The 124951-nt window shown below is 33.5% G+C and overlaps 14 protein-coding genes across 22 annotated transcripts; 7 read left to right on the forward strand and 7 right to left on the reverse strand.

Annotated features, from left to right (window-relative positions):
• The first annotated feature begins 14968 nt into the window (after nucleotides 1-14968).
• Nucleotides 14969-17413, forward strand: LOC110627925. Its single transcript, XM_021774326.2, has 4 exons — nucleotides 14969-16009; nucleotides 16151-16348; nucleotides 16427-16518; nucleotides 16609-17413. The coding sequence occupies exons 1-4, from the start codon at nucleotides 15254-15256 to the stop codon at nucleotides 17330-17332; spliced, it is 1770 nt and encodes a 589-aa protein (XP_021630018.1). The 5' UTR covers nucleotides 14969-15253; the 3' UTR covers nucleotides 17333-17413.
• Nucleotides 17414-18866: 1453 nt separating this feature from the next.
• LOC110628219 (pre-mRNA-processing factor 17) lies at nucleotides 18867-22901 on the forward strand. 2 transcript variants are annotated; one of them, XM_021774767.2, is made up of 2 exons: nucleotides 18868-20679; nucleotides 22526-22901. In XM_021774767.2, the coding sequence occupies exons 1-2, from the start codon at nucleotides 18929-18931 to the stop codon at nucleotides 22530-22532; spliced, it is 1758 nt and encodes a 585-aa protein (XP_021630459.1). In that variant the 5' UTR covers nucleotides 18868-18928; the 3' UTR covers nucleotides 22533-22901. The 2 variants fall into 2 exon arrangements, with proteins under 2 accessions (XP_043804922.1, XP_021630459.1); XM_043948987.1 differs by lacking the exon at nucleotides 22526-22901 and having other exon boundaries at nucleotides 18867-20683.
• A 1014-nt stretch (nucleotides 22902-23915) lies between these two features.
• LOC122721382 (dual-specificity RNA methyltransferase RlmN) lies at nucleotides 23916-29939 on the forward strand. Of its 2 annotated transcripts, none has more exons than XM_043949033.1 (9): nucleotides 23916-24167; nucleotides 24258-24334; nucleotides 24607-24709; nucleotides 24877-24977; nucleotides 25121-25251; nucleotides 25349-25457; nucleotides 25922-26113; nucleotides 26214-26350; nucleotides 29466-29939. In XM_043949033.1, exons 1-9 carry the CDS (start codon nucleotides 23936-23938, stop codon nucleotides 29746-29748), a joined length of 1365 nt encoding a protein of 454 aa, XP_043804968.1. In that variant the 5' UTR covers nucleotides 23916-23935; the 3' UTR covers nucleotides 29749-29939. The 2 variants fall into 2 exon arrangements, with proteins under 2 accessions (XP_043804968.1, XP_043804969.1); XM_043949034.1 differs by having other exon boundaries at nucleotides 23917-24167; nucleotides 24880-24977.
• Nucleotides 29940-30803: 864 nt separating this feature from the next.
• Nucleotides 30804-36989, forward strand: LOC110628726 (deoxynucleoside triphosphate triphosphohydrolase SAMHD1 homolog). Of its 3 annotated transcripts, none has more exons than XM_043949030.1 (19): nucleotides 30804-31512; nucleotides 32448-32485; nucleotides 32571-32593; nucleotides 33528-33634; nucleotides 33716-33767; nucleotides 33847-33931; nucleotides 34293-34383; nucleotides 34582-34620; nucleotides 34721-34788; nucleotides 34890-34952; nucleotides 35054-35109; nucleotides 35195-35268; nucleotides 35364-35456; nucleotides 35530-35637; nucleotides 35844-35924; nucleotides 36005-36096; nucleotides 36211-36226; nucleotides 36413-36523; nucleotides 36616-36989. In XM_043949030.1, the coding sequence occupies exons 1-19, from the start codon at nucleotides 31408-31410 to the stop codon at nucleotides 36730-36732; spliced, it is 1419 nt and encodes a 472-aa protein (XP_043804965.1). In that variant the 5' UTR covers nucleotides 30804-31407; the 3' UTR covers nucleotides 36733-36989. The 3 variants fall into 3 exon arrangements, with proteins under 3 accessions (XP_043804965.1, XP_043804966.1, XP_043804967.1); XM_043949031.1 differs by having other exon boundaries at nucleotides 30808-31512; nucleotides 35536-35637; XM_043949032.1 differs by lacking the exon at nucleotides 30804-31512 and adding an exon at nucleotides 31520-31967.
• Nucleotides 36990-37607: 618 nt separating this feature from the next.
• On the reverse strand, nucleotides 37608-47517 carry LOC110628725 (ubiquitin-like-specific protease 1D). The gene is made up of 14 exons (XM_021775521.2): nucleotides 47014-47517; nucleotides 46003-46045; nucleotides 45702-45787; nucleotides 45340-45608; nucleotides 44644-44683; nucleotides 44013-44092; nucleotides 43885-43917; nucleotides 43676-43771; nucleotides 41926-42028; nucleotides 41027-41124; nucleotides 40290-40412; nucleotides 39798-39912; nucleotides 38387-38494; nucleotides 37608-38289 (listed from the first exon to the last, which is right to left on the reverse strand). Exons 1-14 carry the CDS (start codon nucleotides 47335-47337, stop codon nucleotides 38161-38163), a joined length of 1647 nt encoding a protein of 548 aa, XP_021631213.1. The 5' UTR covers nucleotides 47338-47517; the 3' UTR covers nucleotides 37608-38160.
• A 1596-nt stretch (nucleotides 47518-49113) lies between these two features.
• Nucleotides 49114-63582, reverse strand: LOC110627966 (methyl-CpG-binding domain-containing protein 9). Of its 3 annotated transcripts, none has more exons than XR_006348015.1 (11): nucleotides 62598-63582; nucleotides 60902-61628; nucleotides 59648-60745; nucleotides 58930-59529; nucleotides 57152-57457; nucleotides 56262-56597; nucleotides 55378-55476; nucleotides 54127-54561; nucleotides 50756-52804; nucleotides 49708-50373; nucleotides 49114-49534 (listed from the first exon to the last, which is right to left on the reverse strand). XR_006348015.1 is itself a non-coding variant. In XM_021774386.2 (10 exons), exons 1-10 carry the CDS (start codon nucleotides 62843-62845, stop codon nucleotides 50014-50016), a joined length of 6258 nt encoding a protein of 2085 aa, XP_021630078.2. In that variant the 5' UTR covers nucleotides 62846-63582; the 3' UTR covers nucleotides 49175-50013. The 3 variants fall into 3 exon arrangements, 1 of the variants encoding a protein (XP_021630078.2); XR_006348014.1 differs by having other exon boundaries at nucleotides 49114-49559; XM_021774386.2 differs by having other exon boundaries at nucleotides 49175-50373.
• Nucleotides 63583-64705: 1123 nt separating this feature from the next.
• Nucleotides 64706-67416, reverse strand: LOC110628512 (equilibrative nucleotide transporter 1). The gene is made up of 2 exons (XM_021775204.2): nucleotides 66711-67416; nucleotides 64706-65620 (listed from the first exon to the last, which is right to left on the reverse strand). The coding sequence occupies exons 1-2, from the start codon at nucleotides 67258-67260 to the stop codon at nucleotides 64890-64892; spliced, it is 1281 nt and encodes a 426-aa protein (XP_021630896.1). The 5' UTR covers nucleotides 67261-67416; the 3' UTR covers nucleotides 64706-64889.
• Nucleotides 67417-69410: 1994 nt separating this feature from the next.
• Nucleotides 69411-72386, forward strand: LOC110628384 (probable receptor-like protein kinase At2g23200). Its single transcript, XM_043948949.1, has 8 exons — nucleotides 69411-70437; nucleotides 70519-70582; nucleotides 70643-70759; nucleotides 70839-70952; nucleotides 71076-71294; nucleotides 71384-71499; nucleotides 71584-71844; nucleotides 71915-72386. The coding sequence occupies exons 1-8, from the start codon at nucleotides 69751-69753 to the stop codon at nucleotides 72125-72127; spliced, it is 1791 nt and encodes a 596-aa protein (XP_043804884.1). The 5' UTR covers nucleotides 69411-69750; the 3' UTR covers nucleotides 72128-72386.
• An 11-nt stretch (nucleotides 72387-72397) lies between these two features.
• LOC110627848 (U-box domain-containing protein 19) lies at nucleotides 72398-74802 on the reverse strand. Its single transcript, XM_021774223.2, has one exon. It carries the CDS (start codon nucleotides 74731-74733, stop codon nucleotides 72670-72672), a length of 2064 nt encoding a protein of 687 aa, XP_021629915.2. The 5' UTR covers nucleotides 74734-74802; the 3' UTR covers nucleotides 72398-72669.
• A 4575-nt stretch (nucleotides 74803-79377) lies between these two features.
• Nucleotides 79378-81258, forward strand: LOC110627866 (probable xyloglucan endotransglucosylase/hydrolase protein 33). The gene is made up of 4 exons (XM_021774240.2): nucleotides 79378-79806; nucleotides 79883-79983; nucleotides 80066-80274; nucleotides 80585-81258. The coding sequence occupies exons 1-4, from the start codon at nucleotides 79569-79571 to the stop codon at nucleotides 80982-80984; spliced, it is 948 nt and encodes a 315-aa protein (XP_021629932.1). The 5' UTR covers nucleotides 79378-79568; the 3' UTR covers nucleotides 80985-81258.
• A 736-nt stretch (nucleotides 81259-81994) lies between these two features.
• On the reverse strand, nucleotides 81995-86886 carry LOC110628642 (benzaldehyde dehydrogenase, mitochondrial). Its single transcript, XM_021775421.2, has 11 exons — nucleotides 86727-86886; nucleotides 85669-85812; nucleotides 85450-85592; nucleotides 85210-85363; nucleotides 84863-85092; nucleotides 84522-84611; nucleotides 83473-83646; nucleotides 83242-83379; nucleotides 82787-82924; nucleotides 82639-82700; nucleotides 81995-82560 (listed from the first exon to the last, which is right to left on the reverse strand). Exons 1-11 carry the CDS (start codon nucleotides 86800-86802, stop codon nucleotides 82287-82289), a joined length of 1623 nt encoding a protein of 540 aa, XP_021631113.1. The 5' UTR covers nucleotides 86803-86886; the 3' UTR covers nucleotides 81995-82286.
• Nucleotides 86887-90761: 3875 nt separating this feature from the next.
• LOC110628643 (U4/U6 small nuclear ribonucleoprotein Prp31 homolog) lies at nucleotides 90762-94906 on the reverse strand. The gene is made up of 8 exons (XM_021775423.2): nucleotides 94765-94906; nucleotides 94175-94240; nucleotides 93816-93953; nucleotides 92627-93519; nucleotides 92470-92540; nucleotides 92044-92146; nucleotides 91813-91888; nucleotides 90762-91261 (listed from the first exon to the last, which is right to left on the reverse strand). Exons 1-8 carry the CDS (start codon nucleotides 94765-94767, stop codon nucleotides 91154-91156), a joined length of 1458 nt encoding a protein of 485 aa, XP_021631115.1. The 5' UTR covers nucleotides 94768-94906; the 3' UTR covers nucleotides 90762-91153.
• A 5133-nt stretch (nucleotides 94907-100039) lies between these two features.
• LOC110628403 (spermidine synthase) lies at nucleotides 100040-103884 on the forward strand. The gene is made up of 9 exons (XM_021775048.2): nucleotides 100040-100628; nucleotides 101894-101970; nucleotides 102063-102185; nucleotides 102409-102513; nucleotides 102664-102736; nucleotides 102826-102897; nucleotides 102981-103176; nucleotides 103400-103523; nucleotides 103601-103884. Exons 1-9 carry the CDS (start codon nucleotides 100439-100441, stop codon nucleotides 103664-103666), a joined length of 1026 nt encoding a protein of 341 aa, XP_021630740.1. The 5' UTR covers nucleotides 100040-100438; the 3' UTR covers nucleotides 103667-103884.
• A 10234-nt stretch (nucleotides 103885-114118) lies between these two features.
• On the reverse strand, nucleotides 114119-118546 carry LOC110628544 (serine/arginine-rich splicing factor RSZ21). 3 transcript variants are annotated; one of them, XR_006348068.1, is made up of 7 exons: nucleotides 118372-118546; nucleotides 118036-118149; nucleotides 117370-117458; nucleotides 116824-117049; nucleotides 115963-116085; nucleotides 115012-115234; nucleotides 114119-114870 (listed from the first exon to the last, which is right to left on the reverse strand). XR_006348068.1 is itself a non-coding variant. In XM_043949077.1 (6 exons), exons 2-6 carry the CDS (start codon nucleotides 118122-118124, stop codon nucleotides 115228-115230), a joined length of 534 nt encoding a protein of 177 aa, XP_043805012.1. In that variant the 5' UTR covers nucleotides 118125-118149; nucleotides 118372-118546; the 3' UTR covers nucleotides 114119-115227. The 3 variants fall into 3 exon arrangements, 1 of the variants encoding a protein (XP_043805012.1); XR_006348067.1 differs by having other exon boundaries at nucleotides 114119-114889; XM_043949077.1 differs by having other exon boundaries at nucleotides 114119-115234.
• Nucleotides 118547-124951: the final 6405 nt, after the last annotated feature.

Below are 124951 nucleotides of genomic sequence, written 5' to 3' on the forward strand. Positions count from 1 at the left end.
TAATTAAAATAAATAATATATATAGTAGAGCTCTAATACCACTTATAATTATTCGATACTCAAATATCAAATAAAAACTTGAAAACGGTTTTTGGTCAACGACATAAGAGAAATAAGAAAGAAATAAAGAAAGAAAGAAAAACAAAGAAGAAGAAAATATAGAAAGATTTATGAGTTCAGATCAATTCTTGAGGATCGTCCTACGTTTTGAAAGAGGGAACCCTTATTCACAATGAATTACAGAGTAGAAAATAACCATACACGAGTACAAGCTCGATTACAGATCAATAAATGGTAAAGAAAAATAATCATAATGCTTTTTCACTTTACCAACTTTTTCGCCACTTTTCTCACCTTCAAAGTAGAGTAACGTCTACTCTTTAAATAGCAAACTCAACGACCTTAGTCCTCATGTAAAATATCAAAATGCCCTTTAGTTCTTTTAAATGAAACAAAATAAACAAAACACTGTCGTTCCTTTTAATCCTCTTAGACGTTTTGAGCACTTTAAAGAAACCGTGCATTATGAGTTTTCGAACACCTCAGCCCTGCTTCTATCAGGCCTACCTTACTCAGCTCTGCTTCCTTCTGGCAGGTCGGCCCTTCCTCGTGACAAGTCATCTACTGATCGTCTTATCTCTCTTTGTTTTTGTCCAAAAGTTTTGAGCCCTTTGAAGAATTCGAGTATCAATCATTTAATTCTCCACCTTCCTTGAACTTCTTCAACACATGTGAATCCTCGTTCCTTCTTTGACCTGATACTTATCATTCTTCAGTCAGCCTCAACAAGCTCAATATCCTTTTGAACTTGTTGACCAATAAAGTCTTGGTGAGTGCATTGATAGGGTGTTCTTCTATGTGGATCTTCAAAACCTTGACAATGTCTTTATAATCGCAAAACATCTCCACTATCTCTTGTTTGAATCCGAGCTCCTCCATCATACCCTTAACCAGATTCCCTCTTTAATGGCTTCTGTCCATATACTTGGCCTCTATGGTTGAAAGAGCTACAACATGCTGCAGACCAGACTTTCAGCTTACAACATTTCTTCCAACAGTGAATACATACCCTGACACTGACCTCCTTATATCCAAATTAGCTGCATAATCAGAATCACAAAGACCTTTGACTTTTGGACTTGATTCCATGACATAATTGAGTTTTAACTTCTGTGTTCCTCTAATGTACTTGAGTACCCATTTTACAACATTCTAGTGATCTATTTCTGGTTTGCTGATCAACCTGTTGATAACTCCAACTAGATAAGCCAAATCAGGCCTTGTTCCAATCACCCCAAAATATTTTGGGTTACTACCTCTGTGAGTGACGTTTCAGGAAGTCTCAGAAAAATAAAACCCATTTGGAATGATCTACCCTATATTTTGGAGTGATCTTCATGTTGGGGGCGCTTCACCCTGTGCTCCTTTCTTTTTTTGCTTGACAGGGCTTTCAGGCTTTACCAACCCTAGGTAAGTCTTTCGCATCCGAGCTACTCTGACCCTCTAGCCTTTTGAGCTTCTGAGCTCTCAAGCCTTAGCGAGTCTTCGAGCATCCGAGCTCTCCTTCCTTCCTTGCAAGCATCCAAGCATTTTGAACAACTGGCCTGCCTTAACGATCCTTGTGAGCATCCATACTCCACCAGCCCTGTGAACATCTGAGCTTCACCAGCCCTGTGAGCATCCAGGCTCCACCAGCCCTGCGAGCATCTAGGGCACTTTAGCCTTGCGAGTATCCTAGGTACACCAACCCTTTTCTGAGCTTCTTAGGCAACTCTGGCCCCTCCGAGCTCCTGGCACTCCTCTGGTCCTCCGAGCTCCTAGGCACTCTTTGGCCTCTCAAAGCTCTTAGGTAATCTTGCCTCAGCCTCACATCCACACGATACTCCACCTCTCAATAGCTTGTCCCTCCAACTGCTTATTTCGCCAACAGCTCTCGCCTACTCCGCAACTCATCCTGCTTGGCTTGGCAGGTCGTTCGAGCCATTTTGACTTTAGCAGTCTCGCCTGCTCCACAACTTATCCCGCTTAGCAAGTCATCCTAGATAGTCTGACCTCAGCAAACCAGCTCGTCCGCCAGACTCCAAAACCTTCCCCGTCTACAAATTTGGCCATGACTTCCTGATTTAACTTTGGTTCTTCAATTCCGATCTCTTCTGCAGATGTGAAAGCAAAAGCCACAATCTTAGCCTCATTATATCTTGAAGGGGGTTTAATTTATCTTCTTTCTCTATCCCTTGCAAGCATATAATCACTAAGATCTTCTTGTTTGGAATCCACCTCTTCCTCTAGCCTTTGTCCCAATTCTGCATCATCAATGTTCTCAAATTTACCATATGAAGAGATGTCTTTCTTTTTAGATCCTGATGAACTCTCAATTATTTTCTGAGGAACTCCACCTTGATCTTTAGTCCTTTCACTGTTCTTATTCTGCAATGTGGGAACCTGAAGAGTAACAATCTCATTTCCTGATATTTGCCCTGTGACCTCTTCCTCTTTCTCTTCCTGCAGGTCCTTTGAACACTTGTTCTTCATTGAATTTAATATCTATGCTAATAACACACTTCTTCTCCTCCAACAACCAGATCTGTAACTCTAACTCCCTAAGGATGTCCAATGAATATCCTTTTTCTTGCTCTTGGCAACAGTTTACCCTGATCTGTATAAATGTAAGCCACACAACCAAACCTCCTCAAGTGTGAATAGGAAGGCTCAGTCCCTAACTACATTTGTTCTGGAACATTTAACTCTATAATAATAGATGGGGACTTATTGATGAGGTACAGACACATACATGCAGCTTCAGCTCAAAAATTTTGAGACATGCCGACTCACTGAGCAAGCTTCTGACCTTTTTCATTATTGTCCTATTCATCCTTTCTGCAATACCATTATATTGTGGTGTATAAGCACATGTTTTATGCCTCTGGATTCCCTGCTTCCTGCAAAATGAATCAAACCTTTGATTACAGAATTCAAGACCAGTGTCTATCCTTAATGTCTTGATCTTTTTTTATGTCTAATTCTCCACAAAGCATTTCCATTCCACAAACTTCTCAAAAGCTTCATCCTTTGATTTTAGAAAGTGAATCCAAACATTTCTCAAGTAATAATCAATAAAGTAGATGAAATACTGACACTTTGACAGAGAGAAAGGAATATTTGGTGATTTTCATAGGTCTGAGTGAATGTAGTCAAGAATTTCCTTTATTATATGCTTTTCGGTCTCAGAGGACAACCTGTGAGATTTACCAAATATACAATTTTCACAGAAACTTAGAGATAATAGAATAGTACCTTGAAGCAAACCCTTTTTTACTAGAGTCTCCATTCCCTTCTGACTCATATGTCCAAGCCTGCTGTGCCAAAGACAAGTTTGATCATGAGTAGCCTCGAATGAATTTGCTTCACCATAAATAGTTTTGCCTTGCAAAACGTACAGACCTTATATCAACTCTCCTTTCATAATAACTCTGCAGCCTTTGACAATCTTCATTATGCCTTTCTAAGCCTTGTACCAGTAATCCTGCAATTCCAGTGCACCAAGAGAAATAAGATTTCTTTTGAGTTCAAGAATGTACTTGTAATACCCGGCTAGAGTCCGGCATCGGAATTCCTACAGTCTGGTGGAATCTCGGATGTCGGAACCCTCTAGAAAGGAAATATTTATGTCTTCTTAAGTTTTAAGATGTTTTTAAGGTTTTAAGTTCACCCGGTGTTCCATGTTTCTATGCTTCGGAGGTTCGTGTCAGATCCGAGTAAGGTTCTTAGTGAGTTTGATGTAGAGATCCTTAGAGATCTCACCTATGTAGAGCAGCCAGTGTGAATCCTAGACACGCAAATCAGAAAGCTGAGGAACAAGGAAATTCCAATGGTGAAAGTCCTTTGGAACCACCACAATCTAGAAGAGTGCACCTGGGAGACACGGGAGTCTATGCTCCAGCAATACCCATATCTGTTTTGAGGTTAGTTTTTTCCTCCTTTTTATGTGTTTAGTTGTTTGAGGAACATTCGGGGATGAATGTTTCTTAAGGGGGGGAGCATGTAATACCCGGCTAGAGTCCGGCATCGGAATTCCTACAGACCGGTGGAATCTCGGATGTCGAAACCCTTTAGAAGGGAAATATTTATGTCTTCTTAAGTTTTAAGATGTTTTTAAGGTTTTAAGTATAAAGAAAATGAGTTTTTGAAAGAAAAGCACCAAGGAGGAAAAGCCAGGTTCGGCCGCCGAAGGTGATTTTCGGCCGCCGAACATGCATGGCCTGCGGAATCGCGTTTGGCCGCCGAAGGTGGTCTGGCCAGCCACCTATAAAAGGCCCTAGGTCGGTGAATGGATAAGATTTCTTCCATGTTCACAGACAGAGGTGAGACCATGATCTTCCTTGGATGATTTTCATGTTTTCTTCAAATCTTTCCAAGTTTTGATGAGTTTTATGTTGTTTTGAAGCTTTTGAGCTAAAAACCAAAGTTTTGAAGTTTGGAGAGTTTGAGGGAGAGTTTCTCCATATCTCCACGTTGGGATCGTTTATTCTCTCGTTTGGAAGAGGTAAGTGAAGATTCTGAACTTCTTTTCATAAGTTATGAAGGTTTTATGGGGTTTGTATGGGTAGATATGCATGATGAGGTTAGTAGGGTTTTTGGTTGATTGTTGGTCAAAGCATGTTTAAGTGTTGAGTTGTGATGTTTGTTGGGGTTTTAAGTTAGTTTTTGGACCCCTTTGTGCCTAGACTTGAGTATATGCAGGTTGTGAGTTGTGGGTTGCATGTTTGAGGAGTTTGGAGGTTGGGTTGCATGAAGCAGAGCACGTTTCTGCCTTACTGGAGAATCCAGTTTCGGCCGCCGAAGGAGGGTTCGGCCGCCGAATATGCTAAGGAGGTGGTTTCGGCTGCCTAAACCCGCCCCCGAAAGTTTAGACTTTCGGCTCTGGAGGGGGGTTTCGGCCGCCGAAAGTGCCGCCGAAGGTTTGAGACTTTCGGCTCTGGAGTGCCTTTCAGCCCCCGAACCTTGCCCCCGAAGTTGGGTTCGGCTGCCGAAAGTGAAGTTCGGCCGCCGAAGGTGCATGAGTTTCGGCTCTGGAGAGGACTTTCGGCCGCCGAACCTGCCGCCGAAAGTGTCCTGTCCAGCCTTCTTTTGCATGCTTTATGTGAGTGTTTTAGGGGGTGTTTGGAGAGTTTTATAGAGATGTTCTTGAGCTAGTTTGGTCCCTCATTTGAGTCCACCGGTGTAGGAACGGACCAGAGGAACCGAAGAGATCAGCAGTGAGCACTGCTTCAGAGTATTCATAGTCAGTTTAGAGTCAGCCAGAGGTGAGTGGAACGAAACTTAATCTTTTAATATGAGCAATTAAATGCTTTTAGCATGTATCATGCACCATGATTCTGCAATAGGTTGATTGCATTAGAATTCACTAATATGTGTATTGCATTATTTATTGAACTTGCGGACGGACATAGTTCGGATTCATTAGCCCTCCTATCAAGTTCTGAGGAGCCCGAAGGGCCGGGCACAGATTATCAAGTCTTGAGGAGCTCCATCGCGGGCCGGGCACAGTATTGAGGGATTTTTGTTTCCGTCCGTCCGGTATGTGATTACTTGTGAAGTGATGCATTCCATGAGAGCATGTTTACAACATGTTTTTATTGTTCTACTCACTGGGCTATAGTAGCTCACCCCTCTCCCTTAACCCCAGTCTTGCAGGGTCAAAGTTCAGGGGAAGTCAGCAGAGGACAGAAAGAGTAAAGATTTTTGTAATAGCATAGTGTGGACATGTAATAGTGTAAATGAGATGTTTTAGTAATATATAGAGCATTGTTTAGTATTGTACTTGACTCTTATGTTTTGTAAATCCCTTTTTGTATACATGGTCTGTTTATGTAAATGATTGTTGATGAGAAGGAAAACCAGGTTTAACTGATATTATGTGGACCCAACTAGAGTATTTGATGAGGGCTCTAGAGAAGGGGTCTGTGCACAGAGTTCAGAGTTAGTGCATGCACAGATTGAATCTTGGTACAGAGCAAAGTTTTAAGTTTTACAGTAAATGTTTGATCATGTATGGGATTTTACAGGTACACAAAGAGTATAGCAGGCTTGCTACGGGTCCCGACGACCTTAAGTAAACCTGGATCCTAGTGCCGGTAGTGGTCCGATTTTCGGGTCGTTACAGTACTTCGCTTGAGTTAACATCACAATCAAGCCATCATTATGATCCGGACTGTTCCAACTCCTTTGACGTTGTAGGTTTGTGTTGTTTCCCATATCGACTCTGCCTCCATCTCTTTCTTCAAATATGGCAAATCATTCTTTTCTCAGAGTCATGTGGAATGTGCAGCCTGAATCCAATATCCACTGTTCTTTAATCTCTAACTCAGTGATGGATAATACCTCTAAAGTTTCTGCAGTCAAAATTTTAGAATCTTGCATATTGTTATTTGCAATTGCTGCTTCACCCTTCTCATTCTGAGAACCCTTCTGATTGCTTTTCCTTAAGTAGTAGTCCTTCTTAAAATGACCTTTCTTACCACAATGCCAACATTCTTGAAACAGCCGGGCCCAAACTGGCCCAAATAACTTTTGGACCCACTTTCCACTTGGCCCAAAATGGTTAACCCAAGTTATTTAGTAGTTTCGTGCTAGCTATTATATACACATTCAATTTCTCATTCTCTGCCGATGTGGGACAGATTTGCGCTGCAAATCCGCCAAGCTAGCAGCTCAAGCTGCTGACCGTTACACTCGGTCCCGCTAAATTTTGTGACGTCCTCGTCGCAACTGAATCCATTACAATTGCTAACCAGGACCGGACCCTTGGGTATTGTGGTTCGCTAGTACCTCGGGTGGCTCCACCTCGTCTCTCACGGGTAGCCCTTTCCTCGCAGGCCCACTAGCTCCGCACAATTTTTCTGACCCAGAGTGGCTCTGATACCAATTGAAACAGCCGGGCCCGAACTGGCCCAAATAACTTTTGGACCCACTTTCCACTTGGCTCAAAATGGTTAACCCAAGTTATTTAGTAGTTTCGTGCTAGCTATTATATACAAATTCAATTTCTCATTCTCTGCCGATGTGGGACAGATTTGCGCTGCAAATCCGCCAAGCTAGCAGCTCAAGCTGCTGACCGTGACAATTCTACTTTGCTCTTGGACTTCGATCTTGCCCTCAATTTTTTCTTACCCCTGTTCTTATTGTCTCTATACTCAGACCTTCCCCTTACTATCAGATCTTCACCCTGATTTCTTGTACCCTTATGAGCATTGAGTTATGCTTCTTTGGATCTTGCTGCAGTTTTCACCTCTTCAGTTGTGATACTGGTTCTTGAAGACTTCAAAACCTCCCTCAACTATTCATAAGGAGGAGGCAAAGAATTCAACAGATGCATCGTAGTTAGAAACTCTAGCTCCGTATCAAAGTCAAAGTCACGGTCGATATTGTCGCTGCTTGGAATTCTTCCTCCACCTTAACCTGTAGATTCTACAAATCGAACAACATCTTTTAGAAAACGTCCAAGTTCTCCTCAATAGTCTTACCCTCATCCATCTTGAAGTCTGAAACCCTCTGCATCTAGTACATTCTGTTAGGTAAAGATTGTTCCAGGTAGAGTTTCTCCAGAAGTTTCCAGATCCCAAAAGCAATCTTCTCATCGATCACTTTTTTTAGAATCTGATCCGAGAGACACAAAACTATCAAATTCCTTACCTTCTTACTCCTTTCTCTTCTTGACTATTTGACATCTCTTTCTCTTTTGATTTTGCCTTTTGATCCAAGGTGATGATTGAAACAGTCCCAGAAGATTTCAAAGTTTCAGGATTTAAAGAAAGAATTCTTTTCTGAACTGGAGTTTTAAGTTTCTTAGATTCATTTTCTTCCTCAAGATTTCATGTTTCTAGATCATCATTGAGAGCATCTTGCAGCCCTATGATCTTGAGACTTATCTCGATATTTTCTTTCCAAAGCATGAAATCTCCTCTCCTATTAAACTTCTCAACATCAAGTTTCTGTATCGTCAATGCCATTCTTTTCTCAACCAGCCTTCAAGAAAATTGACCGGCAATGAACCTTCTCGCTCACAAACCATGCTCTGACTTTCCAAAAAAACTAACTTGCGACGAACCTCCCTGCTCACAAACCGTGGCTTTGATACTACTTGTTGTAGCGCTTTGATACTACTTGTAATTCCTCGATACTCAAATACCGAACAAATATGCGAAAGTGGTTTTTGGTGAGCAACATAATAGAAACAAGAAAGAAATAAAAAAAAAAAAGAAAAACAGAGAAGAAGAAGACACAGAGAGATTTACAAGTTTGAATCGATATTTGAGGATCGTCCTACATCTCGGAAGAGAAACCCTTTATTTTTGATGAGTTACAAAGAAGAGAACAACCACACACGAGTAGAATCTCAATTACAGATCAACAAATGGCAGAGAACAACGTCTGCTCTTTAATAGCAAATTCAACATCTTGACCCCATGTAAAAGACTGAAAAGCCTCTCAATTCTTTTAAATGAAACCGAATAAACAAAATACCATCATTCCTCTTAATCCTCTCAGATGTTCTGAGCACTTTAAAGAAATCGTGCATTCTGAGCTTTCGAGCACCCCAGTCCTGCTTCCATCAGGTAGGTTAGTCATTCCTTCTGGCATATCGTCTACTGGTTGTTTGATCTGTCTTTGTTTTTACCCAGAAATTTCAAATCTTTTAAAGAATTCAAATATCAGTCCTTCAAATAATATCAACTTAATATATATTTACAAAATCTTTGAATTGTAAATTCCTCGAGTTAAAATGTAATCGCGGTCGATTTTTTAAAAATAATAATTTTGATTTTCACTCAAATTTTGAATTAATAAACTTATATTCTTTTATTATGTTACTAATCTTTAATTTTTATATCAATTAAATTATATTGATTATTTTTTAATCTTATACTATAAACCACATAGTTTAGCAATTTTTGAAGCTTATATTCAATTTTAAAGGATTAAATACAATATTTTGAAAGAATACAATCTATAGCAAAAGTTAAAACTATAATTTTGTGGTACTGATCAGGACTCAGCCCCATATTTATACTTTCGGAATACTATGTGACATGAATAAATTTTTTTTTTGAAATAAAAATTAAAAATTGAAGAGTAGAATTTAAAATTTTTTAAATTTACTACTAAGATACATTTATTTTTAATTAATAAAATTAAATATTTATTATTAAAATATATTAAATAAGTCAATTATAAGTGAATAATTATCAACCTACTAAATTATTTTTATTTATATATAATAATATAAGTGGTGGAAATGGTGGGAGTACCACCTTATCACGCCACGTTATAATCTCTGTTTGTCTTTTTAAATATTTTTAAAAATATTAATTAATAAAAATAATAAAATTAAATTTTTTATTAATTAATTATTCAATTTTTTTATTAGTCTCTCTAACTATTAATAAAAAAATCTTTAAAAAGTAATATAGTTTTATTTATTTTTTTATTAATTGGCCTCCTCAAGTTTTCCATTGATTTCTAATAAATTTTAATATATATATATATTGAATTATTCAGGCTATCATATAAAAGGCACAAAAGTTTACTTACAATTTAATTATTTAAATTTATATATTTATGTTTTAAAATTTTACTGATAATTGATATATATATATATATATATCTGCACACACGTGTGAATCTAAAAAATAATATAAGTCAATAGTTTCATGAATTATAAAGTCCTCGAGTTGGAATATAATCGTCTGAAAAATAATAATCTCAATTCTCACCCAAATTTTGAATTAATCAACTTATATATATACGTTTCTTTTATTAATCTTAATATTTAATTTAATAACATGGAAAAAAATCACATTTTTAATATTAATTATTAAGCACTTAGGTATTATTGAAACTCATTTTCTGTCACATCACGAAAAATATCTCACATGTATTATAGATAGATGGATGATTCTAAGTCAGTAATCTCGTGTTTCTTTCTTAGATTTTTTTTTTTTCACATTTTTTTACTTTTAGAACGTTGAAAATTTTAAATAACTAAGAACATTTTTATCATTAAAGAAAAAATTGTAAACTAACTTTTTATTTTAAAATATGAATTCATTTTTAAAATTCTATTAACGTTAAAATATATAAATTTATTACTCTTTTTATTCTATAATTTTTATATATTTTATTTTTTATATAAATATTAATAAAAATAATTTTTTAAATTATATCTATTTTAAAAATATTTAATTTTATTAAATACAATTAGATATTTTGAATATTCATCTATAAAAATAATGAGTAATGAGAGATTATATTAGAAATAAGATTATAAGATAAAATTAAATGATATTCTATCTATTTCATAATTATTATTTATATTTTTTTATTTATTTTAAAATTATTATTATTTGTTTTTCTTTTTTATATTATAATAGTATATAAATTGAGTATTATAATTCTATTTTATTTTATTTTATAAATTATTAAACAATTTAATTTTATAAATACAGTTTATTGAAGTGATTTTAATATAAAAAATAAATTAATAATTTTTTTAAATGGGAATTGGGACGTACAAATTAAAAAATTTTAAAAATTATAAAACTTAGTAATAATTATCTCATATATAAAACTACTATCTCAAATATTATTTTTACATATCCTACTTCTTTATTATATTCTAATCCATAAAGTTTACTTCTAATTTTTTAGTTTTCCACTTGAAATGTTTGGATAATTTTTTTCTTTTCAAAATATTTATAAACTAAGTTATCCCCTTATTATTTAATTTATTTATATATAATTTTTTTTATTTTTAAAAGTGGTAGTCTTTTAGTTTACTTTTATTTATATAATTTAAAATTATATATTGAACTATTTAATTTTTTTTTTAAATTTCTGAGTTATAATTAAACTAGTTTAATAGTTTTTATAGATAATTTAGATTTAAAAAAAATAAATTTAGAGAAAAATGAGTTTAATAGATTATGACTCATATTATATATTTTTTAAAATAATTAAATATATATAAAATTAAATAATTATCATACGGGTAATAAGTTAAATTATTTAAATTTAAAAATTTTAAAGACAGCAAATTAATTCAACTTGAATTTTAAATTTTATGATTATTTTGAAATTTTTTAAAAAATTTACTTTTAATATTTATGTCTAAAAATGTTTTTTAAATGAGTGAAAATAAAGACTTTATTGAAAAAATATAAAATAACCTTTATAAAAGTCTTAATTGTCAGGCGTAATTATCAACGTCAGGATCAAGAGATAAATGAAAATTTTAAACTTCTAAAACATTCAACAAAATCACTCACGCTAGAATTTGATAAATTTTCCATTACTCACACGTGATAGTGACACGCTCTAAAAAAAATATGAAATAAAAATTAGAAAAAGCCACGTATGATGATACTCATGTTTGGAAGATAGAATGGAAAAACAGAGTGAGGAATGAGAGAATATACTGCAGGGCTCATAGAAATGGAAAATTTATAAAATGGGATGGTGATACTGTGTTATCAAAATGAATTCAATATATAGATAGAAATGGTTATTTTAAAAAATTATTTGATTTTTTTTTTTAAATTTACTTTTCTTGGTTATAGGGTATATTTTTATATAATTATTTAAATTTTATTAAATTATTATTAAATTTTATGTGAAAAGGGATAATATGGCTCTTATATGAATCATAGACACTCTTCTCTTTGAATTAGTTTTTAGATGAATTAAATTTAATTTAAATTTAATATGATATCAGAGTCTCTCCATTCGATATTGAATCTACTGTATGTATGTCACGCATTAATAAAATGTACCCTTATATGAGTTATAAACACTCATTTATTTGAATTAACTTTTAGTCCGAATTAGAACTAATCCAAATGCAATAATTATCTTTCTATATAAATAATTTCATGTGGAATCATGAGATTGGTGTAAAATTCCTCTATAAAAATAAATGGATTTTACTATAAGAAAATTTATTGTATTTAGGAGTTTTGAGATTTTATGGTAATAAAAAACAATAAGATAAAAAGGTAAAACACTCTAAAATTGAGAAATGATCATTTTTATATTCAATCTTTTACAGTATCGCTGTTAAAAAAATTAAATATAAATTATTATTATTTATTTAAAATTAAGAATTTTATAAAAAAATATTTTTTAATAATTTTTTAAATAAAAAATTTAATTTTTTGAACTTAAATTTTTTTTTATTTTAGTTAAATTATTTTATTATAAAAATAAATTATGTAAAAAGAAAATTAAATTTCATCAAGGTTCCATTACTCTTGTAACTTATATAAGGCTAAGATCGAGTGGTCGGAATGACGGGCTTTGTGTGTGAATATATCATTACACCATATGATAAATTTTGATTATTCAACAAAAACTATGAAAATACTGATGAATTAAATTTTCTTTCCAATTAAAAGAAAAATGAAGACAAATTTTGCTTTTGTTACAATTTTTTTTATCACTTTAATTAATTTTTCCCATATTTAGCTATATATGACATTATTTTAATTCTTCATTTCTTCTAAATTCAATATATCTTTAAATAGATAATATGTTTGGAGTTATAAAGGCATATTACACATTATAATAACTTTATAATAATTACGTAAATATAAACATTTATCTTTTACTTAAAGATTTCAAAAAACTTAATTTAATTTAATTTTTTTATATTAATTTTCTCATGTGAAAAAGGAAGAATGTATTTTCTTTTAATTTATAAAAAATTTTTTATTTAGATTTATTTTATTATGATTCATTTTATTATGAATTCAAGATATAAATATATGAATTCTAACATAACTTTTATATATAGAAACTTGTATATTTATTTTTTAAATTTATAATGGACATGTTCAAATAATCTAAATTTAAGTTTGAAAGGCTGAATATAAAGCGTATAGTCATCAAGCAAAATTTCAAAGAGAAGTATTGCAATGATCTCAACAGGAATCCTCTGAATCTCTATATTTTGTAATTATTAATATTTTTTATTTTTTTGCAATATATTAAAATATAATTTTTTATTTTTTCTTTTTAAGTATTGATGGTCTGAAATATAGGGAATTAAATTTTACCAGTATAAACTTAGATGGAGAGAAGGTGTGTTTAAAAACTTAGATGGAAAGAAGGTGTTTCCTCCTTTTATTCATTTTCTTTTATTTGCTAGTGATCTCTAACGGCCTTTTTGTATTATATGTCTCTGAAAGCGTCAGAGCTCTTCTCCAAGCCAAACGACCATTTAATTCATCCGGCGCACATGCGATCAGAACTGCGGAGTGACTGGACTTACTATCCTTCATCATGTCACATCACCAGACTGGGTTTTTTTTCATCGGACCTGAGCTCACGAGCGACTCGGTCTGTCTCACACGCCTGAACCGAGATTTAAAATATTGGACCGGTCAACTAAAAAAAAACTCTATAAATTTTGAATTAGTACTGTTTTTTTTAGTCCGGTCTTATCCAAAAGTAACGAGATTCGGCGATCATTAAGTATTAGTAAATAAATAAAATGAGAAAAGTATTTAACATGATTAAAATTTAATTTAATTTTATCATTTGTATTGTAAATTCATGTTTTTAAGAAAAGAAATTTTGATAAATTAAATTAAATATGACTTAGTTATAATTAATAAAGATCAAATAATAAGTATAAATTAATGGTATTTTTTTTAATTCTACGATTATGTTGTACTATTATTATTACTTTTACTTGTAAAGCATTGCATTATATAGTTACCTGAAAAACTAGCAAAAGTTATAAAATAGATGTGAGTTTTGAAAGAAACTTGGCTACCATATAAGTAATTTTATTTTTTTGTAGATACATAAATTTAAAAGAGAGATCTTATAGCAGTGATCATATAATCGCAATAATAGCAATAATAATTTTTATATTGAAAGGGACAAAAAATTATATTCCGTCAATACTAAATAAACTTCAATATTCATATAATAGATAAATAATCGAAAACCTCGAATCAAATCTAATAGAATGGGTATCAAGTATTGTATGAGTTATAGAAAAACAACTCCAGATATGCTTAGTCATTCTATTTAATTGAATACTATTATTATTTCGTACTTAGAGAAATTGATATTTTCAAATAATATCAATGTTAAATTTCAAATTTTAACAATAAGGAAATAATCGTACCTTATTTTAAGATAGACGTATTTTTTTTTAGATAGATGTATTTCATTTTGATAATCAATTTTAATTTTATATAATTTTTGAAAAACTTACAGTTTAAGAGATAGTTGATTGAAATAAAAATATTTTATAATTCTCAAATATATGAGCTCAAAATTTTTAAAGAGAAAATCTAATTAAATTATACTAATTTAATACTTAAACTTAGTAAACACTTCTAAAATTAAATTTTATTTATTTTAAATCATTGAAATGTAAAGCTACAAATAATTGTACATTTTAAAATAATAAAATTAAAGTTCATGTCATTTTAAATAAGATTGAATGCATGTTTAATATATTTAAATATTATCTCTCCTAAAAACCTAATTCTGTAATGATTATTTCATCTAATTAACAATATGCATAAATATTAACTATTTAAATAAACTTGATTCTTATAAGCAATCAAAGTGAATTTTTGAAATAAATATGTTCTAAATTTTATTATTCTACATATTCATCTTACAAAATTAACAGTGATGGTACAAGTTTTCAATAAGAGGTTACCTTACCACAATAAATTAGAATGCCCAAGATGTTCGACGTCGTTTTTGGTCACGCATTTCCTATTTCCATTATTAAATCGCTCACGAGCAAAAGAACGTACACGAGTGAACCGACGACGTATTCATTTTCTAATTTACAATTCAAATTTGTTACGAATTGACGCACACCGGTCCACATGACCGTTGCTTCTAACGTTCCAAAAATCTCAAAATTTTTAAAAAAATTATCCTTCCTTCTTTTGGCCTCTCCTACTTACCGTTGCCAACGCCCTCTCAGTAGCCAGTAGTGCCCTACCACTCTTCCTTTTTCACTTCTTCAATCCTTGCAAGCCATGAAATCTCCCACAACCTCAACTGAAGACCTAACTCTCTTTTTAAACTGACAATTCTCTTTCTTTCCAGCATTCTTGATCTTTCTTCAGGATCTTTGATTTAACCAGTCGTATTCTATCTGCATTTCTTGAATTCGTTGTTATCAACTGAATTTGATTCTTGATTTTGAGCAATTTCTTTGAACATGGCGGCATTGGCACCTGGAATTCTACTGAAGCTTCTCAATGGGATGAATACAGGGACAAAACCCACGAGTGAGCACCGGAGCTCGCTTCTCCAGGTGACTGATATAGTCCCAGCTGATCTTGATGAGAAAAATCTCTTTCCCAAACACGGATTCTACATTAAAATATCTGATTCTTCGCACTCAATCTATGTCAGTCTTCCTTCTGAGCAAGATGACTTTGTCCTCAGCAACAAAATGCAGCTAGGCCAGTTCATTTATGTCGATAGATTGGAGCCGGGATCTCCGGTTCCAATTGTTAAAGGAGCAAAGCCGCTTCCAGGGAGACACCCGTTGGTTGGCACACCAGAACCATTAATGGGTCTCCGAGAGAAAGGTGAACAAAATCCCAACTTGAAGGCTTCAGGTCACAGGAGAGGATCTTGGGGAACAGGGGAGAATGGGGTTTCGTCTCCGATGGTTTTGAAGCCAGTTCCTTTGGATTTTGATCAGTGTACGCCGGTGAAACAGAGGACAAGCTGTGGAAAACCAGCATCTCCGTTGATAAGAGGAAGAATGGGCAAAGACGGAAGTGCAAGTGCGGCAATTAGATGTTCATTTGGTGGTGGTCTGCTTGCTAAAATGGTGGATACTAAAGGAGAGAGTCCTGCATTATTAAGAAAAAGCTGCGCCGTAACTTCTGCATCAAAGTTTCCAAGAAGCAAGAGCGTCTGTGAACGAGAGGCTAGAATCCCAAGTAGTCCCTTCAACTCATCTGTAGGTACATTTTCCTCAATTATGCATATCAAGTCTATTAAAAAAAAATATTATGCATATCAAGTCATGGCCTATTGTTCTGTTTTATTCAGTATTAGTGCTTAAATCTTCCATGGAAAATAAAATATTGTGCTTTTACAGGAAAATAAAAGTTCAACTCCACCGCCAAGTTTGAGGAATGGAAAAGTGGTGGCTTCCCTCAAAATGGGTGGAGAATCACAGAACTCCTCCAACTCAAAGCCGGCCCCAGAGCCACAGTCTCAATCCATTAAATCTGCTTCTGATAATAGCACAAGTCTACCTATAAATTTGCCTGGAAAGTTAAGCATACTTGGCAAGGTGAACTCAAGATTCCTAGCACTTATATTAGATTAACTATTTCTTTGGCTCTGTTTGCTAAATTTTTCTGCCTAACAGGAAGCTGTGCAGCAGCGAGAAACAGCCCAAAAGATAGCCCTCCAGGCCCTTAGAGACGCTTCAGCTACCGAAACTTTAGTTCGATCTTTGAAGTATTGAACTTCTCTTATCCATTTACACTTGTTTGTTTGTTCAATTGCTTGTCTTGGGGTGAAATGTGAAATTGAGTTGTGCTATTGTAGGATGTTTTCGAACTTAAGCAAATCTGCTAGACCAGACGCTCCAGCAGCTTGTTTTGATAAGTTTCTGGAATTCCATCACCAAATTTTGCAAGCAATTACAGATATGGTGTCCATTCAAGCAGCTACTTCAGCTTCTGAAATTGCTCAAAACCCAAAAGCTGAACAAAAAGATAAAAAACCTGAGGATGAGTTCCCCATCTTACACGAAATCGTACACAACTCTGTGGACCAATCCAAGAACTCAGAATTACATTCATCCAAAAGAAGAGCAGCTCTATACAAATCAATTGCTGCATTTCCTGAAAGAAGCGAACAGAAGACAACTTTGAGTAAACTCCAACGTTCAACTGCCAACCAAAAGGCCTCTTCAGAGAGAAAAGTTCCATCAACTCCACTTGGAAAACTTCCCCTTGAGGCTGTTAGTGAGAATGATGAAAACAAGATACCAGCATTTTGCAGTTTAAGCAATACAATAAGATTGGGAAAGGAGGTTGAGACTGAAGCTGGAAATTGGTTTATGGAGTTCATAGAAAAAGCTTTAGAAAATGGTATAAAGAAATCTAAAGGAGCTGCAGATGAGGATGCTAAGAAAGTTCCTCAATCTCTTATACTAAAAGTCATTAACTGGGTGGAGGTAGAACAGTGTGATAGCAACAAGCGGTCAGTTCATCCCAAGGCAGCACAGATAGCCAGAAAGCTGAGGATTAAGATGAAGAACCCTTGAAAAAAGAAATACTTCTTACCATGGATTATTGTTTGTATTCCAATTGTTTGGGAATGATGATGCTGCTTTTATTGTAGCTGACACTATATCTTCGGGTATATATGGGTTCTATTTCCATGTCAGTAGTGTTTAAAAATTAACCCTTGTGTGGGAGGATGTTTTTTCAAGTAACAGGATTGGATCAAAGTTTAAAAAATCTAAAATTTGTGACAGTGACACAGGTTTTTTTTTTCTTTATCGGTTTTTTAGAAGGAGTGTAAATTTGGTTGTTTAATTTGATATAATTTAATTCAATTTCATATAGTTTTTATCTGATTTAATTTTAAAATTGAAATTCATTTGCCCTCTAGTTTCTGAATTATCTTTAAGAGTAAAGTATATATATATATATAATTTTCTATTGTAAAAAAAATTATGTTGAATAAATAATCATAAATAATAAAATATAAATCTACTGACAATATATTGATAAAATCAAAATAAATTAACATGAAAATTGATATTACCTTATACTCTTGTGTAGAAAAGTTCCCATTTCATTAAATCAATTCAAAAGATTTTGAGTTTAAAATAGATGACCGGTTCTTTAATAGTATCTATTATTTTTATTTAATATTTATAAAATAATATAAAAAATTAAAAAATACAATTATTTATTAAATTAATATTTAATTATTTATTTTGAAATTATTAATTTTTTAATTTTTAATTTAATTAACTAGTAAAATAAATGGTAATAGAAAAAAAGTTATATTATATTCGGTTCACAAAATATTATTAGGTAAATTTTATGGAATTCATTTTAAATCTTATCAAATTTTGAAGGAATTGGTTTTAGTTATAACCAATTCCATGAAATTCAATTTTTAGAATTGGATTTCAATTTCTCTTTAAACCAAACATATAAAATATAAAATTAAATTAAATTCTATAAAATTTAAAGAATTAAAATTGAACCAAACATACCTTTATAGAAAATTATAATTATAGAATTTTTTCATACTAATGAAATGTATTAAATAATTTTTTTTTTTAATTGTTAGAGGGTAAAGCCATTTCTATATTTCCATATCCCCACAAAAGAAAAATTACCATGAGCCAGACCAACACCCAATCTAAGAAGTCCATCGAGTTAAATAGTATTCAAATTTAACAGCATATTTAGTTAAAAAAAAAAAATTTAACAGTATATTCAAATTTAACAGTATATTACATATCAATTATATAAAATAATATATGAGAACTTCACTGAAATATTTTATGAATAATTTTATTTATATTTAAATTAAAACAAATTATAATTTATTAACTTTTTATTAATTTCAAAAAGAAATTGTAGGACTTGTTTTATTTTTGAACCAAATATATATATTCCTAAAGTATATTTAATTTATTTTAAAAAAATTCAAGGCTTCTTTGACTTATTTTAAAGGGTGTGTTTGGAAAAAAAAAAGTTTTTAGCACTATTTGATTATTATCAAATACTTTAAGGGTTAAATTAGATATTTTACCTTTATTTTTTTTCCTTTTAACTCCCGACGATGCCTTAATTTCTCCATAAACCCTAGCACTCTTTCACAAATCTGAGATTCAAGCATGGATCTTCTTCAAAGTTATAAAGGCGATGACGAATTGGATGGACGTGAAGTCCAGAACCCTATTTCTTCACCGGATTCATCTCCTCCACGCCTCCTTCCAGCCAAATCTGCCGCCCCGAAAGTCGACGATACGATGCTAGCCCTAACGGTAGCGCAGGCCAACCAGACCATCTCTAAGCCCATTGATCCTGTGCACCATGTCGTCGCGTTTAACCCTAAGTACGATCAGCTCTGGGCTCCCATCTACGGCCCTGCACATCCCTACGCCAAGGACGGTATCGCCCAGGGCATGCGCAACCACAAGCTTGGCTTCGTCGAGGACGCCGCCATCGACTCGTTCGTTTTCGATGAGCAGTACAACACCTTCCACAAGTATGGTTACGCCGCTGACCCTTCGGCTTCCGAAGGTAATAATTATGTCGGCGATTTGGATGCTTTAAAGAAAAATGATGGCATATCGGTTTATAATATACCGCAGCATGAGCAGAAGAGGCGAAAAATTGAAAAGAAGAAGGAAACCGAGGAGAATGAGGGTGAGAACGAGGACATGGATGTAGATAGGGTAGAGATCGATAATCCGGCTAGTGATGCATGGTTGTTGAAGAATAGAAAGAGCCCATGGGCAGGCAAGAAGGAAGGTTTGCAAACGGAATTGACAGAAGAGCAGAAGAAGTACGCAGAGGAGTACGCTAAGAAGAAAGAAGAGAAAGGAGCTGGAGGTGAAAAAGGAGAGATTGTTGCTGATAAGAGCACTTTTCACGGCAAAGAAGAGAGGGATTATCAGGGAAGATCCTGGATTGCGCCGCCCAAAGATGCTAAAGCTACTAATGATCATTGTTATATACCAAAGAGACTTGTGCATACATGGAGCGGGCATACAAAGGGAGTTTCTGCAATAAGGTTTTTCCCCAAATATGGGCATTTGATTCTTTCGGCAGGAATGGATACCAAGGTGAAGATATGGGATGTGTTCAATTCGGGTAAGTGTATGAGAACTTATATGGGTCATTCAAAGGCTGTTAGAGATATTTCGTTTTGTAATGATGGGACTAAGTTTTTGACTGCTGGATATGATAAAAATATTAAGTATTGGGATACAGAGACTGGGCAGGTTATCTCAACTTTTTCCACAGGGAAGATCCCTTATGTTGTTAAGCTTAACCCTGATGATGATAAGCAGAATATTCTGTTGGCGGGTATGAGTGATAAGAAAATTGTTCAGTGGGATATGAATACTGGCCAGATCACTCAGGAGTACGATCAACATTTGGGGGCAGTAAATACCATTACTTTTGTGGATAATAATAGGAGATTTGTTACCTCTAGCGATGATAAATCACTTCGTGTATGGGAATTTGGGATCCCTGTTGTTATTAAGTATATAAGTGAACCACACATGCATTCTATGCCGTCAATTGCTGTTCATCCCAACACAAATTGGTTTGCAGCTCAGAGTTTGGATAACCAGATTCTCATTTACAGTACCAGGGAAAGATTTCAGTTGAATAAGAAAAAGAGATTTGCCGGACATATTGTGGCAGGTTATGCTTGTCAAGTCAATTTTTCTCCAGATGGACGGTTTGTTATGTCAGGAGATGGTGAGGGTAAGTGCTGGTTTTGGGACTGGAAGAGTTGCAAAGTTTTCAGGACTCTCAAGTGTCATGAGGGAGTGAGCATTGGGTGTGAGTGGCATCCACTGGAGCAAAGTAAAGTTGCAACTTGCGGTTGGGATGGCCTGATTAAGTACTGGTGAGTAATCTTTCTTGCTGGAACATTCATACTAAATGATCTTCTTTTGTTTGTAGATGTTCTGGTGATGTTGCTTATTCATGCTATATATCTGTTTGTGTATGCTGAACCCGTTCAATGATAGTGTCAACCTCCATGAAAGCCATTAACATCTAGATAATATTAGTATACAAACACGTACCTTTTGTAAGTTCAGGAACAAATTAAAGTCTAAAACTGCATTTCAAGGTAACTGAATTGATGTTTTCTTCTCATCATTTTAGCTTTATTTTATTTTATATTAAAAGATATGAGTGCACTATTCATATTCAGAAATGTATATTTCTAAACTATATTTTAGATTTATAGTCATCTTATCTTCCTTAAAGTACTGCAACGATTCTTGCAATTGTGGATGTTATTTTGAAGCACTAGAATATGAAATTGAAAACCATCAATTTGCATTTGCATATAAGTTTCTGAAGCAGGTTGTGAACTCTAATTCTTCTCAAAGATTAACAGCTAATCATATACCCTTAATACCCTCTTTAAATGGTCTCTTATTTATCCTAAGTATGATAGAGGCATAGAGCCATTTTCAGGGCAGTCAAAACTGGAAGTGAACTGGACTGGAACTGGTTGGTTCAATTCCAGGCCAAACTAGACTTTTTTTCTTAGAAAAAAAAGTCTACCATTGAATTTGATCAAACCGAAACTAGGGGGAATGTTAACTACTTTAAGAGTTGGTTTCGTCCCCCCTGAACCATGAACAGGAGCACCCGGCTCAGGCCTGGAACTGACCTTGGCCAGCCTAGTTTCACTGAATGGTTTGGTGTTGGTTTTTTGTACTTTGGAAACCAAATACCACTTTCATTTCTTTATCGAGGCTCTGTTTGTTTGCGAAAAATAACTTGTATTTAGAAAATATTTTTCGTGGAAAATGTTTTCCAATAAGATATTTTATTTTCCATTGCTTAATTTTAATGTAAAAAACAAAATATATTAACAAATTCATAGATAGAGGTCTTAGTAAGGATTTCAAAGTGTGGAAAATAACTTTTTCAAAAATTCTTTTGAAAAGAGGAAGTCATTTTTCCTTAAACTGCCTTAATTTTTTCTTTGACAAGGAAAATATTTTTCGTTAGACTAAATTTTTCGAATGTCCCAAATGCTAAAAAATGTAAAAAATATTTGTAAAACAAACGTAGCCTGAATGTGCAAAAATTCATGTTACCTGACACATGAGAGCCTGAATATTCTATTCTAATGTCTTTATTATGGTTGGTTATGCATCAATGCCAAATTGATGGATGGTATTGGTACAAGGTTGTTTTGTTTCTTCATTTTCTGTTTAAACATTTGCTTAAAGTGCACAACCCCATATATTAATTAATGCATACTTCATTTAAACTTGTTGTTGGGACCTTGGACATCAATCTTCATAACCAGATATTTGATATTGAAGTTGTTCTTTCTATAAAAGCCTGGAATTTGATTAGTTCCTGTTGGATTAAGGTCCTGTTGACAATTATATCTTTCCAATTTGTGTTCCATATTCAATAAAGTTTTCAGCATGCCCACTAGGAAGGAGCCACTGCCAACATTAGTATGCCTTAAAAATCTCAACCATTGGATGAGTGAACATAAATTTTTGCCAGTTATGATGAAGAGTTTTCGCATAAGCTTGAAATTGCAGTAGGTGCTGCTAGACAGATAAACGGCATGATCCCTTCTATTTTCAACATCATTAATCTGTGTAGCAGCATTTGGAAAGTCGATCGTTTTCCTCACGCACATGTTGCTGACTTGCTGTCTCTTTCTGAATGAAGATATAACATTTTTCATACTTTGCTTCATGTTTTTGCAGGGACTAATTTCGATCTCCATGGCCCAGATGTGGACATTAGTCGATGAGCCCAGTTCAGCCACCCTGTTAGAGGGAAAGGCTATGCATATTCTGCCACATCCAGGGCTACATGTACCATGCTACACAGTGACCATAGGAATCCTGAACGCAACATTGTATTTTTCTCCACTGAAATCTAGTGTGCCAATTGATGAGGAAATTAGAAAAAAGTGTAGATTATCATATCAAAGCACAGCACCATATTTGTATCTTTAGTAATGTCTACCTGAGGTTTTTTTGCCAGCCTTGTATGCTTTAGCTGTGTACTTTAGTATAATACTATGTATTTGGTCCTTCTCTTCATTTAAAAATGTTTAGGATTATATTTAATTTCTAAGGGGCCTTTTATTTCACAGAAAATAGAAAAATATTTTTCACAACTGTTAAAAGAAAATTTAAATCTTAAAGGAAAATGATTTTTTTTAAAAAAAATATTTTTCTATATTTTGAAAATTTTATTAACATTGTAATTTATTAATTTATTAAATTTGATGTATGCACAGTATATTTTGCCTGAATATCAAATAAAACCGACAATATGGTTTAATATTTATTTTTTAAAAATTAAAATTAAACTATTTATATATAAAATTAAAATGTTATATCAAATTAAAATATGATGATTTAGTTTAATTTTTAATGCGGTTTGAATTAATTTATATCTTAAGAAAACTAAAGAGTTGATGCTTTATTAAAGAAAATGACAGAAAAATTAGAATAAATATATATGAGACCTTAAAATATGAAGCATGTACTTAAAATAAAATATATTCACCCACGCCTATTTAATATATTAGCTATTAGCTATTAGCTATTACTTGAGTTATTAAGAGTGTTAACATATTTCTGTTAAAAATTTGAAGTAATTAAATAATTTATTTTAATTATTTTATAAAAAAAAATAGACGTAAATAAGCTATAAATATATGTTGCAAAATGAATTTAGTGCCTTAGTTAAAAATATATCACGCTGACACACTGAAATTTGAGTTCATAAAAAAAGTCCAAAAATCATTTTCAGAAAACTAATCTTAATCTAAACGGTGACTCTTAAATCTAAAATTGGGGTTTGAGAATTTAGATAAATCCAAAAGTTGATATAACAATTATTTTTAATGCTGGTCTAATGTGATTATTATTTAAAAAATGGTTTATATATATATATAATTGTACTTTTGAAATATTTTAAATTGTTTTAAATATCCGAACTTAATTTACATAATGAAGTAATTTGTTGGGGATTATTAGTAATTTTAGTAAAATATCGTCCTAAATTGTAGTTATGAACAAATATGAGGATTTAAATGTAATTCACCCTGACAAAAGAGCACTATTTATTTGAACGTTAGGACCTTTTCCGATGTCGAGAAAATGGAGATGGGTTGTATGTGGATGAGGCGCGTGCGGGTTGTGCTTGTTGCTAATCACCCTTTAATGGCCTCCCCATCTGCTACCCTTTCAATTCCCCATTCTCATCCTTGTCATCAATCCTTTCCACCTCTAAAACCCTCACCATTCTCCTTCTCCAATTCTCTTTCCACTTCTACCCGTCGCTGCCTTTCCACCACCGGTTGTTCATCTTCACTCCCTCTTGTTGATCTGGGTAAGCTTATAAGTTGTATCCAAAAAATCCCAGTTTGGTTTCGCATTCTATTCATTTATTTTATCTCTTCGGCTGTTTATTTTTGGACAGGAAATGGCGACATGGATGCTATTCCTCAGAAGGGTGCGAAGGTGCTTCTCAAAGGAATGAGATACTCTGAGCTTGAGGTACTTTTATATACTCTTTTGTTTGTTTGTTTCAAAGCTAAGTCTAAGCTTTGAATGACTTGATTATTTTAATTTGCTATGCATTTCTACTTAATTAGGCACCTCCTCGCTTAGTGTTTAGTTGCTAACATATGCTGAAGTAATTAGCTATATTATTTTGTCTAGATAAGTCAATGGAATTTGAAACTACTATGCATGCAGATGTTTCCTCATTTCCTGAAATAAATCTAAGATTTTTTTTTTTCCATATTTGTGGGAATTCACTATGGCAGCAATGGGTTCAGTCTTATGGATTCAGACCTGGTCAGGCCATGATGCTGTGGAAGCGGCTTTATGGGCAAAATATTTGGGCGCATTATGTTGATGAATTAGAAGGTAGTTATCTTGGAGGAATGCTATTTATCTTTAAGTTTTATAAAATTTGCCAGCGAGCAGAATTTTTTTGTGTTCCTTTTATGTCACCATGTATTTGCTAGTAACATCTTTTCCCGTATTAGGAAATGCTGTAGTCTTATGAATTCCTTCCTGTACTTGATCTTAAGCAGGTTTGAATAAGGATTTTAAGAAAATATTGAGTGAACATGCTGAATTGAAAGCAATATCTTTGGAAGATGTTCGTACAGCATCTGATGGAACTAGAAAGGTAGCCATAGCAATTGCTAGTTGTACTTTGGTTCTTTATGTTATAATATTTCTTTATTTATGGCAGTTTGTTCCAGTTGTACATATAGATTGTGGCAGTTGCATTATCTTCTCATTGATTTTGAAACTCACAGGAACTTGCAGATTTTATTTAGGTTGGATGATCAACTGGTAATTGAGACGGTTATCATACCTTGTGATAGAGGTAGGACAACAGTTTGTGTTTCAAGTCAAGTGGGTTGTGCCATGAACTGTCAGTTCTGCTACACTGGCAGGTACAGTTTTATCTTCCTTATTTGAAGTTCGCCGATTATATTATAGATGTTCTTGCTTTCCACAAGCTGCATCTTGATAAAACAATCCAAATTTTAGGATGGGTTTGAAGAGACATCTGACCACTGCAGAGATTGTAGACCAGGTTGTATTTGCACAACGACTTGTTACAAGTGAAGTTGGTCCAATCACAAATGTTGTATTTATGGTAAGTGCACGGTCAAGAGAGATTGGCAGTTTGCAAAAGTTTTTCCAAGTAGTTTAGACAAAGTTAAATCTGGCTCCGGCTTTTATTGGAATCTATGTATGAGAAATTTTATATGTTTATCAACAAAAGAAAAAGGGAAAGTGAGGATCTCATTCATTTTATTGTTGCTACATACCTTCTGCTGATGGAGAGAACTACATGCATCATTTGTGGAATTAAGTACACATGTTATTACTTATTCTTTGGTTGGAAATTTTGTCATGCCATTTGACTATGATAATCTGGATTATATATGTATTACCTGTGGGCATTTACGTCCAAACTGGTTCTTGTACGTTTTTATATATCCTTCTCTCTTCAGCAACTTTGCTTCTTGTAATCAAGTTGCTCTTGCAAAGGATTACTACTTCATGGAAACCTATTACTTTCTAATTGTAGACATTGAAATATGTATGTATGTGCAGGGCATGGGAGAGCCACTTCAGAACATTGAAAATGTCATTAAGGCCGCTGATATTATGGTGCATGACCAAGGCCTTCACTTCAGTCCTCGCAAGGTCACTATTTCTACAAGTGGGCTAGTCCCCCAATTGAAACGTTTCCTCCAGAAATGCAATTGTGCTTTAGCTGTTAGCCTGAATGCTACAACTGATGAGGTGCATTTACATTCAGCCCCATCATTATTCACGGGAGAAAGCACTTGCATGTTATTGACTTTTGCCTAGACTTATAATCTGTAATCTAAATATTATGCAGGTCAGAAACTGGATCATGCCAATTAACAGGAAATATAACTTAAGCTTGCTTCTTGACACTCTTCGGGAGGAACTTAAGTTCAAAAATAATTACAAGGTCCTGTTTGAGTACGTGATGCTTGCAGGAGTAAATGACAGGTTAAATAAAACTTTTCCTCAGTAATATTATTTTGTGTAATTTGAAATGTTGAATGCAGCACTCATGCGGTTTAATTGCATTATCAATATTATAAAATTTGACTGATATTATAAAATTTGACTGCATGAACTTGCCAATCAGAAAGACAAATATGTGATGGGGTCGGAACCACTAAAAATAAATTTCTCTTTAAAACAAAACTTGTGATAGTGGTAAGCAACTTGTGATAATGGTAAGCAGAGTCAATTTCACATAGACCAGTAAGTAGTAAATTAATTCTATTGAATGAACAAAAAAATAAAAAAAAAAAAAAATAAAATGGGGTTTTTAAATATAGAGAAGTGAAAATAAATAAAACTAATTCAAAGAAATAAACAATTAAATTTAAGAGAAAAAATCAAGATGAGAATTATTGATAAACCGATTATAGATATTGAAGGCGTTTTAGATATCTAATCCTTCCTTAAATTTTAAACTAACTAAGAAACGCTCATTGGTTTGTTCTAGTTCTTGGATAACCGTTGGAAACGCTCATAAAGTTTAATCTAATGACAACATTAAAAATTAAAAGATTTGATTCTAATTAATAAATGCAAACTTTATTGACAACATTAAAAATTAAAAGATCTGATTCTAATTAATAAATGTGAGACGCTCAATTCATTTAAGTTAGGTTATATTGTTCTTTACGAAGACTTTATGCAACCTAATTTACTACTTATTTCAATTTAACTAAACAATTATGGATTTAATTAATCTGAATAGCAACATATCATCCTATCAATTGAGTAATGGAGTTTTAATGCAACAACTAATAGAATAATAATAAGCAATATAAGAACATTTAAGAAAACAATAGAATTACATAAATCTCACAACCAATTAAACTGAAACCTGAATTATCCTTGAACTGAAAGAATTACTTACCCACATGTATTCATGACTGAAACACTACAATAAGAAGAAGAGCGTATTCAATTTTTTGAGCTATTTAAAAATGAGAGATGATAGATGGGAGATGCTTTTGTATATCAGAATGTCATCTTTATATAGTACTAAGGATCCTAACTCAACTTAAATACTAGTAGTCAAAATCAAAGTCGAGTTTGATTTATCTTAGCAGATGAGAGTTATCTGTTTGTGTTTCGGATTTGGAACTGAAATACGTTATGCCCAGAATGTAGTTCATAACACAATACTTTTGGGAGTTGCTAGGAGTTGGAGTTCAAGAATAACTCTCCTTCCTTATTCTTTTGTGATTTGGTTAGGCTTACGATTCTTTTGATTTCAAAATGTAGAGAAGTGAAAATAAATAAAACTAATTCAAAAAGATAAGCAATTAAATTTAAGAGAAATAATCAAGATGAATTCAGTTAAAGGAATAATTTTAGTTTCAGGTTTATTGGTTGATCATAGATATAAAGATAATCCAAAATTAATTATTAATAAACCAATTATAGATATTGAAGACGCTTCATATATCCAATCCTTCTTTAGATTTTAAACTAGCTAAGAGACGTTCATTAACTTGTTCTAGTTGGATAATCGTAGGAGAAGCTCATAAAGTTTAACCCTATTAAAACATTGCTTCTCCTAAAGTTTAACCCTATTACAACATTAAGAATTAGAAGGATTTGATTTTAACTAATAAATGTGAGACATTTGGTTCATTTAACTTAGGTTATACTATTCCTTAGGAAGGTTTTACGCAACCTAATTCACTACTTATTTCAGTTTAACTAAACAATTACGGATTTAATTAACCTGAATAACAACATATCATCCTATCAATTGAGCAATGACGCCTTAATGCAACAACCAACAAAATAATAATAAGCAATAGACATGGAATAATATAAATATCAAGAACATTTAAAAAAAATAGAATCACATAAATTTTACAACCAATTGAACTGAAATCTTAATTATGCTTTAGTTGATAGAAGAACTTAACCACACATGTTCATGATTGAAACACCACGATAAGAAGAGTGTTTTCACTAATTAAGAATGAGAGATGATAGATGGGAGATACCTCTGTACATCAAAATGCCATCTTTATATAGTATTAAGAATTCTTATTCAACCTAAATATTAGTAGCTAAAATCAAAGTTTGATATATTTTGGCATATGAGGATTATTTGTTTGTGTTTCGAATTTGGAATTAGATTCTGATTCTTATCGTTAAATACGTTATGCCCATAACTTAGTCCATAACACAGTACTTCTGGGAGTTGCTGGGAGTTGGAGTTCAAGTATAACTCTCATTCTTTATTTTTTTGTGAATTCAGTTAGGCTTACGATTATTTTGATTTCAAAATATAGAGTTCAAATTCGATATTTTTCTTATTATTCTTCAATTTTTGTTTAACTTACCAAGATATCGAAATTCAAACGAATCATTATATTTTAAATAGAATCCAATTCAATATTTAAGTGTTTTAGAATATTAAAACTATATAAATATGCATATTATCAATATGCATGTTGGCTGGGTTCAATTTGTTTAGTGCGGGAATGATTTGTGTAATACGTTCTTATCCTATAGTATGTTAGTATTTGACACCTCTTTCCCCCTCAATGTTAGGATTTTAGCTTAGTATCCAAAACAAATGCGGACAAGAAAAGCTCACTCTATATTTTTGTGGTTTATTTGACATCCTGATATTGGAGGTTCCTTTGATATGTTTCATTTGTGAACTTATGCATTACACTTAGTGTGACTGGATGAACTTGTTGAATCTTAGATTTAATATCAAAGTAAGAAATTTCTTGGATGGTGAGCCGAGCAATTGCTCCCGAGAATTCTCAGAAGAAATCAGAGGCAAACTAATTGTATTAGTTTGTTTGGCATAATACTTTATCCTTAATTATTGCTTATTCCAGTGTCCCCTTCTGTAATTAACGACTCTAATAGAATTGCTCGGTGAAACATCGTGGGAAAATTGTCGGCATATCTGACTTTGTTGGTGGTTGTTTTCAGCACATTAGTACTTGGACAACATTTTTTTCACTGTATTATGGCCTTTCCTTGTTGCATTTCTTTTAGGTGGTCTGAATTGTTTACTTATTTTAAGCTTTAGTCAATGCATTAATGATTGTTTTGTTTTCAGCTTTGAAGACGCAAAGAGGCTTATTGATCTTGTGCAAGGCATTCCATGCAAGATAAATCTCATTCAATTTAATCCTCATTCTGGATCCCAGTTTAGACCAACAAATACAGAGAAGATGATAGAGTTTCGAAATATTTTGGCAGAGGCCAAATGCACCGTCTTCTTACGGCACAGTAGAGGTGATGATCAGATGGCTGCTTGTGGTCAACTTGGCAAGCTTGGGGCTGTCCAAGCACCGTTGCTCCGTGTCCCGCAGCAATTCCAGATGGCTGTAAATGGTTAAGTGTGCTTCTTTAGATTTTGATAGATTTTGATGCACACTGGTCTGGCAGCTTGTTCTTGCATTAATGGTGAAATTGACATTCAATAGTGTGGTGATAATATATGAATTGCGAGTTTCAGCTACTTCTTGCATCATTGCTTGTATTTGTTGGGTCATAATTAAAAGCATAGAATATTGCAGTCGGTTGTTAATTTGCTTGATATTGAGCACTTGACTCTCAAGTGCTGTCTACGCCTCAGCCGTGTTGCTCCACCTTCGAATCAAGCTCATCACTGCATCACGTTCGATAGCCTCAAGGAACTTCTCATCTTAGAAGGATAAAAAAAAGAAAAAAGGAAAAAACATCGAGGTCAAAGTTAATGCAATAGTCGAGCCTGTTTCATAAATGGAAGCTAGCACCTTGAAAGTAAATTGGTCGTTATTATGAATCACTATTCTCACTAATAAGTTTCAAAAATTTAATAAAGAATGAAAGAAATAATAATAAAAATATCATTCCTTCACGCAATGAGTTGGGCTTTTTGAATAGCAAAGTGTTACGTCTCCACAGAATTGTGTAGAACTGCATACTTAATCAGCAAGGAGAAGAGAAAAAAGATAAGCAGAATTGTGTAGAACTGCATACTTAATCAGCAAGGAGAAGAGAAAAAAGATAACTTTCCGTACATGCCTTTGCATTTGTATTACTAGCATTGCACACTTCCAATAGCGTAAAGGGTAAGTAAAGATGAAGGCGACGTCCAATCATGTATAACAATTGGCAGCATAATTTTTTGATATAAGGTGATTTTAATATCAATTCATTGTAACAGTTGATCTAAAAATAGTTCAAATAATTTATTTTTCATTTGATTTAAAATAATTAGATTAAATTATTTAATATTTTTGCCACCTGTATATTAATCTTCCTATTTTTCAGTCGTGGCGATGTGGGGCTTACTCGGAAGGATACCCCTTTATTCTTAAGCTCCAGGCCTCCCCTTCCTGGCGAAGGCAACCCAAGTTACAACCGTGCTAAGCATTTGTCGACAAATGTTATCAACCAATATTACTACATACACGAGGAGAGCTGTAGGCCATTACTCCAGCAAAGTCGGATAAGGGATACGTGTCGCCAATCATTGGATATGAATTTTTTCGTCTTAGTCAAAAGGCAATAGATTAGGAAAACAGGAGTCCTTTTCATTTTGTTCCAAACGCCTGAAATGTCTTCTCTCAGTTCTCTTCTCCTCCCTTCCGTTTCCGTTCATTACTTTCGTTAATTACTGCTCATTAAATTGAACCCCTTCTTAATTATGCCTTAACTATGTCTGTTACTTAACGGCAACGACATAACCAGCTAGGCTGAAACTGAATTGGCAAATTGCCCATCACCACCACCACGCGAAATTCCAGATTCTCCAATACCGATTGGACCGTCTATTACACGCGCATCCACAACGGACACTATTGCCTTTTTGGCGGCATCACTTCTTCGCCACTTTCTTCCGTGTTCCTCATATATACCCCCCTCTCTCTCGCTCGCTCTCTCGCTCCCCGGGCTTCACTCTTACCTCTCACGCTTACACTAACCGTTTTCTCAATCTCTCCCTGCTTCTGCTTGCGCTTTAAATCAAACACCTTCAGTTCTTTCTGTTTGCTCTGTTCGTTGAACTCACCATGGCAACTTCTTCCAGAGAGGACTGCTACTCTGCGTCTTATCAGGATCGCCGATTCTCTAAGCAGGTTCGCGATAATGTCCATGGCTACATCTATCTGGATCCGGTATTGCCTTCTTCTTCAACTTACTACTTTTTGCCGCCTTCTACGAAATTTTTCTCTCAGCATTCTTCTCTACTTGTTGTTTTAGACTTTTAACTCTTGTGCTTTCTTTTCTGATACTAATTGGACTATGTCAGCTTCGAGAATTGTAGAACTGGCTACTCAGTTTTCATTCGATTTTTTTTTTCCTTAAAATACTCATGTTTGCTTCTGGACTGAGCAAGACTCTGTTTGATGTGGACTTTTGCAATTTCTCGGTTAGGAGAAATTTCTGCCGGACAATCAAAGAAAGTTTGTATCAGAGAGAAATAGAACCAGTGGAAATCTATATGGGAAAATAAGCTTTAAAAAGTATAAATAAAGGAACATGTGCCATATGATATAGAAGGATAAGGAAATAGATGACTACAAGGAGGAAGGGATGAAGAAACCTGGAGACTCTAAATTTCAAAACATCAGTGAGTCTTCGAGTTTCTTCGTTTCTTGTGCTAAAATATCTCCATTTGGCATCCTTTCTGGGGTGGTCATTCTGTTCAGACATTCTACTATTTTCATGATTTTGTTCATTACATCCTTATTCTAGTTGATGCTGTTAGGATGATAATACGTTTATGTTAATTCCTTTTTTCTATTTAATAAGATATAAACTAAATCGTTTTTTTTTTTTCCAATTATTTAATAGCTTTGACTAAGTAATGCGACATCGCATGTCTCCTTTTCTGCAGTAAATTTCTAAATTGCATATTGATTTTACTAAATAATTATATCTTAACTTGAACAGATTTCAGTTGTTGACTTAATAAAGGTTTCTCTTTTTCTTTATTTTGGATTTTATGTGTAAATTGGGCCTCCATTTTTCTTAACTAAACCCTTTCTACGAGGGAAAAATATGTGACCGCTTGTCATAATTGTTTTTCAATGTATATTTTTTATTTCAGATCTTTCTGAAGTTCGTTGATACCGAACAGTTTCAGAGGCAAGTTTTACTTTTTAACTGTTTCTTATGGTGATTTTCTACCTTCTTATTATATAAGTTACTGACAATTTTGTTTATGTTGCAGACTTAGGGATATGAAGCAACTTGGTGAGTGTTGAGCTTTTCTAGATTAATTTTTTGTGCACTAATCCATAATTTGGATAACTTCAGTTTCACCTTACATTTTTCGTCTCCATTTGCTAGAGGAATTTAGTATTGGAAAAAATGATATTGTGAAGTTATCCTCATTATTCAGGCGTTATTACTTTGATGAATTGCAGTGTAATTTAAAAATTATGCACTCAGTTGCATTAGGCTTTGAGATGAGGGTTTGATATTGGCATTTCTAAGTTTTCTTCTGATGGCATACGTAAATAAATATTATGTAACAACAGTAAACTGAGGTGTACTCTGCTAGAAGTTTGTCATGTAAAACATCCTCATCATAACTCGTTGGAATTTTCATATCTCTAGGAATAGTTAGGTGCCATCCTATTAAATAGTGCTGGGTACGTTACTACTTTGTCACCATTGTTTTTATTGGTATTAAAATGGCAGAAGTAAAACTGCATTACAGTTCTTCTTCTTCTTCTTCTTTTTATTTTTATTTTTTTTGAACAGTGGACAATTTTTCTTTAAATTCCATCAATCATTCTGCTATCAAGCATTGAAATGGAACCTTAAAAATTTGCATCCATGTTTTTAAGCATCGGGTTCTCTGATGGAATCTAGGACTCTACTGTCTCTGCCACATGAAATATCAAACACAAATTATTTTCTATATTGAATCACTGATCTTCACTATGGTTGAATCCTTATTAGTTATAACTGGACAGAAAAAGATATTTTTCTCGCCTGAAAAATGATATAATTTCTGTGGATTTAGGTTGTCAATGATTTTCACTGACAATATCTACGACTTCTTCTTTGGCAAGAGTGTCACATCAATTAATGTCTTTATGCTGCATAAAGGTGTTGGTATTTAATACTGTTTTCATGAACCGAGGTCTAATTGCTGAATCAAATAAATATTCGTATGCAGGTCTTACGTACCTGGTTTACCCAGGAGCTGTGCATTCTCGCTTTGAGCACTCATTAGGTGTGTATTGGCTGGCTGGTGAAGCTATTCACAGAATTAAAGCTCACCAAGTAGGATATCCTCGATCTGGTGATACTAATTTGGTTCATGTTAATGGGAATATCTTCCTTATCCGCATGCGTTACTTGTAGGGCTTGGAGCTTGATATTAACAACATGGACATAAAAACAGTGAAACTTGCAGGTAACGAATTGCTATTAAAATCACCTTGTATATCATTGATTGTTTCTTCTATTTATTTTATTTCCACTTTCCTGTTTAGGACTATTGCATGATGTTGGACATGGGCCATTCAGCCACTTGTTTGAACGCGAGTTTCTACCGCGGGTTCTTAATGGCCTTAACTGGTAATTTTTACATTCTTCAGTAGATATCCGTATGATCTTTCCTCAAAATTTATAACTGTTGCAATTTTAACATCTTTAATTTTTTTTCATTTGAATATTGATTGCGTATCGGAAAATGTGTTGGAATCACTCTCTCCAAAAGACCATATTCATCACATAGCTTGTGCGCTCCTTCGCATTTGCATGCTTGAATATTTAACATTGTTTTTTTGTCAAGATTTGAAACCATTATGAAACAACATTCTTTCATTTCCGTGATGAGCTTTTGTGGAAACTGGTACATCTTCCTTCTGCTATAATTTAATTACCTTCTAGGGTATGAACCTCTTTTTGGTCTTTTTGTATTTGCATTATTTTCCAGGTCTCATGAGGACATGTCTCTGAGAATGATAGACTATATTGTAGACACGCATAATATTGACATTGATCCTGAATGCCTAAAGAACGCAAAGGTTGCTCCTTCTTTATCTTTTATTATTTTACATTTATTAGAACAGCCAAATGTTCCTTGTTCTCTAGATGATGTCCAACTGTTTTATCTCACCATTGACACCATCTTATAAATTTTTGCTGGCATTTATTTATTAATTAATTTATTTCGTCTACATGGAGAGTCGTTTATATAAGATAAATTGCTGTTCCCTTCGCAGGAGATGGTTGTTGCTAGCCATGAACATGCTTCTTCAAGAGTAAGCTATCTGACAATAAACTTTTGTCTGTTTTATTTTTTCTGTTTTCTCGGACATTTAATTATGCCATTTGCTAAATTAAGATTCACTTGCTGTATAGTCTGCGAATGAAAAGCAATTCCTATACGATATTGTGGCAAATGGTCGAAATGGGATAGATGTTGACAAGTTCGTCGGTCTTTCTTTTTCCTCCCTTTTTTTTATTGAATTTTTTTATTTAGGATTATTATAATGCTAGGTTTTTTACAATATATATCGATAATTTTCAGGTTTGATTACCTTGTTCGCGACTCCAGGGCTTGTGGACTGGGGTGCAGTTTTCAGTTTGAGAGGTATGATTATGATTTGGAGATTTCAATAACTGTCCTTTATGATCCTGTTCTTTATTCAAAACAGAGCATCTGGTAGTGATCCTTTTTTTTTTGTCATCAAGGTTAATGGATACCATGCATGTTATAGAGGATGAGATATGCTACCGAGCCAAGGATTGTTAGTGTCTGTCAACTCTCTGAAATCATTTCTTTGTGGTGGTACCTGTCATGCTTTCTAACTTGTATTAGATTTTTCTTTTCAGATCTCACAGTACACAAATTATTTGCAACACGTGCTGATATGCATCGAACAGTCTATACACACGCAAAAGTGAAGGTGCAACGTGTTTGCCATTCTTTTTTTGGCCAGCAGCAGTCCTTTTCATAATCCAAATGGTGAAATGCAATGGGTTTGACATTTTCTTTTCTCAGGCAATAGAACTCATGGTTGTTGATGCCTTGTCAATAGCAAATGGTTATCTTCAGATAACAGACAAAATTGATAAGCCGGATGAATTTTGGAAGGTTTTTAGCACATGCATTGATTAAATTTTACGCCTTTGAGTTTTGCGGAAACTAACGTTATCCTTTAAAAAAGTGCCAGATAGATGACTTGATATTGAAACGTATTGAAACTGATTCCAGCGAGAAGCTCAAGGAAGCAAGACATTTGATTCAGCGCATCAGGAGAAGAGATCTATATCAGGTAGCTTAGCTTGTCATAATGGCAGGAAGAGTATTTTGGTATTCTTATTGCTAGAACTTATCAATTTTAATGTTAAATCATTTTTTTCACTCTCTAAATGGTATATTAAAAAGAAAATTTTCTTAATAGCAGTTTGAACTGTAATGCCAAACAAACTCTCAACCTTCATATGTGTACAATTACTAGCATTATATTTTGTTCTTCAGTTCTGCAATGAGTTCTCTGTTCCAAAGGACAAACTAGAGCACTTCAAGGACATCACACCACAGGACATTGTTTGCTCCCAGGTCCCAAATAGATCCCATACTAATATTTCCTTTCCTCAAGAAGTACAAACATTATCTCAAAAGAATAATTTTATAACCAGAAAGCTGGACGCATTACACTAAAAGAGGAAGATGTTGCTGTGAGCATTGCTAAGATTGATTTGACACGTGGAAGGAGCAATCCTCTTGAAAGGTTCATTGGAAAAACTTGTTGCATTCTTTCTTCAATTAATTTCTTTTATAATTTTTCTTCCGTAATTTGTAACATGACTACTTTTCTTCATGATGCATGTATCTTCTTATACAGCGTCAAATTTTTCAAGGTACTTCCACTGCACTTATTATTTTCCCCTTGATCTCTTTTCAGGACGGCAATCCAAGAAAAAAAAAAAAAAGATAACTATAGCTTCAATTATTTTCATTCTATCCTGGGTGGTAGCTAATATTTTTTATGCATAATAACAGAAATTTAATAAAGTAAAGAATTTTGACAGATCCTGTTTTTTCAGGACTATGAGAGCGGGGATAAATTCTCAATACAAGATCATCTGATCAGCCACTTGCTGCCTTCTTTTTACCAAGATAAGATAGTGAGGGTTTATGCTAAGAAGCCTGAGCTGGTATGTGAAAAATACAGCAATATAATTAAATTATTAATTCAGAATTTACATTTTAAATTCCAATAAACTCATGAATGGGCATCATCATACAGGTGGAAGCAGTATCTGAAGCATTTGAGAACTTTCAACTGAAGATATATGGAATGAAAGCACAGGTACATGCTACTCCTGAGAAGAAGAGACTACGCAAGATGATGTTTTCATCTTAGAGATTGTACATGTTAGTACAGATGGAAAAGGTAAAGTAGAGTAAGTTCGCCAATCAGCAAATGCACAAAATACTTGGAAAAAGACCTCAGCTTACAAGTATACATGTTTTCTCTGGCATACTGACACTTGTAGCATTGGAGTATGATTATATAGGAAATGATATTACTCTTCATGTTAGGCATCACATGAAAGTTGTCTGAATATAAAGCATCTGAAACACTTCCCAAATATTAACTGGCCATTCTTCTTCTCGATACAGCTGTATCCTTAATAATCCCATTCTTTTTTATCCCTCGCAAGCAAGACACAGTTTGACGCCAATACCCCAACACTTGGAGTTTAGACGCAGCTCTTATCAATCTAATGCACTTGCAAATTATATATTACCACCTGCTATAACCAACTAGCTGATGAGAAAATTCACTAAACTGATTCTTGGAGAAATAAGGGAGGAAGTGAAAGAGACATGCGCTTCTGTTCATGTAGTCAATTTTGATGATAGAGACGTTGCAAGTTAATCTCACCATGCATGCTTTTAGGCACCATAAAAATATTATGCCCTGATCATATGTTAGCCTTCTTAGTTCTGAAACTGGATCGATTTGGTTGTGCTTTCGTTTTCACGCACTGACATTAGCTCTCTCTCCCTTTGAAGATCAGAAAACAAAAGCACAAATTTCTTCAAAAACGTTTTTTTGCTAGAACTTGTCTCGACCCATCCCAGCGTTTCCAAGGTGATCAATTGTTTTGTTTTTCTTTTCTGAAACAAAATTTGTTTGGTACGCCTTGTGCATATATTTCATGAAAATTTTTTTTGAATCAGTTGCTCTGTAACGGGCACATCAGAAATAAAATCCCAAATCCACAATGATCGTGATCAAGCTCAGTTTCACTCTTATTAACTTTGGCAGAAAGAAAAATGTAGCAACAGTCTGACACTCTATTAGTTAAAGAGTATAATAATTAACAATTAATATAATAAATACTCTTCAATGAAAAACCGACTGTTGCTAGTATTTCCATAGAGCTTAGTCGAACAAATGTCAATTGTCCATTATGCTGATGAAACTACTTCCATGCCTAGAAAGGTAGAAAAAGAATAAACGGTACCTGGTGGATAATGTCTTTTAACTTCCACAATCATTAGTAATCAGCAATATTCCAATTCCCTCCTGTACATTTGGATTTTGGACAAGGAATTAAAATGGACTTCTTACCAAAATTGGTCACCAGAGCTACTTTCATGTCCAGGCAATTGTGTATTCACTTCTTCCCTACCTCCAATAGCATCTGAACCAATTTCTGAGGCTATACAAGTGTCATTTCACCATTCTTTCACGGTCTGATTTTGCATTCAAATGCGAGCTATACATAGATGTACACTGAACCCAATCAGAGAACCAGTATAGTAGAAGCTTGGATCAGATTCAGGGTGAAGCACAATCTGAAGACAAAGGAGAAGATACTTTGGCATTTTGAAATTCATTGATAAGTAATTTACGGATTTTCACTCTCAAACCAGATGCCTCTTCAGGCCTGAACCACCGCTTGCCAAACTGAAAATGAAGATGCGTTAACAAAATAATAGAAGAGATTGCATGAAGTTTTATCACACAAAAGAAACTATTCAAGCCTAGGAGTGGCAGGAAATACCATTGCTAAATCTTTCTTTTTCAATCTCTCAGGAGCCTCTTCAATAAACCGCTCCATGAAGAACAGTACAAAGAGACCACAATCATAGTCATTTTTCTGTTGGGGTACCTGATGGGAAACAACAGTATATCATTGGAGATGAAATTCAAATTGATTACTGAATAAATAAACAACTGCATTCATGGAACTTGAGAATTTCAAAGATGTACAGCCACCTAACTAATTTCTATGTTAAAATAAAATAAACATAAATAAATGAAGAGTAGAATCCTCAGATCAGCAACTCCTATTTGTTGTACTGGATCATCCCATATAATTCATGTATTTTCCCTTTATATTTCTGGCATATAATTACAGATCTTTTATCAGTAATATGCAATAAAATTGTTAATAGTAAAATGCAGTAAGGATATTAACTCTTAGAACAAGGTTCCTACTTCCAACAACTCAAGTTCACCCTACAGTCGACTCCCAGTACCAGCACTTTCAGAGATTCATCATCAGAAGAACAAATGCTCAAGTAAAATAAAATCCCCTTTTAAAAATTTCAAGCAGTAATTTAAAATGATTGCATATAAAGAATCATGAAGTGCTCGGAGTACTGCTAAATAATATGATGTCAATATAAAGAAAGCAGGTGCAATACTTCCCAGTTCCCAGAGTTATCAAGGCGACACTAAGGCGAGAGGCGAGGTGACGCCTTTTTAAAGAAGGAGACAAAGCAAAAATTTTGTTATATATTTTAAATATACATATATATTCATATAAACAATTCAATGAATACTCATATTTAAAGGAAAAATTACATGTTCAAATGAAATATATATATTATTTGCATGAGAGAAATTAAAAAAAAAAAGAAAAAGAGGATGTGCTGCTGTGTTAGGTCTAGCAAAAAGAGAAGAGGAGAGAAAAAATAAAAAAAAGACATGCTGCTATGCAGGTACAGTAGGGAGAGAAGAGAGGAGAAAGGAAAAGAAGAAGAAGAGAGGAAGAGAGAAAGGAGGAGAGACATACCTGTTTGATGGTATTTGGAGCCAAAAAAGAGTAAGAAATTTGCATTTTAATTGCTGCAGATGTGTTATCTTTTAAAAAAAAAATAAGGCTTGCTTTAGTGAGGCGTCGGCTCTGGCACCTCTGTGGACTGAAGCGTTCCCTTTGTGCAGGCGCCTCGCCTCTCACCTTTGACAACACTGATACTTCCTAACCAATATCCTCTATCCAAAATAGTCTATATAGTATGAAAAGATGAAAACAGAAACATAGCCATGCTAAAGACAACTGAGAAGCACAACATCAATAACTTTAATGAGGTAACCACAGCAACATAGAGGTAAAAGTTGACAAATTTATTCCCATGAAGGTAACAGTAGCAACAAAAAAATTCAATGCACTTTACACAAAACTTTACCTCAATTTTTTTCTCATCAATTTTGCAAGGGAGTTTTTTCCATATATGGTCTGCAATTGGTAGATCTGAAGGAGAAACCTCTTGATTCATGTAGTTCCATTCTTCTATCAAATAGCTGCAGCACATAAATGACATCTCAATAGGATCAAAATCCACATTAAGAATGCATTATAACCCAAAACCTGGGGCTAACTAATAAACATGCAACAACTTAAGTGTCTTATCCCGATAATTTCTCAGTGCCTCCCACACACTAACCCTTTAACATCTGAAAGACAAGTAATTCTGATTCTAATTCATACACTTAAATAAAACATAAAAATTGAATGGTGTGGTATAACATTCTAAAACATTCTTAACTTGACCATAAACCTGATATCTGCTGCTACAACCAAATAAAAAGGCAGCTGCAGCAGAAGGTACAAGGACAAACTTTTACAAAAGGTTAAAATTAAACATGGCTTGATTGCCTAGGAAATCCATTTTTATCACCTTCTAATGTCTTCAAAAACTGATTTGCTAGAGTGAAGTCCCAAAGAATCCAAATGAAGTATAATCGGTCCCGATTCATCTTCCCTGTCTGGGATAGAAACAATCACCAAGCTCCAATGTAGACTGAATGCATTAAAAACCATAGGCATAATTAAGTCAAATGAATGAAAAGTAATTTAGGCCAGAGAAGAAGGGTAAGCAGAAAACATAAATCAATTTCAACTTCAAGTCACTTTTTTATTTGAGGAATATGATCCAAAACTACTAAGTAAAATGGACCTATTAGTCGCTATTCACTACACTAAAGTACACACAAATTAAATGACACAATCAACTAATTTAAAAATACCTATTTGTGAACTACTGATACATACTTTTTTCAAAAGACAGAATATGCATGTGTGGAACACAGAAATTGTTTCCACTGAACTAACTCCCACTCAATTAACTACTTATAAAATTCCATGATTTCCAGAACCTATTATAGAATTACAACCTACTCATGTTAATTAAAAATAACCTAACATCATTGAACAAGCAAGTCTGGCACCTATTGAACGAATACTGTCATTCCTACAGTAAAATAAAATGTTTACTAATTAAGAAAAGGTACATCAGCTAAAATAAGAAACGGGAGAAATTCTGCTGAAAGATCACAGGTTATATATTTCTGAAATGACCATCAATTAAAAAAAATAAGAGTTTGCATAGAAGTTTAAAATAATAGAAAAACTTACTCTTCATGTATGGGAATGAAGACATATGCCTTCTGAAATATATTGACACCCTTCCACCACCTTCTGAACTTCACAAAAAATGATCCTTTGTCGCTCCCCTACATATAGAAAGAAGATAAGATGCTGACATACATAGAATAGTATTTAGTTTAATTTGCACTCATTCAATATTTTTTTTGAAAAAGCCAAGCATATACTCTATTGAAAGTGTAAAACTGTGACCCAAAAGTGCTTACGTATAATAGTTTATGTTGCTCAAAGAGTCGATACAAAATGGACAGAATCTTAGTATCTTACACCAATCGATGGCATGTTGCCTAAGCCCCATTATCAAGAGACTCAAAGCATTCAGAAACTAGTATAACTTGCAGCAACTAAGCAATGAAATTAGTAATTGTTGAATCCCACATCGGTTGTGGAAAGGGGTAATGTGCCCCTTATATGAGTCATAGGCACTCCTCCCCCTTGAGCTAGCTTTTAAGGCGAGTTAGGCCTGGCCCAAATTTAACATGATATCAGAGCCTCCCCATCTGATGTTGGGCGCCCCATAAATGTGCCACGCACCAGTAAAAAATTCTGGGCGTGAGGGGGTGTGTTGAATCCCACATCGGTTGTGGAAAGGGATAATGTGCCCCTTATATGAGCCATAGGCACTCCTCCCCCTTGAGCTAGCTTTTGGGGTGAGTTAGGCCTGGCCCAAATTTAACAGTAATATTTTAACGCAGGTACTTACTACTTAGTTGCACAGTTCAATCACCAGTGTTTCACTTGCTTTCATGTAAAACAGCTGATACATATCAGATTCATGAATTTACAAGTTAAAAAAATATAGGCCTTGATTTACAAAAACAAAGACCACTTTCTCCCTCTATGATTAGTGATCAAAGAAAGAAACTAACCTTATGGGACACAGCCTGTTTGAGCTTTTTATAGAAGAAAGTATTGAAAAAGTGATAGTCACATGTAGATTTGTTTGTTGGAGATATTTGCAGCCGTAAATACCTGGACAAATGGACAGAGTTCACCAAATGCACATAAGCAATAATTCAGAAGACAATCAAAACAGTCATACAGCAAGACTCACACTCAACACATGGCAAAATGAAAAATGCAAAGGCAACAAAAAGAATATATGCAATTATTCCCCCTTACAATAAGATGAAGTCTGCAAGCTTACCTCCTGAGAAGAAAATTGGAGCTTGCTAAAAGAAAAAAAGATAAACTCAAAAATCTAAAATATTCAGCTTGCTTGCTCACAAGCCAGCTTTACAGCATTGTCACAAATAGTCCTCCTAGGATAATGCTTAGAAATGTTTCTCCTGCTAATGGATTCCATCTGTTCCTATACTAAAACATCTACACATAGGAATACAAGTGAAGATCGAAAAAAGGAAAAAGTTAAAAAAAATCTTCCATTAAATGAGAACCCCCTGCCATCCACATGGTCATAAAAACAGCCCCAGATTTTGGCCTGCTATATTTCAATAATTACCAAATAAGCTTTCTTTTTTTGGACATAGCTGTAGAAGTGTAGAACCTGTACATGAGCTGATACTTTTGTTGAATCCCACATCGGTTGTGGAAATGGGTAATATGCCCCTTATATAGGCCATAGGCACTCCTTCCCCCCTTGAGCTAACTTTTGGAGTGAGTTAGGTCTAGCCCAAATTTAACATAGTATCAGAGCCTCCCATCCTATGTTGAGCCTCCTATAAATGTCACGCACCAGTAAAATTTTGGGCGTGAATAGGGTGTGTTGAATTTCACATTGATTTTGGAAAGGGGTAATGTGCCCCTTATATGGGCCATAGACACTCCCCCAAAAGCTCAAGCTTTTGGGGTGAGTTAGATCTGATCCAAATTTAACAACTTTAATCAATTTGTGAATCCAAATTTGAATTTTGTTAGACCACTTCAACTCAAAACTTTAATATTTTAGTCCCTTGAGGGTGAAGCTTATCCATTGTCCGGGTCTAGATCACGCTGAACACACACACACACACACATAAAAGACAAAAAAAAAGGTATTTGTCGAAGGTATAACTACACCCTAAATAGCCAGCACCTTTAAGTTTAAACTGCTGGTCTCAATACACACCCTTGGGCACCACACCAACCATCATGAAACAAATAGCAAGCACAAATCCGACCAACAAAAAAAAATTACTACCAAGGATGAGGTCGAATAACTATTATTTATAATTTCTCAAACTCCTACGTCCATGCACATTAGAGAGACAATAAGGTTATATTTGGTAAGACTAATATAATCACCATCACACTAGAATTCCTGTTTCTTTATTTAGTTAGACAAAAGAAAACAAATGTATTTTACTTTATGCATCTTCATTACTTAAACAAATGAATGACTTTCATAAATAAAAATTTATGCAATCATATACATTGCTTCAATTATTTTCACTTCTATCATCACCAACTCACCACTGCTGCCACCAATAAATAGAGAGACTAATGTCTGTATATAAATTACATCTCTATTTTTATTTTTGCGATCAAATATGGGGTTAGAATTACCAATGCATTTCATTACATAACATTATACTACAACCTACCAGACATATCCTAAGATTTAATTCCAAAAATGTCATAAGTACACAGTAGATGTAACCTGTACTCAAGTACACTTGCCTGATGTAAAAGTTCATAATAGGTGATGTCAAAAAACCTTCAGGGGCTAGGCAGTTTATATCCGAGTAACAAATTTCCACAGATTCTGGATCATCCCTGGTTAACAGATAAGCAATTAGCAGATTCTGCATACTCCAAGATGAAAATTAATACTTATAAAATTACATTCCAAAGAAGTCACTAGAATTGTCAAGAAATGTTTGGAGTACCTCGATGGGTAGTATATCTTAGCACCCTTCATGCTGAAAGCCAAAGAATCACAATTATCAGTGAACAACAAACTAAAAGTTGAAACACATGAGAAAATAAAAGATAAAAGTATTTGGAACTCCATCACCATTCCGTTAGTTTGATTTCTGGCTCTATTGTCTCCACAGGTTGAATTTCATCCTCCTCTACAAGAACAACTGTCTGCCCCTGTTTGAATAATGCCATCATGGATCTAATCAATAACTGGAGATAAGAACAAAGACAAAGCAGGGAAAAAATCTGATTGCAGGATTATAGTGAGGAAAGAGACTTTGGCTACATTCTGAATGTCATGACAAACAGAAAGATGAATAAGCAGCTTTGACCCAACTCAAATTCATGGAAAATAGTCATTCAGGTCTTGCCTCCTTGTTAGCTTATGTGTAAACAGAGTAATAGATCAACAATCTGACAATTAACTCTATCAAAGTAAGAGATATCAGATGGGCAATAATCACAGATCTCAAGGAAATTCCACAAGAGGTTCTTTCAATTACTTTATCCACCAAGGGGGATCAATCTTGTCAGTTAAAAGGTAATTTCTAATTACTACGTCTATAATACAACTAAATCTCTAAAGTTAACCAAATTAAAGAATGAAACAATAGGAAGGAAAAAAGAAGAACAAAAACTCTATGGCATAGGGTTCAGGGTTTGAGCAAAAGAATCCTTCCTACAACATACAACAATAATAATAACAACAACAAAAAAGAAGATACCTTCGTAGGCCTTGAGCCATTGACTTGACAAGTATCCTTTCTACAACATAAAACAACTATAATTACTTAAAAAGGACAATGCTAGTGTATTAAAATTATATAAAAAAATGCAATTGCCATATTCAAAGAAAAATATTGCGTTAAAGGATGTGGAAGAATCACTAAATTAAAAATTGACAAAAAAATGCTAAAAATAGAAAACCAATCAAACAAGGTTTTAAAGTAAACCCTGCACACTAACACTAGCTCTGCAGTGTCCTTAAAGGGAGAAAAAGAAAAAGGTAGAGAATAAGGAAGCACCCTTCTGAAAAGAAAATAAAAATATGTTTAGAAGATCATGTAAACTAACACAAGGACAGCAGCCATAGCTCCAATAATGTCATTACACTGACACATTGTACTTCAAACCAAAGTCTCTTCAAGGAAAAAGTCACATGCACAAGTCAACCCCAAGAGAAGGCAAAGGTGAACCCAGCAAGTCGGATCCCTCAAAAATAATTTAATGTACATTCTACACAGTAAATTGAGTTAGCCAAATTATAATTATTAATTGACTCTCAACTTCTTTTAGAGTTAAAATTTAATACTAAGCTTACAATCATCTTCTTCCAATTCATCAATCAAAAACCTAACTTGACAATTTTCTCATTGCAGAAAAAACGATAAATATAAGCTGCTAAAGGGAGAATTGCTCACTTCTTGGGAAAATTGCTGGAAAAGTTTTCCCCATTGTGGTAGAAGGGAGAAGATGAAGCTCTGCCCATTTGATCACTGTTGGATGTAACATGTTTATTTCCATTATGTGAAAGGCTCCTAGCTGGTTGACAAGGTGAATTTTGTGATAATGAATGACCTTGCTGTCTCCTCCTTTGTGACAAGGCTCCATTACTTCTCATTTTCGGGCAGTTGCATCTACCCAAATATGACAATTCTTTATCAAATGCTTTGACTACCCTGTTATCTGTCTGTCATACAAATTAAAATAAGAAAACAACAACTCATATAGCAAAATTGTCAACAGGAAATGAGTTTCAAAAAAATTTAGTACAGCACCATACTTTCTCTTCCATCTTTCTATTAAAAATAGAGGCAAATTCAGATCGTGAATGAACTTCAGATGATGCATTCTGTTGTTTAAAGCCACCTGAGGACCAACAAAATGCATTTAGGTTCAAAAATATGCACCCAAGAAAGAGCACCATGAATTATAGTACTAGATGATCTACTTAATCAATTACTCATGCTTTAAGGACCAAACATCCTAAGTGATACTTAACAATGAAAGCCAGCAATTTTGGTTCTGGTTCAGCTTCTTTAAGGAGGGTGATTGGAAAAGAAAGTTAAATTTAGCAATTATACCTGAACTTATTAACTGAGTGGGCTTCTCACATAAATCAACTTCCTGTCCAAAGAAAGATTACAAAGAATCATTACATGAATTCATGTGCAGTATTAAAGCACTGAATACAGCTGACGGCTACCAAGGGCTCCATGTGAATATTCGCAAATTAAATCTTTAAAAAAATAAAATCAAGAACAAGAAATACCAAACTAAAACCCTTGTTTGGGTTAGAAATATCCACAACTATGGTTCATCATAGATTGACATGCATTTCATGTTCCAATTCAGAAACAAAACTAATGCTCATACTTAAAATGTGGAAGTACAACATTTTAAATGCTAAAAACAATAGAAAGGCATTGCTACCCGATGCTTTCTTCTCCTTCTTATTCCATTCAACAATTTTGAAGACAAACCTAAAATGATGAGGTTGTAAAGATATTCAAGCTCCCAGACTTCCTAACATAAGTTCTATACTCAAAACTTTGATCAGCAATTCAATAAATTTGGACATGAAATTCACGTAGTGTTCCAGCAAATTTCAACACTTCCAGTTTAAAGGTGCTAAACTACGCTAGATTATATCCAGCAAAGCTATTTTCTAAATCTCTCTTCACATAAAAAACACCAAGGCTAAGCTAACTGAAATTAACTGCACTGAGGTCACACAACTGTTCCAGGGCAACAACAAAAACCCATGTCACGTTTTTTAAACATTTTTCTTTTTTCTTTTTCTTTTTTTTTTTTTTTTGCAGCATCTAAAAGTGAAACAGCTTTGCTCCTAAACACAATGCCAAACTGGCCCTTGACGTATTCTGATTTATCATTTTAACATCAAAAGGTAAGCTAAACGCCCAAAACCTAGTACCGTAACGATTAAAATACTCATTTAAAAAAACAAGAATAAGAAGGCTAAGACTAATTTACTTTAGCTGCTTCCCCCATTTTCCAGGCATCAAAAAAGATAGAAAATCAAGCAGACTACTTCAGCAGAGAATCAAAACAACCAAAAATAGAATAAAACGAACCATTCCGAGACGTCCAAGGTTTCTCCGCCGGTGCTCATCCTCATATCCTTTAAGCAATGCTCGAAGCTTCTCTCCTTTGTCAGGCAAAACTGGGCCAAGGTTTGCAATATTGACATTATACCTCTTAATTGCGGCCTCGAGCTCGCGATCCGTCAGGGACGCACAATCCTCCCTAAGCAAGTGATCGGAGCTCATCTGCGAGGGTTTTGGATGCTGCTTATCACCTTTAACGATCAGTATCGACGGCGGTTCGTCGTCGTTAGAGTCTAATATCACGTTCCAGTCAAGGTCCAGCGGTCTCTTCTTGGAATTCTCTTCTTCCATGCATTGATCGGATTGCAAAGTCAGGTTTTCGTTTTTTGTTAATTTTTTAATTTCACTAGAGAGAAGAGAGGTTTTTTATTTTGTTGTTTTGGTCGGAAGACTGGAGTTAACTCTGCTGCTCTCGTATTTCGCTTCCTACTAGCCAATAAGCCAAATGGGCAATTTTGGGAGGGAGGCTCAATCACACGGGGAAAATTAAACCTTTCGTTTAGAATTATTTATTTTGAAAAACAAAATAAAATTCAAATAAATTTTTAATTAAAAAAATAAATTCCTTTTATTTCAAACAATTAATAAAAAATTAATTTAATTAAATTCATGTGGAAATCTTGATTCTCAAAAAGGAGTTTTGATGCAAAGACAATACCATCTTGGAAAATTTTATGGTTCAAAATCAACCAAGCAGCTCACAAGCTGTTTGAGAGTTCGCACAGTAAAAGATTCAGCTTATTTGATTCTCCTTTGATTTTTTAAAATAAAAAACTCATTTATTTTATAAATTTATGAGCTGATTAGTAAACATATTTTAATGAAATTTATTTAATTTTAAGTTATTATTTTCAATTTAAAATTTATTAAAGTAGTATATAAATTGGATGGCTCGGTAATGACCTTGAAAAAAATTACCCAATTAAACTTAAACTATTCAAAATGCGATTATTCATTTATGCCCTTATTAATTCAGCATTTGCATATATAGTCTAATGGTAAGCATATTACAGTAAATTTAAAAATTTTATATTCAACTTCCATAATCCCTTTATAACTTAAAAAAAAAAATCCTCAATATTTAAATACTTAAATTTTTAGCACCTCTAATAAACTCCTTTAATATTTTTTTCTTATTTTTTATTTAATATAAATAATTTAAAAAGAAATTAAATAAATATTTATTAAATCATTCATGATTCCATAAATAAATATGATAAAAAATTTTTAAATTAAAAAATTTAAATTATTTTATTTCAAATAAAAATTTATAAAAAATTAATTAAATTAAATTCTTATTACACGCGGAGGTAACAAATTTATCACGAATTATGTCAATTTAATTAATCGTGCTACATACCATTATTAAATTTAGCATATTATCACACTAGCCACTTAATCAATGTCCATCCGAAATTAAACATACTTAGCTTTAACGCCCTAAATTAAATAAATATTTTAGTAATTTACAATTAATTATAGGAATTTTATATTTAAGATATATCCATAATAATTTTTTCAACCTAAATTTTTATTAACTTTTTTAAAAATTATGTTCCATGTTTAAGCTTGAACCAAACTAAAATTATTATCTTAAATCAAATCCAAAACCAAATTTTAAATCAAACATAAGACATAATATTTCATGTCTCAATTAAAAAAAAAAGAAACTAATAAATTTTTAAAGGTAATTATAGTTTAACTTTGTGATTAATAGTGATTAGGGAAGCTAATATGTCAATGAAGGTTAGATTAACAAAATGAGTTAATGATTAATAGTGATTTGAGTAAAAATGTATATCACCACTCACTTTTCAAATAAATACAAACCACAGTATTCGCCCAATATCAATAATTAATACACAAAGCAGTTGCAGAACTAGAAATGCAAGTTCGCAAAGATAAAATTGTTAAAACAAGCTACAACTTAATCATATACAATTTCTATTTAATCCTTCCAATTTCTAAATAATCATACACAATTTAATGATTTGTGTATGATTAACAATTTAATCATATACAATTTAATGAAGGACTAAATAGTTTATTTCATTAGATCACAGAGACTAAATAGTATTTTTTTTTTTTTTCTCACTAAAATGAGGATGTATCCATCCAAGAGAGAAGCAGCTTAAATTGTTGCCTCACATTTGAACATCTAGAGTTAAAACATTTGAATCCAACTCGCACACTAAATACAACAACATTTAGAGCACAACCAAACTTACATTACTAATATACAGAGACCAATATTTGAAAACAAACCACTATCATCTAGTTCCAAAGAGATTTGAAGTAAAGGCATAAGAACATGCAACTTCTACAATAAAAGGAATACAGAACTGCCTAATTTACAGAGACCAACATTCATTCAATAAATCCATCGATAGCATCAATCCATGGCTGTTCTGAAGAGCTTACCTCAGCTGTAACCTTCAAGGATGCTTTGCTTCAACTCTCTTCTTGGAGTAGAATTTGCAGGCCCCCACTATAAACAGGAGCAGCATACAAGACTGAAATGTGATTATAGAAAACAAAAATGATTCCCACTCATTGAAGCCACAAACAGGTGCAAATTGTAACAAATGAATGGAATCTTTTATACATTTCAAACTTTGATAAATAAATTTCACTTCATATATATATATATATATAAATCACCTTATATCAACTGCTTTAATGTGGATTTCCTCTTCAGTAGATGACTAGTTCTCAAGTTCTGAGAAACCAGTCTGTAAGTGAAACTGTACACCTAACTACAAGGCCTCTACTCACTGATCCAGTATCCAAGTTATATATACACATAAAAAGGGAGCGAAAGCATCATTTTCGCCCACCCTTTCAGCTTGTCTTCTTGCCCATAGATCACTTCTTGTCCCAGTCATGTTAGGAATTTGGCTTCAAAATTGGAACAGCTTCTGTTTAATAGATTATGATTCCTTGCAAAGGGATGCAACATTTTAAAAATCATCCTCCCGAGTCTTTTCTTTTTTTGCCTGATCTGCTTTGTGGTTTGCCATTGTCAGTAGGATCCGAATTAGGAGTCCTTAGAACTGGCTTGCTGCTTGGCTTCGAATTACTTGCCAGATCTGTTTGAGGTGAAGAATCATTATCCAATTTGTTACCAACTCCTGCATTTTCTTTACAAGGGGAGAGGGGTAAAGGCTTTTCATAGATAATGGCAGCATCCAAGCAGTATATTCTAAGCGCAAGAGAAGAGATGGTAGCTATTTTTGCTGCAGTGTAAATTGATGACCAATACCACCATTCATTTCTCAAGTAGTCAGTCTTGATCATGTTTTCAAATACAATAGTTGCTTGAACCATCTGAAAAAAAGTTAAGCAGACTTCAATTTATCTTCCACCATCAGCAGAGAGAGTAATAAAAATTTGTGCGAAGGCAGATAAGGGTGTGGAAAACAATGTCAATCCTTGTAACTTCCAGTGCAGAGAATTAGAGAAAATTAAAGTGAATTAAGGTAAAGGCATGCAATATTATATCCATTTATCCCCAGGACGTGTAAATTGCAAAAGCATACATGTTTACTAGAAAGAAAAAACAGAAGAGCAAACTAAAATATGGCTTGCGTTTAAATCCCATGATGCAGCACTCTAAAGAGTCAATCGGCAACCACTTCACAAGTTAACATAAGTCTTACACTAGCTTCGACACATAGTGGTCTGAATCAAAAGAAAATAAAATTCTAACCTCAAATATTGACTTGGTAGATTTGACAAATGCTCGCCAGGCGCATCGTTTTTCCAAATAAGCCTTTGATGACTTTAGTGCTCCTTCGGGCAGGGCAGCATCCATATCAAGCAAGTTGACCTTGAGCTGCCTAAGAATTTGAGCCCCCTTACCCACAAGGGGTCTTAAAGAAGAATCATGAATTTCAGATGAAGCCTTCCTCCATTTTGAACAGCTAATTCTCAAAGCAGATTGATCTCTCTTGTCATTTATCAAATTCGATTTTCTAATTTCTTGTAATTCCTCATAAAGATCACCTGTTGTGCAACTCCTAATTGAGTTGATGGAATTAAGATGTTTCTTATTGGTCGGCATGTTCTCCTTCATGGCTTGATGTGACTGAATTTCCACACATGAGGACCCGTCACTCTGGCTAACCTCTTTTTTCCAGGGAAGTACTAACTTCAATGTGGGGTCACCCAGATAAGGAGATCCACATTGTACAAATGATGGAATACCATTTGAACCAATAAGTCCTATTTCCTGCACCAATTCCTTAATAGAGCTCCTAGTAACAAACTTGGCACTTATCTCTTCAAGTTTGTAAGGAGATAAAAAGTCCTTTGGATATCTAACTGACCCAAACTCAATCTCACACCCCATACTACTGGACTTGAAATTTCTCAATTTCTCAGAGCGTTCTCCTTGTTCTATCCTCGTACATGCCTTACCCTTTGAGACATCAATCACTTTGCTGCTCTGAGAAGCACACACAGCAGAACTGCACTTTCCATCGTTATGCTCTTTGAATTCACATTTAGAGACAAATGACCAATGACAAGAGTGACAATGGTGCCTAGAAGGCCACATGGGTTCTAGACATTCACATCGGCTCACTTTTTCTGCATAAGTTACTTCTTCAGTCCGACTCCACTTCACTGAAATGTTGTCGATATCCGTTTCCAAGCAAGGATCATACCTCTTCTCCAATGCAATCAAAGCATTAGTCTGAAGAGCATTAGATTGCACAGCTTTTTCAACATTCACAGGCATTGGTGTCGGTTGATAAATCTCGTGAACATGATCTTCAGTTTCATTGGAGTTATCATATCCAACTTTTAGCCTCTGCACAAGAGAATCTATCAACTCTCTCTGCATTGGGTCACTATGCTTCAACCATTGAATAAGTTCTTCAATTTCTGCATCAGATTTATAAGAAAACAATTGAAAAGCTACTGGGGTGCCATTAGTCAGATCATTATAATATGGACCAATAAAATTTGATCCTTTGAACTTCGACACATTGTCTGTTCCAATTGGAAGAGAATTGGGAGTTAGATTGGTATACAACAGCTTCCCATGCTCTCCAACAATTTTCTCTTGCTGCATTGCTACAGTCCCATCGACAACAACCCAAGAAGATGAATCTGGCCTGAAAAAGGCCCAGTACAGGCGTCCAGCAGAATCCCTTCCTAAGAAATCCTTCCTAAGAGACACCTTCTGTAATTGTAAGTCTAGACTGGCAATTGAATCCTGCAAGACAGAAATCCTATTCTTGATAGAGATTGCCTCAAGGTTACAGGCCTGTAACTCATTTAGATCAGGTTTGTTTCCTTGATGTTCAGAATCAGGAATCTTGATAAATTGACTAGCACAATTTGTAGAATGTTGCTGGGGATCACCTTTTGGGTGAAAACAGCACGGTTGCTTGGTAAAATCACTTGTCCTGTGAAACTTTGGACCACCCTCCAAAGATGTCAGATCAATGGAGGGATTTGAACATGAACTATATCTATTTAAAGGCTGTCCCAACAGTTTATCATAGTTTGGGAGCATAGCAGCCAACCCTTCCATTCCAGATTTTCCAACACCATTAAGCACACTTGTATCTCCTTTTGCCACTTTTTCAACGAGGACTTCTTCTCTAGACTTTAGGTTCCTCCATTCTGTAGATAGTGAACGCAGTTTCTGCTGCAAATCAGCAAATGATGATGCACACTGATCTAGGTGTTCCCGGATATTAGCAGAATTCAGCACCTCAGCACTTAAAAACTTGAGAAGAAATATTCTCTGCATCAAAATAAAAAAACAAGACAAGTAAAAGCTGACGCATGTTACTTTTTTTCACCATAGCCTAGCAAAACCCCACGCACACCAGCAACAATATCCATCATAAAGCAAGTAGTCATTGTTAGTGTAGGAATAGAGAATTATTTTATATGTAGCAGCAACTGCAACCCTCCTTTCTCATATTTTTAGCCTCCCAACCCCAAAAAAAGGAGGGGGAAGATATTTATAGGCTATAATTGCCAACATCAACCCTCCTTTCTCTTTATTTTTTTGACACTTTTCCTATGACTAAATTGCTTTGAGCATTAATACACTTGAGAATTTGTTTCTGCACCGCTTGTGTTCCTTGTTCCACATCATCAAGTCACTCGGAATTTCGCTCATATATTATCAACTAAGGGCCCATGAATTAACATACTTCCTTATAAGGGCCAAAACAAGATAGGAGGAGGATTGCAAATAAAAAGAGTGAATCTTTGCTTTGCTATTTGGTTAGGATATAAGAGGAAAGAAAGAAATCCAAACAGATTTTTATTTATTGACTAAAAAATTCCAGGTAATAAATCCGCCCAAGTTTGATGCATTGGCTCAGGCAAGCATAAGTGATAGGGTGAAACACTTTTTCTTTCATTCTGCATACTTCCTCAACCAACCAAAGGAAGCATGGAGCCATCGACATACAGATTTTCCCTTTTTTTTTTTATCAAACTTGCATTTGGCATTTATTTTCATCAAAATGTTGCTATGAATATCAAGGCCCTTTTCCTCTGAGATGAAAGGGTCTAACATTCACATAAAAGTTATGGTGAGAATAAATGGCCAAAGCATTTGACTAAAAAATTTTCCTATGTTCTCATACACTTTATCACAAATAATGATGATGATGATGATGTTGGAGCACATATATGTTGACTATTTGGTTAAAATCTTGTAAAACTTTTAATTTGAGTCATTTTATTATTTTTCCCCAAAACATTCACACAACAGCTGTTACTTCACAGTTTGGCTGTGTGAGATTGATACTATAATTTAAATCTTGGAAGGTACTAGTCCCCCTAAATTTACTTAGATCATGAATGAGAAGTGATATAACTCTACTGTTTCACATCAACCACGTCTTGACGTAGAAAGTAATTCTACAGACACATACCTCAAACTAATTGATTACTGCCAACTATTATTGAATAGACCAATAAGAGAAAACATGAACTGTCAATAAAATTAGGTATAAATAATTAATCTTACAGACATTATCATTCTTATCAGAATCTGATACTGCCTAAAGCCATAAAATTAGGTATCGGAGAGATCCAGAGACAAACCTCCTCCACGCTGTACTCCCAGTAATCCTTCACTTCCATGGTTGTACCTAAATGAGCAAGGGTCTCTAGAACACCACGAGTCAACTCTCCTTGACGCTTTCTTTTTGGGTATTGGCAAACAAACGGAGGAATCTGTGAAGCACTCTGAGCAATGCGATGTCCAGGGATGCATGAAGGACAATACCAATTTCCTTCAGGTATTCTTGCAAGAGGAGGATTTAAGCAATATGTATGATACCCAGAATCACATTTATCGCACAATAAAACATTGTCGTCATCTTTATCTACACCACAAACTTTACAGACACCCTCATCCCAAGGAGCTTTGGGAATGTCACTTGCATGCTCAAGAATATCCTCCATTTCTTTCTTGGCTTCAGAACTTAAGCATTCCACAGCAACATAGCCTGTAAGTTTCTGGACTAGTGTGAGGACCTGCATAGGGTTTTCACGATATTGAAGCACAAACAAATAGCCAAGAAGAGGGGAAAAAAAGAAAGAGAAAGAAAGAAAGAAGACAATGTATATCATATTCAAGGAAATCCTCATGTTGCAAAAGAATAGAAAACAATGTATATCAAATTTAAGGAAATCCTATCCATATATTGCAAAAGAATATAAGAGTACTTTACCAAAACGTTGAAGAGAAAATCCCCCCCCCCCCAAAGATCTACTTCTACTGAACCAAAAGATCTGCCCAATTGACTAACCAAGACAATTCTCTACATGAGTCCTCCATCATCCATGCAGGCAGAAGCAGAGAGAGAGAGAAGGGGGGGGGCAGGGAAGGAGGTAAGAGAAATCCATTTTTAATATAGATGGCATAAGTAGAAGCAGCAGGATTTTGAATCAGACCAAGGAAATAAATGTGATGGATTACAATTGTAATGAACTAGACAACCTGCATAGCCATTATACTGAAACAATCTTACTAGTCTTGAGTCATGGTCTGGAATCCTCATTATAGACGTACACAGTTGATGCCCCAAGAAGATTACGGAAAAATCACTCATTTTCATAAAATGATGCTAATAATGTAAGTCATCACATGCCAACCTGCTAAATGGCAAATCTTCCTGCCAGTAACTTGTGATAAAATGCCAAATGGATAGACACCTGTTAAGAACTCTTTATTGCTAGCAAGAGGCTGTGTAGGCACATGCATGTTCATCTGCTGATTGTGTGCAGGTGCTCATGCTTGTAATTGTAGTGGGATCAAAGAAGGAAGAAAACAGAATGGCATAAACAAACCTCTTTTTCATAGAGTGCCTCAAAATTTTGAGATAGTGTATCAGCCAAATGGACTAAATCAGACTGATCGGCATATGCTGTACGTATATGATGCCAAACCTGCAAAGGGAAAATAAAAGATGTTAGAATTTATGAGATTCCATGCCACAATCAAGGGGGGTGTTATGGAAAGTTGTTCCTATTTAATATTGGATTGTAGTCCTAAATAAATAGAATAATATATGCCAATGTATTCCTAAAATAGGGCGATTTGATATATTTCTATTATAATTGGAGAATCACTTAACTTATAGCATCATACCATATATGTCTTGGATCCTTCATTATAAACAGGGAAGCATTTGTATTATGAGAAAAGAATCCAATTCAATAAAAATGCAGCCCTTTGAGGTTTTGTGTCCATGGATATAGGCTCTCATGGCTGAACAATGTAAATCCTCTTTGTGTTATTTTCTTCTCTCTTCTATTTTTCTAACTTTACAAAGATACAGTTTTTTATCTTCTGATAAAGGCAAAGAAAAATATTATGTTAAGCTGTCCCTCTGTTGAAGCAAAAGCAATAATTGTTTTAGACAACAAAGAAAGAAAAGCAAGAGAATGATACAAGATAATATTAACATTTAATATTTCACACTTTAAAAGTGTGTTCAAACAGGCGGGAGGAAGTAGTGCTTTTCTGATTGAAGTTTTACACAAGTTATAAATTCCCTGGTCTACCTCAAACTTAATCATCATCCAAGGTCACTTACATGATAACTAATATAGACAGTTCTAATTATTTTCATATGAGGAAACAATAATGCTATAATATAGCAAAATCTTCGCAAATCCCTCAGTGTTACCAAAGGCCAAAACTCAAATAGATTCAATAACAAAAAGCTTACCTCCCGGACATCCTCTAGGAAAGCTTCATGTGATCCTCCATAGGCCCCAGAAGCCAATCTCAGATCAACGGTTCTGAAGTCCAAAGGCCGAGGTACCATTGTAGGGAAACCAATCAGTCCCTCATCATCATTATCTGAAGTGTTAAGAAGGGTTCTTCCAAGCAAATTACAGAAAACTTTTTCTTCATCAGCAGCAACGGCACAGCGAAGCACTTTTCGACATTGTTTCATTATCACTTCAGATAAAGTACAAATATACTTGCCTTTTCTCTTCCTAGTAGGTTTCTGCTGCAGATCTTCACCACACACATTTGCCAACACTGATAGTACAGCTTTCTGTAATCAATCAGAAAGAAGAAATCTTGAGTTCAGCATCAGCCATACAGCTCTTCTCATAAGAACATTTTATGCTAAACAGCTTTTACTTCTCAGAAGTTACAAGACAATAGTTTATAAATTTGTTGTCCATAAACTATCAGAGTTAAAGGCAGTCAATAATGATAAAACCTTGAAAGCACATATTAGATGCCACCAATTTTTAAATAAGCATAAAACAAACATGATGTATAGCCTAACAATGGGCATATGCAGCTCTTGCAAGCTAACACTTTTATGCAAATAACAATAATTTAATAAATCCAAATAATGATCATAGCATCAGCAAAAAAAAAAAAATACTACCATGTACTGCATCATTGCACAAGCAAATATATATATATATATATATATATACATACACATATACACACACAGAAGACAGCGTCAAACAGCATGGCAAATCTTCCTAATAAGAAGAATTTAATATGGCTTTAAATATAATGCCTTCACAAGCAAGAAGAATTTAATGTAACATCATGGGCACTGAAAATTTTCTATCTTCCTATACATACCTTGGTAGGTCCTGAAGCATTTCCCTTATACACTTCCTTACTGATTGAATGTTCCAAAATCTTTGTTGCCCATTCTGGTGGATTTAGAGCCAAAGCATCATAAATACACCTTCTAATCCTTGCTCCCACATTTGTGGGTAGCTTTCTTACAGGTTCTAGAACTTTTGCCCACTCAGGAACTTCACCATTGTTAACTCTAACTTCATTGCGAGGACTGGGTGCAACAGACTCGATGGAATCCATATTTAAATTGTCACTAATATTACTTGATGTACCAAATATATGCTTTGTAGCCTCTGCAAGCAGCTGAGAATCAGAAAAATTAGTGCACCGTCATTCAATAAGCTTTGAAGCAGACCAGTACCAAAGAGAGATAAATTATGCCAGAAAGATTTGCAGAAAAAAGCACAAATGCCTTTTTTTGCCATAGACATGGTGTATCAGACACAGATACTCCCACAAATATAGACATCAGAACAAGCTTACATTGTGTTTCAATATTAGCATATGAAATGTTATTAAATGCATCTTGTTTAAAGAACAATCACATATGGCAAATCAATTATGAAAATTATGACACCCTTATGAGTTTTTTGGAAAAAAAATGCATGATACTTTTCTGATTCTAGAAGTGTTATTGCATGAAGACAAGTGCTCTGATAACTGTCCATGCAAGGGTTGGAAATGTGGATACAAGTATGTCATCTCTGAATGTCATATAGCCTTTTTTTTCTACGCAACTGTTCTATACTCCATAAAAATACAAACATTAGATCAAAGTTATTGAATGATGACAAATGGTAATTGGACCAACTGGAAAAACAGATCCAACAGCCAGCAATATAATACACAGGGAAACAAATCATATTCCGCAAAAAATAAAACATCCGAGTCTTTGGGATTCCGTAAGTGCAATCCAGATCATGCAATGTGATTCATATGTGCTTATCCACTGAATCCCAGTAATGGCACACCAAGCAAATGAATTACACAGAGATAAACAGCTTGAGAGCTTTGCTATCTAGTGTTTGTGCTTAATCAGAAGCATCCAACGAAAAGCTCAACTTATCAGCTACTTTCCTAAAGTGTTAAACTTGAAAATCAATGGAATTGGCTTAATCAAGATGGGCTACTGTCCATATTTTCCAAGTCTGCAAAAAGAGTATTTAATTTGTAACAATGGTTCATTGAAATGTACAGCTAAGCCCAAACATATGTGCACGTGTTTGTATAACACAAGCAGCCATTTTATAATCAATCTCCATAAGTTATTAACTCGTATACTAGCTTATATTTATCTCATTACACCCAAAAGGTAGAAGAAGGATAACCTCAAGAAAAAAGAAAAGGAGCCAAAAAAATAAAGAAAGAAAGATCTTTTTTTATTATTGCTATTATTACTAGTTTTTCTAAAAGTAAGGATATGACAGGAGATTGGATATATCACAGAGTTTAAAGGCCATTAGCTAAACTGAGTCATGCAAAAAGCAACCTAATAAACATTCATGATTCATTGTCCATTTCCTACCATCAAACATTTGTACAACTTGCTTTGACCTTATTACTGGGTGTGTTACATATTTGGCACATTTGAAATCGATGCAATTGTTTCAATCAAACATCAAAGAATATCAGGCATATACAATTTGGTTAACACTACTAACATTGTGGGGTAACGAGTATATTTTAAGATCACATTCCACATTTTATCTTTTGAAAGATAACTAAGAAAATGAAACATCATTGAATCATAGAGAAGGAAACGAAAGTAAATCTACCAGGGCATCTGCTTCAATAACAGCCACTGCCGGAAGAGAACCATGAAGTCCCCCACTATCTCCTTGTAAACAATGAAACACTTTGCAGCTTTCACTTCTCAACACCTCCAGAGAATCAAGGTTACCCTCCATGGATAAGACAGTTAATAAATATCTTCGAGCCAGTTCAGGCCACGTAAGTTCATTAATTGGAAGTAAATCAAGCATTGATTTCCTAGCAAAATTCAAGTTATCTGTTTCTTTCTTCCTTCTCTTTCTTAACTTAGACTCTCCACATTCAATAGTAGGATCCACAATAACAGCCAGCTTACACTCTAGCTCTGCCAACAGTACTTTCAGCAGTGCACAATGAGCCTTAGACAAAGCTTTGCCAACGCAACTGATATGGTTATCAGATGATTGTTTCCTACGGGCACCTTCTCCTGAAGTTTCCTTTTTTGCTGTTATGAATGCATGTTGACTTTTTGCACTAACAGTTGAAGCAGAAATACTCCTATAAGTAGAGGAATAACAGTCTACAAGTTCCTCTTCGAGTTCCTTAAAGGATAAAGGTTTATCCAGTCCCAAAACTTCTGAGAAGCGCCATAGTAACTCCCAAGACTAAACAAATAAAACAAAATATAAATAAAAAATATATAAGAACATGAACCTACTTTAACCACATTCTATTAAGTTATTCCAGGCTTCTACAGTTCTTGACTATAACGATTTCCCATACCTGAAGAACATCACCAACTAAAACAGTAGGAAGCTTTGAGCTCAATGGCTTGCCAGGGGGACAGAAATCCTTCAGGAATTGCTCCTTTCGGTTTTTACATTCCTTAGAAGTTCTATATGTTTCTTTCTCACTTTCTATGTCACCTTTCCTCTTAGCCAGAAGCAATCCATTTCCAACAGTTTGTAATTTTGATTTTTCACTTCTATTATTCAGGAATGTATAATCTGAACAGGAATGAACCCCAGGAAGCTGCTCTATTAGTTCTTGCACAAAATCAATATCCAGTCCAAATCTGTCTTGGCCTATCCACTTCATTAGCGTGTCACAACTAGAAGTAAGTTCATCATTGCTCTCAACATGAAGTGGAATGTGCAAAGGGCAAGACATATGGCAAAACTTGGCTAATGCATCAGTTGATTCAGTCACTTCAACTGTCTTATGAACCATGCAAGATGACCACCATTCGTACACATGCCTGCAATATAATTTACATACACCGGTCTGTTTGTACACTTCATGACAAGACTGCACCAGCTTCTCTGACATCATTTTCCACACTGAAGAAGATGATCTCCCTTGCACTATGAATTCACCAATATCATCACCTAGTATTTTATTACTGAGTGCAGGTTTCCCAATAGCTTTTGGGATGTGATTTGAATTTGATTGCAAACCATCTGCTCCGTGAAAATTAGAGGCTTCATCTAATGATGTCGCAACACCTGTCAGAACATTAAAATCAAGGTGCGGAGGGCTAGGGTCTGATAATATCGTCTGAACATCTATATCCTCATGATCATCAACATCAGAAGCACTATAAGTTTTATTATTGTTGCTGCCCAAGTCTGTCCTGGAAAGGATTGTTGAACCAATAGGGATGGGCTGAGTGCAACATGGATATCTTTGAACCTTGAAAACTGGACCACAATCACCCCCATCTGAAATATCACACACAAAAAGAGATCCAGTAATTCTGTCGTGCCAACTGGATCTATAACCTACTGGCCAGATCTGGCTACTGCAGTGATAGGAAGGTCTTGGATCAACCTCCCCCATAGAAAGAATAGAAAAGTCTTCAAACTGGACTGGAAACCCTTCCTGGAAGAGCATTTTGATAAATAACAAACCTGTGAGAAAAAGGAAAAGGGCACTGCATTGGAGTTTGGGGAGAGGGGTGTATGTGTGTGTATGGGGTGAGAGAGAGAGAGAGAGAGAGAGTTGAATTTGGTCACAGCATAGAATGCAATAACTAACCTTACAATGAGAAGAACCATAAATACCAGCTGGCTCTGAGTTGGCTTGTGCAGCTCTTATATCACTCCTCAACCTGCAGTTCCCAGCATCCATGGTCTCTATGCCTGATGAGAACTTGCCAACAAAACTGCTTTTTGAATTTTCTTGATATTCTTTCAAGTTCTTGGTTCTTGAAAATAGCAAGGGTTCCTTTCTTCTTCTGTGCAAATGTAACCTGTTCCGTGCTAAAGCAAATCCATCATTTCTGTTCTGAGGTATCAAAGAATGGCAATTCGACACCAAGCCAAGATGACAGGCAACATCAAACATTGACTCAAACTTATTCCCATCTGGTGAACAATAAACTGCAAAGGTTTTGCATCTGTTTTGACAATAAAAAAATTCAACACGCCAACCATCTTCCAGTATTCCATGGTTATCAAAAATGAATTCTCTTAAATTCTGCAAAAACTTTTCACTCTGATTCTGGAATAATACTCTATTTGCAGAATAATCACTTGTCCAATGCCTTCCTATAAAGACAGAGTGTGGATCTACTTCTCTCATAGTTCTAACAAAGTTCAGTCTCTGCTGTACAATATCTACAGGACCGGATTTGATAACATTTGTCACATTGCCAGGTTCCTTCGTACGATCACATTGATTCCCCACAAATAACAAAGTAGGGCATGTCACTGGGGCATTATTTGAGTTGCCAATAGAAGAAGTACCAGGCACAGAGTGCATTCTACAAACCAGAAAACATGTAATGAACAATTGTCTTAGGATTCACATGTTTAGCAATAGAAACATAACTTGAACCCTGCTCCCCGCACCACCCAAAAAGCTTAAAAGAGGTAGGTTTCAAAAGAAAGAGAGAGAGAGATAGAGAGAGAATAAATAAAAAATAATGCAGCATTCAAGATGGTTAAGTTCAATTAACTTAACACTCAAGCCTTAATATTCAATTATAAAGGTAATCAAACAGCTTTCAGATTAAACTTTGTAGAAGGATTCAAATTTCAGAACATTAAGAATGTTCTGAGGTTTCTAAGGACCTGCATGGGATCATAACACGTTCATGAGATTCCAGTTTAACAAAAAGCTGAAGTATTTTCCCAGTAAAATAAACAATAAAAACCAGCGCGGCAATCGAGTGATGTCTCATGTAGGTTACATGCAGGCAATGTAGGAGTCCAAATTTGACAAGCCCACAATTAAAAGAAAAAAAAAAGGAAGAAGAAGAAGAAGAAACGGCCTCCAAGCTATAACTAAGACGTCCTCCCAGCTAACAGCAACTATTGCCATCTAAAACGGACAATCGTAATACAAATGCAACTCATTTATACAAAGCATAGAATAATCATCCATCACCATGATCGCATTGTAAAGTTGAAGAAGTGCAATTTTTTTTTCTTTTTCCTATTCATTTGTCTCCGACTTGTATTCAATCTCGAGGGATCACAGTGCTGGATGTTACACGCGACTATTGCAAATGTCGCTAAAGCTGTTAAACTTTGAATCTTTGCACCCTCAATTAAGAAGTCTCCCCTTTAAAGCCCACTATTTGAACTCTTACCACTAATAAAGCAGTTATCCAACTTACCAAAAAAAAAATTACCGTTTCATAATATTAAAAAAAAAAAAAAAAAGCTTTTCCAATTAAAAACTTCAAACAAAAACTAAAATTACCAAAAGGAGAAAAAAAGGTTCATACCCAGAATTCACCAATTCACCATTTCCTTCTCCCTCAGCCTCGCTTGGCAATGCATTGATGTCCAAAAACACGAGTTTACCTTTAGCACCTCTACTACCCTCACCCGCCACCGGCGTTGGAACAAAGTCATCTCCGGTGACGGAGACCACTGCCTCACGAGGAGAAGAGAGAGGCGTCTCGTTAAGATCAATATCAAACGGCAAGGAACGGCTCTCCCCGGACTTCCCATTAGAATCGTTCAGCTCCATACTAGCGTTAAACCACTACCAAAAATCCCAATATCGAGTTTGAACTCCACAGCTTCTGAATCCTTGTTTTTTCAAGCATTATAGTCAAAATGAAGCCTAGAAAAACGAGGAAAAAATCTAGAGATCGAGGACAAAGAGGTTAGCGACCGCGCCGGAGGTAAAATGCGAAGAAAAAAAAAAAGACGGGAGTGCGACGGCGAAATGACCAAAGAGGACAGTGATAGGAGGAAGAGGAGCTAGATTCTGTTTGTGAGTGTTTAGAATCGAAGCTGAAAGACAACGGTGGGTTGTTCTCGGGAGTCGCGAAAGGCAGGTTTTGGGGGGTAGCACAAGGAAATGACAGAAATGGACAAAGGAGTATTGGTCCGATGAAGACTCAAACGACATCGTATTGGAGACGTAAACATCACTTTCGCGGCTTCAAAGTTTTTGGGTCATAGTGGTGGGCTGCGTTGCCCTCTCTCTCTCTCTCTCTCCTCGTGAGTAGAATTTGTCGTGAAGCAGATGCTCATCGCCCACGCTTTTTCTGGCATGTTTGGTACGTCATAATAATATCAAGGTGAGCAGGCTACGTGACTTGTGAGTTTTGAGCTGCGGTTGGTTATTATTACAGAGTACAGAAGACGACGTGCTGTACCTGTACAGACTTTAACTTAATTCGCCATAATTGCAGCTTCATTCTTTAGCCTCTTTGAAATTCGACTTTTGCCATGATTTTTGCCGCTGCCATTGACTTCAAATTTTGGATATGGTATGCGGTCAAAATCCAGCACCTTTGCTCTCCCACCACCAAGTCTACTAATTGCTGCCCTGCACTTCAACTTTGGACTACCCTCTTTTTTTTTTTCCTCTCAAAGATAATTTTGCATTAAAATAAAGGATCTGCCCCAATTACACGATCAAATTAAAAAGCCAACAAATCCAAAGGTCGAGACCTGAATCCACAGCAATACAGAAAATCCCAAAAAGCACAACTCTAATACCGTAACAAGGTTAGTTTTTATGGAGTTTCCTACCGCCACTATCGATTGAAAGCCATCGGCAAATGCCGTTTGAAGAATATTACACTTGACACCAGACAAGCCGGGAATGGCGGGCTTCACATTATCTTTGATCAATAAAATCATGCCTAGCAAGTTACCAAAATGTAACAATTTGCACTAAACTGACCCAAATCATTTTTTTATCCATTTTATATTTGATCTAAAATGATTAACCCTGAATAACTATTTATAAACCCATTAAACAATCGTGTGGAACACTACATCAGGCCTACTGCCACTTTGTAACTAAAGAAAGTTTCGTCTATCTTGACTCTCCAAAAACAAGGACATGCAAAAGGAGAAGGATTCTGGGCAAACTTTAGTTGAAAGACCATCCCACGTTAAAATCAGTCTTCAAACCTACAAGAGCTTAAAACCAACAAACACACAAAGAAAAAAACAAGAAGAAAACGCCAGAGTCAAACTCATCGCAATCTAAAAATAACCCTCGTTACTCAACTCTGGTTGCTTAAAAAAATGGAAGAAAACAAAAAAAAAAACAAGTTATTCACAACTCCACCGAGCAGGTAAAAAGGAAAATCACAGCTAAGATAAGGCAGAGACATGCATCTCCTATCCGATAGTGCAAGAGAGGCCAATAGACGGCAGATGAAAGGGTAGAAAACCCTAGAAAAGAGGGAAAGATGAGAGAAGAAAACGAGTTACAATTGCTAGAAGCAGCTACCTAAAAGTCACTATTGGGCGTTAATTAATATAAAAAGTAGTTTTGAAATTTATTTTATTATTTTAAATTATTATAATCAAAATATATATAAAAAAAAAAAAAAATTCAGAAATCGTAACATTTCTCGGTTAATGACTTCAAGGAGAGGCAGCCTAGCCTCTAGATTACTAGAGTTGAGCATTAATTAAATTGAAACATTGTAATTAACGATAAGTTTACAAAGCTTTACAAATAGGAGACTTTCATTCATCAACCTATCCCAAACCAGATTGTGGGGTTGCGCCCCGATGATAGCAGTGAGATTTGTACAGAGATATCAGATCACCCAAAACCAAGCTACAAGTGATCCAGCAGCCAGACCACCAACTAGGAACAACACAATTACAATCCCGGCAGTTTCTGCATGTTGTAATGGGACAACTTTAGGGGCTAAGATCATCAAAACACTTGTCAAGTAACCGTTGGTAAGACCCAAAAGACAAGTCAGGATTGTTACTGGGATTTCAGTTCGAAAGAATTTGGGACCATGCAAGCAACCCAAGAAGAGAGGAAAAAACAGCAATCTTGCAAAACAGCCACCAATGGCAAGCTTTGCATTCTCCATCATATAGACTGCAGTCAAAGACTTGCCAACCAGATCAAACACGTTGTAGCCAGTAATGAGAAGGATCCCATACCAGTCTTTGAGAGTCTCAGAGTGCACATCTTCTGTTATATACCCTGGAAATATTGACAAAGTCACAACATAAATGAGCATGATTCCAACTCCATACCATTTGACGCTCCCAACAATCTCTAACAAGGTTGATCTCCATTCACCCCCAGTTAAGGATCCTTTCTCCTTCTTTTCCTCATTCACAGCCTGAATTTTCATATCTGTATAGTACTTAATAACTGGAAGGCGATGTGCCACATTGTAGAACACAATACATATGACCATAACCACAATCCCAACAGCGAAGTAGAGATTTGCACTTTTTCTGAGGCCATGTTCATCTTGAGGATATACAGCTTTGGTTATGATCCTTAGAAATGAAACCAGGACCCCTGCATTCAAGGACTTGAAAGTTCAAAATTTCATCCTCATGCAATGGTATCCAGCTTGCAATTGCATAATTGCAATGAAGATACTAGACGCCTCAGTTATAAAAGCATGCAATTAGGAGCATACACAGTAAATGCACACACATAATAGATTTAGCAAAGTAATAATTTTTGCATGCAATCATGTAACGTGTCCAGCTTCTCATATAGGATCTTGCTTACAGCTGTTCTAGGATTTTGTAAGATCTTTCTAAACTTGGTCATGCAGATGGTGAACTTTTTAACTGCAACCAAATAATACTGAAAGATGACCCATTTTTGATAGAAAAGGAAAGTATTTGAATTCACTTCACAACCAAGATACAATAGGGAACTTTTCTTGGCCCTTAAATCCCTTCGCTCAGAAGTCATCCAAAATTTGAGCTCTTTTTAAGTGCAAAAAGCCCAGGAAAATTGACTTAGATTACAGTTTAATTTAGAGTTTTTCTATATTATAGTTAAACAGTATTACGGATAAACTTTCATACAAGTCCATCTTCCTCAATCCGTCAGGATCTAAAAGATCAACAATAAAAGAAAATACTTCTCTTATGGTCTAACCCAAAAGTAGAACCTTGGTTAACAATTTGGGGACCACCCCAAAATGCCAAAAAGGCTAACCATGGGTTTATTTCAGTTTAGAGTTTGCCTAAACCTATTGTGGATAAATTTCTGTGAAGAGGATGAATTACAGAAATTGCTTCATCATAACTTCCAGTATGTTGAAACCAATAAAACCAAAAGTGACTTCTGTAAAATTTTCAACAAAATCGAAAGGGAATTTACCGTAATGATCTTAGACTAGATCTATACAGTATAAGAAACAACACTTTAACACGCTTGTCTTACTTTCCACACGATCCACAAAAAAACAAAAGCAAGAACTTCAAGTTTTGCCATTTCACAATGCTTAAGCCACTCAAGAGCAAGTCTAAATCAAGAATCCATGACTCTTAATTCTCCTAAAATAAAAAGCTAACAAATCATTCCTATTCATGTTATCATATCAATGGTGCTAAAAGAGAAGAAATAGTGATACTGATGGTAATTTTACCCGAACCAGCAGTGCCAGCAACAACAGCCTGCATATACCTCTCAGGCAACTCCCCTGCTGCCCCAACAAGCCCACCTTGGACCAACGCATCCGCCACGCCGGAAAGCGCTACCGCCGCTACTGTCACATCAAACCCATCATTCAACCCGACCCGACCCTTTATATAAACGGCATCCATAACCGGGACGACCAACAAAGATACGACAAAGAGCGCCAGGCCCACATTTATCCTGACATAAGCATCCGATACATGGGCGTAAAACACTATCACCACAAGGCCGCAGAGGCCCACCAACATGTAAACGACGGCAAATATACGGTCAACGGAGACGCCGGGGTAGATGTAGGAGAAGTAATCAACAGCGGTAATAAAGGCGTTCCATGGTAGAAGATAGCCAACGCCGAGAGTGAAGTAGATTATGTAGGCCAAGTGAAAAGTGTCCTTTGGGGCATTTTCAGAGATGGCCGAACTTGACGCGGCGGTGATGGACAGCAAGAGGGAGGATTCGGAGTCGGGTTCACCATCGATGTGTCTGCCTGCGAGACCCATGAGTGCGTGGGCACGTCTGGATCTCGATTTGGCGGAGCGGGTTTGGATTCGGGTTCGGGTTTTGAGTGGTTGACCGGATAGCGCTAAAACTTGAACTCTCTCTTGATGGAGGAGGAAGATGAGCGGGCAGACTTGGTGCACGTGAATTTATTCTCTGCTATCGTAATTTTATGTATAATAATTATTTATATAAAATTGGAAATTACATAATACAAATGTTACGAAATTCAAATGATTTAGTAATTTTTAAATAAACATGTGATAGGCATTTCACTTTTTTTCTTGGTAACCAAAAAGAAAAAAGAAAGGTAAACCCATTGTTTATCTCCTAATTTTTTTAATTAAATGAAATTAAAATTAAAATAAATATGCAATTCTATATAAAGTTCGTTTAAAAAATTATATTTTGAATTTTATGAAAGCAGTTGCACCCAAATTAAGCTTACCACAAATGTATCATTGGATAGTTCCTGACTGTATCAGTTCGTTTTTTTCTTATTGTGTTTAAGTTTCACCAATTGTATAAATGAAAATAATAATAATATCTCTTTTTTTAAATATAATATAAATATAAATGTAAATATTTCAACTTCATTGCTCATATTTACTACACCCTTCGACTAAATCTGATTCATTGACTCTGTCTCAAAATTGTTTCACCTAAATCAGGTTTCTAAGGATGGTTGCAGTTGTTGTTCTGCTTAAGGTATGAGGAACAAAACGAACAATTAAATCTCTTCAAAACTTGGTATTAAATGCGGGTGCGATCGATTTTAGTGATCAAAAAGAAATCCACCTCTGTATAAATCGGGTGAATCGAGCACGACTTAATGAAATTAGGATGAGGTGTCAACTTCCAAGAAGCTGGTTGTCTTCTCGGCACATCACCAAAGTCATGAACACGCATATATTAAAATAGACTTACTTGACAAACACTGACTTTATATTTATTAGCCGATTATTCAACTGCCTGACACGCCTTGCAAAAAAATATTCCCATACAGCCTGATGGAATATAATGCAAAGAGTGTTGTAACGATCAACCAATATATATATCACTGGTCTAATTCAAAATGGAAGTTTTCTCTTTTCCATACTCTTCTCACACTCTTGCACGTACAATCAGGAACTTCCTCCTTTTCCTCGATACTTTATTCTTATTTACTCTGTATTTTACTAAAAAATTTCAAATCTTACTTGATTTAAGTGATAGAGGGTTTCCATCGGAACATCCCTAATATACGCCCGATCGTCTTCTCATATTTTATAAGTCTCTTTTTTCAAAATTAAATATAGAAAAACTTATATGAAATTTCAAAAATATTCATCTCTCATCAAATCAATTATAACTCAACAATCAACCCAAATCAAATCATTCTCCAAATGTTCGTATCTAACTTCTTTGTAAAATTTTAGTTCATCACATCGTCGGTCTAATATATATATATATTTTTTCATTTACCACAATTCATTTTATTAAAAAAAATTTAAATAAATAACCATCAATCTAATATATATATTTTTTTTCATTTAACACAATTCATTTATTAAAAGAAATTTAAATAAATTATTATAAAATTATATTGTAAGTGTACTTAATAATTTGCCAATGGTGCTATATTATTATCTTATTCTAATAATTATTTTTTGTTTTTTTAATGAAGTAAAAAGTAATATTTGATTAGATGATAAAAAAAAATTGAAAAGAAAATCATGATTAAATCTATTTATTAAGATATATAAAAAGGGTTTTCATATAAATGAAATTAATTAGCTAATGATGATTTATTTATTGAATAAGTTGCTGACTTTGCCAAAGAATAACATATATATATATATATATATATATATATAACAAGGCTGCAAACTTAACCTTCTCATTGGTTTTATCTGCTTGTCTTCCACATTCAACCTCAATATTATCGACCATCACCATTTCTTTTTGTTACTGATTTTATCGAACAACCATACGATTTTCATTACGTAAAAAATAACTTATTTTTATTATTATTTTTTTTTATTTTTTTGATTATTTTTATTATATATATAAATTTGAACTCTCAAAATTTTGAAAATACAAATCAAACACTCATAAATGGATGGTTGGAACACAAAACCATTACCTTACCATATGGCACAAAGAGCTTCCATGTTATAAAAATAAGGAAAAGAAAATGTCTTAGATCAGCTCATAGCCATTTGTCACATGCACATGTCTAATCTTAGAAACTCCAAAGAAGCCTCTCTTTCACTTTCTTTGTAATATGCATATTAAATTGTCAAATTCAATTCTCTTTGCTATGAACTTATCCTCCTTTATCAGCTTGTTACTATGTAATTTGACCCATCTCCATAATCCCAATATTCTCCTAGATACTGTTTTGAAATTCCAGATTCCAATGACCCAAGTTCCATTTCAGACACCCTTTCCTCAGAGGAGGAGAAGGAAGACAAGATACTAAACTTTCCAACTTCTAAACTGAAACATTAATGTTTCATATGTTTAATTTTAGTGTCATCTACATGGCTAAACCAATGTTACAACACCAGAAACTACTCTCCTCCATTGTCACTCTTCTTTTCACTGTTATCACCACCCCATATTTTGTTGCTCCACAAACTTTTGATGATAGTTGCATCCTTGATCTTCATTTTCCTCCATCTATGGATGATTCGTATTGCGAACCGGGTAACTGGGGTGGATTTATCAACCATGATTGTTGTAGAGAAGCTTTCGATGAATACCTCTATGCATTGGGGAAGAGAGCTAATATCAGTGGCCAAATATACTTAAATTCTGCAGAACAAAGTGCCTGCTTAATTCCAATGAGGCATGCTTACAATGATGTTGGAGATTGTGGTTTTGAGAAGCTAACTGGTGGAGATGGTGGCTGCTCCAGCTATACAAAGGCAGATGTTGAAACTAAGCTTGGAGACAGACTGAACAGATTAGATGAAGACTGTAAGAACATAAATTCAGATGACAAACAAGACCAGAATTGCAGAGAATGTTTGAGAAGGTGGGAAGAGATTAATGGATCATCAAACAAAAGTGACTTGAATTCTGAAGCCAGCATGTGTAGATTTGCAGTTTTGATAACATTAACCAGCAATCTGATTGATGATAAGAAAGGGATCCAGGCAATTTATAATTGCCTTGGAGTGCAGAATCTTTCTGTAGGTAGAGTAATTTGAAGAACCTTACTCCTTTATTGGAAACTTTCTTGGTTGATTCATCAAAATGTCAACTCTGAACAGTCTTTTCTTCCAGGAAACGGACAAGCAGGCAATTCTGAAGATGGTGACACCAGGCAAAAAACAGGTGACCCTAAGAGTCTTTTAACAATTCACTGGTTCATATATTGATATATTATGATAACAGGTAGATTGATTTTAATCACTGGGCTAGTGGGACTTGGGGCAATAATATTCATTGCAGTATCAATATGGATCCTTTACAGGAAAAGGACTAAAGAAAACCTGCCAACTACACAGAATGGTACTTGGAAAACTAAATACAATAATAAGTAGGTAGATTAAATTTCTAAATTTCTCACTTTTTTTCATTTTCTCTACAGGATCATATGATTCATTCTCTGAGGATTCCAACAATCTCAAGATATCACCCAAGGAAATTTATTTAGCAACAAACAACCTTAATGAAGCAAACTTCATAGGCCAAGGCATAGCCGGTAAGAATCTTGAAACTCATACTATGTTCGTGCAACGAAAGAAAGACATAAGAGTAAGATGATCTTGGAATGTCAGTTTTTTCAGCAGGATTGTTTGATGCATTGCATTATTGTATTGCACAGGAAAGGTGTACAAGGGGATGCTGCCTAATGGGCAGCATGTCGCGGTTAAGCACATAATCAATGATGGACAAATGGATACATTTGTCCGAGAAGTTACAAGCCTGTCCCATATCAGACACCCAAACCTTGTAGCCTTGCTCGGCTTCTGCGAGCACGAAGATGAATATTTCCTAGTTTATGAGCTCTGCAACAATGGTAACCTATCAGAATGGCTATATGGTAGGTCTTCATTTCCATTCATGAAATGTTTTTCCTTTACCATTCTCATTACATGGGGAAAGCTCATTGACAAGTTTGGAGAACAACAGGCAAGTATAGAGTTCTCTCATGGATTCAGAGACTTGAGATTGCAATTGACAGTGCTAAGGGGCTCTGGTTTCTCCACACTTATCCAGAAGGCTGCATCGTTCACCGCGATATCAAGGTTGGTTCTTCCCAGACGCAAGCTCCATCTTCTGTTCCATTTCTTCCTGTTTTCTCTCTCAGTTTTCAATCTTTTTCTTGGCAGCCAACCAACATTCTCATAAATGCTGAATTTCAAGCAAAGCTCTCAGACTTTGGATTATCAAAAGTTATTGATGTAGGTCAATCTCATGTGAGCTCAGAAGTGAGAGGCACATTTGGTTATGTTGATCCTGAATATCGGCAAAATCACCGTGTAAATGCAAAGGGTGATGTCTACAGTTTTGGGATTGTGCTGCTGCAGCTAATCTCAGGGCAGAGAGTGATCAATCTGAATTTGAGTAGACCAATGCAGCTAAACAAAATGGTAAGAAGCAAATCTCCTTTTCATTACCTGAATTTATAGGCTTATCCCTGATGGATAACTTAAATTATAGGCAAAATTTCTCTCAAGAGGTGGTAATATAACAGAGTTTGCTGATCCAAAACTTAATGGAGAGTACTCAGTTGAAGCTTTTGACCTGGTTCTCAAGCTGGCCTTGTCATGTACTGGGATGAAGCTGGAAAGGCCATCAATGGAGAAAGTGGTACATATACTAGAGAATGCACTTGAAATTTCCATGAAAATGAAGTCAATCACTTATGATTAAGAAAAAAGGAAGAAAGCACATCCTTGGTTTTATTGCATCCTCTGATGAATGATTTTTAAGAATGTAATGCAGGACTATCGTTATAATGTGGAAAAAGAATTACAACACGATGATTTCTTTGTACAAAGCTTCATTAAAAAATTGTATTAATTATATAAATAGCACAATTAACTCAATAATGTGAACTGAGACTAGAGAATGCACTTGATATATATGTGAAAAATGAAGTTGATCACAGATAGTATGGGAACTATGAACTAACAACTATGGTTAAAAAATTCTTGCTTTTATTGCATTTCTGATGATTTATTTTTAAACAATGTAATAAATTATTACTGTTACAAATCTGGAAAAAGAATTACAATACAAGCTTCACACAAAAACAGAAGCTAGTGGAGATATTAGCTCTTCAAAAAACTGAGCTAATATCAGAAAATCAAACATCAAAAGAAACTATCCCTCCACAATTTGATGTATTTACATGGAGGCATTCTTGTAAGAAAACCGAAAAAATAACGTTGGAATACCCGAAAAAACTTGGGTTACCACACGTGAACAAATCGTTCTCGAGAGAAAATTGGAGTCTTTGAGCCAGAAGAGTTCCTTTCATAGAATTCATGCAGAATCCTGATGAGAGCACTTGCTTTTTTGCTTGCTCTAGATGTGCCTTCACTCAATTGGGAATATAATGATCCCATGAGAGAAGGGCTCTTGACCAAAAGGGACACCACATCTGTACCACCATTGATGCATAAAGCCAGCAACAAAACTACACACTGCTCCTTTGCTGCCCTTGAAGTGGAAGAATCCAAAACCCCCACAATTTGAGGCAAGGCTCCAGATTGCAGAACTGCCTTAGCGCCATCAGCCTTTTCTGCTAGACTAGCTAAAACCGCTAAAGCATTTGCTACTCGTTCTTCTCTTTCAGAAGATGTCAAAAGTGAAAGAAGCAAAGGAACTGCTCCGGCGGCGAGAACCCTCCGATGGTTTTCAGGGTGCGTAAGCAATCCGTAGATAGCAACCAACGCATTCCTCTGGGCACGATCATGTCCTCCTCTAATTAAGTCTAGTAAAGCTGGTAGAGCCTCAGTATTCTCTCCGATCAATTTCCTGTAGTCCTCTATCGAAGCTAGGTAAAACAATGTAGCAGCAGCGTGCTGCTTAGCCTCCATTTGTGATCCCTTCTTTAAAACTTCTACAATCAGTTCCAATCCTCCATTCTCAACAATCACAGCTTTGCTCTTCGAATGTTTCGAAAGATTCAACAAACCTGCAATGGCATTCTCTTGAGACATTGATTCTTTAGACAACAACAGCTTCAATAGATATGGAATCACACCAGCTTCTGTCAAGCAATACCGATTAAAAATGCTTGCTTTGCTAAGAAGCCGAATTTCATAAGCTGCTTTATTCCTTTCTTCATCATCTACATTTGTCAGCTTACCAGCAAGAAAATCAGCAACCAGTCTCATAGTTCCCTCATATGCCAAACTTCCTGCGTGAATAGTCCTGGTTATGTCACGATTCTTGTGACCAGACTCGGCAAAATGGATGCCATTTCGGAAGCAGTATTGTTGAATCAGCCCCTTGAGAACTAAATTTGGGATTAGTTCTGTGGTCCTGAGTCTCTTGCCCGTTTTTGGACAAGTGGGATTTCCAGACCTGAACCACTTCAATATCGAAGATCGATCATAAGTATGCCCTGTCGCTATCGTGACAGGCTCTTTCATGATCTCAAGCGATATTGGGCATCTAAAATCGTCGCTGTTAAGGCAGCTAAGCAAATCGCTGTCGCATCTACTAGAATGTTGCTGTTGTTGGGCGACTTTGTTATCGACAGCATCGAACAATACGCATCTTGAATAGCTCATGAATCCCATCAAGCTACTTAAAAATGGCATCTCTCTTCTCTTCTCTTCATTTGAATAATCCAATCCAATCTCTGCATCCAATAACTTCACTTCTTTATTGCAGTCGCTCCATTTCTTGACACCAATGGAATCCAAAACCCGTTTGATATCGTACTCATCAGGAACAATACCATTTTCTAACTGGTTCAAGATCAAGAAAACATCTTTGATGACCCGTTCATCATCTGGGTCCACTTCAAATCTTGATTTCCGCGCTTGCGTCCTCATCAACTCAATCAACTCCTTCGCTTCGCTTGGCACATCGAGCAAACCGAGTGGCAAAACATCCAGACCCAAAGCCAATGCCCGAACAAACATCCGGAACTGATTTGCCACCCGATCCGACTCCATTAACATCCATAGACGAGCATCTCCCCGGGTACAATCTTCTAGCAAATTCCTAACCTTCTGCAACGTCAAGTGGAGCTCCGACAAGCTTAGAACAACCGAATCAGGTAGACCTGAACCAGCAACGTGTTGAATTTCCTCGAGGAATAGGAGAAGGTTGCTGACTATGCGAATCGTTTGGCGCCCGTTTCGTGCATTGGTAGAGAAACATTTGGACTTGTACTCGCAAATTTGGAGGGCTAAACTGGTAAGCGAGGCAAGCAGCGTCGTTGTTTCTATGCTCTCGCAGGGATGCACCGCCGGGAACGTAAGAATCCGGCGACCAGATCCGTTTTGTTCCTGGATCATCGAACAGAAGAAAGAGACAAAAATGGAAAGTGGAGTATTGGATTTTTGTATTTTGTTTCTTATTTGCTTTTTGAAATCGGCAATGGCGGTTGCTAACTCTGTACTTTCCATATATAGGGGAACTGCATGCGAAATCTAGTGGAGGACGCGTGTCAACAGATTAACTGAAGTTGACCAATCTGACGTCGAATAGATCAAACACGTGGTTCATAGGCACGAGGGACATGAGGGATTAGGATGAAGCAGGTTCTGTGAGAGTTTCGTGAGTTGACGAGAAAGCGACACGTGGTCGAGAATTATGGGAAGGTCTCGTGGGAACGAAGGTACGTGAAGAGAGGCAGCCGACAAGTACTCTCAGATATAACGTGGAATTATGGGAAGGAAGCTGCCCATTTTTATTTTTTATTTATCTAATTCTCATAATTTTATCAATTATTTTCATTAAAATAATATATGAATTTTAAAAGATTTGCATAAAATAACCAAAAAAATATTCTGAATCTAATTAAATTTTAATTTAAGATATTTAAGTATTTGTAATAATTCAATCTTAAACAAATAAAAGTGGAGTTCTGAATAAAACTCAAGGAAGACGATCTAGCAAAAACTATTGGAGGTGAAGAGTCACGCTAAATCCTATTAAAAATTAAATTAAATTAAATTAATATTTATTATTTTAATGAATTCTTTATAAGAACAATATTAAAAACTGAATTTAACTTTTCAATGAATATATTAAAATATGCTGTAATACTTAATTTGAATATTATATATGCTTTTTTAGTTAAATCCTATATAATTAATTAATTATACCACACATAAAATTACTTATTAAAGATTCTACATATAATATTTTTATATTTATATTGTTGATACTATATTTTTATTATTATATTAGCATTGAAAATTTTAAAATTATATTAATTTGCTTTTTTTAAATGAAAAACAAAAATGCTGTAATTTTATCTAAAGGTTGAAGTCTAATTATATCTGAATTTGAAATGGAAGTGAAACTATAATCAAAATTTTTAAAAAAATATTTATATTTCCAACCAAAATCAAAACCAAATCTTAGTTTTAATTTAAATCTTTAAAATAAAAAAAACCAAAATTTGATTGCCATTTCAGTTATTAAATACAATCTAATCTCCAATTTTTAACTTCCACGCAAGTAATTATAAATACATATGTCAAATATAATTTATAAAATAATTGCAGTTTGAAAATGTGAATAGAATCGAATTCAACAAGCATTTATAAATATAAAAAATAACCTATTTAAATTTAAATTTAAATTTAAATATAAATTGTATATAGGATAAATAGTATTAAATTTAAAAGAAATTAATATTTAAAATTTTCAATCAATAATTATGAAAATAAATAATAAAAATAAAAATAATGTATAGAGGAATAGAATTGAATTCATAAAAAATTAATATTAAAAATCTTTAATTAAGGACTCTGAAAACAAATAATAAAAATAAAAAGGAGAACAAATAATAAAAATCAAAAGAGAGTTTTAATGAAAGGTGAAATTATAGTAAAATCAAGAGAATTAAAAAATAATAATTAAATAAAAATTTGAGATAAAATTAGTGCAATTAAATTTTAATTTAATAATGTGATGCATTTTAATTGTGAAAGCAAAAATATTATTTTAATAAATTAGTTTTATTTATGAAAACTATTCTTATAATTAATTTTTCTTAGATGTAAATTAATTTGAAAATGTTCACTAATTAATATTAATTAACAAATAATATAAAAATATCTATTAGATTTAATTTATTAATTGTTTTAAGAATTAGAAAAATTCAATTTTAACTAATAAACTAAATCTCATGATGAGTTTAAAATAGATTATATAAATTTTTAGTGTGATATAATAATTTTTATTTATTATTAAATAACTCAAATAGATTTTATAATTTATTAAAAAAACATAATAAAAGGTATAAAATTAATAAAAAAATCACTTAAATTAATAATGGAGAAAAGAAAAAATATATGTTATCAATACAGATAAAATAATATTTTTTATTATTTTTAATCATTAAATAATTTTATCATTTTAATGTTATGCATAAATTTTATAGAATTGTATTTATTATTTGAGCAATTGACCTTAAAAAGTTAAGTGTCTATGCGTTTTTGGTGATTTTGTTCAAATGTTTCAATTTTGATAATTTAATTTAAAATTAAAGTATATTATATGAATTTTATGCTAATTTGAAATTAGGATAAATGGAGTGTGCTTTTGGTAATCTGGCACTACATGTAACATTTTTTATTATTAAACATTGATTTTATTTGATACATAAATAAAAAATAATAATTGATATTAATAATAAACAAGCAAATATATGCTATATAATAAAAAATACATTCTCTTGAATGTTTTTTAAAATTTGAATAAAATTATTGTAAATTTTTTAATTTCAGAATACATTATTAAAAATAAAAAGTTTAAATAAAATATATAAATATTTAACTTTTTAATATTAATGATTTTTTATATTTAAATAAAATTTATGTTTAATAATAAAAAATATCATATATAATGTCATATCACTAACTGCACTCAATTTTAATTTTAAACTAAATTATCAAATTAAAATATTTAAATAAAATTATTAAATTATATAAATATTTAGCGTTTTAAACTCAACTGACTTTACTATTTTGATATAATTTTTATGGATTAAAAATTTTCACCTTGTTGCCAATCGTGTCAGACTCTTCCAGTACGTATGAATCCCATTGCAATTGATGGTCGACTCATTCATCCCTGTTGATTGGGCTGCCACTTCATCAATAAAATTGATCCGTTAGGCTAGCCCATATTTATGCAGAAAATACATTATTATTTTGCAGAAGCCATCTTGGTGACGTTGGTGCTTAATTCATTCTTGCTTTAATGATACATTCTCTAGCAATAATTTTCAAATAATATTTAGATTATGTTGACCAATAATAATTATTTTAATAATTACTACTACTTTTTAGTAATGGAGTAACTGCTTCAGAAACGGTTAATTATATTCATTGTAATTAGTTAAAAGTTAAATAAAATATTTTTTTATTAATTTTTAAATATTAATATTGGCACATGCATACACAGAGAAAAGGAATTGGAATTTTAATGAAAGCCTCCATTTTGGCTTGAGGCAAAACTAACAATCAATCAATGAATTAGAAGATTAGAATGTATGGGGAAGAATAAACCAGCTGGAAGTCTCATGAGTCAGGGACAGGACCCAGCCTTGGGCCAAAGGGTTATGGGCTTCTTAAAAAATTTTACTTCTTAAAATTTTAAAATTTTGTAAGAGTACGTGGGTAATTTTTTTAAAAATTTTAAAAATTATTATTAAATTTTTATATATTTAAAAATTTTATCAGACTCATTCTTATTTTAAAATTATTTAATTAAATATTTATTATATTTTATAAGATCAAACTCTTTAATCTATTTATTAAAAGTCTTCTATATTATTTTTCCACTTAAAAAATTTACTTCTCTTTAAATTTTAAGTGTAAATCTTCATTTAAAATTTTTTTTTAAAGTTATTCACTCATTATTTAATTTAATTTATATATTATTTTTATTATTAAGTGATAATTTTTTTTATTTATTTCAATTATTAATTTATTTATATAATTGAAATTATATGAAAATAAATTTCAGCATTCGTGACTGTTATGAGTCCCAAGTATAATCGTCAAGCATGATCCAACATAACCAGCTGGGTTGAGATTAGGAAGCCAAAATTTCACTTTAATTAGGTGTGTTGTTTATTCAAGTTGCTTGAAATGGACAAATGGAGGACCAAATTGTAGTTAAGGGATGATGGAAGCGTACAGGTCCTTTTTTGAATGCAATCTCTATCAATATTGTTTTTATTTGTTAATAGTCATGTCTAAGCATGTAAGTGCCAGCCAAATTGCCTCTGGCAAATCAAATAGACTTCCCTTTAATCACTACTAAAATAAATTCATGATTTTCTTGTTTCTTTGTCTAATCAAATCTTTAAAACCATTTCTTGGATTGACATGGCCGACGACTATATTTCAACTAAAATTTTAATTTAACTAGTACAAAAAATATAAGTAATTAATTTATTTGTATTGAATGTATTTTAATTAATGGTTTTTTTTTAAAAAAAGAAGAGGAAAGAGAAGAAAAGAAGGGAATCCTTCAATTAAATCCCATTGAATAGAAATCCACTGTACAGGGACGAGGCGTGCAAAATGTCAAATTAATGTACATAAAAATAAGAAGAAAATGACGGAAAATGACAAAGGAAATGTCTGAAGCCCTTGTTCAATATTCATGAATAAGGAGTAACAAACCTTGCAAATATTTTCAAATTTGTATCCATTACATTTTTTTTTTTTATTTTAAATAAAGGTACCCATTAGAATTAGAGATGAACAAAAAGTTCTTGATTTGGCCCATCAAGATCTACGGACCACAGAGCTGAAATGGGCAAAATCAAAACAAGGTCCTTTCAATTCTGCAGGTAGGAGCTTCCATCAAACCTTTATGAAAAATGTCCAACTCATGGTCCTAACTTTTGAGCAGCCCCACGAGCTGTGCCATCCATCTTACAGCCACCCCCATATGACCTCAAATCCCTTGTCGTTAAGATCCAAAACACCCACCAAGACCACATACCAGGAAAGAGCCAGCCAGCTACTTAACAACTAAGCACAGATTCTTAAGAAATGCATTCGAGTGTATACATCTAATCAATCAAAACATGACAGGAGATTCTTAACTCTCCTTCCCTATATATAACTCTCGCCTGACCCATAAATTTCCCTCATCAAATATGGCACTTTTGCAAGAAAGCAAAGCCCTTGTGGGTCTCCTTTTGCTTTTGTGCATGACATTAGAGGTCTCTTCACACAGCAGGCATATGCAGTATGCTCCTCCTAATGTTACTCGTTTAACTGATCTATTTTCTCCTGTTTCAATTACTCAAGACTTCTCTACATTCTTTGGTGGCTCAAATATTAAGTTTCTCAATAATGGGACTTATGCAAATCTTGCTCTTGATAAATCCTCAGGTATCTCCATTCTAGGCTATGAAGTCTCTGTTTCTCGGTTAATCTCAATATTAATCTTTCTGGGTTATTTCTGCAGGCTCTGGTTTGGCTTCAAAGAACAAATATTACTATGGCTTTTTTAGTGCTGCAATAAAGTTGCCTGCTGGTCTATCTTCTGGAGTTGTAGTTGCCTTCTATGTAAGCTCTGTTTTCTTGCATACCCATATGAGTGTTTTTAATTATCTTCAATGGAATGGTTATGGGAAATTTTTTTTCTCAGATGTCTAATGCAGATACATATCCACACAACCATGATGAGATTGATATTGAACTTCTGGGTCATGATCAGAGAAATGATTGGGTACTTCAAACTAATGTGTATGCAAATGGAAGTGTCAGTACTGGAAGAGAAGAAAAATTCTATCTCTGGTTTGATCCAACACAACAACATCATTACTACAGCATCATCTGGAACAGTCACCATATAGTGTAAGATCATCCAAAAACTCCCAAGTTATTTCATTGAAAATTTCTCCACGATCATACACATAAGAGATTTAACATGATTCCACCGTAAGGTGTAGATTACAAGCAAGTCGTAAAAGAAAAAAATGATAAAAACTCTAATTTGAGTCGGTTTTCTGAAATCTCAGATAATAAAGAAAAAGTAAAATCTGCTCTTCCCCTCCGCTTCCAATGTAGATTCCTATTATTTACACAATTGGAATTGCAACGCGAAACTTCTCGGATCAATTAAACATTACTGAATTCTGAATATGTATCAAACTGAAAGCTGCAGGTTTCTGGTGGACAATGTGCCTGTGAGAGAGTTTGTCCACAACAGTGCCTTCTCTTCTGTGTACCCATCAAAGGCCATGTCTCTATATGCAACAATCTGGGATGGTTCAGAGTGGGCAACCCATGGAGGAAAATACCCAGTTAACTATAAATATGCACCATTTGTAGTTTCTCTTGCAGAAATGGAAATGAGTGGCTGCATTTACAATCCATCAGCTGCTTCATGTTCTAATAAGGCAGGTCCTTCAAGCTTGGACCCTGTGGAAGGGCAAGAATTTGTTAAACTATCAAAGGATCAAAGTGTAGCCATGGATTGGGCAAGAAGAAAGCTCATGTTCTATTCTTACTGTAATGATAGACCCAGGTTCAAGGTCCTGCCTCCTGAGTGCAAACAGATGTGATACAGTTTATTTTTATTTTCTTAAATTAGGTTTATATATATTTTTTTCCCTGGTGGGATGCATTAAATAACACAGCATCTTTGCAGTAATCACATTCAGAATCAGAGGTCAGTGCCAGAGATCAAATGGAAACTCAAATAAGAAAAAAAAATGGTTGCATGAAGTTGGAGATTTGGGATTTTCTGTTATAATGGAGGAGAGATGCAATATATTATTTAAATTATATATTGGTCCAATTGAACTGAGATGTTCATAATATTTCTTTTTCTTTTTCTATCTGACAATTGTTATGGGCATACATAAATTAACTCTTAAAATATTTGAAAGAAATTCGGTGCACCTTTTCTTTTTTAAATTTTAAGTCATTACACTTTTTTTTTATTAATTTTACAACAAATATAAATAATTATTTAAACTTGTTCAGAAAAAAATTATAAATATTAAAGTCGTTTGTATAATTAAAAACATAAAATAAAATATGATTTGAACTTTTTATTAAAAAGCAAAATAAAGCAGCACCAAAAAAAGTAGACAAAATTTACAAAGCTTTAATCTGCAGAGTACATACTAATTAATCAGACAGCTGTGAATTGTAATGTGAAGTGACCTCAGATAGCTGTAGAGCAAAATTGAAACAATGGCTCGCCATTAATGGTTCATGAATTTGTACATTAACTACCACCACCATCATCCTCCCCAACTTTGAAATTTGCTTTGGATAGCTTCTGTGGAGCTAAGAAATTTGGACAATTCTCATTCCATCAATTAATTTTTAGACTGAATTAGACACCCCATTCATTTTCACTGTTTGAGAGCATGCTTTAAATATGAGACCTGCCTCGACGGACCATAGCAGGACCTACCTTGACGGAAAGGGCATCCTCCCCAAAAAGAGTATGCTATGCATCAAACTTTTGCAGAATGCATTGCTAATTTGAGTTTACAAATTGATGGATGAGCGGGGGAGCCATTATTGTTTTAAGAAAATGAGGCATCACATATGAGACCTGTTAGATCTAGCAATTGTCAGAAAAAGTTACTGACAATAACAACAGTTCCATATTAATCTAAGTAGCCATAATTGCTGAAGATTTTTATTACAAATATGAATCTAAAACCATTAAAAAGACTTAAGCTTCATGTTCTTATCTTCGTCATTATCACCACCCTCTTGGCTTACTTCCATCAACATCAACACTCATTAGCAGTCTTACATTTTCAGGCAGTCTACGCTTTTATTCTCAACTTTGCAGCAAGAACAACGGAACGAAAAGGTTCAAAAAAAAAAAACTTAAAAAAGGTTTATAACCATGCTGGATTCTTCAAGGGAGTAACCACAGCTTTCACTTGCAAGTAATTGCTAAGGCTGTAAATCCCCTTTTCCCTTCCATGTCCACTCATCTTGTATCCGCCAAAAGGAATCGCCGCATCAAAGATATCGAAGCAATTGATCCATACTGATCCGACTCGTAATGCTCGTGTCAGGATGTTTGCAGTGTCTATGCTCTGCGTGAACACCCCTGCTGCCAGACCATATTGACTGCTATTTGCTCTGTGTATGACTTCATTCAAATCCCTGAAATAATTCGGAAAATTTTAATATGCTTATAAGCACCAATGTTATTATACTAGGTTGCAAGATGAGGATTGTTACTTGAACTTCAAGATCGACTGAACTGGACCGAATATCTCCTCTTTTGCTATCAGCATTTCTTCCTGTTATAAGCAATGGTTGTGTCAGTTAGATTCATGATCATAATTCAATCTTCTGCATAAAATAGTTCGTTAATCAGGCAACGTACTGTAACGTTTGAGAAAACTGTGGGCTGGATGTAATAGCCCTTGGTGCCAAATCTCTCTCCTCCAGCTTCAAGTTTAGCTCCACTTTCAATACCAGATCTTATGTACCTCAGAATCTTCTCAAATTGTTCTGAATCAACCTGTTCCATTTGAATAGGACGCTGTCAATGCCAATTGCGCAACTAATAGTGGGTGGCTAAGGTAAATATCTTAGTCCTTCAACATTTGAAAGCAGTCAGATAACTGTAGCATCAGAAATGGATTCCAAATTTTTGACATTTTGATTTTTTTTTTCTATTTAAGTCTTGAAAGTTATAGATAACAACCAACATATGCAAAAAGAGTATGGGAATCTGTGAAGGAATTGGGTCCAAAATCACAGATGTTGCCAGGAAGCAACAACAATAAAATTCTCTAGCAGTAGTATTTATTAGAAAGTTAATGTTGCTGATTTTACCTGAGGGCCTTGTTCAACACCCCCCTTGAATGGATCACCAACAAGACGTCTTACAGCACGTGCCTTTGCTTTTTCTATGAATTCATCATATACACGCTCGTGAACATACGTGCGAGAGCCAGCACAGCAACATTGGCCCTACAGATTTCTCAAAACCATGATCATAAGACACAGTTTTTGTTAAAATGAAAAGTAATATAAGTATGTTTGGGAACAAATTCTTGCACATGCCTGATTAAAGAATAAAGCAAAGTGAGCCAGCTCAACCGCCTGATCAATATCAGCATCCTCACAAACAATAAAAGGGGATTTCCCTCCAAGTTCCAGAGTTACTGGCTTGAGATTGCTTCTCGCTGCTAACTCGAGAACAACTTTTCCCGTTTCGGTTGATCCAGTAAAAGCAAGCTGCATAAAGATTGCAGAATAATTATCAAGTATAATCAGGTAAAAGTATACTTCCGTCTTCTAAATTAGCATTGCTCCAAATGTTCATATTTCAAACATCACAGCATACAGAATAATGGTTCTAAAGTACACTAATCATTTTAAAGGCAACACATCCTATGTTGATTATTAAGTGGCAAACTTAGAGGTGACCAAGGTCTGATTCAGAACTGGACTGGTCCAACCCAGAACCAAAACAGGTCAAAGACCTAGATCGACTGAAACTGGACTTGAACCGGACCAGAACTTCCCAGTCCAGTTTTGGCCAAAACTGAAATTTTTCCGCCTTTAAAAAAATGATTGTTGGATTTGATCAAAATCTTGGGGGGGAGGGGGGACCCTGCTAGTCAAACCGGACTGCAGCCAACCCTAGGCAAACCCATCAAATGACATCCAATTGACAATATTTCAGGCGTCTCAATTTAAGATGACATGATGGCATATGTTGATCAAGCTTTGAGCCCAGTGACAGAAACAACTATCATGCAGAACCACCCGGAGTTGTTGTGGTTCTCCAAGTAACTGCCCTGGCATGCTAAGGTCGAATTTCTATAAGGAATCAGAAACATTTTCCTAGAACCTTAAATGGATATCAAGGAAGAAACGCATATCAGGCATCATATTCTTGGACACCAGAAGATTATAGTCTATACTTGCAATATCCGATGGAATTTGTGTGCATTTGCTCTATTCACGATTTCCAATTCCAAATGCACTGATCATTAGTTCAGATGATTCATGAGAATTTAAGAATAAAACCGGATAAATCTTCAATATTGAGATGCATAATTTACTATTAACACTGACTTAAGGATGAGTTATACAGTTGCAAATACCTTATCCACATCCATATGACTGGCAAGAGCTGCACCAGCAGTTGGACCAAAACCAGAAATCACATTCAAAACACCTTCTGGAAGTCCAGCCTGTCATGAAGCTTATCTAATCAGCGCACATATGGAAAACACATGTGTAGACATTTTGTTCATCAAATGTTAGGTCCTTGATGACAGATGAGAATAGGAAGTTTTGGTAAAACTATTTATTAAGACATGCTGAAATTAATCTCAGTAAAAGTAGCCAGCCACAGTCCTACAACGACAGATGAAGCTGTTCATAAACGGACACGCCTGTTTAATCAACATATAAGTGAAAAAAAGTTACATTCAAAAGCTACCTCATGAAATAGCTTGGCTGCATATAAAGCAGTTAATGGTGTCTGCTCTGCTGTCTTGATAACAACAGTGTTGCCACATGCTAATGCTGGCCCGACCTTCCAAGCAAACATGAGAAGAGGAAAATTCCATGGAATAATCTGACCTGCAACACCAATTGGTTCATGCAAGGTTTGCACATGATGCTGCCCATCAGCTGGAACTACAAGACCATGAATCTTATCGGCCCAACCTAAACAATATTCAAAAGAAAACAATCATGAGTATTACAAACAATATCAGAGCAAAGAGTATTCTTCAAGGCATGTAAAGTAAAATAATTTTGCAATGTCCTTTTCATTTTGCTCACCAGCATAGTATCGAAATAGACGTGCAACCATTGGTACTTCAATTTTAGAAGCCTGCTCATATGGTTTCCCATTATCCCAAGTCTCAAGTGTTGCAATTTCATCATTATGCTTTTCAATCAAATCAGCAAAGCGTAGCAATATCCTTGCCCTTTCCTGGAATACAAAGGCAAAAATTCTCAAACCATAAAATCATTTTCAGCTTACACAAAACAGCAGAGTTAATATGTAAGTATAGTTACATAAGCAGTCATCTTTGGCCATGGTCCATCATCAAACGCTTTGCGGGCAGCAGAGACTGCTCTATTTACATCTTCAACATCTCCTTCAGCAACATGGGCAATCACTTCCCCTGTCCTGGGATCATATGTTGGGAAAGTCTTCCCTATAGGCACAAGACAATGACATTGAAAATAGCAGTCAAGGATACTTGAATTGTACTGTGCATCAATGAAATTCACCTGAGGCTGCATCCACAAACTGCCCATTAATTAAAAGTTGGGTATAATTCACAGCTACAGATGGAACTATTGGTCCCTCAGCAGCAGTAGCAGCTGCAGTTGTACTATATCTGCTGATTCCTCTACCAAGGTTTGAACTCCTCCCTGAAGAATATACATTTTAAAAAAATAATAATAACATTGAGGTCACGAATACAATAGTCAAAACCAACTATACAAGAAACAAATACAATTGTGAAGGCAGTTGAATTACTTCTAATGCACACATTAGAGGTGCCCCCATTTTTGACTAGTGAAAAAACAACAAAAAAATTGGAACAATCACAAGATAGGATTCATCGACATCAGCAAGATAAATGCATATACAGAACAAAAAATTATGGGAGATAGATGGCCACATTTCCACAGGCAGGGGCCCACATACACCACACTGATGGGTCCCAAGAGTAAAAGAGGCAGTTCCTCTTCCTTCCCAAATGGTAATGAAGTAAGAAAGAAAATATAGATAATTCCAGTAAAAGAGATAAACAATCAGATTGAAAACGAGAAAAGAGATCTGAGCAAGTACTTTTGAATCTGAACTATGAGCCACAAAAAGATTTGAGTTATGAACTTGTATATTCAATGGACCTCGCAAACTGAAATAAACTGCCAACTAAAAATAATTGGAAAACAAGTACAATCAGGTAGATATAATTATGATCAAAAGATTTTATTTACACCCAAGAAAACAGATTGTTTCAGTTTTGAAAAGAAATTGAAAAAAACAATAAATTGGCCAAAACTTTTCTTTTTTTTCTATCTTTCATGAGAAGTAAACTTTCTTCCTCCTCCTCCCTCCCACCACTTTTTTCTCAGCAACCAAGCAGAAAAAAGAACATCAAAGACTGTAAATTCTAATAGGGGGAAGACTGATTTCCAATAACCAACCTATAGGTGGTGCAACAAACAATCAAAGCACAAGAAAAATCATTAAACGATTTGCTTTTGGACTTTGTTTCTCTGATTTTCAATACAAAAATAAAAGCAGAAAAAGGGAAGAGGAGATTCTCACACACCTCCTGAAAACAGAGCAGAAGCAGAAGCAGAAGTAAACGAGCGAGAAAGCAACCCAGATATCCTCCTAGCAGCCATAGCAACACACTCTCTCTCTCTGCTCTATCTCTCTCTCTCTGTATGGGAGTGTGTGAGATTTTTTTTAGTGCCGTATGATTCACCTCTCTATATTATTATATATAAAAATATGGCCCCCTCCCTCTCTCTTGCTTTCTGTACAGTATATACTATCTAACAAAGTGGGGCTCTTCCAAATTACTTTTCTGATAATTATCCAATAATTTTGGAAAGAGTCAAAAATAATCTAGATACTATATCAGTTAAACGACATTAACTTTTCTGGGTTTTCTTTATAATTGACAAATTAATAAAATTTATCAATTTTTATCCTGATTTGCAGATGGGGTCACATTAATTTGTAGGTGAGAGAAGCGAGAAACAGAGGAAGATAATAAGTAAGAAAGATAGAAACGCATGAGCCAACTCACTCACCACCAGCCAACTCAACCATGAGTTAAGTGGTCGCACGCATCATAAAGTAGAGGAGAAGAGAAAGGAAATAAAAATGGATAAAAGCCAAAAGGTGGCAGAGGGCATCGGGATGATCACAGATGACATCAGCTTTTCACGGTTGCTCTGTTTCGTATTGTGGGCGCTGCAGAGTTCATCGCCACGTTTTGTGATCATTTATGCTATAATGCTATTCTGCTTTCTGCCTTTGCGTGGGAGAACTGTCCAGAGCCACTATTTGATTGTGTTTTTTTGTTTTTTTCACTTTCATTTAACATTTAAATTTTATAAAAATTAATTATTTTATAGATAATTTATTATTTAATTTTTATATAAATTCACTGATTAATCTTTTAAATTTAAAAAATATATTAAAAATATATTAATTAATCTTTTATTAATTTCAAACATTATTTATTTTACTATTTAATTTTTATAATATAAAAAATTTATTAACTGATTATTTAATTTTATAAAAATATAAATTAATTAAGATATTATTTTTTTTGTTACTGTTTTTCATGTGAGTTTTGAGAAATGATGGGAAATATATTAAAAAATTATAACTTTTTTAGCTGTAAGCTTATACGTACCATTCAACTTCAAGAATTATTCTATTCCCACCTTTCTTCTTTATTTTATTTACGTCAACCTAAATTTTATTTTTTAAAAACAATTTGGCTAACAAATTTTCAAGTTACTAAATTAAAAATAATCATTTAATCCATCCTCTTTATCTTTCTTAATGTAAATATAGTATTTCAAATAAATTTATTATTTTATTGAATTAATTAATAAAATACTTATTATTTTATATTTCTTTCTATTTGTTATTATTATTTTTAAATTTTATTAAACTAATCAATGCAAATTCCCATTAAATAAAAAATTAATTTTAGGATTTCCATCAACTATATTTTCTCTAATTAGAAAAAAATTCATTAACTATGAAAAATCTAAACATCTAACAATTACAAAAAATAATTGGTACATTATTATTAGAATAAAGAACAATTATTAATATAAAAACATTTATTAATTATTTTCTCAATTTTAAAAAATATATTAAAATATTTATAATGTATTAAAAAATATTAATTAATTTTTTTATTAATTTTATCATTAAATATTTTATTATTTAATATTTATAATTTTAAAAATCTATTAATTAATTTTTAAAATTTTTAAAAAATTTACTAATTAATCTTTTTATATTAAAAATATTTTAAATTTTTTTATAATACTTAACTATTAAAATTAATAAAAAATTAATTAAAACATTAATAATATTTTAATATTTTTTTTAAAATCAATCCATTTAATAAATTTTTTCATATTATAAAAATTAAATAGTAATTTTTTAAAAAATATATATTATTATTATTATTATTATTATTATAGAATTGTATAAGACCAAAATTAATTGGATGAATATTATCAATTTGGTCTCTTAACGGATAATCACGACCAATCATCTTTGAATGGATTAAGAGAAGTACTCTGCGTGTAGATAAATTTAACAAAGAAAGAAGAATTGAGGTTGTTATCTAATTTTTCTTTCTCTACAATTAGCAATATTTTTTTAAAGATGATAAAATTAGCAAGAGTTTTATTTTTATTTTTTTTTCCCGACACGTTGGATTGGATATAGTTTTGACATTTCAAACCCTAGAGGTAGTTTTCAAGGTTGAATATTCAATGAACTTGTGTGTCTAAATTGGACATTTCCACGACCTTGATAATTTAAGGAGCTATTCTATTAAAAATACACCGGTTTTATTTTTTTTATAAATGATAAAGTATAATGATTATTTTTTATTAAGAAAAAATATTCATATCATCTCATCTTATTTTTTAAAAAATATTTATTTTTATTAAATAAAATAAAAAATACTTCTATAATTTAATAATTTTGTGACATAAATATAATAATTTTATCATCACCAAACTTTAATAATGCTGTAAATATGTTAAAAATAAAATACATAGTTATATATATACATGAAAAAAATATATAACAGAAATATATTTTTTTAAAAATTTAAAAATTAAAAAAAAAAAAAAGGCAAACGAGGATAGGACTTGAGATGTCTGGAAAATTGAGGTCGTAACCTACCAGATTTACGCTTGTATTTCATGTTCACATCAAACAAATATTTATTTAATTATAATATGAGTAAAATAAGATCGAAAAAAAAGAGAGAAGAAATTCAATCACATCTTTTTGAGAGCTATAGATATTTCTTTCAAAGTTAAATTAAATAAAGATAGTTTCTGAAGATAGATTCACCTACCTGTATTATAATGAACTAACACATCGTTTCTGACATACTCATATTATTAACTTACCCTCAACCCTTGCTTTTCCTCAAATTAGGTCAACTCAATTGAGTTTTTCTTTTCTTTTCTTTTATAAAAAACACTTCTATATCTAAAATTCAAATTTGGCAGCCACAGGTTTCATTTGACAATAAATGTTTCTTTCAATTTCTAAAGTCTCGGTTCGATATGTATATATATATATATATATATATGGTAGCCATTGAGTTATTGGCTTGATCAATTCTCTCTGGTTCGCTAGTTTGCGTCAGAGAAACACTGAGAAGACTTTTGCTTTCTTTGAATTTATACATAATATCTGCTTTATTGCGCAGAATTTTCTATTATTTAATAATAATTTATTATTTAATTTTTGTAATATAAAAAAATTTATTAATTAATTTATTAATTTTAAAAAATATATTAAAATATTTTAAAATATTAAAATTTATTAATCAATTCTTTATTAATTTTAAATATTAAATATTTTATTATTTAGTTATTATAATATTAAAAAAATTAATTAATTTTTTAATTTTATAAAAATGTAAATTAATTACGAATCTTCATCACCTGCCTTACATGTTTACATGGATGCATATTGAACTAATAATATAAATCCGCTTCAAGGTATTTATTTTTTTTTTCTAACTTAAAATTAATAGATAAATTAATTAACATAATTTTTAAAATTTTATAGATATTTTAATATATTTTTTAAAATTAAAGATTAAATATTGAATTTCCCTCCACTACATGGCAGTAATAATTTTCCCTTCTTTGAATTGGAAAACAAACGATTAGCTTGGTGAAAGAACGAAAACAGCCAGGTTATTTTTTTTGCAGAACGCCAGAATGTAATTTTCTAATGCAAAATAAACTGAAAGATGAAGTTCAAATTACCAAGTTCTTTTTTTTGGATGAATGAAGGAGATATAATCTGTGCTTTGAACGCCTGGAAAGATAATGACGACAAGGTGCAAGGCAATTGCTGAAGATAACATGCAACGAATAAAGAAACTAAGAAAGCCAAACTGAGTAATTGAATTGGTTTTCTGTTATCTAATGCTCCATAGATAGTCTAAAGTCTGATAGATGTCATCCGCAAGGGGCACAAAACTCAGAAGCCAAGCAGAACTGAATCCATTTCTTGAACCGTTCACGAAAAGCAGGAAGGAGGGGCGGTTGGTTAAAAAAAAAAAAAGAAAGAATCATAAGCTCAGCAGAAGTTGCGGATTAAGCAAGGATAGGGATCAAAATTTCCACTTCCTACCCTAAGACCGAGTTTCATGAGTTATCAATTCTAGGATACAAACTGAACATTATACAGTATTTTATAGAAGCAAAGGTAATTTAGATAGTTCCGCAGTGAAGATACATATACAAACAAATATGTATCAGGCATACAACTAGATGAGAGGAATGTGGGGTAGTTTGCTTCACCACTTGCTTCAGACCCATCAACTTATCCTTGCAATTTTTTCCAACTGGGCACAATGAGATAGCTTTTGTATAATAATTGGGCTCATTCGCTCTATCAGATCAGCAAAAACTTTTCCGCTGTCGAGTTGGTATGACTGATCACACAATTTTGCATAACTTACGTCCTCTTAATCTTCGAAAATGTTCCAGTCTCAGAAAAGTAGGTGCTCTGGGTTCCACTGCCGAGTTGGTGTGCATGAGCTTGCGGATTTGTGAGTTCAATACCCTATCAAGAAATATGGTAATTAATATCAGCAAACAGAAAAACATGTGAAGGAAAAGAATTATGAGAAATACAAAAAACTAAAGCATGACCAAACAATAGCATACAAATGGCTACTTTTGAGGTTGACTGACATCAGGGTAAAAGCTATGCAACCAAACAGTTTATTTCTGTAAGTTCCTTGAAAGAGGCAGAAGGTACTAGATCTTTGCATGGTCAGCTCTTCCTTCAACAAGAATATTTTACAATTCACAGCATTGCAATCCAAGCAACACGAGACCATCCAGCAAGTTTTATGTCCCTCCCCAATCTTGTGGTGCTATCTCCTTCTCTCTCATTCAGTATACATACAATTCAAACCTAAGATCTACCCTCAACAACCTTAATGACAGAGTCAAGAACTAGAAGCAAGCAAAGAACAGTAACTTCCAGTCCTGGATAAGAAGCAACTCCCAGTCAAGAACTGTACTACATCCTTCACCAGCTTGGAAGTTCATAAACATAATAATGTTGACAGCAATTCATGATCAAGGTGACAACAAGCAAACTCAAACCTGCACAGGCGTAAATGCCAGACTTGATGTCAGACCAGATGTAGCCCCGCTACTTCCATAAGTCTTCTCCTTGAATCTAATAACAAAAACACCAAATATAAGGATAATATGACACATACAACATATATATATATATATATATATATATATATATATTAACTTCTATGCTAATAAAAATTACAGCTTAATTCGAATTCCATTTTTTTTTTAAAAGGAACAAAATAAGCCTACTTCTTCGCAACTTTTGCAGCAAGCTTGCTCTGAGCAACTGATACACGCAGCTTGCCGCTTCCAGCTTGACCAAGCATCCCATAGCCTTCCCCAAGTCCATCACCTAATACCCACAAGCATATCAAATATTAGAATGAAACTTCAAAATAATTGCTTAACATATCTTAGTTACCAAGAGAGATATTATCTCTTTACACCACAACCTGCTACAAGGAAAGATGTCATTTCATCCTTATAAGCAGCAATAAATAAGATAGTAGTTGGAGTATATACTTCCATAATTGGAAAAATGTAAGTTCAGGCTTAACCATATCATATCCAACCAATTGAGCATTTACAGTACAACTTGTTCACTAATCATGGTAGATAAAGGAAAGGAACAACATATGAGCTTTAAAAATCTTAAGATGCTAGGGATAAATATACCTAAAGAGCTCTCTTCAGGCACACCAAATTGCATCCTGTTGGCAAGCTTCCTCATGTCTGTCAAAGCGTATCTGAGAAGACACATCAGGGGAAGTTACAAAGAAATGCAAACGAAAAAATAACCAAGTAGGTATGAAATTACATAAACCTGCATTACCTTTCCTTCATCTTTCTCAGCCGCCGACCCCCTCTCTTTTTCTTAGGTTCAGAGTCAGGAACTGGAAGTGGTTTAGGTTGCTTTGCCGGAGGAGGCTCCTGCCACTTTTCTATTTTCTTACGAATCTCTTCCCGAAGGGATCTTCCCGTGTTTCCTGATGGATCCCCCCTGGTAGAATCTACCCGTGCAGCCAGTGTTGATTTTGCAGCCAATAATCGGCAAGCACGCATTCTAAGAGCAGGTGGTGTGGTCTGAAATACTTCTGTTTGCTCAATATAACCTACACGAAATTGAGATGTGGCTGTGGAAAACCCTGCCAGGTTCTTCTTCTTGGCACCAAGAAGCTGAACATTACAAGCAGGCATCTTGGCTAATGCTGAAAGACCACCAGCTGTTCCCATAAGCTTTGCTGCAACAGCACTCCCAACAATAGCAGAAAGATTTGGTGCAATGTATCCCATTCTGCTCTCTACGAAATCAAGGACCTTTTTCTTTGCAGCATCAAGAGCAAGAGCTCGATCACATGCATCAATTGTCTTTTGAAGGACTTCATCAGGAAGTGGCTTGCCACTTGTTGTCGATGCTGTTACTGAGACCACCATAATAATAGCTGATGGTAAAAGCCCTTCCAGGTCTACAAGGGTTAAATCCATCTCATTGCCAATCTTCTTTACCACACGTGCATAATCGATAGGATGGTGAACAAGTGATTCAAGCTCAGGAAATTTCAAACGGTACTTGTCACGAATAAAATTGTGGATTATAATTATTTCATTCTCAATGTCAACTGATAAGGCATTGCAATCCACAATAAGCTGATATTCAGGATCATCTTCCAGTACCAAACCCTGATTTGAAATATCAGAACCCTTCTCAAGAGCATCTTCCACTTTCTAAATTTAAAGAACAAATTAGTCATTATATCCATGTCAATCTGGCAAAACACCAATTACTCAAATAGCAAACTTCATCCCTTCAATAATACATATATACTTAAAGAAAAGAAATACATCAAAATTGCAAGGAAAAATAATCAATGGAGAATGATTAAGCATAGTCACATAATGCAAAAGTTGGAAGATTAAAATGAAAAAGGTTTGGTCTAATCAAACCAGGGGCCGTTGAGAAACACATAAAAATGCAATTACTGGAATTTTAAAATGAGTATTGCAAAAATGCATGAACTAACCTGCATTATGTCGTTGTATCTCTGTGTTTTCTGCAATTTAGACACACTATCCAAATCATCATAATTAAGAGTTTCAATGTCTGCCATGTCCCCATCAATGTCTTCCTCCATGTTTCCAGCATCAACATCATCTTCCTCCTGCAAGGAGAACCAAGAATGTCGAAGACAATAAATAAAGAAAAGATATCCTAAAAAACTTCCCAGTCAGAGTGCTAACAAATAAAACAGTCCAACCAACAAGTGTTATCCACTAAAGGTGAAGTCCCAAATCAAAATTCTTTTAATGTTCACAGTGAAAAAAAAATTGCAAAAAGAAGAGCAAAAAAAAATGGCTAAAAATACTAGAAAGATATACTCACAATAATATCAGCATCATTGTCAGATAGCTCATCAAGATCCGCAAGGAAAGAATCAGCAAGAGTTGCCTGAAAACATTAGCCAAGAAAAGCAGACACAAATATAAACTTATGAAACTCTTTCTACAAACACTTGGCATGCATATATTAAGCAAAGAAGAAGAAAAACCATGGAAATTGAACTTTCCAGTAAACAACATTTAAAATCATTCGAAACTAGCTCATCCACTCACAAAATTCCATCAAAATAACAGCAAAAAATGAGAAAATAATAAATTTCAAATACTTCTATTGCGTTCTATATCACAATGAATGTTACAGCGCTAGGGTTTTTAAAACCTAATCAGATCCACTCTTATATGCTACTAATACATCCACAATGTTTACTCGGTACTCGGAATCCTCCTTTCCCTAAAATTTTAAGGTGAATTGATAGTTAATCTTAGAATCAATTAACAGGTTGTTGGAATTCCACCTATTTGTTTCAATTGACGAAAATCTGCAACTACTAAATTTTCTTAGAAAATAAAATCAAGAAACTCAAACAAATCATAAAAGCTGAGCCATAAGCGGACATGCACGATAACACTAACCATTTTTTTTTGCTTCGGATTCAGCAGACGCTAAACAAGGTACCCGCCTTCTAGTTCTGAGGTTTATCCCTTACCGTAATGGTATAATAATGTAGTAAAATATGCTAATATTCATTTTTTCTTTTTTCTTTTTTTATGAATGAATATCAGTTTCACTTAACTAAAGACGTTTAATTTTTTTTTTTTAACCGTATTAATTTATAAATTTTAATTTAATCTTGATTCAGCTAGAGTGTTGAATTATTTAATTATAATAAATAATCAAATTAAAATGATAAAATTTGATTATTTCAGGATATTCAGTTATTAATTGGTGATTTTTTAAAAATTCAATTTTCATTTATCCATCATTACATTTTTTTGTAATGAAATTTTTATTAATTAACATATTGCTTTTCATTTACTAATAAATAATATTTAAAATTATTTTATTTTAAAATAATTTTATTTTATAATAATTATTTTACTAATATAAGTCATATTATTAATGAAAGTTTTTATTTATATTTCAATTAATTAAAAATACAAAATATTTTTTTATTAATATTTTAAGAAGGTGTTGGAAATTCTGTTGGCTAAAATTTTAATTCAATACCATTCTAAATTTTTCAAAAAAATTTTACAATATAAGCCTAATACAGAATTACAAGCCCACTGAGTGTTTGTCAAGCCTAAACTAAAATGTCCACTTAGCCCAATCCAATGAGCCTAACACAGCCGTTCACATTAAGAAACCATAAAATACCAACTCTCACCGCTTCGTCCATCGCTGGCCACCAATGTCAGTAGAGCAAAAATGAAAACACCATCTCTGACCAGTAAAATCGTCAAAATAAATATGCAAATAAAAAAAAATTCATAACAGAATGTAAGACAGAACAAAAAATCTAAAATTTAGAAAATTGAACATTACTCTTAGCAAACTCACAAAAATAGAATGTAATGACTCGTTATCGACCACCATTAGAGACCACCATTAGAGAAGAAAAGTCGGCTCATGATTTATAAAATTTATTAGGGTCGGAACTTGTATAAACAATATATAAGTGAAATTAATGCTCCGTTAAGTCTAGGACTTGTTTTTGTTTTGGGCCACTAGACTCACACCATTGAAACTTGCCTATGTAGAGACCAGCCCAACCCGAGACGATAGTGTATTGGAGATAGTGGATTCTACAGTAATTTTGTTTAAAATAAAATAGATTAGTTTTATTTGGGTGAAATAAATATTTCATAAAATATTAAATTAGTATAAAATTAGTGGCATATCACTGTACATAAATCATAATTATATATTTTTATTTTATAAATAATTTTTTATTACTTTAAATTTTATTTTTAAAATGATTATTTTAAACACCTAAACAGCTGGTAAAATAAACTCCTCAAATTTCATCGATTATAACTTTTATAAAATAAAATAAAATACTTTATTTTAAAAAAATGATATACATTGCCAACTAAAAAATCCTTCCAAACATGAAAGGAGAATAATGTGATTATTAAAATTATTTTTAATTTTTTAAAATTTTGTATTATTATAATTTTTTATTTAGTTTTATTTTTAAAATACTTTTAATTTTAATTTTAATATTTATATCAATTATAAGTTCTTAGTCTTGCTTATATTGAACTTCAATTTCATTTAAAATTTTATCGACTTAATTAAAGTGTATGAAATTTATTAAAAAGTGATTACTTCCATAAAAAAAAATTGATCAATAAAAATGTCCATTATATTTTAATATTATTATAATAAAAAATAAATTTAATTAATTTTTGAAATTAATTTATGTTAAAGTTTTATTATTTAAATTATGTTTGAAGTTTATATAATTTTAAATTCTTAATTTTTGTAGTTAAATTCTTTTAATTAAAAATCCATTTTATTGTAAATCATTTAAAATAAAATAAAGCATTACTTTCACCTTTTAAAACTGAAATTAGAATAATGATTTTATTATGTGATGTAACATTAATTATTTTTCTTTTAAAAAAATAAACGTTTTTTTTCATTTTAAGTTGATTTGTATAAAATTGGATTAAAAAACAAAAAAAAAAAAGTTACACTCGTGATGTTCCGAAATTCAAAAAATAGAGTTTACGGTGGTTGAACAAGTTAAGATGGAGATGAAGAAACCCCTCCTCTTTTATTTCCTTCATTTTGTTTGCTAGTGGCGCCTAGTGGCTTTTCTATTACAGTGTCATCTGTCCCTGCCGTTTAAATTTATACGTGTCAGAATTTCCCTTTACGCTAGACATCCATTTAATTTTCTCCGGCATGTATGCAGATAGGACTGCAAAGTGACTGGATCTATCGTATTTCCTTATATCACATCACCGCGGACTGAGCTTCTTCCTACTGAATTTAGGTTTGAGAGTGACCCGGTCTACTCCACGTGTCTGGGTCAGGACTGGAGGAATTGGATCGATCTGCTGGAGGGGACTTTCAAAATTTTGAATTTAATTTATTTCTTTAGCTCTAACTTTCTCCTGAGAGGCTATGATCCAGTGATCATCAACTCCCATTATAAATTAGAAAATTAAAATAATAATTTTGTTACGTGATGTAGCATTAAATATTTTTTAAAAAAAGTAAACTAAAAATTTGTCCTTTTAAATTGATTTGTATAAAAATTGATAAAAACTAAAAAAACGTTAAAACCAATAAAATTTTAACTCTATTTAATTTATTAAAAATTATAATATATCACATTTAAAATTAGGTATAAATTTTTATTTGATTAAAATCAAATGCTTTTTTATAATTTAAAAGTTTAATGTTTATAATCTCTATGAAATAATTTTAAAATTTAAATTTTAAAAAATTATGTAAATACTAACATCAAAGAGAATGATATAAAGAATAAGACTCCCCTTATCATAAAGCGGTATAGAAATTAACAATAAATTTCAATTAGATTTTCACTTTATATGAGTATCACTGTTTAATACTGGTGTAAGTTTAATAAATAATTTTTATTTTATATATATATATATATATATATATATATATATATAATACTCATAATAATAGTGTAAGTTTAATAAATAATTTTTATTTTTTAAATAATATATATATATATTTTTTTAAATGAGAATAATATGAGATTTATTAAATTTAATTAAATATATTTATTATCAAATTAAATATTTGAGTGAAAATAATATATTTTAATATTATTAATTTTTAGTATATTATTTCGATATGATGAGAGATAGAAACCTCAATAAAAATTCGTTGGAGAGGGACCAGGCATTTGCCGATCCAACGAATGAGAAAAGGTTAAGGTTTCAAACTTTCAAGTCCCACCATGCATGGAAATAAGGGTATGCACTCATATTGCATATCATATCAGATGAACCCCTGAAGTGAAAGAGGCAGCCAATTGCCAATAATTTCCATAAAGCAAATGATTGTGATTTTTACACGTCAAAGTCACCGCCCATCCATTTGAGGGTGTCTGTTATTATCACCCGTCACCCCCACCATCTGATGCTGTTCCTTTTCTTTTCACACCGCCCTTACTTTTTTCGCTGTTGCTTCCTCCATTCTGTCTGTTCTATTTGACACATAATAATAAATAAATTAAAATTTATCACATCTCAATTTCATGTGCTAATATATATTTTATTATAAAAATTAAATTTTCGATCTTATTAAAAAAAATAGTAACCACTCATTTCAACCACATGAGTTATTTTTTAGTTCTAGCTTTCATTTTTTTTATTGAAGATTTCAATATTTTGAATTTCCTTGTTGGATTTGATTTGAAATTTTATTTTTAACAATGGTTTGGAATTTAATTGATTAGATGCTCTCACTACTAATATAATAAAAGTTTCATAATTTTTATTTATTTTATTTGTTATATAAAATAATATTTTTTTATTAAAATTTTAATTATATTTATTTTAAAAATATTAAATTTCATTAAATATTAAAAAATATTTTAAGAGATTTTTAAAAGATAAAATAAAATTATAATAATAAATTTATATGTAATTATAATAAAAAATAAATAATATTCTTAAAATAATTAAAAAAATAATAAAAATTATGAAAAAAATATTAAGCTTTATAAGAATAACATGTATGTCCCGTAATATTAAAAATTGAAACGGTTGTACTCACAAATTTAATCTGATGGTAAGAGTATCTAAATAAATTTACTCTCTTCAGTTAAAAAAAAATTAAAACAGTTAAAATACTAAATAAATAATGCTCCTTTAAGCTACCGAAACCATATGGAAAATCATGCAGCTCCTAATTATGAACATATGAAAACTCTTAATATATGTTCTATTTTTGTGAATAAACTTATATTTAATTTTTTAAAAATAATTAATCTTTAATTGATTTAATTAATTTTTTAGTTAATTGTTGATGATTTTTCTTTACAAATAATTACAACACCTTAAATAAAAAATGAGATTGTTTAAAAAAATAATAAAAATGAGATGGGTAAGTAGATGGAAAATTTTGTTTTAAAATATGGTAATTTTTCTTTTTATCAAAAGGCAAGATTTATTGTGTATTTGTAAGATTCAAACAGATTAAATCAAAATACAAATAAGATATGCTTTCCTTTTAATTACTATAAACTCATTCAGAAAGTCTAGTCTAAAAAAAAAGAAAAGCAGGCCAACCAAATCTTTCACCACAGCCGATCAAGTCACATCCCCGCAAGTATCAACCAAGTCATAGTTTCTTATATTTGTAGAAAAAGTACTAAGCTAAACAAAAATAAAAAACAACAATCCAATTGAAATTAAAGATGTGAAACCATCAAAAACAACAATATAATAAAAAATAAAACCTTTGAATATCGTTATAGATTTAAAATTGTGGGTTTAATTTTTATAATATGATTATGCACATTAGCTTTATATTATTTAATTAATTATAAATAATAAGTTTGGTATATAAAAAATACACAAAATGATATTAGTTATGAACCTTTTACCTTAAAAAAAAATTTAAAATTTTTAGTAAGATAAAATTAAATTATAATAGTAAATTTATATATTAATTATTTTAAAAAATAAGGGACGAAGTAATTTAATATGTTTATATTAAATATTATTTATGAAAATAGGAATTTCAAGTTTAAATAAATATAAATAAAAATATGATAATAAATTAGAAACACAATTTAAAAAGCTCACAGAAGATATTCAACACTAATATAAGAAAAAAATAACAAATTAAACAAGGAAAAAAAAAAAAAGAAAAAGAAAACAACTCCCATGCCAAAGTTGTCAACCCTAATTGAGAACCCTATCATTCTCTATTCGTACTTCTCTCTCTCTCATGACACTGCCACAGTCATAGCAAATAGTGAACTCCTCCACCTCTCCTTTTGAGCTACAGCCTTAGCTGTTTGATATTTGATACTATTTGATATTTCTTCATCTTCTCTCTCTCTGGGGAAAAAGAACAAACACAGAAAAAGCAGAAAACGCAGCCTCAAAAGACGCGTCTTAACTAAGCAGATTCTTTCTTAGTCAGATTATTATTCTAATTTCTCATTCAATCATCTATATAAAGCGACACCCAACCCTGATTGTGTGGCTTCGCTTCTCTTCTTTCCTTTCGCTTAATCCTCTTTAGGTCCAAAGGGGTATTGGCCTTTTGGGTTTTTCTCTAGAGACTCTGATAGAAACTGTCTCTATGGCTGAAGAGGGTCTTGCTGTGTCCAATGATTTGGCTGTCAAGAAACCCAGAGAAGATGAAGCGAATGGTGTTTCTGCTACCACTGTTTCTATGGAGACTGAGGGTAACACAGACAACAAAAGTAACAATGATTATATATCCTCTGTTATTCCTGGCTGGTTTTCTGAGATTAGCCCAATGTGGCCTGGTATGTTCCTCTCTAATTCCTGTCATTCTGATTCGGAGCTTGTTATCTATTATGGATATACAAATGTTTTTGGTATGTGGGTATTTACCTTCAATTGCATGCTGCTCTTTTTTTTTTCCTGTATATGAACAATTGTATATACATATCATGTGTTCTTGATTTTTATTCTTATTTTTTAATTTTCTTTGATATCTACGGGTTGGCTGATGCCTTTCTCTCTTAATCTGCTAATACTAGTTTTTTGTTTTAATGTCTAATCTTCTATGATTGAGTTTCAATCACTGCTCAATATATTTGCTCCACGCAGGCTTCTTAGTTGTTTTCATTGGAGATGTATATCAAGTATGTGGCCCTGAATTAGGAAAACCATACATTGTTAATGATGATGATGATAAATTGATAATAAAAGAATGCAACCGCTTTCCATTCATGGAGATGTCAACCTTCGAATCTCATATTGCTCTCTCTCTAATTCAAAGATTGTCTGGCAAAAAAAAAAATCAAAGATTGAAATGTGTTATATTTTTGCCATGAGATGTTAGCAAATGCCTTTTACTGATGGCCTTGCATAATCTAGTAATCTTACTTACAATTTCTGTGCAATTCCAGTAAACTTGGAGCAAATATGTGGACTTTTTAACTGCTTGTCTCTCCACCATTGAATGCTCCTCAAAATTTTGCAAAACGGCGCCTCAAACTAGACTATTTAACATTCACCAACTATCATTTAGTTATTTGGTTTACTTCGCCACTTGGTCTTGCTTTCTTTTTCTTTATATGAGCCCAAACCTTGTTAATGCACTTGTTTGTTTATCTGTTCAGGTGTACTGTTTCAGAGCTATTGTGTAACTTAATTAATTATCTTTTGCAAATCTTAGGCTTGTTGATTTCATTTGAGGAAGATGAATTTTAGAAAATCATTTGAACTAGCATTTTCTCGATCGTTCTATCTTTACTTGGAACACAACTCTTCATGTTTTTTCTTTGGCTGCAATCCTTATGCCATTCTGAAGTGGTTTAGTTTGTCTATTGTCAATCTTAGGCAGCCGGCAATATATTGAAGTTAACCCGCTAAAACTTTTCACCCTGTTTTGTCCTGCCTTTTTAATGCTATTCTGTGGGTGCATTTCTTTGTGTAAAGATTTGAAGTTGTAGGCTGGCTAATCTCTTCCTGAGTATATATTTTCCCTGCTTACTGTGGTAGTGTGTCTGATTTCCACTTTTGACATTTGTGTTTTCTTTCAAAATATTCATTATGACTGCAGGAGAGGCACACTCCTTAAAAGTGGAGAAGATCTTATTTCAGGGGAAGTCTGACTACCAGAATGTCATGGTCTTTCAGGCGGGTTGATGCTTTAGGGGCATTTTAATTATTTGTCCTTTACCTGTGTAAATATTGCTTAAAAGTTATTTGTTTTTGTTATCCTTTTACAGTCATCAACATATGGAAAGGTTCTTGTTCTTGACGGGGTGATTCAACTCACGCAAAGGGACGAATGTGCATATCAAGAAATGATTACCCACCTCCCACTCTGCTCAATTCCAAACCCAAAGAAGGTACATAGGTTCTTTGAAAAATCAACTCGAGATGCATCAACTTTGAATTTTGTTAAATATATTTTGTAGTTTGTGCATTGAGTACTTATTGGTAGATAATTACGTTTCTTGTAATCATCTTTAAGGATCTTGTGTTGATGAGACACTAAAGGCACTATAATAGTTGTTTGTACTCTGATTGTTTTTACCTTTTTCAGATCTCACCAAATTGTTTGTCCTTTAGGTTTTGGTTATTGGTGGAGGAGATGGTGGTGTCCTGCGGGAAGTGGCTCGGCATTCATCAGTTGAACAGATTGACATATGTGAAATAGATAAGATGGTTGTTGATGTGAGTAGGACGTCTGAAGATTTCTTTCTTTCTTTCCCCTTGTGTTGCTTCATCTTAGATATGCTCCACATTTGTTCATGTATGGACCTAGCCACTTTATCCTTGAAACATGCATATTATAATCTGTCTCTTCCTGTTTGTGTCTTCCAGGTTTCTAAAGAATTCTTCCCTGATGTAGCAGTTGGGTATGTGGATCCTCGCGTGACACTGCATGTTGGCGATGGTGTGAACTTTCACTTCCTTATGAATACTTTTTTTTCTTCCTCTCTTTCTCAACTTACTAATTGGTTGAATTTCTGTCAAATTGTGCAGGAGTTGCATTTTTAAAGGATGTTCCTGCAGGAACATATGATGCAATTATAGTAGATTCTTCTGATCCAATAGGTAATATCACTGAAACCTGCTGCATTTTTGTACTAGGTCCTTAAAAATTTTATTTCAGTTAAAAGTATGTGTTATTCACCCAGGTCCTGCACAAGAGCTTTTTGAGAAGCCCTTTTTTGAGTCCGTAGCAAAGGCTCTTCGTCCTGGAGGGGTTGTTTGTACGCAGGCAGAAAGTATATGGCTTCACATGCACATTATTGAGGATATTGTAGCAAACTGCCGTCAAATCTTCAAAGGCTCTGTCAACTATGCCTGGACAACTGTTCCAACTTATCCAAGGTTAGTACTCATCCCTGGCATCTATGCGTCCCCTCTTGTTCATCTATTACCCTACCTCTTGGTTGCCTGTGTGCTTGATCAGCGGATATCTCATCCTCAGAATTGGAAAAGCCCTATGTTTTGCCCTAAAGCAACTTTCCTTCCTGTTTTTCCATCTTCAGAAAGACTTGGTATTTATGATATTCTTTGTAGCTGACATTGGATGGCTTTTTTTCTGTCTCAGTGGGGTGATAGGTTTCATGCTCTGCTCTACTGAGGGACCACCAGTTGATTTCAAGCATCCAGTGAATGCAATAGATGCTTATGATGGCAAATCAACTACACCTTTGAAATTTTACAATTCAGAGGTACTACACAGAAAATATATTTTCAAGTGATGCTCATGATTGTAATCCTGTTCTGAAACTTCTGCTCTTAATTCCAGATTCATACAGCTGCCTTTTGCTTGCCGTCATTTGCAAAGAAGGTGATTGATTCAAAAGCTAAATGAAGTAATTTTTTGAAGAACATTGAAGGAGCTGGAGTTAAGCTTTGTTGTAGAGTGGTGGGCCTTCATCCTCACCAAGATAGTCCATTTGGCAATGAGCCATGGAATAAGTTGAGGTTTCAAGTCATTTTCAGAGTTTGTTTTAGTACTTTTAGCGTTGGACTTAATTCAATTCACAACACAGTCAGAGACATAATATGAAAGTTTAGGCTCCTTTTCTACTTCTTGGTCAGCTTTCTCCACCTTCTGCCTCTTGCAATCATAGAAATAAACCAAGCAGGCCAGAAAGTCTACCACATTCCCAATGCAAAACAAGCTTATTTGAACTGAAATTCCATTCCTTGATAGCATCATCCAACGTAGAAATTGATGTCACAATACTGATATTCCACTAAGCATTCCATACAAATTTAGAAATTGAATTAAATAGAATTAAATAATTAAATTAAATTTAAACATAAACGATTACAAAATATCTATAAAACAGTTGATACAGTTTGATTTCTCTAGTCAATTATTAGTATCCACTTCTTTCCCATACTATGAGTACTCAATTATTAGTATCCACTTCTTTCCCATACTATGAGTGAAAGGGAAAATGTAAAGATTATTATTAAAGCAGTTCATCTATGTGAATTATGTCCTATTTTCTATGATTATGTCCTCTTTTCTATGAATATGAGGGAATTTTTCCATTATTGTTCACTAATAATAGTAGAATTGCGGAAAAAGAAAAATTATGTTCAGTATATTGATGAAACAATTCAAAAAATTCAATTAATTCTAAGTTCTTATATGATTGCTAATAGAATCGAAAAACTTTTATTACAAACAAAATAGGCAATATTCCACTTTTTTTACTACCCAATCCTTCGATACATTTCGAAATCGAGAAATTTATATAGGAGCTAGTGCTATTCGAGAACAATTAGCTGATCTGGATTTGTGAATTATTATAGATTATTCATCGATAGAATGGAAAGAATTAGGGGAAGAAGGCCCTACCGCGAATAAATGGGAAGATCGAAAAGTTGAAAGAAGAAAGGATTTTTTAGTTAGACGTGTGGAATTAGTTAAGCATTTTATTCGAATAAATATCGAACTAGAATGGATGGTTTTATGTCTATTACCAATTCTTCCTCCCGAGTTGAGACCAATCATTTAGATAGATGGGTAAACTAATGAGTTCAAATATTAATGAACTCTATAGAAGAGTTATCTATTGGAACAATACTCTTATTGATCTATTAACATCTACCCCAGGGGAATTAGTAATGTGTGAGGAGAAATTAGTACTATGGATACACTTCTTGATAATGGAATCCGCGGACAACCAATGAGGGACGGTCATAATAAGATCTACAAGTCGTTTTCGAATGTAATATAAGGCAAAGAAGGAAGGTTTCGTGAGACTATGCTTGGCAAACGGGTTGATTATTCGGGGCGTTCTGTCATTGTCGTAGGCCCTTCACTTTCATTACATCGATGTGAATTGCCTCGCAAAATAGTAATAGAATTTTTCTAGATATTTGTTATTCGTTGTCTAATTAGACAACATCTTGCTTCGAACATAGGAGTTGCTAAGAATAAAATTTGGGAAAAAGAGCCAATTGTATGGGAAATACTTCACGAAGTTATGCAGGGACATCCAATATTATTGAATAGAGTGCCAACTCTGCATAGATTAGATATACAGGCATTCCAACCCATTTTAGTGGAAGGTCGCGCTATTTGTTTACATCCATTAGTTTGTAAGGGATCCAATGCAGACTTTGATGGGATCAAATGGCTGTTCATGTACCCTTATCGTTGGAGGCTCAAGCGGAGGCTCATTTACTTATGTTTTCTCATATGAATCTTCTGTCTCCAGCTATTGGAGATCCCATTGCCGTATCAACTTAAGATATACTTATTGGGCTCTATGTATTAACAAGCGGGAATCGTCGAGGTATTTATGCAAATAGGTATAATCCATGTAATTGCAAAAATTATCAAAATAAAAGAATTGACGATAATAACGATAAATATATGAAACAACCCTTTTTTCTAATTCCTATGATGCATTTGGCGCTTATCGGTAGAAAATAATCCATTTAGATTATCCTTTGGGGCTCCGGTGGCAGCTAGGATCAACGCGCTATTACTTCAAGAAAAGCTCCCATCGAAGTTCACTATGAATCTTTGGGTACCTATCATTAGATTTATGAACACTATTAATAGTAAAAAATATAAAAAAGGAAATTCTTTGTATATACATTTGAACTATTGTTGGTCATATTTCTCTTCATTGAGAAATCGAAGAAGCTATACGAGGGTTTTGCCAAGCTCAGATGGTATCTAATCTAATCATAGGGATCTAAGCTAAGTAATTCTATGATACTGACATGAATTCTAATCTTGAAACGATCCGGAAATCGGACCGCTACCGGCGTTAGGATTTAGATCGACTTAAGGTCATTGGAACCCATAGCAAGCCTACTATACATCCTGTGTACCTGATAAAATCCCATACATGATCATACATCATTACAAAAACTTAAACATTTCCATGAAATCGAGCTCAACCTGTGCATATATCATACTGAAAACATAAAACTCATACTAGAGCCCTCATCAAATGCTCTAGTATGGTTAACATCACATGCCTCAAGCTTGGTTCAAACATAAAACATATTAAACTTTTACATAAAGATCATGTTAACAGGGATTACAAGGTAAAGAAAACTAGGGTCAAGCACAATTCTAATCCATTATACATTACATGTCCACAACTATTATATTACATTAACTATACCAGCTACTATGCCGACTTCCCAAGCTATTTTCGACCCTACAAACCTGGAGTTAGGGGGAATAAGCTATAAGAGTCTAGTGAGCAGAACATAAAAACAGTTTAATAAACATATGTTCATATGGAATGCGTCATAGCACAAACAATTCACAATAAGATGGACTTGTCACCAGTAACCCTCTATATATTCCAAATAGTGTCTGGCCCTCGACGGAGCTCCTCAGGACTTCCTCTCAAATATAACATAACATATCCATAAATGCCATGGGCGTAGAATGGGCAGCCCTGGTCTTTCTCTTACATAGTGCCAAGACGTGTAGAATGGGCAACCCTGGTCTTTCATATCCGTCATAACATAACATGCTCGAGGGCTAGTGGGTCATCCAATATCCATCCACAACAACAGTAAATTATGTAATGCATCATATTCGTGAATTCTAATGCAAACAACCTATTACATATCATGGCATTTGTGATGCATGAACATGCTCAAAAAGTTTGATTACTTTAAAACAATAGATTAGTTTAGTTCTACTCACCTCCGGCTGAAGCTTGACTTAAACTGGCGCATTTACCTCACTGCAAGCCTCTACGGTCTCCCTAGTCCGATCCTACACAAATGGACTCAAATGAGAGACCAAACACAACTATTACATGACTCTAAACAACTCCTCAAAAACCTCCTAAAACATAACAAAACATACATAAGAATCAAGCAAAGGAAGGCTGGGCAGAGGACTTTCAACGACAGATTCGACGGACGAAGGTCCCCACAGATCCGAAATTCAGACACTTTTAGGGGCAGGTTCGGCGGCCTAACCCCTTCATAGATCCAAAAGTCCATCCTTTCGGGGGCAGGTTAGGCGGCCAAAGGCTGCCTCCTCAGGCAGGTTCGGTGGCCAAAGGCTGCCTCCTCAGGCAGGTTCGGCGGCCGAACTTTGCTTTGGCGGCCGAACCTGGGTTCTCCAGGATGATAGAACCCAATTCTGCCTTATGCACTCAGCTACCAAAACTCTCCAAAACCTCACATCCAACCCCTCAAAACATGCATACACACTCATCAAGCATAAGGGACATAAAACTAGCCTAAATCCCAAAGAAATAACAATAAAAACTCATAAGAGCAAACATTCATCAAAACTCAACTCAAACCCTAAAACTTTAGATTTAAACATAACATGCATTTATAGCCCTTTACCCCTTCTTAAAACTCATTTAAAACATAAGAAAGGCAAGGATTTAAGCTTACCTCTTGGAGATCTAGGAGTGACAGCAACCCCAACGTGGAGATGAGTCCAAACGGCCTCCGAAGGTCTCCAAGGTTTCAAAACTCAAATTTAAGCTCAAATCTTCAAAAACGAGGGAAAACTCATGAATATTTGAAGGAAAAATAATAAAATCAACTATGCAAGGGCAAGAACTCACCTTTGCCCGAAAATGGAGAAAGGAACTCTCCCATTTTCGGACTGGAGGCCTCTTATAGATGGCTGGCCAGACCACCTTCGAGGGCCGAAAGGAGAGCTCCCGCGGCTGCACCATGTTCGGCGCCCGAACCTGGATTTTTCCTCCAAAGTATTTTTCTTTCTTTTAAAAATTCTTTAACATAAAAACCAACAATAAACATCATAAAATTTATTTTGTAAAAACTTATTTTACCCTTCTAAGAGTTTCCGACATCCGAGATTCCGGATTCCAACGGGGATTCCATCGAAAAGTTGGAATTCCGATGCTGGAGTTTAGCCGGGTATTACAAATCTCTTCGCCTCAACTAGGACCATAGTTCCTGAATTTATATGCAAATCAAGATTGAGAAAAGGAAGTTTCTAATCATTGACTCAAATCCATTGTCGAACCCTACTCAGCGGAATATCGAGGTACTTATGGCCGAACGGGCCAATCTGGTCTTTCACAATAAAGCGATAGATGGAACTGCCATTAAACGACTTATTAGTAAGCCACCGCTACATCCATTTCATTAGGAATTGATGATCTTTTAACAACCCTTTCTAAGGGATGGCTAGTCCAAGATGCTGAACAATAAAGTTTGATTTTGAAAAAACACTATCATTATGGAAATGTATACGCGGTAGAAAAATTACGCCAATCTATTGAGATATGGTATGCTACAAGTGAATATTTGCGACAAGAAATGAACCTAAATTTTAGGATGACGGAACTCTTTAATCCAGTCCATATAATGTCTTTTCCAGGAGTTAGGGGAAATACATCTCAAGTACACCAATTAGTAGGTATGAGAGTGTAACGACCCGGAAACCGGACCGCTACCGGCGCTAGGATCCAGATCGGCTTAAAGTCGCCGGGACCCATAGCAAGCCTAACATACATCCTGAATACCTGTTTAATCCCATACATGATCAACATATACATAAAAATTTTAAACTTTCTCATTCATTTACCAAGCTTAACCTGTGCATGCACAACTCATAACCATAAACATCAAACCCCACACTGGAGCCCTCAACAAATACTCCAATGGGGTAACATATCATACATAAAGCCTGGTTTACATAAACATTGATAAAACATTTTATAGATCATGTACAAAGGGATTAACCAACATGCTAGGGTCAAGCACAACTCTAAACCTCAATAAACATCATTACATTACATTACTGTACTATACTTTACATTACATCATTTTTCATGTCCACATCTAGCTATTACATAAAACATGACTTCTTATTCTTGTTGACCTCCTGATTCTATCCCGTACCTGCAACCTGGGGGATTAAGGGAATGGGGTGAGCTACTAGAGCCCAGTGAGCAGAATAATAAAACATTATATTTAAAGTTCATGCTCTCATGGAATGCATCACATCACAAACAAATCACATTAAGAATGGACTTGTCACCAATAGTCCTCTACATAATCCAATCATGCCAGGGGCGTAGTGCAGGCCACACCTGGTCTTTCTCTTACACATATCATATCATACATATCCAATTGTGCCGGGGGCGTAGTGCAGGCCACACCCGGACTTTCTCTTTCATTGTGCCAGGGGCGTAGTGCAAGCCACACCTGGACTTCCACACTATACTATACCATATCATGTCATATCATATTGAGGACTAAAGGATCATCCAATACCCATCCACATCAACATCAAGATATACAATGCAACATATTCGTGAATTCTAATGCAAACAACCTAATATATCTCATGGCATTTATGATGCATGAACATGCTCAAAACTGATTTATTTACTTTGAAACATAATAGTTATTCTACTCACCTCAGGCTAGCTCTGAAAAGACTCGGAAGCAGCTATCTCACTGCTGGGGTCCTCGGGTCTGAACCTACACAGGTGGACTCAGATGAGGGACCAAACATACAAGAACATGACTCTAAAATACTCCCCAAAAACTCCCTAAAACACCTAAAACAATCATAAAAATCATGCAAAGGAAGGCTGAACAGGGCACTTTCGGCTGCAAGTTCGGCGGCCGAAAGTCCCTCCAGAGCCAAAAGTCATGCACCTTCGGCGGCACTTTCGGCGGCCGAAGGTTCCTTCCAGATCCGAAACTCATGCATGTTCGGCGGCACCTTCGGCGGCCGAATCTCCCCTCCAGAGCCGAAAGTCCACTTTCGGGGGCAGGGTTCGGCAGCCAAAGGCTGGCCTCCACAGGCAGGTTCGGCGGCCGAAAGTCCCTTCGGCCGCCGAACCTGAGTTCTTCCAAAGGGCAGAACTCAGCCTCCACATGCACATTTTGCCTCCCAAACCATTCAAACATGCATTTACCTATTCTACAACAAGCATACACAAGCAAATAGGCATTTAGGGGTCTCAAACTATCCTAAACCCCAACACAAACACAAAAGGCAACTCAAATAACATACATTACTCATAAACTCAACATTAACCCTAACATGCAATCAACTAACTTATACATGCATTTCTACCCCATAAACTTCATAAAACTTGTTTAAAACATACAAGAAGAGTAGAATCTAGGCTTACCTCTTGAAGATCGAGAGGAAAGACGATCCTAACTTGGAGATGGGAGAAATCTAGCTCCTTGGACCTCCAAGCTCCAAAACTTGCTCTAAGCTTCAAAAATCTTCAAAACCAAGTTAAAACTTGTTAAAACTCGAAAGATTTGAGGAAGAACACCAAAACCGACCATGGGAGGGCATGGACTCACCGTTGGCCGAAAATAGGGGAGAAAACTCGCCCATTTTCGGCCATGGGTCCTTTTATAGGTGGCAAGCCAGGCCACCTTTGGAAGCCGAAGGCAACTCCAAAACGCATGCATGTTCGGCGGCTGAACATGAGGTTCGGCGGCCGAACATGAACCACATTTGGAAGCCTAACGTGCCCCCCTAAACTATCCCACGTTCGGCGGCCGAACTTGAGGTTCAGCGGCCGAACCTGGAAATGCCTCCATGGTCTTTTTCATTTAAAACTCAATTTCTTTCTTACTTAAAACTTTAAAATACATTAAAACATTTTATGAAAACACAATTTTACCCTTCTAGAGGTTTCCGACATCTGAGATTCCACCGGACGGTAGGAATTCCGATACCGGAGTCTAGCCGGGTATTACAGAGAGGATTAGTGTCGAATCCACAAGGACAAATGATTGATTTACCAATTTAAAGCAATTTACATGAGGGACCGTCTTTAACAGAATATATCATTTCTTGCTATGGAGCCCGAAAAACAGTTGTCGATACTGCTGTACGAACATTAGATTTTGGATATCTTACGCGTAGACTTGTTAAAGTAGTTCAACACATTGTTGTACGTAGAACAGATTGTAAGACCGCCCGAGGGATCTCTGTGAGTCCTCAAAATGGGATGATGCCAAAAAGAATTTTTATTCAAACATTCATTGGTGGTGTATTAGCAGACAATATATATATGGGTCTACCATGCATTGCCATTTGAAATCAAGATATTGGGATTGGGCTTGCCAATCGATTCATAAACTTTCGAACACAAACAATATCTATTCGAACTCCCTTTACTTGTAGGAGTACGTCTTGGATCTGTCAATTATATTATGGTCGGAGTCCTACTCATGGTCGATCTAGTAGAATTGGGGGAAGCCGTAGGTATTATTGCGGGTCAATCCATTGGAGAGCCAGGTACTCAACTAACATTAAGAATGTTTCATACCGGCGGAGTATTCACAGGGGATACTGCAGAACATATACGAGCCCCCTCTAATGGAAAAATCAAATTTAATGAGGATTTGGTTCATCTCATATGTACACATCATGGGCATTATGCTTTTCTATATTATATAGACTTGTATGTAACTATTGAGAGTCAAGATATTATACATAACGTGACTATTCCACCAAAAAGTTTCCTTTTAGTTCAAAATGATCAATATATAGAATCAGAACAAGTGATTACTGAACTTCGGGGGAGCATACACTTTGAATTTTAAAAAGAAGGTCCAAAAATATATTTATTCCAATTCAGAAGGGGAAATGCACTGGAGTACTGATGTATTCCATGCACCCAAATTTACATATATTAATGTCCATCTCTTACAAAAAATAAGTCATTTATGATATTATCAGGAAGTTCATGCAGATCCAGTATAGTTCCTTTTTCACTACACAAGGATCAAGATCAAATGAATGTTCATTCTCTTTTTGTCAAAAAAAGATATATTTCTAATCCTTCCATAAATAATGATCAAAGTGAAATACAAATTCTTTAGTTCAAATTTTTCGGATAAAAAAAAAGTAGGATTCTTGATTATTCAGAACTTAATTGAAGCATATGTACTGGTCATTATAATATCATATATTCTACATTCTCTATAAAAATTCTGATTTATTGGCAAAGAGGCAAAGAAATAAATTCATCATTCCATTCTAATCAATTGAAGAACAAGAGAAAGAACTAATGGTCCAATCTGCTATATCGATTGAGATACCTATAAATAATATTTTTCGTAGAAATAATATTTTTGCTTATTTTGATGATTTCAATGCCAAAAAAAAGTTAAGGAATTACTAAATATGGAGCAGAAAATCCTTTGTAAGCAATTGAAAAGTTTTCTTTGGTGGCGGGTTGGACTTGCCATGGACGAACCACCATTTACTTAATATTTGTTGGTTTTTATATATGGGATACAAATATAAAAATAAATGAAAAGTCTCATTAATATTTAATACCTATAAAGTTAAATTTTTAATAATATTTATTGAAAAAAATAAAAAAATATATGTTTTACTTTTTTTCATTCTAAAATTTATAATTTAATTTACGTCAAACTAATATTTCGTAGAGTCCATCAGTTGATAAACATCAATAATTTTTAAATGCTATTTATAAATATAAACATAACAAATAAAATATTATTTTAATAAAAATAAAAAATATAAAAAAATTTTATAATTTTATCTATTTTTTACATAGTTCAATTTATATTAAAATAATATTTTTTTAATATATTTTTTACATCAATATTTTATAACATTTTTAAATTGAATTATAAATTTTAAAATAAAAAATTGATAAAATTAGAAAATAATTTTTGTATATTGAAAAATGAAATTAAATTAAAGTAATAAAAATGATTTAAACAATAGTGAACTGTTACATTTGAACGTTTTGATTAATTTTTTGAAAGTGTGAAAAAGGTTTGGTTTATTTTTGTAGTGGAAATAAAATATTTTTATGAGAATAACTTTCTTATGTTAAATGAGGATTTCAAAGTTTAATAAATCTGTGTTTATTGATATTTTTTACGCTTTTGACCACTGACACCCACTATCAAATCAATGGTTGCCAGCTCATATTATACAAATTGATGTTTAACCGAGAAACCGAACTACACCGTTAAAATTCAATTATTTTAACGAGTCATTCTATTTGATTTTCATAAAAAAAACATAGATTAGTTTTTTGTTAATCTGATTATAATTGAAACCGACTGGATATTTATCTTTTTAAATTTCAGTTCAATTTAATTAGAAATTCTAGAGTAAAATTTTGATTAATTATAATTTCACCTCAATTGGGTTCGATTAACTGAATTGTGGTGCAGCTGTAATCTGGGCTGGGATACACAAAGAAAACCGATGTGATCAAACTCATGGCTAAAACAACTCAACAGTCAACTGTTCAACGCCTTAATCGCACTGAAATTGCAATTACTTAATACTCTATCCGTCCAATTATTTTTATCCGCAGATAAAAAATGTTTTATTAACTTTTTAATTATATTTATTTTAAAATATTAAATTTTATTAAATATTAAAAAATTTAAAAATAAAATAAAATTATAATAATCAATTTATATATTACAATAATTTTAAAATAATGAAAAGAAAAATTATAAAACGAAAAAAGTTTCATATTTTCCTATTTTAGCGTAATAATCACTTAACAATTAGAAATTAAAAAATGGAATAAAATAAAGCAAAAAAATAAGAAGTTTGGAAATAAAAATAATTTTCTTTCCACAAGAAAATGCCAGTCTCTACTACCATTGTTTCCCATAATCAAATTGTTTTCAACGTAAAACATGAACTTGACCACAACAAACAAACTCCAACAAGAACAAATGGCATCAGATCTTCGTTTTACTAACCAAAGGAGGTGAATTATTGAGCTAAAATAACTTGTATGACAAGAAAAGCAACATAAAACCACATCAAGCAAGTGGAGAATAATCATCGACAAAACTCAGGGATATAACAAAATCAACTTCAGTTATTTAACCAAAGCAACATAATTCTCTCAAGTGCCACTCAAACAATTCTGGGCAGAATTATCTTTAGACCCATTCCCTGATTGCTCATACATAGCTGCCATTTGTCTTGCACTATAAAATGGTGAAAAAATTCCTTGGATTTCTTCCATACATACTTGAAGCCATTCACCTGCTAGAGAACTGAGAACCCGAAAGGCATCATACCACTTCAACTCATGGATGAAGAGTGGAGATCATGCCAGATAAGGGCACGTTGTTGATGCAAACCATACAAGGATGAATGCATTGCAGGTTCAATGCTTACTTGAACAAACAAGACTAAGAAATGGGGACAATAATAAACAGCTCCACCTTCTTGAAGCAGCTAGCAGAAATGCAAAGGTTGCAAGGGTAGCAGAAGCTTTGTTGCAGAAGAATGCAGTAAAAGGTGTATAGACAACCAAGTTTCCGAACGTTCATTAATTTCAACATGTGATTCAAGCCCGAATAATATGCAGGGTCGGAGGTAGGACAGAACACAATAGCTCCGTGCAGAAGAATGCAGTGAAAGTGGCATACACAACCAAGTTTCTGAAATTTTGTAGTTTCAACATGCGGGTCAAGCTGAATAACATGCAGGGGCGACGAGGACAGATAACGTGCAGAGAAGCAGAGATGGACAAAAACTGTGTGCAGCTAAGAAGCAGTAAAGTGGAGAAATGATGCCGTTTTAGCCTAAACCACAGTACAGCACCTCAAAACAAACACACAAATCTTTTAGAAACAGCTATCCAAACAGATTATTACTACTACAAATAAGTTAAGACTAAGCATTATAAACAGCAATAAGGTTGCAATTTAAAGTATGAAAGAGACCTCCAAGATCCAGTAAGCAGCTGGGAGAGCAAGCCAACGACGATTGTCCTATTCTTTAGCAACACTTCCATGAGGCCATCCAAACCAAGTTTCTAACAAACCTCATTGTCAGGACATGAACATAACTAACATCAACCTGTCCTATTAGAACTACAGTATAGCAGATAATGCCTCCTTTAATGTCCTTCCACTCTTGCTTCAATTTGGCTTCCAGCCTTAATCTCTGAAAAGACAACTGAAGCATATAAGGCAGAATATACACATAACGATATTCACAGATTACAACTCTTCATAAATAAACAAAAATGTGCAAGATTTCTAGAACCAGCAACAGAAGCCAATTGGCACAAACATTAACTGATGAAAATTTTGTGATTCCCCTTTTCAATTTATCTTTACATAATATCAATTGTGTTGAATCCCACATCGGTTGTGGAAAGGGGTAATGTGCCCCTTATATGGGCTATAGGCATTCCTCCCCCTTGAGCTAGCTTTTCGGGTGAGTTAGGCCTGGCCCAAATTTAACATGGTATCAAAGCCTCCCCATTCGATGTTGGACGCCCCATAAATGTGCTACGCACCAGTAAAAATTCTGGGCGTGAGGAGTGTGTTGAATCCCATATTGGTTATGGAAAGGGGTAATGTGCCCCTTATATGAGCTATAGGCACTTCTCCCCCTTGAGCTAGCTTTTGGGGTGAGTTAGGCCTTGCCCAAATTTAACAAATTGTAACATAAAAAGTCTAGAGTCTCAGATTCATAATATCATCAACTCAACTGCAGCAAGGAGATGAATAATCATCTGCTTCCGGAAGAAATGCAAGTATTTTTTGGGAATACCACAAGATCAATTTGTTCGTTTTTCTCTGACAGATTGCCAGAACTTCATCTAGGTTCAAGCCTAGCTGCATAACATAGGGAACAAAATGACTACAAACTGAAGCAGTACATACCCATTGGCATATGGTGAATCACGACGAAAACGACGGTATGGAGGAGATCTGCTGTAGCTGCGACCACGGCGAGGTGATAGGCTGTGGCGTATTGGAGATCTTCTGCCACGAGGACTATTACTCCTACAATGAGAAATTTTGAAAAGCAGCAAATGTAAATAGTCAATGTTGTTACTGATAAGGATATTTCCTTAACTGGAAATTAACTTATGCAAACAGAAAAGCTAAAAAAAGAGAAAACCACACACAATTTTGGCAAGTTGTGTTGATCCAGTTCAAAGCAAGAAAATCTGAGATCAAATGGGCTAATTAAAAGTATGAATTTCAATAAATAGGCATATGCTAACCAATAATTTCATGCAGGCTTCATATGTTATATTTGAGTGCATCAAAATTTACTCCTAAATATTAGCATGCATATTACTAAATATTTTTTTATGGTAAACATACATTTAGAGGACATAATTTTCACATAACTTTCCCCCCATCACAATCATATAAAATAAGTTCCCTTTAGTGGCAAAAAACATGTGTCATAGTTAAGCTTCTGATTAGAGCCCCTTGCTTGATTTCTCAAAAATAAAATGCAAAAGGCAAGGAAGGAAAAGAAAAGACAAAAATGATAGGATGGGTATAGCAGAAGCAGTTTGGGGCATCTGGGAGGAAAACAAAAATAAAGAGAAAGGGAAGATAGATGCATTTGTCGAACCTGCACCCTTAACCATAACTTGGACTCCTACTGCATTGTGAAGGGGGAAGAAAAGAAGAGGGAAAAGAGCAAAACAGTAGGTGATAAAGTGGTTGTAGCACATGCAGTTGGCAGTTGACAGGAGAGAAGAAAAGGCAATCCCTTTGACAAACCTGCGTCTGTACCCATAACTTGGACTGCTATGGCGTCGTGGGCTGGGACTTCTGCGACGCCCACTTGCCAAACCTCGTGACCCAATGCGCAGGCGACACTCTTTAGCAAAATGACCAGGTTCCCCGCATTCATAACATTTCAAGTCATCACCACTACGTCCATGGCCACCATGACCTCGACCACCCTTGGAATTATGAGAAAGCTCCACGCGCCACCCATTCTTTCCTGTAAAATAAACTAGCATCTAAGTAGAGTTTCCCAAATTGCATCTTCACCAAGGTAATAGAAACCCTCTGACAATTTTTCAGCCTAACGATAAGCATTTAAGAAAAAAGAGCAATTAAAACTCTTACCACATAATCAATGAGTTTCTAGCATAAAACTAGAAAAAGAATAATAAACCTTGAAGAGAATGAAGTAGATGAAACATTAACAATGAACAAAAGTTGGAATGAACAGAATGGAGAAAATTGTCAAAAACGAAAAGTAAATACAAGCGAAAACTACAAAAATAATAAAGAGCACACAATTCTTCCTACACTGACCATCTAATGCTCGAATTGCATCCATAGCATCCCTGCGATCATCAAACTCAACAAATGCATATCCTGGTGGCCTCCGTGCAACCCACACACTGCATAAATTTATAACAATTAACAAATTGACAGCCATCAACAGTTAATACCATTCTGAATAGAAAAAAAAAAAAAAAAAAAAAAAAAAAGAACAACATAATACCACAAAACATCCCCTGCCCTTGACCCTGAATTAGGGAACTTAAGTAGGGTGTAACACCATAAGTAGAGTGTGACAGCATCAGACTATAACTTCTATGCCTGTTGTAGCTCTGCAGCATTTAGAAACAAAATGAACATGGACAATGAACCCATTCAATGCTATTTGAAATGTGTACAAAACTTAACACCATAGGTTCTGGCAGAATGATTTCTTTCAATTTTCAAATTTGGTAATCTTCAAAGATTTCAATGAAAATTATGAAGGATATTACACACTTATGTCTTTGGTCTGGACTACAAAAATTCCCCCCAAAAAATAAAAACTAAAAAATATGATATCAAAAGAATTCAGGAATAAACACTCACATAGACACACAGGCATTGATATGAGAATAAAAAAAACGAAAAAGGAGACGACAATAAACATTTAGCACCAGAAAATTTAACGCATAAAAGAATGCACCAGCAAATTACCTTCTAAGAACACCATACATTTTGAATTCATCTTCGATATCCTTCTCTGAGACTCTCGGATCCAAATTCCCAACGTAAACCCGAGCCATTATCACAACGAAAATGTGCACCAACCTAGAAATTACGGGACAAAGTTGTAAACCACAAGATTATAATACGCAAAAGCCAAAAAATCATAATTCTTTCTGGAATTTAACAATACAAAGAGAATATGATCGAAACAAACAGGTTTCATTAAATAATTAGGGTTGCAAGGTGAACTGAGGATTGTAAACAAAAAAATAAAGCAAACGATAATATTAAGAGTGCGTAAGTGATGATAACGATTAAGCTTACCTCAAGCAGGTTCCCTCGGCTTGAAGGACAGGAAGAGATTAAATTTGCCCTGCACCGAACCGCAGAATTCTCAAAATCCTAGGATTAGGCCTGTGTTTTGTAATATAAGCTTGCTCTGTTTGGATTGCATAATCTCTTTGTCCGTGCGATGTCTTATCTGGAATCGGCTCGTGTTTAAGCCCAATTCTAAGCCCAGATGTTATGGTTGGCTTTTACCCAAAGCTAACTATGTATATATTTATGTACACATGGGCATTTCTCTGCGTCGTTGGTTTGCGATTCCAGTTAGGACTGCACACTTGGAGCAGCAACATTTACACTTAAACCATGCAATATGTTAAAATATTCAATGAAGTATTATTTACTTTAATAGAAATAAAATATATATTTAATAAGCATATCTTTATAGTAAGTTAATTATAATTTAATTACAATTGAATTTAATAAAAATATAATTTTAATTTATTAAAAAAATAAAAATTAAACGTAACACTATTAAAAATAAATTTATATTCAATTTACTTTAATTTAAAAATTAAACTTTTAAAAAAATATATATTTTATATTATATCGATATAAATATGACATAATAAAATAAAGAGTGGGAGTATTAGAGATTAAAATTGTATAGTATTTTAGTAATATCAACCAGTGAGGAAACTAAGGACTCAAGGATTGTTTTGGACTTTTGGTCTGAAACCAGAACTTGTATTTCAGCGGAAGCTTCCTCAGCATTGCCTTCTAATTATGTCATTCCAAAATCTGCAGTAGAAAAAATGGTTTCATGTCTGATCTTTGGAAAGAGAAGGGAAAGAAAGAGAGAGAGAGAGCAACGCCATTTCGCTTTCATCCCTGAAACACTCAATTGTTTCAAGTATCAGCATCTTTGATGAATAAAAACAATTTATATTATTATAAAATTTTGTATTTTATTTTTCCTTTTCTATAGCTTCATCACTCGAAAAAAAATCAATTTAATTTTCATGCAATTACATATGATTTATGTTTAAGTTGAAAATATATTAAAATTTTATTTTAAACATAAAAATTAATTAAAAAATTATTAATTAAATCATTTAAATTTCATGAGAGATTTTATTTTTTATTTAATTAAATAGTTTCTTAACCATAACTTGATATTACTATTTATTGCATGAATAATTTGGGGAAAAAAATAGAATAGGAACTTGACATTGAATTATTAATGGAATAAGAAGCACACGTTAGAAATCTTCATAAAAAATAGATTTAAATTATTTTTAAATATAAAAATCACAATATTAATTAGAAAATGATATCTCAATTATCGAATTTGGATTCAATGATTAAAATTGTACGATGTCGTAACGAGTTGGTAGTGAACAGAACACCAAGAAATTTGGCAATTGGGACTCTTTGCTGCCATGAGAGGATGACTGAAGAAATGAAAAATTTTGAGAGAGTGGGGGAGGATTGAGTGGTTTGCATCATCAAATGGGGGCCACTAGATTGGTGGGGCCACTGAAGCATACCACGTGTCATTCAGAGTTGTCATGATCCATAACAAAAGATATATGAAATACCCACTCATACACGTCCTTTGAAGTGTCTATTTTTTAGGTCGCGACATTGACTTGAGCTGGCGTCAGTCGGCACTTGGCAGTGCAACTTTTTTTTTAGAAAAAAGAAAAATATTTCCATTCTAATAACAAAATAACACTTCATTTAAATTAAAAAAAATTATCATTAAGAAATTAAACAAGTACATTTTCATTGTTTTCTTAATTTGGCTAATATAAAATTCACTTTTTATGAAAATTTCACATAACTTAAGTTATAAAAACTAATTTTATGTAAAACGTATTAAAATTAAAATATTTTTTAATACTTAATATTAGAAAATATAGTAAAACAATCAATTTTAAGTAACATTAAAAAGGAAAGGAAAAAAAAAATTCATATCAGGTGAATTTGCTAATTTTAATTTCGTTGAGCTTGAAATTTGAAACGATTATTAGGATTTATTTTTGTTAATTGAAAATTGAGAATTGAGAAAATAAAATTTGAAATATTTCAGATTTATTTATATATATTTATTATCAGATTAAGTGTAAGTATTAAGATATATTTTTTAAAATTATTTTTAAATATTTAATTTTTTGCTATTAATAATTATTAAAAATAATTAATGTAATTGATTATAAATAAAAACGGCCTCAATAATTTTTAAATTAAATATTTACATTAAAAATTTTTCATTCATTATGTTAATTATGTTTACTTTTAATTAATTTTATATAATTATCTATAAAGATGTTTAATTTAAATATTATTACTTATTAGAATGTCGCTGTTATAAACTAAACCTTATAAAAGAACAAGTTTAATAACTGTAAATCAAATATCTTATAAAAATTAACAATTTTCAAATGCGATAAAAAAATATTTATATAATAATTAAAAAATAATTATTAATTAATGTTCATTTTAAAAAAATTAATGTTTATTTTAATATTTTAAAAAATATAAAAGAAAGTAACATATAATCCTATCAACTCTTTAACTCAGAATTTATAATTTAACTTTTATTAAAATAATATTTATTTTCACATGACTTCTGCAATTATCATTATTTACTGACAAATGTAATATTATATATTATTGTTTTAATATAAATTAAATTATAAACTCTAAAATAAAAAATTAATAAAATCATATGATATTTTTTTATATATTTTTTAAAAGTTTATTAATTTTTTATTTTTCACATTAAACTCAAATCATGAAAAACAAGGTACTTAAATCATGAAAAATAAGTTTTTTTTAAAATATTTTTCATATGCAACATTTTATGAAAAAAAATTATTAAAAAAAATTCATATACAAATTGTTTTTAAAAAATTTATATTTAAATTTTATATAAATTTTAAATTTATATTAAATAAACCTAAGAAGAGAAAGGATTTGAAAGGAATCCATGGGATAGGCATGGGAGGAAGACAATAACTTTATTAGGTGAAGTCTAAGCATCAAGAACGGGTCCTTCCCCTCTGAGAATTATTGAATTGGGACTATTTCTGTGCTGATAAGATTAGGTTGGGACTACCATTTATAATATTTTAGGTCCCATTCATATACTTCACAAAGTCAAAATTCAAACTATTATCTTTATACACATCATTTTTTTATTTTTTCACACATAAATGATAAAAATAGCAATTACACTCGATAAATGTTAGATATAGATATTTTAAAATTAAGAGAAAAGTAAAGTTTTTGTGTGTATGAAAAAGTTTAGTCTAAAGAGTCACGTTCCCTTTTTTTTATTCTTTGTTCTTTTATTTTTCAGTGACACATAATCGCCACCATATTACAGTATCACATATTTTTATCATGTAAAATCGTATGTACGGATGTATCTGTCTGTCCATTTTCGTCAGGCGACTATTTGATTTTTTTTCACCATTCGTGCCGAAAAGGTTGCGGGATAGCTGGTCTGCTTTCTTACTCTCCGTCACATCAAACGAGCCAGACTCTCTTTTGGCAGGTCTGGACTCTTGGCCAGCCTGGCCTCCTTCAGTCACGGATTGAATGGTGTGTTGATGGGTCGGTCTACTTAATATGCTCTAATGGATTTTGAGACTGTCTTTTTCTTCAGACTCAATTTCGGTCTGAATATTAGAGATCTTGCAGTCATCATATATAAAGTAAAATTTGAATTATTACATCTTATTAAAAAAGAATTCAAATTCATTATTTGAAAATGTTGTTATTAAAATAAATAATCATAATTTCGAGAAATTAATTTTTATTTGGAGTCGTATATCCAATTAAATTAAAAAAGAAATTACAATATGTAATCGTTTGGAAATTTTAAAATAGTTGGTTTGCACTTCGGAGATAGTGTACATGCCCATGGGAAGAGGTATGGGCAAGTGAGTCTCTCACCTCTTCCATGTTTATAAAGATGAGTGAAATGGTCCAATTGGAGAAAAACATTTCACATATGGAATTGAGATAAATGGGATATGTTTCTTTGTAGGGAGACATCCTAATCTTTCTACTAATTTCAACTATCCTCTTTCCAATGTGCTCGTGATGAGACCAAGTCTCTGTTACTTGCATCATGTGTATTGTGAACTGAGGTTGGCAGCCATGCTATCTAAGTTTCTTCTGCACTATTTTTTATCAGAAAGATATAAAGGTGATTCATCCCCCATGTTGAGAATTATGTTTAAATATACCAAAATAGATTTAAAATATTTTATTTAACAGCTCATCATCATTAAAATCAAACTCTCAATAATTTTAATTATTTTTTTAATATAATTAATTTCCACAAAAATTTAAATTCGAAATCTCTTAAATTAAATAAAATTTAAAAAAATATATATTTTTATGTGGAAGTTGAGTAGGGGAGGACTACCATTAATTAATTAACAAAATCTGGCTTAGCTTAGCTGTGTATACATGCTTGCTTAACTTAATTGAATACATTCCTAACTCTATTAAATTATTTAATTAAGGCAAATTCTAGCTCTTTGGTGCTTCTTCACCTAAACGACAACCACTAACCAATTAAACTTCTTCATGTGTGGTTTTAATTTGCTTATCCTTAACCTAACCAGTTGAGAAAACGAGATTTATGAGTTCAAATTCGTCCAATTTTTTATTCAAATATTGACAAAGTATGTTAAAAAAAAAAAACAAAATCAAAATAGACATAACTAATAAACAAATAAAATCAGAATTAAGAATATATGCATTGGTTTACATGCATGCTAACTTGCGTCATCTAGATAAACAATAGCAAGGTACAATTTTTTCCTAATACTTTTTTTTTAATGCAAAAAAGAAAAATTTCTCCATTTGTCATAAAGAGATAGATATTGAGTAATTAAAAAATCAAAATAAACAAATAAATAATGATATTTAAATAATTAGATGAAATAATATAATCAAATCGAGAAGTTTGTTGACTTGTAGTACTATGACTATCTAGCTTCTAGTTTTGTCTGAACAGATGAAAGAAGGTAACTAAAAAAACAACTTTCACGGATGCTTCAACAACTCATTTCTCCATAATTGTGGGCAAAGGAAAACTTGCACATAAAGTTCAATCTTAATTCTTGGGGATATATAGACTTTTATGCAAAAAGGTTACGTACATCAATTGAAATTAATCTGAGAATTTATTCTCTTTAAATAAATAAAATATATTTTATTGAAATAAAAACAAAAATACATATTTAAATTGAAATTTATTATATTATTTTATTTTATAATATAATTTAAATAAAACAACCTCTTATCTTGAAAAGATAAGATGTAATTTTTTCTGGTCTCCTATTTAAACTATAACTATATGACTATAAAACACTTCAAAATTGATGAGAAAGTATTTTATTTCTCTTAATAAGTTTATAAATTAATGCACGGATTTAAATTAATTGGAAAATTAATTTTTAAATAAAAATTATTACTAGTAATTTATTTTGAAATAACTTATCATGATGGTCAAGTATTTGACTTTTGAGAATTGAATAAGAAATATGTTTCTCTCAGTAACGATTTATGACCACACCATTCAACTTTATGACTTTTGTGTAAGTCCAATTTGATAGTCATTAAATTATAATATTTATTAGAGATAAAATCGACAACTCATATTTCATTTATCCAATTTGAAAGTAAATAATTTTATGTTAGTCTGGTGAAAAGTGCATCTTTGTAGCTTTGAGAGGTCTAAAGTTCGACTCCCCCAACCCCCTATTTCAAAAAAAAAAAATATATTACTGAGAACTAATTTTTTTTTTAAAATAAATAATAATTTTATTTAAATAATTCAGATAAAACTTAATATCATAGAAAAATAAAAATATATACATGATATTAAGATATTTATATAAACATTAAATTCCTAAACTAATATTAATTAAAATAGGAAGTTTGGTTGCACCCATAATAGAAAACCTAATAGAATAGACAAAAAGGAAAGAATATAGATCCTAATTAAAACATGAAGACAAATTTTAACTAAAATAAGAAAAATACATTAAAATTGAGTAGGAGAACATTTAAAATTTAACCCTCACTGAAATAGGAAGTCAAATAGATTTTCTTACCAAAATGAAAGGTCAACATAAGTTTAAAACATTATTTTTTTAATAAATTATTCAATATTCAAAATTTATCACTTTAATTAATTTAAATTCGCGTGGAACAAATTTAATTAAAAGACAAAATACTCCTTACGATACTATAAATTTTCATTTAAAAATGTATTTATTGTCAATTTTAATAAAGGTGAATTGCACAAAATAGAATTTAGCATCTTCGCATGTCCTTTGAATCCACAACATTACCCAGATAAGTAAACCAATGAAATAATGGGAATTCATAAAGACAAACAAAAATTTTAATTTCTATCAATTCATTTACTTGATTTTCTCTCCAATTCCGAATATTCTTGCATAGGATTATTTTCCCCGGTTTCATTAAATTCTATATTACACAATATTCTTTGTTTCGTAAGGCACATTCCTCAAGCTCTTCATTTTTAACTATAACAAAAGAACAGATTCCACTAAAAAAAAACAAC

This window comes from Manihot esculenta, chromosome 12, assembly GCF_001659605.2.
Source record: "Manihot esculenta cultivar AM560-2 chromosome 12, M.esculenta_v8, whole genome shotgun sequence".
Taxonomy (NCBI): Eukaryota; Viridiplantae; Streptophyta; class Magnoliopsida; order Malpighiales; family Euphorbiaceae; genus Manihot; species Manihot esculenta.

Bases quoted from the DNA above. Each gene is read 5' to 3' on its own strand.
- LOC110627866 (XM_021774240.2), top strand. From the start codon at position 79,569: ATGGCACTTTTGCAAGAAAGCAAAGCCCTTGTGGGTCTCCTTTTGCTT. The intron at 79,807-79,882 runs GTATCTCCATTC...TTATTTCTGCAG, and splicing joins TGCTCTTGATAAATCCTCAG to GCTCTGGTTTGGCTTCAAAG. The intron at 80,275-80,584 runs GTAAGATCATCC...TGAAAGCTGCAG, and splicing joins TGGAACAGTCACCATATAGT to GTTTCTGGTGGACAATGTGC.
- LOC110628403 (XM_021775048.2), top strand. From the start codon at position 100,439: ATGGCTGAAGAGGGTCTTGCTGTGTCCAATGATTTGGCTGTCAAGAAA. The intron at 102,737-102,825 runs GTGTGAACTTTC...CAAATTGTGCAG, and splicing joins GACACTGCATGTTGGCGATG to GAGTTGCATTTTTAAAGGAT. The intron at 102,898-102,980 runs GTAATATCACTG...TTATTCACCCAG, and splicing joins AGATTCTTCTGATCCAATAG to GTCCTGCACAAGAGCTTTTT.
- LOC110627925 (XM_021774326.2), top strand. From the start codon at position 15,254: ATGGCGGCATTGGCACCTGGAATTCTACTGAAGCTTCTCAATGGGATG. The intron at 16,010-16,150 runs GTAGGTACATTT...GTGCTTTTACAG, and splicing joins GTAGTCCCTTCAACTCATCT to GAAAATAAAAGTTCAACTCC. The intron at 16,349-16,426 runs GTGAACTCAAGA...TCTGCCTAACAG, and splicing joins AGTTAAGCATACTTGGCAAG to GAAGCTGTGCAGCAGCGAGA.
- LOC110628219 (XM_021774767.2), top strand. From the start codon at position 18,929: ATGGATCTTCTTCAAAGTTATAAAGGCGATGACGAATTGGATGGACGT.
- LOC110628384 (XM_043948949.1), top strand. From the start codon at position 69,751: ATGTTTCATATGTTTAATTTTAGTGTCATCTACATGGCTAAACCAATG. The intron at 70,760-70,838 runs GTACTTGGAAAA...TTTTCTCTACAG, and splicing joins CCTGCCAACTACACAGAATG to GATCATATGATTCATTCTCT. The intron at 71,295-71,383 runs GTAGGTCTTCAT...GGAGAACAACAG, and splicing joins CCTATCAGAATGGCTATATG to GCAAGTATAGAGTTCTCTCA.
- LOC110628726 (XM_043949030.1), top strand. From the start codon at position 31,408: ATGGCAACTTCTTCCAGAGAGGACTGCTACTCTGCGTCTTATCAGGAT. The intron at 33,768-33,846 runs GTAACGAATTGC...TTTCCTGTTTAG, and splicing joins AAAAACAGTGAAACTTGCAG to GACTATTGCATGATGTTGGA. The intron at 35,269-35,363 runs GTGCAACGTGTT...TTCTTTTCTCAG, and splicing joins ATACACACGCAAAAGTGAAG to GCAATAGAACTCATGGTTGT.
- LOC110628544 (XM_043949077.1), bottom strand. From the start codon at position 118,124: ATGGCTCGGGTTTACGTTGGGAATTTGGATCCGAGAGTCTCAGAGAAG. The intron at 117,459-118,035 runs GTAATTTGCTGG...AAATTTATGCAG, and splicing joins ATGTATGGTGTTCTTAGAAG to TGTGTGGGTTGCACGGAGGC. The intron at 117,050-117,369 runs GTCAGTGTAGGA...TTTATTTTACAG, and splicing joins TGCAATTCGAGCATTAGATG to GAAAGAATGGGTGGCGCGTG.
- LOC110628725 (XM_021775521.2), bottom strand. From the start codon at position 47,337: ATGGAAGAAGAGAATTCCAAGAAGAGACCGCTGGACCTTGACTGGAAC. The intron at 46,046-47,013 runs GTTCGTTTTATT...TTCTTTGGACAG, and splicing joins ACCTTGGACGTCTCGGAATG to GAAGTTGATTTATGTGAGAA. The intron at 39,913-40,289 runs GTGATAAAAATG...TATGTGCTGCAG, and splicing joins GTTTTTGAAGACATTAGAAG to CTATTTGATAGAAGAATGGA.
- LOC110628642 (XM_021775421.2), bottom strand. From the start codon at position 86,802: ATGGCTGCTAGGAGGATATCTGGGTTGCTTTCTCGCTCGTTTACTTCT. The intron at 83,647-84,521 runs GTATTTGCAACT...ATCTTTATGCAG, and splicing joins GTCATATGGATGTGGATAAG to CTTGCTTTTACTGGATCAAC. The intron at 82,925-83,241 runs GTAAAATCAGCA...CAAATGGAACAG, and splicing joins GTGTTGAACAAGGCCCTCAG to GTTGATTCAGAACAATTTGA.
- LOC110628512 (XM_021775204.2), bottom strand. From the start codon at position 67,260: ATGGGTCTCGCAGGCAGACACATCGATGGTGAACCCGACTCCGAATCC. The intron at 65,621-66,710 runs GTAAAATTACCA...CCTTGAATGCAG, and splicing joins TGCTGGCACTGCTGGTTCGG to GGGTCCTGGTTTCATTTCTA.
- LOC122721382 (XM_043949033.1), top strand. From the start codon at position 23,936: ATGGAGATGGGTTGTATGTGGATGAGGCGCGTGCGGGTTGTGCTTGTT. The intron at 24,168-24,257 runs GTAAGCTTATAA...ATTTTTGGACAG, and splicing joins ACTCCCTCTTGTTGATCTGG to GAAATGGCGACATGGATGCT. The intron at 26,351-29,465 runs GTTAAATAAAAC...TTTTGTTTTCAG, and splicing joins CTTGCAGGAGTAAATGACAG to CTTTGAAGACGCAAAGAGGC.
- LOC110628643 (XM_021775423.2), bottom strand. The intron at 93,954-94,174 runs GTGAGTATATCT...TTCTCCTTGCAG, and splicing joins ACAATGATGCTGATATTATT to GAGGAAGATGATGTTGATGC. The intron at 91,262-91,812 runs GTTTGAGTTTGC...ATTTCTTGATAG, and splicing joins TGGCATTTACGCCTGTGCAG to GGTATTGAACTCACAAATCC.
- LOC110627848 (XM_021774223.2), bottom strand. From the start codon at position 74,733: ATGATCCAGGAACAAAACGGATCTGGTCGCCGGATTCTTACGTTCCCG.
- LOC110627966 (XM_021774386.2), bottom strand. From the start codon at position 62,845: ATGGAGCTGAACGATTCTAATGGGAAGTCCGGGGAGAGCCGTTCCTTG. The intron at 61,629-62,597 runs GTATGAACCTTT...TCTGGTTTGTAG, and splicing joins GGTGAATTGGTGAATTCTGG to AATGCACTCTGTGCCTGGTA. The intron at 50,374-50,755 runs GTTAGAATTTTA...ACTTTTTTTCAG, and splicing joins CTACCAAGTCAATATTTGAG to ATGGTTCAAGCAACTATTGT.